We start from the raw sequence: 121,896 nt of genomic DNA on the forward strand, positions 1-121,896 counted from the left end.
GCTCCTTGGGGTTTACCCAGAGGAGGGGACACTGGTGTCCACACGGGAATCTGCACGCGAAACCCGAACGCTGCCCTGCGGTCCTGCCGCGGGTGACGGGGAGACGCACCGGGGTCTGTCAGGCAGTGTGTCCTCGGGGATAAAGGGAACGTGTGCTCCGGCTGGAACGAGCGCGGAGGGCCCTGACGTGCCTGTGACGAGGTGGAAGGAGCCAGGAGGAGGCCGAGCCGCCGTGCGGTTCCACTCGCACACCGCTCCGCGGGAGGCCGGCTCCACACTCGGGAGAGGGTCCGCGGTCGCCAGGGCTGGGGGAGCGGGGAGGACCCTCGGGGCCATGGAGCCGTGTGACAGCGCAGCCGTGTGACAGCGCAGCCGTGTGACAGCGCAGCGAAGGACACCGTCACCGGACACCCCACAGCTGGACAGTCTTTAGCACTGGAGCCGGGAAGAGCCGGGGGCCTCAGCAGAGCTCCAGGGAGGGGCTGGGGGAGCAGAGCGCCCACAGGTGCAGGCCACGAGGCAGGGGCCCATGGCCTGAGCGCTGTTGGCAGCATTTGCGGAGCGGCCAGTTCCGCCCGAGAGCCCCGGGCCCAGCTGTGGCCCTGCGTGGGCCCAGGTCATGTGGCGGGCACGAGCAAAGGTGAGAAAAGCATTTGTTCTTCTCGTGATGGGATTTGCCATTTTCCTCTGTAAGGTCCGGAGACACCCTTGCTCCCCGTTTGCGTGTGCGACGCGTGCTCTCCCTGTGCTGCTGATAAAAGCACCAAAGAGCCCTGATCCCTCGGCCCCGCCAGGAAGCCTTCCCCGCCCCGGCTTGGACACCGACTCGCCCTCCCGTTCGGCAACGCGGACATGACCCACGCGTTTCCAGAAGGTTGTCTGTTCCCAATCCTTTCCCAAATACGATAGAATCCCCTCCAGGATCATGACGGAGTCAGGTGATTTACCATCGTTTCGAGGGCCACGCATGCCCGAGTGAGCTAAGAGAAGGAAGACAGCCATGTGGGTCAGCAGCGGCCTCCGGTGCGCACCTGAAGGCCTCCCCGACCAGCCGTGCCTGGACCCCGTGCTCCTGCCGTAAAGCTCACGGCAGCTTCTTTCCTGTCACACTTAATCCGACAAGAGTCCGGGTCGCGGCCTGCCGTTCAGACGTCTGCAGGGGCACCACCTGCTCCTGGAGGATGCTTCCTCCTGCCCTTCCCGCCCTGGGGCCTCTGCGGGGACAGCTGCACTGCTGGTGACGGCCATGCAGGACACTGGAGAGAAGCCAGACCCCACATCTTTGCACAATGACAGCAGCGCCAACCACGAGGCCCTCCGCCTGTGGGGACCTATGGGGACAAGGCCTCAAGGCCACCCCATCATGGGGAACAGCGAGGCCCAGGGCCCCTGCCCGTGGCCACAGGGCAGCAGGCCGGGAAGGGTGGCTAGTTCTGGGTGACCGTGGGCTCCCCACGTGGGCCCCTTGCCCAGTCTGGACCAAGTGTTCCCCCAGGATTAGGGCCTTCCTGGCTCAGGGTCTCAGGACCATGTTGCCAAGCGCCGGTTCCCACCTTTGCTCCCTCAGCCCCTGGACAAATCCATGTCTGTCACTCAGGGCAATGCTTCCCCGTAGAAGTGGTGGCGTCTCGCCTCTCGCCTGCCCCTTCCTCTCCACGGTTAGAAGGAGGTTCCAGAACGCTGAACAGCCCGGCCACTCAGGGCTCCCACAGCCAGTCATCTGTGCTCAGGCGGCTGGCTGCGGCCTCTGTCTGCCCAACCACCCTCCAAGGTTTGGGACTGGCTCACCCTTTGTGCAATTAATCACAGTCCCAAATTGTAAATCAGAAAAGATGCTCCTTCACGCAGAACCCCAGTCCCTCCTAATCTGCCCCAAAGTGGGTCCCAGCTGACCCAGGAACAGGCTGGGATTCAGTGGTGGACCCCGTGGAGACCCGTGCCAGCCCTCCTGTCCCTGGGCTCAGTTCACCAGGGAACCGCCCTGAGGTTCCCAGTCCCCCCGAGAAGGTGTCCTCTGGGTGGGAGGCCTCCTGGGGGACCCGCCACAGGGCAGCACTGTCTCCACAGGAGACTCTCAGAGCCCTACGTCTTGCTCTCAGCCTCTCCCCTTCAATGAGAGTGAAGTCCAGATGCGTCACGGGCGCAGACAAGGAACTCCCCGAAGTCCGCGTCAGAAACAGACAGACAATCCGATCGGACGAGCAGGGGTGTGGCGAGGCATTCGGCAAAGGCGTCCAGAACACCCGGCAGCACGTGGACGGCGGCCTGCATTTGGAGCCACCAGGAAAACGCACATTAAAACCGCAGCCTGTCGGCCGGCCGAAGCGGGACGTGCCCGCGCCGGCGGGTGCCGAGAAACCGGCTCGTGGCGCAGCCGTGACGTGGCTGGGTGCTGGGACGCGGTGCGGAGCTTCCTAAACCACGGAACACGTGGTTAGTACGACCCACAGCGGCACCGGGACTTTATCCTGGAGAAATGGAAGTTTCCTTCACAGAAAAACCCATGCATGGGTATTATAACCTTCTATTACGAAGATTTTGTTCATTTATTTGACACAGAGATGGGGGAGAGTGTGCATGAGCAGGGGGAGGGGCAGACGGAGAAGCGGGGTCCCCGCCGAGCAGGGAGCCCGATGCGGGGCTCGATCCCAGGAGCCTGAGACCATGACCTGAGCCGCAGGCAGAGGCTTAACTGAAGGAGCCCCCCGGGTGCCCCCCGATGTAAACTTTTATCCAGAATCGCCCCAATGTGGGACGCTGGTGCTCTTCAGGCAGTTCAACACGCCGAGACCCCGCACCGCGGGCCGCAGCTGCGCAGCGGGTCCCCGGTGACTCTGCGGGGGGCCACGCTGGGGGATAAGGGCCAGTCCCCGGAGGTCACGCAGAGGACTCACTTATGGGACGGCCTTGAAACGGAAAAACGTAGAAACGGACAGACCCAGAAATGCCAGGGGCTGGGGACGCGCGTGCGGGCGTGAGTGTGAACAGGTCTCTGAGTGTGCGCGTGAGTGTGCACAGGGGTAGCTGGGGCATGCGAGTGTGTCTCAAGTGAGCCCGTAGTGGGCGTGAGTGTGCGCACCTGTGCGTGCCGGTGTGTATACACATGCGGCTGTTCCCCTCGGTGCACGCGTGTGTGTCCACATCAGTCCAGGTAGGTGCCTGGCCTGGGACCGACAACCTCATCGTGCTCCGGGGTCAGAGTGCCGTCCGGTCGAGAGCGTGACGGAGACAGCGCTGGCCCCGGGAAACGGGACCCTCGTCCCAAAGCGGCCGTTGCGCTCGGCGTCCCTGGCCCCGCCCTGCCGCGGACGGAGGGCGCCGCGCAAGCCTGGAGTGCCCGCAGCCCTGTGGGTCACCGCGGAAGCCGGGTCCCCTGCCACGCCCTCGTAACGTCCGGCCGTGAGGACTGCAAGCTCCTTCTAAACGGAACGCTCGTCCGAGAACACACGCAGCCCCTCGACTGACCAGAACCAAGCCACGACCTGTCGCAGCTGCCGCCATCGCCGAGCAAAGCCCACGCCAACCGGGCGCGCGCGGCTTTACCAGTTGCAACCGACCCACCGCCGCCGGACAGGTAGGCCCCCGTCTGGAAAGCGGCTTGGGAAGGAAAAGACTGTCCTGCCACGTCAGAGCCGGACTGTGTCGTGCTTGAAGACAAACCGCTCACGACGACAAAGCTGAGTCCCGTGAATCCTGGAACTTCGGGGCTTTCCTGAAGGGCATGGAGTCCCTTATGTCTCTCTGTGTGAGTCCCTGGTCTGCCCCACGTGGCGCCACGCTGCCACACGGAGACCGCACTGGGGACACGTGACCTGCCTGGCCCCACAGGTCGCGCACGTCCGCATGACCGGCCCACACCAGTGGGGAGTGAGTCGGCGGGGACAGAGCCAGACGGCCCGGGGCTGCGGGGCTTGTGGGGAGTGTCTCCTGGGCTGGGGGGCGTCCCGTGGACAAAGCAGCAGTGCAGGGCCCAGGCGAGACGCAGCTCGGCCAGCAGTGGCCCGGAGCGCTCAAGCACAACGTAGGACGACGATGCCGCCCTCCAGAGCCCGAGGGGACGGAATCGCAGGTCGGAGCCGTCTCTGCTAGACGAGCTCGCGGCCGGCAAGTGCTCCTCGGACGCCGGCGGCTGCAGGGAGAAGCTGCTACGGGGGGTGACCGCAAGCACCGCACAGCCGCCCAGCGGCAGCAGCCGTTCCTCCGGAGGACAGAAACGTGGCTCCAGCCGGCTCATCCCCTCTGCTGCCCGAGGACACCTCCCGCTTCTGCTGCACGGCCAGCCCCGGCCGCCGACGCCCACCGGGTCCCCACGGGCAGCCGCCGTGCCGAGGACGTGAGGACGAGGGCTGTGGGGAGGGCGGCCCCCACCCTGACCCAGAGCCTGCGGGTCTCCCGGCCGTGGTTCTGCTCTGACCGACTTTGAAGGCAGTTCAGTTCCGGAGCCTGAGCGGAACACGGCTGGTTTCTCACACGGCGTGGCAAAGAAGCCGGGGAAAGCCCCGTGGGCCGCGGACAGCCACGCGCCCCCGCTGAGGGGCTGGCATCGGGGTCGGGTGCCGGAGAGCTGGGGGGCTTGGAGCTGCCAGCACCTTCCCTCAGGCCTTGGCGGCTCATTTTATCCTCAGGAGTTTCGACGACACTTCCGAGCACACATTCCCACAAATAGCCCATCACACAGAAAATGAACACCCAGATCTTGGCCCCTTCAGGGTTCCTAGGACAGTGGCTCTGTCCCTGACCTGCGGACCCCTCGCAGGAGGCCCCGGCCCAGACGCCTGCTGCCCTCCCCCATCCCTGAGCCTGCACCGCCCGGCTCTTTCCCGTGAGCCGCATCTGGTGAGCCGCAGGTGAGTCCTTCCCAGAGGCCACCGCCCGAGGGAGGTCAGTAGAACCTACGTAATCTGCTCTGATGTAAGTGAAAAATGAACCAGCACCAAACACGCCACAGCCTGTCGCATGTGGCCGTGCCTCCCTCCCGGGCTGGCCGGCCCCGTGCCCTCTGGCCTCTTCAGCTCGGTGTCCTCCCCCCAACCATCGCCCAGGCCACAGAAAGGAGAAATTCAGGTCTCAGGGCGTAAGGCCTCCCCACCCCCGGGGACGTGGTCGTGGGGAAGGGGAGGCCCTGGTTTCCCATTTGTTCTCATGTAAGAAGTCCCACCAGGGCCGACACCAGCCGCCGGTGGAAAACCAGGTGCGAAATTCCTGAAAATGCGACAGTGCACCTTTGCTGCCTGGTACTGCCCGGTATGAGCCACTGTGAGCCTCTGTGAGTGGACCCCGGCTTATCGGCTGTGGCCAGGCCTCACACGTGCTCTCCACGGCCATGTGCTCTCCACGGCCCCGCTCTCTCGGCAACACCCGCAAACTGCCTCAACCTGGCCCTAGCCCTGGGGGGTCTGCCCCTGCCCCTGGGGTCTGGCCCTGCCCCTGGGGTCTGGCTCTATTTCTAGGGGTCTGACTCTATTACTGGGGTCTGACCCTGTCCTCGAGGGTCTGGCCTCACTTCCGAGATCTGGCTCTGTTCCTGGGATCTGACTACTCCCCTGGGCTACTCCTTCAGCTTGGTCAGTCCCGGGGCCCTGAGAAGTTGAAGGACTGGACAACCAGTCAGGCCACAACCCCCACGGTTTCCTTGATCAGAGGCTCACTGGGCACAACTTGGAACCAGGCCCACTCTGGGAGGGGGCATGGCCCCGGGCCTGGAGGCAGATGTCAAAGTCCAGCAGGGAGACCCCATCTGAGAAGGTGAGCATGGAGGGGTCTGGTGCCAGGACGGCCCGAATAAGCAACCAGGACAGCGTCCCCAGGGAGCAAAGCCCACACCCTTTGACCCTCTTGCCCGACGTTTATGTGCTTAGGGAGCATTAAAACAGCACCAGTGATTCTTACATAAATGGTGGGAATTGGATGTAATTGGATAAAGATGCTTTTGGAAATGTGTTTATTCGACCGACGACACAATCTGGGCGACGTGCCATCGGCTCCGTCTGCCTTGGGGACCCGTGTGTGGGAGTGGCCAGGTTGGCGAAGCGAATCACCCGAAGCCGGAGGCTTAGACAACACACACTTGTCATCCCAGAAGTGTGACATCGTGGTGCCTGCGCACTGTGCTCCCTCCAGAGACCCCGGAGCACAGCCCCCTGTTCCTTCCAGCTTCCCCTGTCCTGGGTGTGCCTCCCCTGGGCCCAGCCACCCGCCTCTCCCCCCACCTCCAATCCCCCTCCGCCTCTCTTGGGGACACTCGTCACTGGGCTTGGGACTCCCCTAATTCCTTAACTCAATCACAGGACTTTACAGGACTTTGCCAAGCAAGGTCATGTTCACAGGAGCCAAGGAAGGGTGGGACCTTGGACATATCTTTTTGGGGGATGTTATTTAAGTGACTACGATGTGCCTTAACTGTATTTTGCTATAATAAAACAAAGAAAACATCAAACTCGCAGGACACCGCATGGTGAGATTCTGGCCTCTGCAGGCCCCCTCTGGCCTCCTGCCCTGCCCTGTCCAGGAGTCACCCAACCAACACAGCAGGTGTCCTTATGGCACACAGGCCCTTCGGTGGGCCCCAAGGATGGAGCGAGGCCCTTGCAGACGTCCTGCTTGGTGCCCTTCCTTCAGAGTGGCCTGCAAAGTGGCAGCCTTGTTCTGAGTGATTTTGATGGATCTCAACGGGAACACGGTATGAAATCTCAGAAATGCCACTGGCTTCTCAACTCAGGGAAACAAGCTGCTGTGGAAACACCTATAGAACGCGGAGCTGATTTGCGGTGCCCGGTGGCGAGAGGAAATCCGTCGCTATGGCTCAGGGTGCAGCAACCAGGGAGGCCTGAGCCCTGCACCTGGGGCAGCGTGGGGGCCGGGGGGCTGTTCACACCACCCCATCCCAGACCAGTGAGCCCGGGGCTCCGCAGAGCTGGAACCCCGCGGTGGGCAGTCCAGGGGCCGGGAGGGCAAGGTGCCCGCGGGACCATGGCCGCTAGACCCACAGACGCCTCCCGCCCTCAGTCCCCAGACCTGCGACAGTCCCGGGGCAGGGCTGCCTCAAAGACGGCCAGTCCTTCACCAGCCACCCGTGAAGGCACGAAGCCGTACTCTTAGCTCACGCCGCACACGGAAATTAATTCAAAATGGGTCAGGACCTAAATGTGATAGCTAAGACTCTTGGAAGACAACACAGGGTGAGGTCTCCACGACACGGGCCATGACAGTGATTTCTTGGACGTGGTACCAAAGGCACAGGCAACAGAATAAAAAAAAATAGATAAATCTGACTTCATAAAAAAATTTCAATTTGCGCATCAAAAGACACTATCCACAGAGTAAACAGGCAACCCACGGAATGGGAGAAAGTATTTGCAAATCATATATCTGGTGAGAGACTAGTATCCAGTATATACAGTAAGTTCCTAGAATTCAACAACAAAAAACCCAGTGAAAATACAAGCCAAGGCCTTGAACAGACATCCCTCCAGAGAAGAGGTGCCGATGGCTGGTAAGGCCGTGAAAAGATGGTCAGCATCACTAGTTGCCGGGGAAACGCAGATCCAGACCACACTGAGATGTCACCTCACAGTCAGGAGGACAGCTAGTTTCAAAGAAGCTGGAAAATATCAAATTTTGGGAGGAGGTGGAGAAAATGGTGAGAACAAAACACGGCGCAGTCTCCGGTAAACAGAATCGCCACGTGGCCCAGGGATTCCATGTCTGGGTGTGCACGCGAGAGTGGAAAGCAGGATTCAGGGAGATACCTGCACGCTCACGTTCACTGCGCTTGGTTCACAAGAGCTAAGCCGTGGAAACAAAACGAGCATCCATCGATTGATTATGGACAAGCACATGTGGTATAGGCACGCCCTGGAACGTTATTCAGCCTTAAAAGGACATGAATTCTGCAACAACATGGCCGGACCTTGAGGACACTATGCTCCGTGAGACCATCAACCACAAAAAGACAAACACATGATTGCACTTCTAGGAGGTTCTTAGAGTGGTCAGAGTCACGCAGACAGCATGGAGAGAGGTGGTGCCAGGGGCTGGGAGAGGGGAGAAGTCCGGGTGTAGTAGGGACAGAATTTTGTTTTTACAACATGAAAGGCGTTTCAAAGAAGAACAGTCTGTGATGGCTGCAGAAGCTAATGTACTGAATATCATGGAGTCGTACACTTAAGAACAGTTAAGATGGCAAATTTTACTTTATTTGTTAAATTAACATATAACGTATTATTTGCCCCAGGGGTACAGATCTCTGAATCATCAATCTTATACAATTTACAGCACTCACCATAGCACATACCCTCCCCAGTGTCCATCACCCAGGCACCCCAATTCTCTCTCCCACCAACAACCCTCAGTTTGTTTCCTGGGATTAAGAGTTTCTTATGGTTTGTCTCCCTCCCAGTCCCATCTTGTTTCATTTTTCTCTCCTTTCCCCCAGGACCCCCAACCTGGCCTCTCAAATTCCTCATTATCAGGGAGATCATATGATAATTGTCTTTCTCTGATTGACTTATTTCACTCAGCATAATACCCTCTAGTTCGAACCCCATCGTTGCAAATGGCAAGATTTTGGTTTTTGATGGCTGCGTAGTATTCCATTGTGTGTATACACCACATCTTCTTTATCCACTCATCTGTCCACGGACAGGATGGAAACTTTGATGCTACGTGTATTATAGCATAGTATTAAAAAGTTGGGAAAAAATCCAAACACCTAGTAAGACACTTGAAATGGGTTTTCAGTAAGTGATATACACATTTTTGAAAAAGACATTCGCGAACAAATAACAAGACATATAAATCCTATCAGTAATTACATTAAATGCAAATGGGTTAAACACATACTCAAAAGGCAGAGACCAATCAAATGGATTTTTCAAGTGATGCAACTCTGCACCGTCTGCAGGAGACACACTTCAGCTTCAAAGACATGGACGGATTGATCGCAGAAGCATGGAAGGTGTGCGCCCTGCAGATGGTGACTTGGAGCAGCCACAGTAATGGGAGACGAGGTCGAGTTTAAGACAAAAATTGTTACTAGACACAAAGAAAGACATGTTTAGGTCACAAAAGCCTTAATCCTTCAAGGAGGTAGAAGAATCATAAACGCACACATACCCCACAACATGGCCCTGAAGACGGGGCAACAAATGGCTGAGTCAGGGGGTCAAAATTCGGTGCAGCAGTTGTGCGCCTGGTCTCCACCATCTATGCTGCATAGGATGGCAGGACAGAGGATCAGCTGGAAAAGTGCAGACGGACAGTTCAGGGAGCTGCCTACCGGACACCCAGAATCCCCACCCGACAGCGGGAGCCGTGCTCTTCCCACGGGTTCCTGGCACGTCCTTGAGAACTCTCCAGATTAGGTAGTAAGTTGGGCTCGTAATTGTTCCAGGATGTGGGAAAGGGCCGAACTTGTACAGGCTGTGTTTCTGACTTGGCGATGGAATGAAAATCGAAACGGATGACAGAAGGAATCCCAAATGTCTGGCCGTTGAGCAGCCCTTCCTGATAACTCGGGTCAGGGACGGCGGCACATGACAAAGGCCACGAGACGCCACGAAAGCCGCGCTCTGGGGAATACGGGTCTTAACAAGGGGAGAGCGTGCAAACTAGTCATTCAGTCTTCTGCCTTTAGAAGCTAGAAAAAGAAGAGGAAGGTGAGTGTGGAGCGAGGAGCGGGCGGGCAGGGCGTCTGCCTTCAGAGCTGAGAGCACGGAAGTCCAAGTGGGGAGCAGGAGAACAAGGAGAAAATCAGCAAAGCCGAAAACAGTTTGCCTGAGACGATCAATGATGCTGACAGCCCTTTAGCTGCAAAGAGAGGACGCCAGTGACTGGCGGAGCTTGTGGGAATGAAAAGGACGACAAGGAAACGAGAAGAAAAGCCGCACACGAAAACAACCCAGGTAAGGACGGACATGTCCCGGGGAAGGCAGCCCCTGACACGGCCTCGATGGGGACGGAGGATCCGGACTACGCTACAGCCCAAGGGGGTGGGAGGAGCAGCGTGCAAACCTCTAGACAGGAGCCAGCCCAGGTGGCTTCCGGGGAACTCTACCAAACAGTCAGAGGAGAGTTAGTTCCAGAATAAATAGGCAGGTCTGAGTCTCACCATTGTCCAGCCAACACCCGCAGAGCTCCCCCATCGTCGGAGGGCGCTCTCCTTTCCAGAACACGGGGGTGCTCGCGGACAGAGCAGCCTCTGGGCCAGAAGGAAGTCTCAGGAAATCCAAACTGGGCGGCGTGTTCTCCAACTGCTCTGCAGTAAGACCAGATGTTAGTAACAGAAAGGGCTCCGGAAAGTCTGCAAGTGTTCAGACGCCATATAGCCTGGAGTCAAAGAGGAAATCAGAAAGGAAATTAAGAAATATTTGGAACTGAATAAAGCATTTTAGAATTTGTGGGATGCCACTAACCTCGCCCCTAGGGGTGCATGGATCACAGTAAATGCTTCTTTTAGGAAGTAAAGAGTCTCAAATCAATGAACAGCTTTTACTACAAGAAAAAAAAAAAAAAAAAAAAAAGGAGAAAATCAAATGCAGAAGAAGGTAGATTGTAAAGATCAGAGCAGAAGTCAATGAAATAGAAAAACGGGAAAAAAATAGAGAAATCAGTTTAAGAATATCAATAAAATTGATAAACTCTTGCTAGATTGAGCAAAGGGGGCAGAAAACACCAATTCGGGAATGAGAAAATCATTTAAAATTAAAGAAAACAATGGAGAATCAGAGTTGATTCAACAAAACTTTCACTCTTTGAAAAATGCAGTAAGTGGGCGGAACGGCGAGTAAGAGTGTGCGTGGTGTGGTGCGACCCGGGCGGCCGCCTGTGTGCTCCGGAGCAAGCCCTCGGCAGTCCCCGGGCCGTGCACGCAGTCCTAGGATGCCCCGCCCCACCTCTCAGTGCCCACCCGGGTCAAACGACGGCCCGTCCCCCACAGACTTGAACAGGAGCGCTTGGAGCAGCTTCTCCGTCCTGGCCGGAGCTGGGAACAAGCCAGCCGTCGCCGGGCAGTGGAGCACCGGCTGCGCCGCGTCCGTGTCCAGAGCCGCGAGAGCAGGAGCTCCGGCTGCTGGCTCTCACGCAGGACGGTCCCCGAGACCCCCCCGTGTGCTCCACGCACAGCAAGTCCCACGCAGGCGAGACTCCGCTACGGGTCAGGAGGGATCTGCGGCTGCCCGGGGCTCAGGGTGGGGCTGATGGGGGTGAGCACACCCGGGGGTGACAGCCGACTGGACCCCGGTTGTGGTGCTGACAGCCGGCGGACTGTGTCCTGGCGCGCGTGCATTTTATTCTGTGAGATTGTGCCGCGACGAGGCTGCGCGGCAAGATGAGTATTGGCCGTGACCCAGCGCCTCGCCACGGGCCACCGCGGTGCCAAGGATGCCCCGATTTAGCCTCTTGGCCTCAGGCCCTCCTTCCCGAGCTGCTCCGCACCCCGACACTGACACGCTTCCATCTGGGAGCAGCCCTCCCTGAAGACCTCAGGTCACACCGTCCACGCGTGGCCACCCTCCTCTAGTGCCCTCACCCCCGTGGGTGAGTGATGGGTCCTGCGCCCCCGGAGGTCCCAATGAAGAGGAGCCGGCCTCCCGCCCACGGTGACCTGCGCCGGCCCGGAGACACCTGGCGGCAGGTGCAGAGTGACTCCCAGGACGGGACGCCGGGATCTCTGCCGTGGGGACGAAAGATCTGTGTTTCTCACGCTGCACGTGTCCACCCCGGCCCCCAGCCTGAGCTCCCCTGTGCCCAAGGGTGACCAGCTCGCCCCGCAGTGCCCAGCACCAGAGCAGAAGGCCTTTGGGAGCACGTGAGGGGCAGTGGACATGCAGGCGCTCCAAGGCCGGGCGATGCTCACTGAGCCAAGCCCGGCCCGGTAGCCTGGGTCAGCCCACAGGCTCCCTCTGACGTCCTGGGCCCAAGGTGGCCTCCGCTGGGACCGCCACACGGGCCTCGGCTAGCACCAGCCCTCCCGTCCACGTGAGCCTGGAGATGTCCCCATGACAGGGACCCCCCCACCCGTCTGAGCCCCGCCCCGAGCAGAGGTGCTGCTCACTAACAGCCAGGAAGGTCAGGGACACCGACGTGGGCCTTGAACCGAGAGCATCTGCTTGGAGATCGAGGCCACCAGAGAAGCCCAAACACCAGCCACAGGGGAAACATCTTCTGGGGCCGCACTTCTCTGTTCCCGGAGGAGGCAGAGGCGGAGGCGGCCCACCGGCTGCGCAGGAGCACCAAGGGCACAGTGCCTGACGCCACGTCCCTGCACGTGCTATCCCGTAAGACCCGCACGGGCTCGGCTGGAAGCCGCGCGGGCATCTCCGTGGACACGGGAACAACCCCCACAAGTGCCCTGTTGTATTTATGTGCCCGGAAGACATTTGATGCCTTGGAGGGTCTCACCTATTTGTGTTCATCTCTGTGATAATGTTTGTTAAGATTTTTAATTGAAAAAAATCATAGAAGTCACTTATTTTATAAACACAGAAGCACTTGAGCTCAAGACATACTGGGAGGAAGAGGCGGCTGAACCTTGTGGGGACGGTCCTCAGAGGCTGTGAGTCCCCGCGTCGCGGGACGGAACCAGCGTTTCCGCCGACTCTGCCAGTGCTCGCCCTGCGCACCCGACCACGCTGGTCCCGCTCCGAGAGCCCGCCGAGGGCCGGAACCACAGCAGGGCCCCTGAGAGCGGGGCGTGGAGCTTCCAGCTGCGCCCTCTGTCCCCTGATGGCCGTCCCACACCCTCTGACCCCCGCCGGTCGTCCCCCATTGTCCGCAGCTCATGCCGCAGGACCTGTAGACAAGTGACCAAGCACAATGTTTCGCACGGGTGCGCCCTGCAACGCCGTTCGTGATGGCCAGAAGGTGGGAACAAGCCAGTGTCCACCGGCGACTGTCCAGGCAGACACGGGGGTGCCGCGCCCCCATGAGCAGGAGCGAGGCGCAGACACCACAGCGCAGCGAGAGAAGCCACCTGGTGATGGAAACCACGGATGAGACGTGTCCAGTAAAGGCAGATTCGCACACAGAGGGCAGGTTGGCGGCTGCGGTGGGGGACATGGCTGATGCGCTCGGGGCCGATGTAGGGGCCGGGAGGGGGGTGGTGGGAGCTGGGCCGACAGAGCCAGAGCGGGACTCGAACGTCACCAGATGCCATTCCTTCTTGGTCCTAAAACCAGGACAGCGCTCAGGACGCGTGGTCAGCGGTCCGTCTTGCCGCCTCTCCTGACCCCGGGCCCGGGCTGGGGAGCTCATCCCACCCCCCGGTTTAGCCGCAACAAGGTCCAGATCTGCACGGGAAGACATGCTGCTGCCCCAGCCGGGTCCAGGGAGAACCCTTTCCGGCCGCTGTAAGACAGTCATGGAGGGGCGAGGCAGGGGAGCCACGCACGGACCTCCCTGGCTGAGGAGGGCGGTGTGAGACCAGGCTGCTCTCACACCACGTGCCCCCACCACAAGGAGAGCTGAGGTGCTGCCCAAAGGACCCCCAACCCAGGTGGAAGGTACCCCGGCCCCAAGGCACAGGGCCCGGCTTGTTTCACCCATATGCACAGCTGCCCCTCTGGGCCCAGCCCCTGCCTCTGCTCCATGGGCACCCACGGGAACCCGGCAAATGCCTGGCAGACAGATTGTCCATCACCGGGTCCTGTGGAGAGGATGCTCCCACTGCTGTCCGTCCCGGACCAGAGCGCCCACCCAGGGATGTGCCGGAGGGGAGGCCGGGCATCGCTAGGCGGAGGGGGGCTCTGGCATTGGAGGAGGTGAGGACTCTGGATGGACATCGGGCGGACAGAGACGCAGGAGAAGGGGCAGGACGCCCAGGGAGCCTCCTCCCCAGCGTCCACCGGCGCGCGCCTGGCTGTCCATCCCGTCCTGGCTGGGAGGAGGGCAGGGGCTGGGGTGTGAGCCGGGGCACAGCCTCCGATGGGCTGTGACCTCGCCGCTGAGTGAGAGACCGTGGGTCCTGGATGAAACACTGAGGCCACAAATAAGCACATTCGCTGACTCCAGCCTGAATCCCTGCTGCGTCCTCCCTGGGGACCACTGCCCTGTGGCCGGGCAGGGCTCGGCCGTCCCATCCCCATAGCGGGGAGCAGATGCCCCGCGGGCCATCGGTGGTGCAGGGGTCCTGTCGGCCTAAACCTCAGCCCCTTCGGGGGACCGCTCTGCCTGGTGCCCATCGGGGCTCTGCTCTTTCAGACGTGGTGCCCGGGGCAAGAGGGACCTGTGCCTGCAGCTTGACGTCCACTCCTGTGCCCACATGCACCCAGGACTCCGGAGGGTCCCCCGGCAGCACCCCGACCCTGCCCAGAGCCTGGAGGTCACGCCGGAGTCAGGAGGTCACGGCAGGCGTGGCTGCCTCACAGGGAAGCACCTCGCAGCCGTGACAGAAGCGCCGGAGGAAGGCAAGGCTGAGGTCGGCAGGAACTGGTGCTCCGCGGACGGCCCTCAGCCTGGTACCACCGCACGGGGCACCTCCTTGTGAAACGTGAGGGCGCAGCGTCCCGACTCGCACCACGGCCGGGGGCATAGAGCTCCCAGGGTCTCAGTCCTGGACCCCGTCCCAGACCTCAGCCCTGGATGCCCACCCTGGATCCCCGCCCCAGACCCTGTCCCCGACCCCCACTCTGGACCCTAGCCCCGGACTCCAGCCCCAGCCCCCCTCCTGGATCCTGCCCCACGGGCTGGAGGGTCCCGGTCTCTGTGCCCCCCCCACTGCATCCCGTGTCACCATGTCTGACGGGAAGAGCCACAGAGAGAAACCGTGGCGGCGGCCTGACGGGCTCCCCCACATCCCAAACTACAGCCTGACCCGAGGCTGCCGCTGCAGGAGGTGCTGTTTTCAAATACTAAAGAGATGCTGTTGGGACCCGTGCTGGGAACGCACGGACGGACGCCGGGGGCCGTCAGCACGCGGGACCCAGGCCCCGAGGGGACGGTTTCCACACTGACCTCAGCCCGTCCTCTCAAGCAGGAAAACGGGTCCCACTGCCGCCGAGAACGCCGCCCCACAGGCTGCCCCCAGGACCCCGGGCGGGGCCTCTCCCCGCGGATCAGCGCCCCCTCAGACCCAGGGCAGTGATGCAGACGAGGGGCGGCTGCGAGGTCCTGGGGGCGCTGGTGGGGCCAGGGTGCAGCCAGGACGTGACCTGGATGAGGCCAGGGCAGACCCAGGCCCCGGCTTCCACCTGCCACTCTCTGGGGCAGAGCACACTTCCCCACGCAGAGCGGGTGCGTAGCAAGGACCCGGCCAGCGGACAGAAAGACTGCTTTTCCGGGTTCCCGGCTCCGGATCTCCTTCCAACTAGAGGCCCCTGAGTCCAGGCCCGGTGCTGGTTGGAGGCCGGGCTCAGCAGGTGGGGGGAGTGTCCCTGCTCCGGGGCCGGCCTGGGCCCGAGGCCGCTTGTGAACCGTCTCACGGGTACCCGTTGGCGCGCACCGTGCTGCTGGCTGTGGCCCGACAGCGCTGGGAAGCCCGACGCACCGTCCAGCCTTGGCAGCGGCTTGCCTCCTGCTGGTTTGGGAGCGGGTGAGGACAGCGGGTCACGCGTGCTCTGAACTCAATGCGGCCCTGGGTCCTCACGGGTCTGGCCGTGCGTCCACGCGGGTCCTCACACAGGCAGCCTCGGGGCGCACATCTGCTCCGGCTGGCGGAGCGGGGCCCTGGGGGGTTGGGACAAAGACCTACGCCCGCACACCCCCAGGCTCACGAGTTCACAGCTCAGGCCCCTCCCCTGCCGCGGCCCCCACCTCCGGGCTTCGCTGTCGGAGGTACAGATAATGGGGTGAAGGCGCCCGCTTCTCCTCCGTCTCCTGGCAACAGATGCCACGACACGCCTCAGACCAGTGACGCGGTCTTGAGAGTGAAGGACGAGCCAACCTTACCAGTCCACATGGTTTCAGTTTTCACCATGAGGGCCTTAAAGCACGTGGAGTATCACCTGCGCGGCCTCTCGGGGCGACGCGGTTGCGCACGGGCAGCGTCCCCAGCACAGAGGGACAGACTCGGGCCGACAGACGGCCTGCAGCGCCTGCGGGCCCCGGGGCCTCCTCATCTACCTGCAACCCTGCGGTGTCGGGAGTCGGGATGGCGTGGGACCGTCCGACCGGCCCATGGCTCAGCGCTGTCGCCCCACACGTGAACCGTGGCCACCCTCACACACATCCCTGCACAGTCCGACCCCTGTGGAGAGACGTGCACGGGCTCAGGCTGCCAGTGAGCCGCTCTCTGCCGGGCGGCCTGGGACCGTGGACAAGAACCCACTCACACTCTCGAGGTCCCGTCTGTTCTTAGCACACACTTGTCCAGCTGACCCTTGGCTAGAACGCCACTGTCACCTCCCCACGCGGCTCCGCCCCCTTGCGTGGACGTTCGTCCTCCTCGTCCAAGGCTGCCCAAGCACTGTTGGTGACCGTCCCTGTGTGCTCTGGTGCCTCGGAAGCTCCCCGGAGAGTGCCGACGCGCAGCTCCCCGATCTGCTCCGAAGGCCCCTCAGACGATGTTCGGTTTTGTTTATTCCCAGCATCTGTGACCTTCAGAGGACATTTTGGGGTCAGGATTAGTGTCTGATGTCTTCATAATGAAGCAACAGGAAGGTGTCCTCCAGGAGCACTCCCTGCAGCGTGGAAGCAGTGCTATTACTCCAAGAAGACAATTCTAGGGTGTCCCTGAGCAGTGTGGGGAGGCCGGTTCAAGCCACCACAGATGGAGGCCACGCCGGGCTGGACGCCCTCGGGAAGCCACCTTGGGATACAGAAGGACACACCTTCCGGGGTGAAAAACCCGAGGTTGCCTGGGAGCCAGATGGTGCTGGACGTGGCCTGGGTGAGCGGCACGGCCCTTCCTGCGTGTCACCCAGCAGCGGGTTCTGAGTTAGGAAGAAATCACCTCCTTCAGTGCGAGCACCGGCCCCCTGCCTCCCAGTAACTGAGAAGCTCCTCCCCGGCCAGCCCCCCACAGCCTCTTGGCCACCCGTGGGACCGCCCAGCGCTGCCCGTGGGACCGCTCAGCGCCGCCAGGAGCCTTCACCACCTGCACGGAGCAAGGCGCGTGTTGAGATTCCCGGGTCGCTGAGGGGGCAGCTGGGCTATTTTTAACTACATGCCCTGGACTTTTTATAGAAGAGAAAGGCCTGGCTTTTTTCTTGCTTCACAGCTTCTGGTACTAACGACAAAATCTATCCTCAAAAGCAAATTTTCAATAAAATTCAGTAAAAAAATTCCGGTAAACTCTGTATTTGTACGTTTCTGAGCCGGAGTTCTTTTCCAAAACCGACGGGGTTTGAATCATTTGTGCAGTAGACTCTTCCAAGACGTTTTCATCCCAGGAAAAGGCCAGACCCGGCCTCGGTACACGGTTGTGGGTGCAGAACAGCCCGAGCTCTCCCGAGGGCTCCCCATCCCCGGAGAAGCTGCCTGAGGGCCAGAAAGTCCCCCCAGCCTCCCCCAACTCGGACCCCTTCCCCAGGCTTCTCTCGTCGGCCGGCTGAAGCTGGTCTCCTGGCACTTGGAGTCCCAGGTGCTGATCCTGGAAGGCACAGCAGGGACCCCACAGCGCCCAGCCCCTGCTGAGGTTGGTGGAGCCGGGACTGGCCAGAGGGCCACAGAGGTGCGCAGGTCGGGGGCAGGGGAGGGAGGGTCGTCCCTCGGCTTGGCCGCTGTGCGCGCCGGCCCCACCCCGAGCGCGGGGTAGACAGTCAGTAACTAGCTCCCACACACTTATGCCCTGGCCTGGCCAAGACCGGGGCGGGGCGGGGGCTCCCGTCTCACTGGACACGGGTTAGAGCAGAGCTGCGGGCCGGTGGACACACAGAGGTACAGCCCAGACGCATCGGAGGCGGGAGTGGCAGCCAGCCACAGGAGGAAGGTCACCCTCTCCAGGCTGGCCCAGCGCGCCCCACCCTGGCCTGAGTGTCCCAGCTGCGTGGAGCCGGACGCTGCACGGACAGGAGGAGGATCGGCCCTGGTGAGGGGTGAGCGACCCCCCGCTCTCCTGGGGGAGGGCAGCCGTCCGGACGGATGTGGCATAAGCTGGGCCCTCAGGGACTACCAGGGAGCTGGAGGGGTTGTCAGGAAGCTGTGTCCCTGGTGTGGCCTGAGCCCCACGAGGGGCAGGTTCCTTGGAGAATGACCACAGGTGGGTGATTAACTCACAGCCCCGGGGTCAGTGGACAGAGGCCGGGAGGGTCAGCCTGGCTTGCTGCCCCCTAGTGGTCACTACTCTTCACACTGGGGACAGAGACCCCCAAGGGGCTGAGCGAGGACAAGGAAAGGGGCTGACTGCGCTCCCTGCCGTGCGCCCCAGAAGGGACAGTCACCCCGGGGAGCGCAGGATGCGCCCACTCACGGCCCCGAAGCAAGTCCCGTAAATCCAACACACCCACTTAAACCCAGACGTTCCGGTCTCGTGACTCCAGCGCGACTGTGAAGACGTGTGTGAGAAGCCGCACAGCTCCCAGCCGGCGGCCGCCGAAGCCTTTGCCCGACGGACAGTTCACTCGCCGGTAAAGAAGGTAACGAGCTTTCGGATACTCGTGTCCAACTGTGGAAGTCGAAAGCCTCCCCCCCAACCCAACCTTCCAACCAGGCTGGCTGGCAGCCCCACGGGGGCCCCAGGGCAGGACCACTCGGCCGGAGGCTACCACGCGTGAAGGATCCACGGCGGGTTCCAGCCGTCCTGCTGCAGACGTGTGGCACGAAGCTATTTTGGTTCACAGTAAATAAGAGTTTCCAAACAGGTTGTGCATCTTTTTCAGCGAAGCTTCGGTTCCCGGCGGAGAATGTCGCGCATTTGGAAGGTAAACCTGCGAGGCAAAGGTCGGCAGGAGGGAGGCGGTCCTCTCGGAGAGCGAGTGCCGTGTGCAAAACCGCCGGGCTTTTACCGACCAGGTGCACAGGGAAGTTCGAGAAATCCCACATTTCAGACTTGCCGCCAGCTCCTCCAGACGTGCAAGTCCGAGCAAGCCTGACGGTCAGGAAGGAGCAGAGGAGCCAAGTGCTTCCTGGCCGCCCGGGCTCCCTGGATGCCCGGGGGCTGCGTCTCCAGCACGAAAGGCTTCTTCTGCGTCGGGTCCTGACTGGCTCACGCGGAAGCTCACGTCTCCACGTCTCCAATGGGTGCTCCTTCAGAAGCAGCCATGGCTCCTCGTCTGGGGGTCGGTGCCAAAGGGAAGTGGGCCCTGCGCCTTCCCCTTAGCGGCCGGTGCTGCTGGGGCTCCAGCTCTGAGGGGGGACAGAGACACTTGACGATCTCACGGTGACACGCGTCTGCTCAGGTGGCAAGAGGGGAGCTTCGTGTACCCGGGGCGATGTTGGGGAGGGACCTTTGAAAATGAAAGCTGTGCACTTCGTGATCACCCCCGTCAGTTCCTTCAGATGAGTCATTGGTTCTCCGTTTGCTTGGTTTGAAGCTGGTGGTTTCGTGAATCAGTTTCTTGGTCAGAGTTGTCGAAATTCTCCCCGGGATTGAGCGTGTGATCCTAACGTCCCCAGAGGCCGGTGTCTGCGGGACTTGTCAGGGTCCTTTCCCGGACGGCCTGCTGGTGACTGGGAAGCCCGTCCGGGAGGAATCGAGAGGGGAACTGCAGTGCCGGACAGTGCTGCGGCCGGGGCCGATCCGGTGCGGGTTCCCTCGTGACACACGATGCGCCGATGGGGGAACCCGGTCGTTTCTGCAACGCACCACCGCTTGGAATCGTAATCATTGGAAATACGACTGATTGTAGGGACAGTAGGAACATGGACAAATTTCTAGGTATTTTGTATAATTTTGTATAATTTCTGAAAGACCCGCATTCATAACAGGAGCCCAAAGAAATAACCACCAAGCGACGTCCGCCGCGACCGGCAGCCCTGCGGCCACGCCTCAGCCCTGCCCAGCCGGAGTCTCGTCTGGCGGTATGGGGTCCGGCGGGGCTCACGTGCACCATCCGGCTCGCCTCCGGCGGCAGCGAGAGCGCCCGGCCTGTCCCCGCATTCTGGCAGGTCCTTTCCCGTGTCCTCACGCTGGTCTCTCGCAGCCACCGGCCCGCAAACGCTGTGTCCCCAGGGTGGGGGTGCGGGGCTCTGTGGGAGTCCCGCGGACTCTGGGCACCACACCTGCAGGCCGGTGACCGGAGATGCTGGGGGACGCAGGGGCGGGGGCAGGCAGGGCCCCTGGACAGCGAGGCGGACAGCTGCCCTGACGGGGAGGGTGCGGCGCCGTCAGCTCGGGGGAGTCACCGGACAAAATCCACTCACAGAGCGAAGGGCACAAAGCTCTTACGCTTCTCATTTTCAGTCACGCTGCACCCGTGAGCCCATGTGGCATCTGCTTTGGGTGGGGAGGTCACTTAAATTTTTCATTTTAATGGCTCAAAAATACGGCTGCTACTGTTGCCTACTTGTGTGTTTTCTTGGAGGAGACTGGAAGCTCCTCGCCAAGAGACAAGTAAGTCGCTCAGTAATAATGGAACAAGGCCAGTGACGAATGCTTCATTTTTCACGAGTCCATGAATATTTCAGCAATAACCGGAGGCTCCTTGTGTTGCAATAACAAGGCCTCGGGGGGCCTGGGGACAGGGGGCATAGGCGGGCCGGGGGCAGGGGGCCGGGGAGGTAGGCCTGGGGGCAGGGGCCCGGGACAGACGGGCCAGGCCTCCTTCCCTTGATTCTCTTGGTGGCGCTCGTAGGAGTCAGTGTCGTTTTCCAGGTCAATGAGGAAAGATATTTACACTCAAGATGACCCGCGAGGCCTCCGTCCGCTCGTCTCCCCGCACGGCGAGGCCTGTTCGCTCCCAGAAGACGCTGCCGGCACGGCCGCTCCTGCTGAGACGCGGCAAGCACCCGCCTCACCGTGTCCCCGTCGCGGCGTGGTCGGTGTCGCCAGCGGCCCACGTGGCAGCGGCCGCCGTCAGACAGGGCGAGGGGGCCTGCGGGGACCGGACAGCCTGCTCGGGACGCACGCGTGGGGAAGTCGGTCACAGACACACAGTGCGCTCACGCTCGCCCACGTTCACAGACGCACACGTGTGCCCCCACGCTCACTCTCGTGTGACACACTCACAGACGCAGTGCGCTCACACTCGCCCACGTTCATAGACGCACACATGTGCCCCCCACGCTCCCCCTCGTGTGACACACTCACAGACGCACAGTGCACTCACACTCGCCCATGTTCACAGACACTCCCCCTCGTGTGACACACTCACAGAAGCACAGTGCGCTCACACTCGCCCATGTTCACAGACGCTCCCCCTCGTGTGACACACTCACAGACGCACAGTGCGCTCACACTCGCCCATGTTCACAGACGCTCCCCCTCGTGTGACACACTCACAGACGCACAGTGCGCTCACACTCGCCCATGTTCACAGACGCTCCCCCTCGTGTGACACACTCACAGACGCACAGTGCGCTCACACTCGCCCACACTCAGATGCACACGTGTGTTCACACTCACCCTCCAACACTCGCGAATGCACACGCGTGCTCACACACGCAGCCCACCGTCCTCGGAAGCTGGCTGGCCTGCGTCCGGGGTCCCCGGGCACAGGCTGGCGGCTGGAGGTCTCGCTGTGCGCGGAAGCGTCCACTCCCGGCTGGTCCTCGTGGAGCTTCAGCCCCTTGTCCTTGCGCCGAGCTTCAGGAATGTACGAAAAGCCGACGTCCATCCGCCCATTCCCAAACCTCCCAGGACCTCCGCTGACACCATTAATAGTGCCCCTCTCCCTCCCACTCGCACAGCTGGAGCATTACGAGCCCTTCCTGGGTCTCAGGAGCAGGCTTGTCCCCTGGGGGACAGTCCCCCAGCCGGTCGGGGACACAGAAATGTCTCCCAGGCCCCGTCATCCTCCCACGAACCTGGGGCCTGATCCGGACAGTGGGGACTCACAGGTGTTCCTCAGGGCATGGGCTGCGGTGTCCCTGTGAGGGGGCCAGGCCCTGGGACCTCCGCAGTGACGCAGCTGGGCTTCCGGCTCGCAGAGGCCTCGTTCCTAGCAAGGCGTGGTGAGAGCGGCGTCCGGACAAGGCTGCTGACGCGAGCCAGGCAATCTGGGGGTGGCCATCCTTGCCGTGATGGGGGCAGCTGGGTCCCTCACCCACTCCGAGCTCCGTCCACACTCCCGTTCGCCTACGGGCTCAGCTGCCTGGCCAGATGGGCGGGACCCATGACCCAGTGGGTCAGACGCGGACTTGGGGTTGAGGTCGCTGAGCTGGGTCGCCCCAAGGCCAGGGAGCATCCCCAGGAGGCACTTGGCTGTGTCGTGGGCCGGCCTGGCCACAGGCCTGATGGAAGGTTCCGAGGGCACGTGTGCTGGGGAAGGGCCTTGGAAGCACGACGGGGCAGGCAGGGGAGAGGTGGGGGAGGCAGTCGCCAGTGTAGACTGCGCTGCTGCTCTGGCCCCAGGGCCGAGTCCTGCTGGGACCCACGAGACGTGGAGAAGCCTCAGGTTCCACCAGCCTGGGCAAGGGGCTCCCAGCGGCCCGACCCCCTAGGTGGGCAGGCCCACAGTACTTCTGTGTGAACTACAAAAAGCCACCCTCCCAGGATGACTACAAAGCCTCCCCCGGGGCTGTCAGGCCCCAGAAGGTGCTGGCGCCTTTGTGCTGGGGACACAGTCCGCCCCGACCCCGGCGGCCAGGCTGGCGTGGCTGGGGAGGATGGGCGTCTTCTCTCAGGCGGCTGGGTCCTCTCCGCCCAAGGGTCTTGGCCACGCGGCCACTTGAGAAACGCCGACTCCCGCTGACCAGGGGATGTTCGTAAGGAAAACCGTGAGGAGACAGCCCAGCTCAGTCGGCCCCGTTAGTGAGGGGCCCCTGAGCTCGATAATGGGCTCCCGTAGGCGTGACCGACCCGAGCACCCCCGGGACAGGAGCGCGGGACGCCACCGCTTTCGGAACCCCAGGTCTGCACGGCTTGCTAGCACAGACCTCTGTGGGCGCCGCAGTCCGCGGACCGGCCGGAGGAGGCAGACTCACCCATCACGCCAGCGTCCCCCCCCCGGTCTGGGCCTCAGTGCAGCTGCCGGGACGAGAGGGACGAGCTGAACCTCTGGGGCTGCAGTGGCCGGGGCCGGGGCTGCGCCTCAGGATCCAATGAGGAGCCGTCTTCGGAGGGTCACAGCGGCTGGGCCACCTCAGAGCCCAGGGACAGGCCGTGGGGGCAGAGCCGCAGGCGGGGACAGCGCTGTCTTCGGGGCAGCGGAGAGCAGCTCCAGCAGCCCCACGAGGCTGTTGCGGAACCGACATGGCTGCGAACCCCCAGTGTTCTTGAGCACAACGGGGCAGCCTCGGGACGCCCAGCAGCAGATGAGAGCTGGGCCTGAGAGGGCTCCAAGCGCGTCCTCATGGCACACCCCAGAGGCTGACAGGCGGCAGAGATCCCCCCACTGGAGGCAGCAGCTCACCCACGGGATGGGGGCCCCTTCCCAGAGGCTGGAGGTGTCGGGCTTGGGACTACGGCAAGTAGTGGGGTCTTCGTGTGTGGGAGACCCTCCAGGGACCAGTGTCCTCGCTGTGAGCCCACCGTGGGCTGTCCAGGGACAGGGTGGGGCCTGGTTACAGGTCCAGCGGCATCTGGCGCTCTCACCACAGCTGGATCCTTTCCAGCGTGAATTCCCGGCTGGGCGCCTCGTGAACCTTCACTGATCTGCTCACTAGTGGCTGCCTCTCTGTGATGCTTGGGAAGCCTTGGGTGGTGCTGGCCCAGCCTTGGGACACTCATGGCCCCTCAGATGTCCCCAGCACGTGGGCAGACTGTCCTTCCCTCAGGTATGGGGATGGAGGCTGGGTGGGGGCCTGGTGACGGCGTTGACCAGCTCGTCGCTCTGTCCCCCTCAGCCTTGCGCGGGTCTGCCTGCAGCTCCCAGTCCCCCAGCAATGCCCTCCCTGGTGTGGCTGCCGCCTGGGGTGCCCCGGCCCCGTCCACCAGGCCGGGGGTAGCACCAGCCCAGCCCAGCAGCATTGCTCCAAGAACGGACAGCACCCCTGGGCACCCATGAGTCCTGGAGGGGCGTTCGGTCCTCACGCTGGGGTCACCTGCAGGACCAGGCGGCTCCATGGCACGTGCCTCGGGGCCGGTCGGGGCTGGACGGCCAGGAGCAGCGGTACAGCCCGTCCTCTGGGGAGGGCGCGTGGTATCCTTGGGCCGCGGTCCTGGAGGGTGGCCTGCGTGGTCCGTGCGCGAGGACGGTGGGCTCAAGGCTGACACTCCCGTGCGTTCCCAGTTTCGGTGAGTGGAACTGGAATTTCCTATTTTACCAAGTTGCTGAGTCTCTGTCACGACCAACTGACCTTCCCTTTGAGCAGCGGCCTGTGCTGTCTCGGCGCAGGAGAGCAGGACACGCTCGCGAGCCGCAGCACAGCTGGAAACACGCAGTCCGCGCTGTTTGGAGGTTCTTTCCTTCCCACCGGAGGGGCGGTCTGCGTGGACACGGGCCTGCATGGACAGGAAGAAGCTGAGCAGGAGCCCTTCGCAGCTGGACTTACCTGAGCCCAGGAGCCAGATCCGACGTCTGGGCGCCCAAATATCCTAAAGACAACACACCCAAAATGGAATCGCTCACCCCGAGCCCCAGGTCACAACCCGAACCCAGAACCGGATCCGTAGAGCAGCGAGGCGGGAGCGGCCAGGTCGGCCCTGGGCGGGTCACCTGTCCCACAGGCCCCTGTGTCCGTCCCCTAAAGAAAAGTCGCCGCGCAGTGACCCACCCGCGTTGTGCTGCTGGGACGTCCTCATCCCGCCCCTCTTGCCTGTAAGTCCACATGCAGCACCTCCGAGGGCCTCCTCTCTGCTGGCTGGAACGCCCGATTTTCTCTCTCTCTCTTTCTTTTAAGATTTTATGTACGTATCTGAGAGAGACCGAGCACAGCAGGGGCTGCAACGGAGGGAGAGGGAGAGAAGCAGACCCCCCGCTGAGCAGGGAGCCCGACACGGGGCTCGATCCCGGGACCCTGGGATCATGACCTGAGCCGAAGGCAGAGGCTTCACCCACGGAGCCACCCAGGCGCCCTCCGATTCCTGAATTACTGAACAAAGCCAGTAAGAGCCTTAAAATTTACTTGTTGAGTTTCATTTTTTAGCAGTTCCAGGAGAAGCTGCTGTTTTGGATCTTGCGTGGGTCCCTGCGCTCAGCCCCCGGGGCGCCTGGGGTGGGAGGGAGGTGTGCGGGCCGACCCGCACCAGAGAGACGCAGAGGTGTAGTCTCCCTCGGTCCTGCCGCCAGGAACAACGGGGGCACCCCACTGGGTGCGGGGGAGCCTGGGGGGCTGGGGGTCACCGAGGTGGGCGGCGTGGGTGCCTGCCGGAGGCTCAGCAGCTCTGGGCTCACAGGCGGACCACGCATGTAGCTGAAAACTGGACAAAGTGCTGGTTCCGGGAACAGCCGTGCAGACAAACTCAAGAGGAGCCATGGAGTGTCGGGAGCGCGGCCCAGGCTTCCCGGCGGCGGCCCCGGGGCTCCTTCAGCCACTCGGATTCCATGTGCCACATCACTACCCACAAGAGGGGACGGCAAACCCGGCCAGAGATCCGGGGCGGCTGGAAGGGGCCCGCGCTGCTGGCGGAAAGGGAAACCGCGAGCCTGTGGGAAGCAGCCGGCGGTGTTGCCGCAGCCTGCACCCGTCCTGCGCGCCAGCATCTGCCCCAGAGAAGCAAAGGCAAAGCTCCTGCCAACACACAGGACTGGCGGGAGCCGTGTTCGTCGCAGCCCCAGCAGGAGCGCGGGTGCACGAGGCCGGAGCACAGCTCCCGCCGGGGCAACACGGGCGTGGACTGCTCGTGGCTGGTGCTACACAGATGTCTCCACGGTGACATCACTGTGATCTCCTCACGGACATGTCCCCGCTCTAGCTCGCTTCGTGGTTTGGACACAGCAGATGAGACGCGTCACATGTGTACAAACAACACGTGTGTGCGCAGGTGTTTGTTAAGGGTGAGTCTGCCGGTGAGCGCGTGATCCCCACCAGTCCTGGGATGGAGCCCCGCACCCGGCTCCCGGCTCGCGGGGAGTCTGCTTCTCCCCCTTATGCTCTCTCCCAAATAAATAAATAAAATCTTAAAAAAACAAAACAAAACAGTGACTTGCGATTTTCTGCTGCACGGGGGTCTGAGCCCCTTACCCCGCACCGTTCGGGGCCAGCTATGCTACGCAGCGTATTTGGGAACAAGCTTCACGCACGGCCACGTGCACAGTCTGGACAGCCCCGTGCTGCGTGAGAAGAGCCGGACGCCAGAGAACACTGGGTCAGATCTCACGCGGAGCCGGACGCCAGGCCAGCGTGCTGAGGGAAGTGCGGGGGCAGATGCGGTCCACGGGCGGGGGCAGTGCCTGGGACAGTAGGGCCTCCACGGGGGGACCGAGTGACCCGCAAATGCATTTGTCAGAACTCTGAAAATGGGACGTTTAAGGCCAGTGCGTGTCACTGCAGGCGGATGGTGCCACAGTAAAGCGGGAACAGAGGGCTGGAGGCCTTAGTGTCAGACGAGCTTGGAGGCCAGGCAAGTGCCCTAGTGAGACAGGAACGCTTCACAGTGACCAAGGGGGCAGCCCATGTGAAGCCGGGACGGCCATAAACACCTCTGCGCCCAACTGTGCAGAACCGAGTTCACGGAGCCGGGGGCCTGGATGGGAACCTGCCCACCGACAAACAAAAGCCACGCCGTGGCCCCCTCAGCTGGTGGCCGGCACAGCCCTGCAAACGTCCGTGGAGGCTGGGAGCCGAGTACACGTCTGTGCCCGGAGGAGCCTCAGGGAGCCCCCGGAGCACACGTGGCCAGGCTCCACGTGCCACGGGAAGCAAGAACACCACCAGACCACAAACACCCCCATCTGAACACCCGACTTCTTTAGGAAACTGTTGCGCCAAAGAAGAAATGAGAGCTCTCGTTCCAGAACATCCGGCAAATGACATGCAAAACCCCACCATCCAGTAAAACAGCCAGAATTCGGAAGTCAGCAAGGGGACAGCACTGTGCCGGTTAACGTCCGCCACGCAGACGGCACAGCTCCGGCCCGGACCCTCCGGACGGCTGTCCGTCCTGGGGACACGGAGGTCCCCCTGGGGTCTGTGCCCTGACGCCGGGCCCCGGGAGCGCCCCGTCTCAGTCACCGCATCCCACCCCCGCCCGCGGGGGCTTTCCCCAGACCCAACCGAGTGCCGTGCTGCCCGTCTCCTTGCTAATGAGGGAAAGGGCACGGGGCCTCGTACTCCCTCCGTATTTGTGTAAGAAAACATGTTTCGACAATTTGAGAATTAAACCAGTGTTTGAAAAGTTGAAAAGTGTTTTTAGGTAATCGCTGCACTGAATATGGGGCTCGAGTTCACGATCCTGAGATCAAGGGCCGCTCACTGCACGCACGGAAGCAGTCAGGCGCCCGAGAATCAAGCTTTTGCACTACATACCCGAAATGACACGCCCGCGGTGCTCCGACAACACGCCACACCCCTGCTTAGTTCATTAACTAACGAGAAAAGGGGAAAGTGATGTGAGTAGGCGTCCGACTCAAGAAGAACTAGAACACTCGGCCGAGTTCAGGGACAGAGCGGAGGGTAAGAATGAAAGAAAAAATAGTAAAAAACAAATTCTAGGATCAATAAATATACCTGAAAGCTCATTCTTTTTTTTAAAGGAAAATAATAAAGTAGAACCCAGCTAGCCTGACCAAGAAGACAAGAAAGAGACACAAAATAAAGAAACAGTAGGAAAAGAGCCCAAGATACAGAGGGGTTGAGAGGCACATGTTCGCGTCTGACGTTCTCAGGTCTGGGTGACACGGACGCGGTTTCAGACACATACCCACGGGGCTGGGAGGAACCAGTGACTGTCCCACAGCCCCACGCACGCCCACGCACTCCTGCACACACCCACAGCCCCACACACGCCCACGCACTCCCGCACACACCCACAGCCCCACGCACGCCCACGCACGCCCAAACTCCTGCTCAAACAAAAGAAGAGAACGTGCCCAGTTTCCCAAGCGCCGGCGAGCTCGAAGGGACAGCTGCCGTGTCAGAGAAGCAGTCCGCGAGCGCAGAGGGACGGGCTTCTGAAGTCTGGACGGACACCCTGGACCCACTTCCTGTGGCAGTGCAGAGGCAGGGATTCTGAGGAACTGGTTAACCGCACCAGACCCGTCCCCCGGGCCCCAGGAGGCAGCAGCCCAGCATCCCCAGCTCGCGGACGGCTGGCTTTGGGCTGAGACCGGGCACCTCTGCCGTGGGAGCCGCTGTTAGAGCAGCCCGAGAGGGCGCGGGCCGCGGGCCCCCGTGTGGAGGAGGGTGACCAAAGTGCTGATTTGAGGGTCACCCGGCTGCATGTCAAGGACCTCCTGTTGCAGGCGGATGCAGACGCCATCAGGAGGCCAGTCCAGGAGGCCCGAGGCCCGTCAGGGGAAGGGCGGCCCAAGCTGAAACCCTCCCGTGAGCGCGGTGTGTCCCTACACGGGCAGTGCCGTGCCCTCAGAGGGGTGCGTCAGGGCCGCCGTGGCCTGTCCTCGAGGCGTCCGGGGTCAGAGCACCGGCGAGGAGGAGCAGCAGCCAGGGAAACGCACAGCGCCCCACGAGTTGCACACTCAGTGGGAAAGAGCAGGTTGGGCCTGACCGGAACTGTCCTCACTAATGAGACGCCATCTAGCAGAGAGAGTTCGGCGTCCCTGTCTTCAGGGTTAAGGCTACTGTGTGACTAGAGGCGTGAGTTTAACGTTTAATGCTCTAGAATTTGGAAAATCTCTTACTATGTGACGTTGGGAGATACTTCCTTGGGGGGAATAAATGTAACCGCCGTGCGCACGGTGCCAAGCGTCCCTCTGAATAAACCCACATCCGAGGGCGCTCTGGGAGCACACAGCGGCCGACCGACTGGCCTGAGCCTTCCACCCCCAAGACGGTGCGTGACTCCAGAGCCCGAGTGAGACGGAGTTGTGGGTTTCAGAATCACGTCTGGGCAGAAGCTATTTTATCAGATATGCAAACACACACACATGTGCCACACACCACCCTGTATGCACATGGGTACACGTGTGTATGTCCTTTGTCGTGCTTCAAATTTTAAATCTTATCTAAGAAAACGTACACCCAACACCGGCCAGAAATCCACCCCAGGGTCTGCCTGCGTCTTAATCTTGAAAATGCAAAATGAAACCCTGGTGAGGACATCAGCTGGGAGTGTCCCAGGGAAAAAGGAGCAGCTTAGGTTTAACAAGAGAAATGTCTGTTTCTTTTTCATGTAAGGCCATCCAGGACCGAGCAGCTGCCCCACAGCCGGGAGACCCAGCTTCTTCATCCACGTGTGAAGGTCATCACCTCACAGCACAAAATAGCTGCGCAAGCTCCAGCCTTCATGGCCGTATTTCCACCAGCAAGCAAAAGGAGGACCCACCAAGGGGTTGCTCTCCCTGTGAGAATCCTCCCCTAAAATTGCTTTAAAGGGACCAGAAGTTGGTCACTTGACCACACTGGCTACAAGGGAGGTGGGAAGTGAGGTAGCCTTCTGCTTGCCAAAAATCGGAGCCTGTTCCTGGGGCAGAAGAAGCGGAGAAGGCGTAAAGAGAGACAAACAGAACGTGGAGCAGCACGGACTTCTGCACCGTCTGGGAGGCGACGCAGCGGGGAAAGCTGACCCTGGAACAGCGCTCAACATTCTCTTCTCTGGCTGCCTTCCCGGGCTCATCCCGCAGCGCCTGGCTCCTCCGGGTGCCAGCGGCTCACAGCTACCCCGTCCTGCTGCCCCAGGCCGGTGCTCCTCCCCACCCAGCTGGGTCTCAGCTCAGTCCCACTGGCCCTGGGACCAGACGCCTGCACGACCGCCCGTGGTATTCTGCAGGCTCTCCGCTGCGAACGGCGACTGCAGGGGTCCAACCACGTGCCTGATGCTCCAGGAAAGAAAGGGCCCTGCCTGCCCCCTCTTCCCTCGGAGCCACACCCTGGTCTCCCCAGCCTTTGGTTCCCTCTGCCTGGCCCAGAACCGGGTGGACACAGACCCGCAGAGAGGGTTCCTGCACACCCGGTGCTGCTGCCCTCCCTCGTGCACGTGCCTGCACGTTGCTGGCCGGTGCCCCGGCTCGGTCCTCCTGCCCGCAGGGAGGCAGCCCATCGCGTGCCCACAGCACACGGGGCTCCCTGCTGGCTATGTGTGCTGTTTCCACTTCAGGGCTAACAGGAACCGAGCTGCAGTGGACATCCTGGAGCACGGCTCTCTGCGGACACGTCATCTAACTTGGGTAAACCCCTAAAAGTAGATTGTGGGGCTTTAGGGTAGCAACTTGTCTAACTTCATTAAAAACCTTCTGTTTCTCAGCACCATGTTTCATTCCCACTGGCCGTGGGAGAGGGTCCCGTGGGTGTATCTCACCGATACTCATCATGGTCAGTCTCTTCCGTTTCAGCAGTCCGCGTGGGTCCACAGCAGGACCTCGCTGCGAGTTAGATCTGTGTTTCCTGCTGACTCTTCCGCTGTCCAGTGCCTGTCCGCATCTTCTGCCCAGTTTTTGGTGTGTTGTCTTTCCTTAGATTTACTGGCTTTTAAAACTATGCCCTGGGTGCAGTTCGCACGTCAGGTTTATTTGTCACGAATATTTTCTCCCATTCTGTTCATTTTCTTACAGTCTTTCGAAGAGCAGGGGTTTTATTTTTGATGAGGACAGCTCTGTTCTTTTCCTTGATGGCTTCAGTCTTCGTGCCCTAGCTAGGACGCTTCCGTCTGCTCCAAGATGGTGCGCTATTGGCTTTCTGTCCCCCACACACGGCCTGTGACCCGGCTCTGACGAGGGCTGCCTGGCGGGGCAGGGGGCTGCGTGTCCGGTTGCCTACCCACCTCCAAGGTGTTCTGGCACCATGGTGAGAAAAGACTGTCCTGTTCCCTGCATCAGCATGTCGGCCAGATCAGCAGACCCTGCACACGGGATCTGGTTCTGAACTCGGTCTGCTCCGCTGGTCTCCACTGTCTTCTGTACTGGGACGGCCTTACTGTCACTCTGGAAATGATGGAGTGTGAGTCCTCCAACGCTGCTGTCCCCCTCACGGTCGTCTTGGCCACTCCAGGTCCTCTGTGTTTCCGTGGATGGGTTAGGGTCAGCTGTTGATTTCCAGAAAACGGTTGGCTGGGCTTGCGGCCGAGCGAGCCCCTCGGCGGGAAGGGCCGCTGGCAAACCCGCGTCCTCCACGTCTGGGCACTTCTCTCAACCGGGCTTTGCAGCTGTCGCGCCGGGAGAGTCACCTCTTTTGTTCAGTTCGCTCCACACTGGTTTGTTTTTGATGCTCTTCTCAGTGGGGCGGCCCCTGTCGTCCTCTGTTTGGTGCGGCCCTTAGAGACCCCGTCCACACCCGCCAGCTGGCGCTGCCGCATCCGCTGACTTCACTTTCTCAGCCGCTGCGGGTCAGGAGATGCCGCAGGACTCTCGACCGCGGGTCCCATTTTAACCAATGAAACCGTCAACCCGGAAAGGGCTGGACTGTCTTCTCCGTTAGAAACCAAGTCCCTGCCCAGGAGCCGGTGCCCCGCCTCACCGCTTTCCATCAGAGCCTCGGCCTCTACTGCGGGCCGCCCTCCCTCGCCCACCCACTGCCCCCCCGTCAGAAAATGGCTATTCTGGTCGCTCAAGGCCTCGCCCTTGTTCACCCCAACCGCTCCTCTCGCTGACCTCTCGGACACATCTGATGCAGCGGCCCCTCCCCCAACACCCCTCCCTCGGCTCCCCGCGGCCCTGCCCGCCTCGCCCTCCACCTCTCTGCACCCCCGCCCCCCCCCCCCCGACAGCTCTTCCCTCCGCTCCTGGCCGAGGGGTCTCCAAGGCTGGGGGGTCTCCAGCCCCGCTCCCCCCGGGCGCCCGTCCACAGCCGCACGCGTAGGCGGAGGCGCGCAGACCACCTCCAGCCCAGAGCCTCGCAGACGCCAAGACGAAGCGGCCGCCCCGGCCCGCGGGGCGCGACCCTCTCAGGATCCGAGCCCCAGACCCGCATCCACGGTCGCGGCCGCTGCGCCCCCGCCCAGGGCCGAGCAGGTGCGCGGGATCCGGGTCTGCAGGACGCACGAGGACGCACGGGAACCGCCCCGGGCAGGAGCACGGGCAGGAACAGTCGGGCCAGACCCAGGGGCGTCCCCGACCTGGGGGCTGCTCGGGCGCGGGCGCGGGGCGGCTGCAGCATCTCCCCGGGAGGGTGGGGGGAGCGGCGCGGGGCCCCGACGCGAGCGCGCCCTGCCCTGGCTCCGCTCCCCCGGCCGCGGGGCCGCGCGCCCGCCCCCACGTCGCTGGCGGGAACACGCGGGACTGAGCGCTCAGGGCGGGGCCCGGGCGGCGGTTCGCCTCCGCCTAGTGTGGCCCCGTCGCCGACCCGTAGCGCCGGCCGCGTCCCCTCGGTCGCTAGGCAACGCCCCGCGGCCGGCTGCCGGAGGAAGCCCGCGGCGCTCGGTGCGGCGCCATGGACCTGGTCATCACGCAGGAGCTGGCCCGCGCCCAGAGCCAGCAGGGTGGGCGGGGGCCCCGTCCCCGGCCGGAGGGACCCGGAAGCCCCCAGGACCCTGCCCCCGGGGAGGCCACCCACCCGTCCCAGCGGACCGCAGACCCGGGGCGGCCGGGTCCCGCCGGGGGTGTTCCCACTGGAGGCGGTCGGGCCCGCGCCCCCCCCCCCCCGCCGCCGACCCCCGCGGCCCGCGTCGTCGTCCTCCGCGGGGGCTCGGGATGCCTGCCCCCTGCTGCGGACGCTCGGGCCCGGTGCAGACGGGGGCGGGCTGGGGTGCGGCCGCGGGGGGCGGAGGCCGGACGGCGGGGGGGGGAGCCCGGACGGGGGGGGGGGGGGGACCGGACCGCGGGGGGCGGAGCCCGGACGGCGGGGGGGGGGACCGGACCGCGGGGGGTGGAGCTCGGACCGCGGGGGGCGGAGCCCGGACCGCGGAGGGGGGGCGGACCGGACCGCGGGGGGCGGACCTGGACCGCGGGGGGTGGAGCTCGGACCGCGGGGGGCGGAGCTCGGACCGCGGCGGGGGGGAACCGGACCGCGGGGGGCGGACCCGGACCGCGGGGGGGTGGAGCTCGGACCGCGGGGGGCGGGGTCCGGACCGCGGGGGGCGGAGCCCGGACTGCGGGGGGGGGACCGGACCGCGGGGGGTGGAGCTCGGACCGCGGGGGGCGGAGCCCGGACCGCGGGGGGCGGGGACCGGACCGCGGGGGGCGGACCCGGACCGCGGGGGGCAGAGCTCGGACCGCGGCGGGGGGGGGGGAACCGGACCGCGGGGGGCGGACCCGGACCGCGGGGGGTGGAGCTCGGACCGCGGGGGGCGGGGTCCGGACCGCGGGGGGCGGAGCCCGGACGGCGGGGGGGGGGACCGGACCGCGGGAGGTGGAGCTCGGACCGCGGGGGCGGAGCCCGGACCGCGGGGGGCGGAGCCGGACCGCGGGGGGGCGGAACCGGACCGCGGGGGGCGGGGTCCGGACCGCGGGGGGTGGAGCTCGGACCGCGGGGGGCGGACCCGGACCGCGGGGGGTGGGGCCCGGACCGCAGGGGGCGGACCCGGACGGCAGGCCCCTCCCACACTGGTCCCCGCGCACAGCGGAGCCACGTGCGCTCTCTTCCCTGCGCCCCGGCAGATGAGGCCTCCCTGAAGAGGGCCTACGAGCTGATTAAGTCGGCCAACCTCGGGAGGTCAGAGTTTGACCCCATGGAAAGCTTCAGCCCCGATCTGTTTGTTTTGTGCGCAGAGCAAGCCCTGAAGGTACTGAGTGCGGGGCGGGGGGCGGGGGCGGTGTCCTAGGAGGGTCGCTGTTTCTGGGAGCAGGAGGCGGAGCCGCGGAGAGCAGGCGCCCCAGGGGGGGGCGGGGGGTGCGGGTGGGCCGATGCGGTCCTCAGGTCTGTCTTCAGAGCCAGACACCCCTTCTGGGGTGTTGGTGGCAGGACTGCGGTGTCTTGCAGATGGGGCACCCCGCCCTGAGCGATGACTGCCTCCGGATGTACTTCAAGGTGAAGGGGCCCGTCACCCAGTTCCTGGGCCGAGCGCACCTGTGCAGGGCCCAGCTCTGTGCCCCCAAGTCCACGGAAAACCTGGTGAGAGACGCCCCAGAGGGCAGGCCTCCATTGGAGGGTGAAGCTTTTTGGGGCGCAGCCAGCCCCCCTCTGCACCCCCCGCACTAGGTCCCTGTTCCTAAGCAAATGCTAATGGCTTGTGCCGCTCCGGGTTTTCCCCGAGGCTGCCTTGATTCTCTCAAAATGTTACATCTTGTGTCAAAAGACTTACAGTCTCGACCGGCTCCCGAAATTGCTCCCGAAATTTCAGTCTGGTCAGGCAAACCCTCAAGAACTCCAGGGGAAGGTCCGCGAGCGATTCCTTGTCAGTGCTGGGAAACAGGCCTGTTCCCCGCCTGTGCTTTCCCCAAGTTCCTGTCTGACCTTGGGCGTCTGCATGCTCCCGCTCTGGCCGTGCCCAGGACAGCTGCCCTGGACCTGGGCCGGGTGTGCGTGCGGACTCGCGAGGTGCCCCGGCTCCGGCTGCTCTCACACAGGCTCCCAGGCCAGTCCGTAGACGTGGCCACGACGAATGACTGATGTTTCAGTGGCGAATTCAATATAATGTTGAATTTTTATGTTGTTTTAGGAGGAATTTGAAAATTGTGTGACTCAGTATATGAAGGCAATAAACTTTGCAAAAGCAGAACCCAGGTATGCGTAATAGAATCGGCCGTTTCTAACTGGGATTGGGTAAAAGGTCCAGGACCAGGATTTACCACGTGCTTCTGCCTGTTGAGACGGTGGGGGTTGCCCTTGCGTGCCCTCGCCGAATGCTCTGTCGCTAACGCGTAGGTCTGGGCCGAGCACAGAGTCCCTTGGCTTCACCCTTTTGTCTCCTGCGGTTCCTGTGACCACATGGCGTTTGACTGTGGGAACTTCTCCCTTGGCCGGTCTCCATGGCCCCCTTACTTTCTGGGCCTCTGTGGGTTCAGCATCAGGGTCCCTCCCTCCCCGGCCCCCGCTCGCCCACGTCGCCTCTGGCAGACGGGCCGAGGCCTCACGTGCACAGCGACTTAGCTGCAAGTCCTGCACACTTTCCTACTGAAGGTTTCTTTCATCAAAAAGAAATGTTAGAGAAACCGTTACGTTTGCACACAAATGGTAGTAACTCGACCTATTTGAGTAGGATGCGCCGCTTACGGGAGGTGCAGGTGTGAATCCCGACTCGCTCCCTGGGTGTCCGGATCAGTGCTCTGACAGTCTCCTCCCCAGGCCCCTGGGGCCTTACAAGGCAGAGCTGGCCTCTCAGAGGTCCCCTGTGGGACCTTCACTCAGGTTCCTCCAGGCTCTGTCCAGCCTCAGGAAGAAGCCCACCGTCTGAGGGGTCCCTGCTCCCCTGCCCACCCCTCCTCCTGCTCCACTTTGCACTTCACACTCAAGCATGGGGGCTTTGGTCCCCAAAGTTTCTGCTCTTCTTTTTTTTTTTTAACCTGCCAGACCCTTTCCCTGCGCTGCTGTCCGGTCTCAGCAGGATGTCCCTTCCTCCAGGAAGCCTTCCTTGATCCCCTCTGCACTTGTCTGTTCTTGTTTATCTCTTGGGAACCAAAGCAGACCTTGCTGGCTGGTGCGTTTTCACAGGGAGCCTATCACTTTTGGAATGACCGAACGGGTGAAGGGCTCTGTAGTCCGGCCTCAGGACTCACGTGGCCAGGTCATCGTGGCTGGACTTGACCTGTAGCCTCCACACCCTCCTGCATAGGCCGTGTGGGTGCAGTTGGCCCAGAGCGGCTCAGATCGCGCTGTTGCCATCTGCTGGAGACAGAGGACTCGGGGACTCAGGACTGGCTTGGGATGGGCTCCTGGTGGGCAGGGACCTGCTCTCAGATGACCTTGGCGCGCCCTGCAGGTACTACTTCCTGGTGTATAACGCATCGGTCCTCTACTGGCAAATGGTGAGGCCGTTCCTCAAGCCGGGCTATCACCACCATCTGCTCTCCAGCTTCTCCCAGGTTGTCAGCGTGTTAAACCAGACTGCGGAGGAAGACAAGGAGTGGCGAGCAGAGCTGATGCTGTGAGTTGGACGCCCGGCCGTGGGTCCCTAAGCAGCGCACCGGCAGCCTCTGACCTGCTGCCTCTCCTGCTCGCTCCTGGCAGGAGGGTCATGTCCCAGGGCAGGGCGGGTATCACTGCTTTCTAATCTGTAGCTACAATTACGTTTGTGTGTGTCTTGTCTGATGAGGTCTGCAGACGAAATCACAGCGTCCTGATCACGGGGGGTTATAACAAGACGAGTGCTTGGACTCAGAACCCAGGAAATGTGAGCTTGGGTCATGATCCTGGCTTGTGGTTTTAACTCGGTTCAGTAAATTGTTAATGGGGTAGACGTTTTAGCAACATGACACTCAGCCAGGATGGCCCTGTTTAGGGAGGTGTGTGCCTAGTGCCTCACCGGAGAGACAGCCCCGAGAAGCCACGGTGAGATCACACGGTCAGTGTGTGATCCTTGTGCTGAGGGGACCAGGGGGCGAGCAGCCAGACTTTCCCTATCTTTGGGGAGCACGACATGCAGGCCAGAGACTGGGGGAGAGTCTGCAGTCTGCAAGGGGACCGAGGGACGGGCCCTGAACTTGGAATCCAGAACCCGTAGGCTTTCCTTTCCCTGCTGTATGGCTGTTTAGGAAATAAGTGTAAGTACGATCTTTGCGAAAAATACTATTTTAGATGTTTGAGGTAGTTACAGTGCAGACATTTCCTTTCCCTGCGGCCAAGGGTAGCACAGCTCGTGGACGCTGCCGAGCCGCGTGCCGCGGGGAGCCCGCGGAGCCGTGTGTCTGTCTGAAGTTTGCGAGACGTAATGACGCACAATAACCTGGTTTTTAGACCTCTGCGGTGGGAAACGGTCTCATCCGGTTTTAATATCTAGTTGGTCTGTATTGCCCAGGGAGCTTCTGGACTGTTACCTCCAAGCCGGAAAAACGGACGAGGCCGCAAGACTCTGTGTCACCGCAGCGCCGTTTATAAAAGCCAACGTGCCGCACAAATACCGACACATCTATTCCGCCATGGTGAGTCGGCACATGAGAGATGCGGCAGAAGGACGTTCTTCTACGTCGTCTTTGGGGACCTGTGTGTCACCACGGCCGGGTCCCTGCACCGAGAGAAAGCGCACGTGCGTCGTGCATCCGGTGACAAAAAACCAAAATCTTTGCCCTCATTGTGATCTCTGACTATTTCACTCGTAGCAGAAGATGTGTTACGATTAAGGAATCGTAAACCCCAGAGCGTGCACGGGGAATGTCATCTTCTGCTCACTTGGGCGTACGGGAAACCAACTTGGGTTCTCCGTGAAAACCAAGTATTAAATGTAATTAAGGAAGAGGTACTTACTCGTTATAAGTATTATTTTAAGAAAGAAATAGTTGTAAAATAATAACTAATATCGGGATTTCTACCTAATCATTTGTTTACACCGACGGATAATTCTCGTCCGCCTCGTGACAGGTGCGACATGGACTGGCGGACGAGCTCCAGTTAGCTGAAGAGAAGACGGCCTCCACCAGCCTGGCCGTCACTTACCACATCAACGTGCTGAAGGCGTAAGTGGTTTCGGGGTTTTAGGTGCCGACTCAGGGTCTGTGGCACCTAGAGGGGATGTGGCTGTGCCGGGGGGTGGGTGACGGTGGGACAGGAGGGCGAGGCGGGGCCCAGAGGACGGGACTCTGCCTCCCTTTACTTAGAAGTGGCCAGAGAGGCTGCCAGTGGGTGAGTGTAGCTTCTAAGCCAGCGAGGAAAGTGGTTAAGGAGCAGAGGCACTGGCGGGCGAGCTCTGTCTGAGAGGCCCTTCCAGATGAGCCTTCACACTTGACCTTGACATTGAGCGAAACAGGAGGGGTTGACTTGGATAGCCCCCTGACGGTAGTGGTCCGAAGTGGAGGAAGAACGGACCCGGGTGCGGGCAGACACCTGCTCGAGCGGCCGGAGGGGATGAAACAGGAGGAGAGCCGCCGTGTGCGAGGGAAGAGCCGTGGGGAGGTCCGGAGTGTGTGAGGCGAGGTCCGCGGGGAGATCGCTGTGTGTCTGAGTCCAGGGAGGCGGTTTGCCGCCCAGGGTCCTGAGCGGGGGAGGCACGAAGGGCCCGGCCAGCCTGCAGGGTTGCCCTCCTGGGGCTCTGGTTCCGGCAGAGGCCTGTGAGGGGAGAGAGGGCCTGTTCTGGGAGCGAGGGGCCTAAGGAGGTAGGAGAAGTCATCTTGGACAGCGAAGCATCGAGGGACGAGGCTTTTTTTTTTTTTTTTTTTAAGATTTTATTTATTTATTTGACAGACAGAGATCACAAGTGGGCAGAGAGGCAGGCAGAGAGAGAGAGACGGAAGCAGGCTCCCTGCCGAGCAGAGAGCCCAATGCGGGACTCGATCCCAGGACCCTGAGATCATGACCTGAGCCAAAGGCAGTGGCTTAACCCACTGAGCCACCCAGGCGCCCCGGGAGGAGGCTTTTTAAGGCCTCTGTGCAAGAAAGTTTAGGGAAACACAGGTCCCTAGACTTTCTGTCTGTCCTGGGATAATTGGAACAAATCTGACGTAACGTTTGAATAAATTCTAGGCAATTGGACAAGAATGAGTTACCTGAAGATGTGGGTGCAGTTCTGAAGGAGGCCTACGGACATTTAAGTTCTTACAACCACCAGCGCTCCCCTGCGGTCCGAGAGGAGAAGTAAGTGTTCGCGTTTTCCGCCGTCACGTCGGCGTGGTCATCGGACCGCAGCAGGGTCAGCCCGGTGGAGAGTCTGCTCTTGGTTCGGGCCTCGAGGTCTGTGCTGTCCGGGGAGCGTATGGGATATGTAACTTCATGTCGTACTTTTAAAATCAAATTCAGCTTCCCAGCATGGGCACGTTTCAGGGTATTGAAACATCTCACAGCTTTCGGAGCAGCCGTGAAACGTGGCGGCGGCCAGACTCCTCTGCCCGCGCACTTCGCTTTCCAGTCTGTGCCTTCCTCTGTCCCCTGGCGCTGCTGGCGTTTGCAGACTTCCCGGACTGGGTTCCCGACCTGGGTTCCCGGCCTGGGTTCCCGGCCTGGGTTCCCGAGGGGGAGCTGCGCCAGCGGCTGTCGGCAGGAGCAGGAGGCGCGCCCTGGTGTGTGCCGCAGGGATGACGGGCAGGCTTCCCCGTGACTCGGAGGAAGAAGCGCCAGCCCTACCCTGCGGCGGTGGTGGCTGAAGTGACCTCCCTGCTCTGGTCCCGTCTGTGTGCCCCGATTACCGCGGGGCGTACCGCTCGCCGTGGGGCGGCCTCTGAACGACGGCCTTTGAGTTCTCAGTGATTGTCCCTCCACTTCTCCACACTCCCGACTCACGAAACACTGTGGCCAAGGTCTGTAATCATTACTTGTGTATTTTTTCACTCTGTCACTCATTTGTTAATTTTGGGGTGTTATGGGTGGAAATGTGTCCCTCAAAAAGACCTATTCAAGTCCCAACCCTTGCTTCTGGTGAACATGATTTTATTTGGAAACAGGGTTTTTACAGAGGTCATCAGGCTCGGGTGGGGTCATACCGGATTGGGGTGGGCCCTCATGGGTGGCTTGGGTCCTCATAAGAAGAGGGAGGTCTGGGATGCAGATTCTCACGGGGCAGAAGGCCAGGTGACGCCGGGGGCAGAGGTCAGAGCATCGTAGCTACAAGCCGATGAGCACAAGGCTGCCGGCGACCCAGCAGGACGGGTCTTGCCCTGGACCTCAGGCTCCTTGTCTCCAAAACTGTACGAGATGAAATTCTGTTGTTTAAGCCAATTAGTAGCTGGTAGCCCATCACTGCCGCCTCCGGAAACTCGTCTAGGGGGTGTGATAACCAGTCGCTGCGTCACAAGTTACCCCGGGGCCAGCGGCGTACGACACACGCCCGTGGTCTCGCGCTGCCTGCAGACGGGCATCCCAGCGCTGCTGCCATGCGGGGGTCGGCGGGATGCGGGGGTGCTCTGTCGGAGCCGGCTGGGGACCGCTGACCTGCGCACGGGGAGTCGGAATTGGGGACGTGGTCAGGCACCAGGCTGTGCGTTCCTAGAGGACGGGGTCATGCAGGCTGCGAGCCAGGTCTCTGGTGGCCGCCCGTGGTAGACTGGGTGAAGGGGCCCCAGATGTCTCCTGTCCGTGTTGTCACTTCTGGAGGAGCTCCTCCACGGCTCTTGCATTTATACAGATTTAATGGGCCAGGGGTGGTGTCTATACATATTTTTTAAATTATTTTTATCATTGCAGTGCCTGGGGACGCAGTTGGTTTCGGCTCAGGTCACAATGTCAGGGATATGAGATCGAGCCCCTTGTCGGGCTTCCCGCTCTGTGCAATGTCCATTCGTGATTTTCTCTCCCTGTGCCCCACCCCGAGCTCACGCCCTCTAAAACAAATAAATCTTTGAATGGGTGGAATCCATCATTTTTCTCCTATTTCAAATTGAACATGCAATAATTATAGGGAGTTTGGAAATGGATCAGTGTGAACCTCCAGCATTAACATCTCACAGGTTGTGAACTGCTTTTCCCATAGAAATTGTGAGGCTGTTCCTACATCACAGACTGTCTGCAGCGAAGTTCTTAACATGGGTGTTCAGGCCCTCTGGGGAGTCAGCCCGAGCTCGTCGGGTCAGAGAGGCCGTGCACACGCATGGCACGCATCTGCACGACTGCCGCGTCCCCTCCGGCCAGCCGTGTGACAGCTGGGCCCTGCCCTGGGGTCTCGCTACTGATATGGGCAGCTCCAGGAAGTTTCTAGAAATGGGACCCTGGGGTACTTGAGACATGCTGCAAAAGCCGTGTGGAGCCCACCTGTGAAGACCCTGGCCTCTGACCTCTCTGGTTGCGGCAGGGCAGGTCGGAGGAGGGGGCGTGCCACTGCTCCCTCCCTCGGACTGCTGCTGTTTTGTCCTGGGTTTCCTGGCATTTTCCCCTGTATTAGTTTCCCATACACTTGTTTTGCCCAATACTCTGGTTTCTCTTCAGAGCGCATAAATCTTTCGCCTTTTACGCTTGTTTTGCCCAGTTTTTTAATAAGGGCATAAACCATTTCATTACTGACTCACAGAAGCTTTTTCTGTTTTAAAATTTGGGCCCTCCAGCTCCTGTGTGTTTACCCCTTGTCCCAGTTTGGGTACCTTTTAGGTGTTTAACATTAATTTTTGATGTACAGAAATGTGGTATTTAATATAAGACTAATTCGAACTCACATTTATCCCGCCAGTCAGGGGCCTGGTGCTCAGTCCTTCCCCGGCAGCCCCGTGAGTCGAGGCTGACCTGGGTCCCCCAGAAGCCCAGGGCCGTGTGCTTCCGCCCAGCGGGAGTCAACCTTGGCCTCGGGTCCCCACCTCTGCCTCGGAGCCCAGCAAGGCCCTCCCACCCTCCAGGTCTGGAGATGGTCCTTGCCCTGCGGTATGGCTCGGGCTTTCCTTTCCCGGGAACGTCTGCTTTTCCTGTGTGTGGCCCCGGGGGCTGCGTCGCGGCTCCTGACGCCGACAGCTCAGTTTCCTCGGCTTCCCGCACGGTCGGCCTTCGCCAGAGGTGCTGCTCGGGCTGCAGGAGGGGCCCATCCCGTGCGGCCTGGGCTCCTGTCTCACTGGCCGCAGCTGCCTTCTGTGTTTGCTTGGGGTGGTTCCTTGTCTGACGGCCTGCGGCTCCGACTCCGAGGGAGGGGCTCTGCTGACCGCCTTCCACCCGGGCTTCTGTGCCCAGAATTCTGGGCGGGAAAAATGTTCTGTTTAAAACTTAAAAAAAAAAAATGACTGAAACTCTGTGATTTGTACCTTTTCGAGTTCTCCCTCTTAACCTGTGCAGTGGGTCCAGGCGGCCAGAGGTCCGGGAGCACGGAGGGGCCGGATGTCAAGAGGCGAGGCCTGCCGGGGCCCTTGGGGCTCCAGGGGCTGAGCAGGTGGAGGAGGCGGCGGGCCGGGACAGCGGGAACGCAGGGGCAGGAGGGTGGCGACACTGGGCTCCACCTGGGGTCCTGAGTAAGACGGCGATGGTTCACTTGCAAAGGGCAGAAGGGGCACCGGCTTGTCCCAGGAGACGTTTGGCATGTCTGGAGGCCGCTGGGAGCCGTGGCGGGGAGCTGCTGCTGGCATCTGGAGGCCGGCAGCCAGGGGTGCTGCTGAGGTCCTGGGTGTGCAGGATGGGTCTCCCAAGCCCAGCGAAGAACCGCCTGGCCGGGATGTCAGGTCGAGGCGGGGGGCCCGGGCCCGTCCTGCTCCACTAGTCTCAGATCACACCGTCTGGTCTCCAGCTCGTTCCCCAAGTTGCCCTGGCCGTCACGGGTCCTTTGTACTCCCAGACGACGTTAGCATCTGCTTGCGGCTTTCTGCAGAGACCGGGACCAGCGGTGCCTCTGGATGTGTGTCCCGTAGCCAGAGGAAGAGGCTTTGAGTCAGGAAGTCCGTGTCTGTTCCCTGTGTTGCTCCCACAGCTCTGCTGAGTCGACAGTGACGTTGGGTGCTGACGGCTGTGCGGGGCTGCTCGTCCCTGTCCCCTTCTGTGCTTGTACCGTCTGAGGGCACAGGAGGAGGAGCAGCTTCCTAAGCGGATCGAGCATTTCGTTTCCGCCAAGTGTGACATCAGGGCCTGGTGGGGGCCGGGCTTGGGGACCGTGGCCATAGTTTTGTTTGGTGTTATCTCCCGTGTGGGGTTAACCAGCGACCGCTGCCTCCCCTGTCGGGTAGAGGAGCACGCGGCCGTGCCCCCCTGACGCCCGCGCCGACACGGGGCCCTTCTGTTTCCTCACTCGCAGACTTCTTCTGCTCTTCGAACTGGCCCGGCTTTCCCTGGCCTTGAAGTGTGAGGAGATAGCCTCCGCCTGCCTCTCCGACCTGCAGAGTGTCCACAGCAGAGTAAGTGGCCGGCGGCTGTGCGCCTGCGGCGCGTGCTCGGGGAGGGCAGGGAGGGAGAGCGGGGCTGAGGCCCGCAGCAGGCGGTGTGGCGGCGAAGAGGCACCGGTTGTGCAGGGGTGCAGCCCCTTGGCAAGGGGGTGCGGCTCGTGCCCCCAGTCTCGCCGCCCTTGAGGCCGCGGCCCAGGTTGCTGCTGTCTGCCCCACGGCTCACCGGAGGGGCTGCCCAGTGTCTCGCAGAGTTCCCGACCTACAGCCTGTTGCCAGCCCCATGACTGGACACTTCCGCCCGTCCCTCTGCTTTCACAGAAGGGGCTGGAATCAGCATTTTGTACCTAAAGCTTTTACCCGTACTTACCTTTATTCCTATAGTAAGTCCACGGACACGAAAGTACTCGCGAATTGCACTTTCAAGGTTTAAAAATACGTGTTAAAATATTGGCTCCAACGAAAGACTTACCTCCCTGCCCGGGCTTCCCACGGGTGCGCACCTCGGCGTGTGCCTTGACTGCGGGGGCTGCTAGGGCTCTGGGCAGAACAGAGGCTCCTGGGCTGCCCGCGGTGGACGCGGCTCCCCAACACCAGCGGGTGCCACGGTGGGCGCCGCGGCCCGTGAGAGCCCGAGGGGAGGGAGGGGGGTCGCCTGGACGCTGGGGCCGTTCCGCCTCCGCCACGTCCTGCACTTGCCCCTGAGCACCTGCCGTGTTTGGTCCCAGAGTCCCCGTGAGTCGCAGACCTCGGCTGCTTCTCTGACGTTTGCCTCCAAATCCAGTCCCAGCGCAGTGTCCCCTCCGTGGCGCGGGTCGTGAGACAGTTCGCGGGGAGAGCCGTCACGTCTGTGGTTCTCTTGGTCTGGAAATTGTTCTGAAGAGGAAGGAAAACTTCACCCGGACCGGGACGGCCGGTGGTCCTTGGACGGCGCTGCTGGCTGGGAGGGAGGCTGGGGTGCGCAGCGGGGCTGCGGGCGGCTGAGGCTGGACGGCGGCGCGGCCAGAGAGCGCAGGGGCCGGAACCGGCGGAGGCACATTTTTGAAGGACTTCAGAGTTCTTTACGGAGTCATTCCCATCCTCTGTTTCCACACACAGTGGCCCGACCTTAGCACTGGGGTGTCCCCCCGCTCAGGCCACCCGCAGACAGCGACCTCCCACGAGAGGGCCGTTCCCCCAGGGCAGTGCTGCTGCGTGGCCTGTGGTATCCGTGGAAACGCCGAGGCCGAGGCCCGCTTCTTTCTTAAACGCGGAGCTCCAGTGCCGACAGCCCCGTGAGTCGCGCCCCTGGGACCGCAGCCCCCTCCCTCTCCTCACTGGCCCTTTGCAGCATACTCCGTATTTCTTGTTCTTGGGGTTTGTAGGTATTCTGGCGGACTCGGAGAGGATGTCTTCACTTTTTAAGTGAAGGATTCTGTGTGTCCATTAAACAGCCTCGGTGTTATTTGGTTCGTTTTCATCTGTGTGCTGAGAAATGTGCTAAGTCTCTCCCTACAAACATGAGCATCTCAGTTTACGTACGCCTTTGTTCTTTCTCACGGGTACTGGTCCCTCTCGGTTCGGAATCGTGCTGTTTTCCCGGTAAGTTGTTCGCCACATGATTACACCTCGACCTTCTTGCGTGATGGTGAGGTTTCTGTCGTCCATTTTCCCTGTGAGGGCAGGGACCCGTCTGACCTGTTTGCTGCTGTGACCCCCCCTCCCAGCGTATGATGTCTGGCACTCAGGAGGTGCTCGGCAAATTTTGTTGACCCGGTGAGCGGATGTGAAGGTCATTACGGTCTCTGTGAAGTGGGCGTGTTCAGGTTTTCAGGGTTTGTCGGCTTTTTCTTCGTAGGGTCTCTGTGCAGGGACGGGCCACGTGGTTGGATAGTCCGCATGCCGGGTCCCTCTCAGGGGTCCGGGTGGGCCAACGCCGAGCGAGAGGGCAGAGGCGCGGGGAGACGGAGACGACTGAGCGGCAGGGCCTGGTAGTCGCCACCCTCCGGAGGGGCCGGTAAACAAAGACAACCGTGTCGTTTTATGATACTTCAGAAGAACGGGAAACTTTCCTTAAAAGCGGGAAAGATATGAAAGTGACATCGTGAAAGAAATGAACTTTTTTCTGGCCAAGTCGGAGTAAAAGTTTCTCAAGTCTGAAACAACTAAAAAAAACAAACAAAATGTGAGACAAAAATCTTCAAGGGACCAAACGGTGGAGAGGGAAGGAAGGCGGAGCTCGGGAGGTGGGACTCTGCAGCTTGGCGCAGGAGCGAGCGCAGGTGAAGCCCGAGATGGTAGCCGAGCCGCGGAGCCGTGGGTCGCCCGGAGGACAGAGCAGTCCCGGTTCACAGGACAGAGCGCCAGGGAGCAGCAAGCCGCACGAGAGGGGGGGTCCGGACAGGCCCGAGGCCCCCCTTCGAGTCTTCAGCTGGGATCCGACTCGTGCCTGTGCGTACGGGACCTGTGCACACCGGCGAGGGAGCCAGCGACCAGGAACAGTCTGACCGGGAACACAGGGCTGAGAATCGCTCCTGGAGTGAAATTTAAAGCAGTTCGATCGAGGTCCTGATGCCTGGCCAGCACACACACCCACGTAACCACAGTGTTGCTTATGTCAGCAGCCAGTGCCCGGGACCCAGAGCCAGTGCCGTTGCTCTGCAAGCCTCCCGACATAGTCTCCAGCTCTGCGGCTGCTCCGCGGGCACCTATGGGCCAGGGGTCAGGGCCAGTGCTGCTAGAGTGTTTGTAGCCCAGCCCTAGTGCCCAAAGAGATCCCCATGGCTGCGACCTCCCCTGAGGGAGAGAAAGGAATCAGGAGGTCCCCAGCAGCCTTCGCCACCACGGACCCCAACAGACCTTGAAACTAGAGACCAGCAGCCTTGACTGTTGAGGAACCCACCCTACCGTGTCTGCTGAGGCTGACCTCGGCTGGCGGAGCTGCGTGGGGACGAGGACACCGGGCCTTCCCTGTGCTAGAGCTGCCGGCCACGTCTCCCTGGCTGGCATTCTCACCCTGCCCCACGGGGGAGGGTCTCTCCCCGCTGGAACTGGACTGCACCGCTTAGAAGAGAGACTTCTTCATCAGATGCACAGACATCATCACAGACACACACAACAAGGAAACACGACGCCACCAAAGGGACACAGCAATTTTCCAGTAAGGTGCTCCGAAGAAACAGAGGTTTGTGAATTGCCAGGGAATTCGAAGTGATTGTTTCCAGGAAGCTCAGCTACGAGAGAGCGTAGAGACTCAAGGAAGTCAGGAATAACAGGGGAACAAAATGAGAAGTTCAGTGGTGATGGAGATTTCTTAAAAAACCCGATCGAGTAGAAATCCTGGGGCTGAAGAACAAATACAGTGAATGAAGCGAGAAGTGTAGTGGGGAGCTTTGGTCGGGGGCTTGATCCAAGCAGAAAAGAGAATTTGTAAACTGAAAGGTGACTTGAAATTTCCCCGAAGAAACAAAACAGTACAGAAGGCCGATGTGAATTATGGGTGCGCGTCCCGGGGGTCCCAGAAAGCAAGGGACGAGGAAGAGGCAAGAAAACAGGTTTAAAAAAATAACGGTTGAACTTTCCCCGAGTCTGGAGAAGAGGTGGTCGTCCAAGGACACGAGGCTCACAGGTCCCAGAGAGATTCAACCCAGCGAAGACTGCACTGAAGGATCTTAGAATCCAAGTGCCGGACGGTTTGTTGTACGACGTATTATTATTATAAAGGAGTTTTGAAAGCAGCAGGAGAAACACGCTGATTCATCCAAGGGAGTCGCCGTGAGGCCGTCGGAGGGTTTGTCGGCAGAGACCTCGCAGGCCAGGAAGGGACCGGGCGACTCATTCCGAGCGCGGAAGGCAGAAGCTGCCGGGCAGGAGTGTGTTGTCCCGCGACGCTGTCCGTGAGCAGCGGAGGACGGAGGGAGACGGGAGCGGAGCGAGTTCTTCACGGGAAGGGACGGGGCGGGATCAGAAGCGCACCGGGGCGGGCAGCGGGGACACGTCGGACGGCGCTTCGGAGGCCGGTGCGGCCGGAGCCTGGCCCCTGCGGTCTGGAAGACAGAGTCACTCGGGACGACGCGTCGCAGTGACTAGGTAACGGGCACGAAACATGAAAATCGCGAATTGTGACGTGGGAAACGTGCCGTGGAGTGGGGGGTAGTGACAAGGGAGTTCCGTGTGGCTGCAGGAGGTTGAGCAGAGCTCGCCGCGGGGTGTTTCCTGGAAGCTTCGGCTGCCGCGGGGCACGGGAGAGAAGAGGGGGGGGAGGGGGGCCGGTGGAGGGGGGAGGGGGGCCGGGGGTCGCCGCAGCGGGGACTCGCGCCTCACCCGGAGACGCCGGCCGGCGGAGAGGAAGCCGGCAGTGGTGAGTCATTTCCTGCTCACGGCGACGTGGCGGAGAAGGACCGGCTTCTCCCCCGCAGAGACGGGGTGCCGAGTGCACTGCGGGTCGAAGACGGGCCCGGCCGCCCGCTGCCCACAGGAGGCCGCTTGGGGCCGCGTGCAGGACGGTGAGCGCGGGAGCCGGACCCCCGCGCTTACCTGAAGTCGGAACAGACGCCGCGGGACAGAGAATCGTTCTCTGGTGAGAAACGTCGCCCAGTCACGAGGCCGGGACCGCCGTGCGTGCGTGTGTGCCCCGTGTGGGAGCACCCAGGGCGTGGGCGAGTCTTACCACACCTGGAAGCAGAAGTGAACGGCGACCCGGTAACCGCAGGGTCTGCGGCCCTTCGCCGTCTCCAGGGACCTGTCCCTCACACAGAAAATCACGGGACCTGCTGGCTCGCGCTGCCCTCCGGGCCTGATGGGCTTCGTAGACGCACACAGAACAGAGGCGACTCCCACGAAACCAGAAGTGGAAGCACAGACGGTACCGCCGACACCCCAGGGACGTGAAGGGGCGTAGGACGGCTGCGCCCCGAGGAGACCATAACCCATGGGGTCCGTTCCCAGAGACACAAACCTACCGAGACAGAACCACGAGTCAGACTCTGAATGGGCTGACAACTAGCAAGCAGCTTGAGCTGGTAAAAAAAATCCCCAACGAAGAAATGCCCAGGACCAGAGGAATTACACCAGACATTAAAGAACTGATGCCGGTCCTTTATGAAGTGTTCAAAAAAAAACCCCAAAAAACTGAAGAGAAAGGAACACTCCCCTGCTCACTTTTTTTTTTTTTTTTAAAGATTTTATTTATTTATTTGACAGAAATCACAAGTAGGCAGAGAGAGAGAGAGGAGGAAGCAGGCTCTCTGCTGAGCAGAGAGCCCGATGCGGGACTCGATCCCAGGACCCTGAGATCATGACCTGAGCCGAAGGCAGCGGCTTAACCCACTGAGCCACCCAGGCACCCTCCCCTGCTCACTTTTAAGGCCACCACTGCTCTGATAGCACAGCCAGAGAAAGACACTACAAGAGAAGGAAAGTGCGGGCCGGTGTCCCTGATGGACATGGAGGCCAGCTCCGACTCAGCGCGTCATGGAGATCAGGTGCCCAGAGCGGGCATGACTTATCCCGAGGACGCAAGGCGGGGTTAGCGCAGGCGGGTCCAGCAACTGTGGCGCCGCACCTTAACGTGAGGAAGGGTAGGAACCACGTGATAATCCCAATACATGCAAGAAAAGCGTTTGTCGAAATTCAACATCCTTTCGTGATACGACGCTCAACAAACAGGACACGGAGTGATGTCGTCTCCACAGAGGTCTCCTGCGACCAGCCCGCAGCTCACGTCGTACTCTGTGGTGAAAAGTTCCCCCTCAAAGCAGTCAGAACTAATGAGCAAATTCAGTACAGTTAGAAAACTCTCAATCAACAGGAATCTGTTGTTCCTGCGCACTAAAACCGACCATCCGAAAGAGAACTGGAGAAAGCAACCCTGTCCACGACAGCATCACACTCAACGAACTGCTCAGGAGTGAGTTTAACCGAGGACGTGAGGGACCTGGGCGCCGAGCACTGCGCAGTGTTGATGGAAGACGTTGAGGAAGACACAAGTAAATGGAAAGATATTCAATGTTTATGGATTGGAAGAATTAAAATTGTTAAAATGCCCATACTCCCCAAAACCACCTACAGATTCAGTGCAATCTCTATCAGAATTCCAATGGTCTTTCTCACAAAAGATTAAAAAAAAAAATCTTAGGGGCACCTGGGTGGCTCAATGGGTTAAAGCCGCTGCCTTCGGCTCAGGTCATGATCTCAGGGTCCTGGGATCAAGTCCCGCATCGGGCTCTCTGCTCAGCAGGGAGCCTGCTTCCCGCTCTCTGCCTGTGTCTCTGCCTACTTGGGATCTCTGTCAAATAAATAAATAAAATCTTTAAAAAAAAATCTTAAAGCTTGTGGAAAGTCTGTGGGGCCCCCAGAGAGTCGCAGCACTCTTGAGAAGGAAGAGCGGAGCTGCGGGTCTCCTGCTTCTTCATCTCCCCGTTAAAAACTACAGGAATCGGAATCATGGCGTACTGGCTTAGAAATAGAGGCGTAGAGCCGCGGAATAGAATCGGGAGCCCAGAAGTCAGTGCACACGCATAATGTCAACTGGTGTTTGGCAAAGCCCCGGTAGCACACCTTGGGGAAGCCGGGCGACCTCGTACAGAGGCGTGCAACTGGACCCCACCTTTCAGCACTCACAAACACTGACTTGAGATGGATTAAAGACCTTGAAGACCTGAAACCATTAAGCCTCTCCCAGGCGCATACATAGGGAAAAAACTTCTTGACGTGGGTCTTGGCGACGTTTTGGCTTTGACAGTGAAAGCAAAAGTAAACAAGACGGACTACATCAAACAGCGAAAAAACGGTCGACCATGGAGCAGCAGCCTAGGGCGTAGGAGGGAAGCCCTTGCCGACTGGTGTCTGAGACGGGGCTGGCGCCGAAACCAGACAAGGAGCTCCTGTAATTCAGTAGCAAAACCCCGAGTACTCTAGTGAATGAAATGAGCTGAAGACCCGCGTAAACACTTTCTCAGAGAAGAGCCCCGGGCGGCCAAGCAGTACGTGGAAAGGAAGTTACCACCCCCACCGTCGGGGCTAAAATGGAAGCCGTGGTGCCCCTCACAGCCGTTACAGTGGTGTCAGCAAAGACACAGGCGGTAACAGGTGTTGGCTCCCACCCCTTCAGATGTCCAGGGACGTGGAGAAAAGGAAGCCCTTGTACAGTCGAGGTGGGAAGTGAAGTGGTACAGCCATGACGGGAAACTAAAACCAGACTGCGGGAGACCCACGATGCTGCTCCTGGGAACACGCCCGAGGGACGTGAACTCAGTCCCTGGACCAGCTGTCTGTGCTCCGTGCTCGTCGGAGCGCTAGTCACGATAGCCACGACAGGGAGACAACCTGACGCCCGCGGCGAGCGGATAAAGAGAACGTGTGTGCGCGTATACGTGTGCGCACGCAACACCACACACACCACAGGGCACACAGAGGCAATCCTGCCGTGTGTGACAGTGTGCACGCGTCTAGAGTGTCGTGCGCAGTGAAAGAAGCCAGACGGAGAAGCCGAATAAAACGGGCCTTGCGAGGGTGACGCGCGGGGAGGAGACGTTGGTCGGGGCACTGGCTGCGTTGGCGGTGCTGGTGCGCAGCTTGGTGACTGGGCTGTACATTGGAAAGTTGCCCAAAGGGTAGATCTTGGGCATTCTTGCCAAAAGGAAAAAATAAAACAAAATATGTGAAGCGATTGATTTCTTAATTTACCTCATTACAGTAATAAAATCCTAATGTATACATATATCATCACATCTACGCTCCACACATACAAATTCGTCAATTATACCTCAATAAAAATGTTTTAAAAGTAAAGCAGAAGTGACATTTCAGAGGAAAAGATCAGCACTACCAGAATGAAGCAGAGGAGAAACACGGAAATAACCGAGCTCCCGCGACTCGTGGGGCAGCTTTGGGCAGACCAACGTGCGCATCGTCGGAGTCAGAACTCCTAACGCGGTCATCTTCAAAGGGGAGCATGGGGTACTAAGGGGCCCTGGTGAGTCCGACAGCTACTCTGTTGGAAACGATGCAAGCCAAGACATGTAAGCGCGACATCTTTACAGTATGAAAAACAGGAAAGCTATCTGCCTAAAAATCTACGCTCCGAAAGTGTCTTTAAAAACCAGATGTAAGGGGCGCCTGCGGGGCTCAGTCAGGGAACTGTCTGCCGTAGCCCAGGTCGTGATCCTGGGGTGCTGGGATCGAGCCCTCGTCGGGCCCCCTGCTCGGTGGGGCGTCTGCTTCTCCCACTCCTTCTGAAGGCTCATGCTCTCTCACTCTCAAATTTTAAAGAAATATTTAAAAATTTAAAAAAGAGCTAAATATTTATTAAAATGTACCAAATCTGAAAGAGTGACTCAGACTACAGGAAACGTAGGGGAAGCTCTTCGTGTGGAGGCCAGTGGCGCGGGAGGGAAGTCCGGGTCTGCAGAAAGTAGAGAGGAGCCCGGAAAGGGCCACCACGGGAGCAGGAGGGAAAGACTCGACAAATACTTAAATCTCCTCAAAAGGCCATTGGCTGTTTAGAGGGAAGATACCAATGTGAATCCCCAGACTCTGTCTGGGTCGACGGCGGCGCTGGCGCCGTCCCAAGCAGAGGCCCGGCAGGAGAGCTCCGGAGACGGGCCGCGGGTCACAAAACGTGTGCGGAGACGCGACGGCACCAAGATCGGCCGTCGAGGACGGCCGCTGCCTGGCCCGCTGGGGGACCGCGGCGGCGCCCACGTCAGCCGCCGTGGCGCTGGCCTGAAGGACGCGATGTCCAGGGGCGAGTCCAGCGTTACACCCGCGAACGTACGGCCAGTTGCCTTTTGACAGAGGCGTGACGGCGTTGGGTGGGTGAGGAAGTTGCCCCTTACACGATGGCGCTGGAGCAGCCCGCGTCCGAGCCGGAGCCGAACCGAACCAGCGAGCACACCGGCCCCCACTTCCCGCCGCACGCGGACGCGAGACTTCGCGTGCGACGAGCGTCGGGAGACGACTTGCAGAGCAACAACAGCGAGTCTCTGTGTGATTCATACAAGAAGTCGACACATTTTGTTACAATGAAGAACCTTCGTTCAGAAAATGAAGCACCGAGTAGGTCCTGAGGGAAGGTGTCCGCGAGTCGGCGAGTCCTGTCTGACCCAGGGCTGCGCCCGGCTGTGCAGGGAGCGCTCAGTGCTCGAGAAAACAACCAAAAAAAAGAAAGAAAAGAAAAAAGGAACCGGAGAGCTCTGGGTAGGCACTTTCCCCGGCGAAGACCGTGGACGGACCGAAGAACGGGCCCCGAGAAGCGCTGGTTTCCCCGGCCCTCCGCGCTCCTCTCGCGCTCCCACCGCACGGCGCACTCCTGCACCCCGGGTCTCCGGGACACCTGCTGCATGTCCTCCGGTTTTGACAATTCTCATGCTCTCCCTGGGGACAGCGCCAGATCCCACGCTGAGGGACTCAGTCCCGCAGAACTGCTCCCCCGCTTTGGTACCCCCAACTTCTGTCCTTCTGCTCTACAAATGAGGGGCTCCCACAACCCCCTCCTTGGGTTTGATCCGTTTTCCAGAGCAACTCACAGAACTCAGGGGAACCCGTTTACCCATTTATTACATAATAAAGGTGCAGAGGAGCGGCCAGAGGGAGACGTAGGGGAGAGTTGGGGGGAGGGGTCCTGAGCAAGGGCAGAAGCTTCTGTCCTCGTGGAGCCGGGTGGGCCGCCCTCCCAGTATGTGGACGTGTTTGCCAACCTGGAGGCGCCCTGGACCCTGTACTATTGGGATTTTACGGGGGTTTCCTCACATAGGCACGATCCAATTAGCGATGCATTTCTGGAGGGCGGGGGTGGGGCTGAGAGCCCCCAGCTTGTCGTCAGGGCTTGGCCCTTGTGGGACCAGCCCCCAGTCTATGGAAGGAAAGATGCCCCCAGTGCTCTAACACTTAGAGCATCACAAGCGTTTCAGGAGCGCTGTGCTGGGAACCGAGGCGGAGACCCGTGTGCGCTCTGGACTGACTCACGGCGACACACGTCCTAGATGGCTGCACGCACAGACCGACCCCACTCGGCGTGGAGAGGATGTGGGGACGCCGCAGCTCCCGGGCCAGCGGGAATGCAGAATGGCACAGCGCCTTTGGAAGAGCTTAGCAGTTTCGTAGAAGCAAAGTGAGGCCCGCGAGACAAACCCTGGGTTCCTACTGCCCACGCCTCGGCCCTGCCAAGCAGGATGCTCTCATCCCAACCCCGCAGGGAGGAAGTGAAAGAAAACGTGTTTGCCAAGGGTTATAAGCATTTATCTGAAGTTGGTGTAATTATGTAAAAATTCAAGGTCCAGTGAAATTATCTTTTTTTCCCCACAATTAAAAAAGTATCAAGAATTTTTGCTTTCTCACTTAAAGCTTTGCATTTGGGGGCACCTGGGTGGCTCAGTCATCAAGTCTCTGCCTTCAGTTCAGATCGTGGTCTCAGGGTCCTGGGATCGACCCCCGCAGCGAAGCCTACTCCCCTCTCTTGTGTTCCGTCTCTTGCTGTGTCTCTGTCTGTCAGATAAATAAATAAAACCTTAAAAAAAAAAAAAAGCTTTGCATTTTGGGGGAATATTTAAAGTTTTTGTTATATGTCTTTGTATTCTCTTGTTTTTGTTGTTGAATTTCTACCTAGTACATTAGTAGTATTTTAAAATGGTCTTTGAGGTTGATGAACGTGTGTGATTGCTTCCTTTAAAAATCTCCCGTATATGCAGAGACTGTGTGTGTCCTGCAGGATCCTGGGAAGCTGATTGAAATCGAGTGCCTGGAGTGTGAACTGGAAGCTTCGAGTCTCGAAAGTAAACTTAAAGTCTACGTCCGCACAGCCGTCGAGGTAAATCCCTGAACAGGAGACGGCATCACTCAGCAGTTTGTGCATTTCCTGGAAGCTGCCGGCCCCTCGGATCGCGGGGACACAAGGGCATCTGCTGTTTAACACAGTAGGTTTGGACCAGCAGCCCCGGCCAGGAAAGGAATCCAGAGATTGTTTTAGACTACTCGTTAATGAGAATTTGGCAGCTTAAAAGGAAAAGCAAACGGTTGGCACCGAGTAGTGATGGCTGAGGCGGGAGCTCCTAGGGTTTGCTCGGGGTGCCCCAGAGAACCTTCCAGCCAGAGAGCAGCAGCCGGCCGCGGGGCTCTGTCCCCCGCACCTGCAGCAGGCTCCGCGCCTTCACTGCTGCCTGGTGGATGTCCGTGTTCCTCTTGGACTTGCTCATGGGCTTCTCTAGCCCTGAGCCCACCTGGCACCTGGCAGGAGCCTAACCAGGGCAGCGTCGGGCATGGTTTCCTGAGCATCCCGGCCCCACGTCTGGCCACGGGCTGCAGCAGCATGGGTGGCCCGAGGGGCTGCAGCGGGCGCTGTGTCAAGCTCAGTCCCTCTGCTGCTGCCCACTGGCACCGGTCAGGGCGCATCGGCTGCCAGCTCGGGAGGCAGAGTGAGGGGAGGCCCTGAGGCTGCCAGTAGCCAGAGGCCATGGGACCAAGCTTCGGGTCAGCGGGCAGCCCCAGGGGGCTCTGAGGAAGCGTGGGCCGTAAGCCGGCTCCCCACATCCTCAGATGTGAGACCAGAGCCTGTCTGGTGGGAAGGGCGCACGTAGCACAGGACAGAGGAGGGGGTCTCTGGATCGTAGATGGAGCCGGCCACAGGCCCCTGTGGTCACGGTACCAGCTCGAGAAGTACACACCCTTGGATGGAAGCAGCTCGTGCGAGAGAAGCACTGTGTGGGTGTGCGGGGCCCATTCCCGGCCTTTCAGGGAAGTGTCTTACAGACAAGCAGCCCCTTGTAGGGCTGGTGACACAGGCCCTGGCCCCCGCAGCCACCTGAGCCTCCAGCTCCCTGGGTGGGGCGCGGGGTTTGCCTCCGGTCCGCACAGGCGACCCATGTGTCTCATGCAGATGCAGCTGAGCATAGTACAGAGGCTCGACGTGGCCCTGCAGCGAGCCGTGCGCCTGGGCGAGCCTGGGCCCATCCACGTGGTGTGTGCTACGCAGTGGAACACGTGTCTCCCTCTGCTGCAGCACAACCTGCGGCGCCAGCTGCGGAAGCCACTGAGCAACGTCGCCGATGCCCTGGAGAAGGCGGACAGGTAGTCTGTGCCCCCAAGAGGTGGGTGCTCGTGTGGGGAGGCCTGGGGCGGATCCCTCAACACGGGGAGGAAGCTGAGGTCTGGCTCATGTCCCCCAAAAGTGGTGCCAGCAGGAAACTCTACCTACATCAGAAAGGGCTTGGCCGGTGGTGACGGGGTCACGAGTGTGCCCTGGGCAGGACAGGGTGGCCCTCCCCACTGGCTGACACAAAGTTAGGGCCAGCCCGCGTCCCGGCACCGAGGCTCTGACTGCCCGCGGCCACACGCCGACGGCAGGATTCAGGGCAGGTCCGACCTCCTCCGTAGACCAGTGCCGGTGCCCTGTTGACTCTGCTCCACGGGCTCTGATGGAAGAGCCTGCCACAGCCATGGTGTGGTGCCCGCTGGCCATGACACCAGGGGCATGATGCGGTGTGTGGGCACCAACGGGTCAGTGCCAAGGTGAGGGACTCCAAGTCTGCGGTCCACACTGGGTTGGACACATTTGTCACGCACTTGCTGAGCCGCTGCCCTGGGCCGGGCACGGCACTGGGCCTGGAGACGTGCTGCGGGGTGTACAGCCGAGCACCGGCACCCGCACCGGCACCCCCTGTTTCAGCAGGCGGCTGTGTTAAGTGCTGGGAAGGTAGTAAAGCAGGGAGAAGAGGCGCGGGGACGCTGTTCTGGGCTGCGAGGCGTCCGGCGGGCAGCGAGGCGTCCGGCGGGCTGCGAGGCGTCCGGCGGGCAGCGAGGCGTCCGGCGGGCTGCGAGGCGTCCGGCGGGCTGCGAGGCGTCCGGCGGGCTGCGTCCACCCGTCTTTCTTTCATCTGCTGGGACCATCTGTGGTGCCTGGAGCTCCAGCCGCTCTGCGTTTGGTGCCGCATTGAGCGTATCTTGACCTCATTTCTTTCTGCGCGTCCCTTCGGCTTCTGGCTGCTCCTTCCCCGCCTTCCTTGAGGTTAATTTTTAGAATCGGCTCCACTTGCCCCGCTGGCTCGTTTCTCCACCCTCCCTCCCAGGGCGCAGGGCTGCTCAAGGGCCGGCAATGCGGGTCCTCGGGCAGCCGGGTCCATGCGGGCCGCTCGTGCACCCCTGCCCGCGTCCCGACCGTAGAGCTCTGCGGCGCCCTCCCCGCGTCCGCACCCGCTGCCTGTGCGCGTCCTGCTCGTGGGTTTCACGTCTGGACGCAGCGCGATGTGGCTCCGGCATGAACAGATCTCCCTCCCTCGCGGAGCTGCCATCTGTCTCGCAGCCCGTGGATTTGTTTGTTTGTTTGCTTGGTTGGTTGGTGTTAAGAAAATTACAGAGGAAGCGGCAGTTTCTCACGTTTACCTACTGCGCTGATCCCACCGGCTCTTTCCTTCCCGCACATCCTGGGTCCCACGTGCTTTGTTTCAACCCGAAGACCTCCCTGCTGGCGACAGACCCTCCCTCACTCTCCGCTTGGAAGACTGTCGTCGCTGGCTGTTGGGTTCTGGGTTTCCAGGTATTTTCTTCTTTAAACACCTTGGCAAGGCTGTTGTAGTTCTTCTGACCATCCGGATTCCTGATAAAAATGCGCACTGTTTTCAGAGGGGTCGGGCCCTTCGCCGTACGTGCCTCTGCTCCTTTCTGTTTTCGGAGTTCTGACTGCGGTACCCTTGGAGCCTTCAACGCTCCTCGTTGGGTCTGCTGAGATGTGCAGACGCGGGCCCGGGCCTCTCACCAGGAACATCAGCTGTTACCATCTGTTCTCTCTGCCTCCTGGGACTCGAGCTTCGCACGTGCCCTGGACACGGCCCCCAAGTCCCAAGCCTCTGCTCATTTTAAAAGCCGACTTTAGTCTGTCCCTCCGAGGCATGATGTCTAGGCTGTGGCTGGCTCAGTTGCAGCCTGCTGTGGCGCCAGCAGGAGCTTTCCAATGTCGCGTGTCCCTGTTTTGAGCTCTGGTGTCTCGGTTCCTGCGGGTTCTCCTCTCCGGAGAGTCCGTATCTGTTCCGTCCCTAATGTCATCTGCCTTCAGGTTTTTACAATACATTTATATTTGCATTTTAATATCTGCATTGAAGGATTTATCTGGCAAACCCAATGCCTGGCCCTGGCCGTATCCACACACAGGCTGCTGCACGTCCGGTCTCCGGCCCCACGGAGCCCCTCACCCCATCCCGCCTGTGGCTGCAGCTGCCCAGGCTGCGCTGCGATGGCACCTCCTTGGCCCCGTGCTCTGCCAGACTGTTCCTGACCGTCCCTCTGTGCAGCGCCCCGTGCTGTGTGTGTGCTGTCGGCCTCAGTCGGCGCCCCAGCTTGGTCAGCCCTGGCCGGGTCTCCCACTGCCCAAAGGAGCAGGATTCAGGGCAGGGCCTGCCCCAAACTGTGGCACATTCTGGGCAGGGTCTGCACAGCCTGGTTCCCTGAGGAAGAGCAGGGACCTCAGTGTGGCACCAACCAGGGACCCCTCATGGGCGTGGGTGAAGCCACAGGCATTCCTCGCCTCCGTGTCCCCAAGGTCACAGCCGTATCACGTGGCATTCACACCTCTGTCTGCACTGTCAGCTCACGGGTCCTGCAGTGCCTGTGTTCAGCCGAATCTGTTGGATTTGTTGATGCTGGTGTCCCTGGGCAGTGGCTGTGGTGTTGGTCTCTGCCTCTTATTGATGGAAAAGCTCTGAGGACACTTCCGTGACACGTGCAGACACCGGCAGAGGAAGCAGCCGGAGCAGCAGCCAGGCAGGGGGCAGGCCCCTTGGGGGGTGTCCCTGAGCTGCTGAGACCAGAGCAGGCCCCATCCCGGGGGGCAAATGGCAGTCTTCTGTTGCGGGCAGCGGGCAGCAGCGGGCAGCAGCGGGCACGCATGTGGGACGGTTCTGACGGCCAGAGGCGGTAGCCGTAGCAGCAGCGTCGCGAGCCTCCCGTGTCTGCTAAGCCCCTACCCAGCAGGTCCCACCGCACAGTTCCCCGTCCACTGACCTGCTCCTCAGCCCCGGAGCCCAGGTGCTACAGCTGCCCTGCAGGGGCCTCCCTGCCTGTCCCCGATCGAGGCCTCCAGGCAAAGCCGGCGGGAGCCGAAGCACGCTGGGAAGCCCAGGCTCCGGGGGGGTTCTTAGGCAGGTCCGCGTGCCCAGGCCTGCGTCACACCGTGCTGTCCTCCCCAGCCTCATGGTCCTGCTCCGCTGCCAAGTGCACATGGAGATGGCGCACATTGAGGAGGACGAGGACCGGCTGGAGCCGGCCATCCAGCACCTGCAGAAGGCCGTGCTCCTGGACAGCCTCGGCCTCTACCAGGACAAGCTCACCAGGGCCTTGAACCGGCTGCGCCTGTGCACCATGCTCTACCAGTCCCCCGAGCGTGCCGAGGACAAGGCCATCATGGCCATTGAGCAGGTGCCGACCCGGGCTCCGTGAGGCTGCCCAGGGATAGGGCTGGCCGAGCAGCCCGGGACAGGGTCCGTTTAGGTGATGTAGTAGCCCGCGCGTCACACCGTGTCTTCCTGCTGCAGGCGAAGAAGGCTGTCCCCAAAGACAGCGTCAGGAAGAAGCGAGCTCTCCTGGTGAACGCGGGCCTGGCGCTGGCCCCTGACACCTTCCAAATTGTGCTCGACAGCGAGAATGAGGCCAAAGGTATGCGCTGCCTCGCCCCTGGAGCCCAGCGTGTTTCTGCTCAGGAGCCGCCCTGAGCCTCCTGCGTCCGCAGGCTGACCCCCAGCCCGGCACCTGGGGACCAGACTGCGCCCGCCCAAGGTCTGAACCCGCCCGTCCCGGCCTTGACATGCGTGCAGTCTGGGTCTCAGCTCGGCCACTGTCCCCCAGGACCTTGTTCACGGCAGGACTGACCATCGTGCGCTGGAGGCCGGGGCTCCTGATGAGGGGTCGGCAGGGCTAGGAGCTCCCCCCGGGGCTGGGCGGAGGGTGGCTTCAGCCCCTTCGGCTGACAGAGTCTTCCCCGTGTCTTCACACCATCTTTCCTCTGTGCCTGCTTCTCTGGCTCCAGAGTTCCTCCCTTTTAAGGACATCTGTCGTAACAGATTAGGGCCTGCCTCACGATCTCGTTTGAACTGGATTGCCCCCATAAAGACACAAGTAAGGTCACTAGGATCCTGGGGTTAGGGCTTCATTGTACCTTTCTGGGGCACAGTTCTGCCCACATCACGGACGTGCCCAGCGCATCGCAGCCTGTGGACGGCAGGTTCGTGCCTGACTGGGGAGCCCACCCATGGCTCTGCCCTCGCCAGCTGGCATGCCCCAGCGCTGGGGAGCGGACTGCTCTGGGACGTGGCCTCTGTCGGCCTCAGGCTTCTCCGGGGCCTGGTGGTGCCACCTTGGGTTTCCACCTTGCCCCGGCCAGTGTGGGACTGTGTTGGCGGTCCCGACCGCTCCGATGAACCAGCGTGCCGCCGGCCTCCCAGCCGAAGAGGGCCTCACGGCCCAGCCCGGTGAGGCCTTCAAGGGGCTCCTAGGGCCGGCTGCCGGCGGCTGGTGTGTCGGCTGCGAGGGGGCAGCACGTGCCACTGGGCACGGTCCACCACCCAGCGGACCGCGGGGTGAGGGGGTTGTTGGGCAGGGGCCGCCGTGTGGGAGAGGCCCCCAGACCGCGGAGCCCAAGCTGCCGGGCACGGTGGCTGTGCTCACGGCGCAGGGTCCCCGGGACAGAGACACGGCGCCTCCCAGTCCTGTGGCCCCGAACATTGCCATGTGAGCCTGGCATCTCCACGTCTACCCTCAGTGTCCATGGGGAAAGTCAGGGGCCGCTTCACCTACCTGTTTGCGAAGGCGCGGCACCACATGGTCAGCGTGGACAAAGCCGCCGGGCACCTGCGGCGTCTGGGGGCCGAGAACGACAAGGAGAGGTGGGTGACGTGGCGCGGGCCCCGGGCGCCGGCTGGGCCGGGCTGTCGGGACGCATCCGTGGGCCGGGACGCGTCCGTGGGCCGGGTGGTCCTGAGGGAAGCACGTGGGCTCCCGCCGCCCCACCGTGATCCACCGGGCGCCCCCACGCTGGGGGTTCCTAATGTCGCCCCCTGCTCACCTGTCCACCACCTCCCGTCTGGTGAGCAGAATCCAGATCTGGGCCGAGCTCGCCAAAGTGTCCCGGAAGCAAGGCGTGTGGGACGTGTGCCGGGCGGCGAGCCGCTTCTGCCTCCTGTACGACAACGTGAAGGTGAAGAGGCTGGCGCGGCTGAAGAAAGGTACCCGGGCCCGGTGCCTCGGAGCCACGGGCAGTGGCTGCGGGGCTGTCCGCACGTAGACAGGGGCTGTCTGGCTCCCGCCAGAGGCTGGGTCCAGGTCGTGCGCCCATGCTGGACCCCAGCTCACGGGGACCCGTCGGCCGAGCGTGGGCCGGGGGGCTTCTTGGGACTGTGGGGGCGGCTCCCTGCAGCAGCTCTGGTCGAGGGGACACTTGGGACCCAGGGACGTACCAGGGGTCCCACATGGTCAGGGACATGGGTGCCGCAGGCTTGGGGGGCGAGGCTTCTCGAGAGGCTAGACTGTGTGAGCCAGACCAGGAACGCGTTGTCGGGGGGGGGTGTGTGTGTGTGGGGGCTTTCCCACCCCCTCCCCGGGGCCCGCCCACAGGGGGTTTCCTCCGGCCCCTTCCCGGCTGGGAATCCCTGTGTGTTGTTTGCTAGTGAAGACGCGCATGTGCGACCAGAGCTCCAGCGTCGCGCTCTCCCTCAGGGAAGAAGAAGAGGGGAGGAGACAGCCCGGCCCAGGACGCCTGGGGCCCGTCCGAGGTCACCCTGCAGAGGCAGACGAGCCCCAGCCTGCTGCGCACGTTTGCGGAAGTGGGCTTCATCAGCGCGGAGGTGCGCCCCTGCCCCGTGGCTCGGGGTGCGCACTCAACCCCCCCACCCCGACCGGCTCCTGAAGCGCCATGCAGAGGAGGGATGCCTCCCCGGGTTCACAGATGGGTCACGATCTTGTGTCAATCCACGTCCTTCCGTGGAAGCCCTTTTTGCGTCTGCAGCCGTTTCGCAGGCACGGGGGCGACGGCTGGGCTCTCGGGGCATCCCCTCAACGGGCACTCTGAGTGAGCTGTGTGTTCCCTTTGCTCGCACTGGAGCGGGGCTGGCCCCTCTGGGGTTCACCGGCGCGTTCCGCAGTGAGCACACGCAGACCCCTGGGTCGGCGCCAGGCCGGGGCCGCGGTCTCCATCGCACCTGCCCCTCCTCCCAGGGCGGCGTCCCCAGTGACGTCTCGTCACATCATTGTTCTCGGGACCACCTTGGCCTGTGTGTCTTGGGGTCAGTGGGGGACGTGGCTAGAGCCCTCACTGGAGATCGTGTCTGGGCCGTGAGCCGGGGACACGGTGACACCTGGGGCAGAGCCCGGTGCAGGGAACTGGCAGCCGGTCCAGGACCGTCCCGCCCCAGCCCCGTGTGCGGCCCCTCCGCCTGTGCCGGTGCCCTCGGCAGCCGCCGGTGTCTGTGCTCACTCATGCGGTGACGGGGTCCGAGGGATGGCGGGGCCGGGACGATGGCCCGAGAACGGGGTCTCCTCTTCCTGAGCCGCCGTATGCATGGGGGACGTGGGGCAGATGGCGGGTGGGGAGGACCCTCTGGAAGACCACAGGTTCGTCACAGGGCCTGCCCCCCTCAGGCCTGACTGTGCACCCCACCCCGCGCCCGGTGCCCGCGCCTGTGACCGCTCGTGCTGCACGCTTCCTTCGCAGGCCACGGTGCACTTGCTGCGCTCCGAGGGTGTGGAGCTGAACAACCGTCCCCGCCCCCCGGAGGACCTGAGCCAGCACTCCGCCGGCTACACGGTCGAGTCCCCGGAGGACAATGCGCAGTGGATCACGTACCAGTAGGTGGCCCGACGGGGCCCAGGCGACCCCCGCAGATTTGGGCACGGCTTGGCCACGGAGCACGGGCTGGGTGGCCGGGGACGACAGGGCCCAGACTTGGGGTGTCTGTCCCCAGACCAGGGCCGTGGCTTGTTTCGCGTGTGACACACGTGGCTCCTCCCAGTTAGTGTGTTACCAGAGACGGGGAGGAACTCACGGGAGGAGCCGTGGTCAGCTCTGCCCACGGCGTCTGGGCTCAGTCACGGTGCGCGTGGACAGGAAGGAGCACTTTGTGTACAACAGCCCGGAAGACGTGCCACGTGAGCCACCGCCACGGAAGCACTCATAGCTCGCAGTGCTGGTCTCGCGGTGGTGGGTTTTAATCATGTTTAGTCTAAAGCTGAGTATTCCTGCAAGAGAACGTGGTACCGAGTGGGCATCCACGCATCTCGGAGCCGCGGCCATTCTCCCTCACTGAGGGGGCCGGTGAGCCTCTCCCCTGCGGGTTCCACGCAGTGAACGGCTCCTGTGGGGGGCGGCCCCCGCGTTCAGCGCTCGGAACGTTTGTCTTGGTGTTTGTTACGTGGACGGCGTCTTTGCCTCAGTCCTCGGGGGGTCCCACGGAGCAGAGCCCAGGGCCCCATCCCCGGGTGCCAGCTGCCACGCGGCAAGGGCCTGCCTGTGCTGGAGGAGGCTCCGTAAGCCACGGCCCAGCCACGCCCGACCCACGAATGCTTCTGTACAGCCTACGTGCTGAGTGCTTTTGACATATTAGAAGTCTGTGAAGTTAACTAGAGAAAAATGGGCAACAGAGACTCCCACGGCTCACAAAGCCTGGGATACTTGCCATTGGGCCCCTTACCCTAAGGCGCTGGGACCACAGGTCCTAGAGAACGGGCCGTCCCGCAGAGGGCGAGGGGCAGCTGGTGGCCCGGACGGAGGTTTGAGGCAGAGTAGGGGTGTGATTTGGGAACTCGGCGCCGAGGGAGGACGTCCAGCTGGGGGACGGGATATGCTGGGCAGGGCTGCGCCCCGGGAGGGAACACGGCGGGCTCCAGCAGGCAGCCCCGGCAGGGGCACCTTTGTGACCCCAGATGCTGCGGAGAGCTGGGCCGTCAGCAGGTGTCGTGTTTGCGTCTGTGACGCCCGTCTGAGCAAAGGCTCGGCGGGGTGTGCTGTCCACAGGACCTGGATTGAGGGTCTGTCGCAGAGCGCCATGAACAGCTGGCTGCGGTCTGCCGAGATCGGACGAGAGCTCCAGGAGGGCTGGATCGTGCAGAACGCGGTGGTCTACGTCCTGAACCACAACTACCACCTCATTGTGGCCGGGCGGCAGAGGGAGCTCGTGGACACCTTGGACCACCTCCTGAGCATTGTCAAGGCCACGGGCCACAGCAGGTAGGTGTGGCCCGTGGATGCTTCGTGTACTCCTGACCTCCAGGGCTGTCTCCCTCCTGATGCCCCGAGACTTCGATTCAGGCCTGGCAACTGTGGGGTCACACATGAGTCTGTTGTGGGGCGGGTGCCCCGAGACCCGTCCTTCCAGTGAGCGGCGGGGCTGCGGTTGGCTGGTGTGTGGCGGTGATGGGGACGCGGGGAAACCCGAGGGCTGCTCCAGCCTCCACAGGCTCTGACTCCAAGCTGCACATCCCGAGTAGAGGCTCAGCCCTGCCCCCACAGAACCCCGTGCAGAATCCCACCCGCCTCACTGTTTTCCAAACTGAAGGGTTTTAAGGAACATTTGCTGAGACCCGAGTCCCCTTGGAGAACAGACGGAAAGAGCAACCCCATCTGGGAGTCTCGTGCTGGTTTTGGAGCGGGTCGGAGAGGGGTAGGATGTGTGCCCGTGAGTTCTTGTCCCGCTGGACGTGAACGAGGAGCTAAAACGAGGCATCGGAAAGCGTCAGGTCTGGTCAGAGTTTTCCGACAGGGATGATGCTTCCGAACGCTCTTTTCTTGTTGCTGGTTTGGCTTTTGGTCGAAGCAATAAGACGTCAGAGTTTCGCATCGGAGGCTGAGGTAGAGACGGTGCCATGGGTCGGGACGCGGCAGCGTGTGTGGATTTTTGTACGTGACAAAAAAAATATTTGTTACTTGTCTCAGGGTCTCAGTGGACCCTGAAACCCAGGGCTGCTCAGCGGGCCCTGGGACGCCCCTCCGACTCGAGCGCCCACTGGGACCCCGTGGACACCCGCCTCTCCCCTCTGGGCCGCGCTCCCGCAGATCGCTGTTGTGGACGGGGAGCAGACTTTGAGTCCCTGATTCCTGGCACGGGGAGGCCATTTCAACAATTCTAACTTCAGCCACTACTGGGCTGGATGGACAGATGTCCCGGCCCTGAGGAGCCCACCCACCTGACATGGGGGGCCCCTCTCAGTGTGAAGACCTGCGGTGGGGGACTGAAGTGTCCTCGTGTGGCCCTCGTCATAGCCAGTGTCCCCTGGAAGGTCTGAGAACTGCCCCATGGCCTAGGGCTGGAACCATGAGCGCCTGTCGTCGGGTCCCGTGAGAGGGAGACCGGGACTCCGGAGGCCCCGCGTCTGCCTCTGTGTGAGCGGCCGCACCCTCACCACCGGCACGTTGCTTTCCAGATACCCCACCGTGCTGGCCATGCTCTGTAACACGCTGGCCCGAGGCTTGATCATTAAGTGGATTCCAGCCCACGTGCCAGAAAAATCGAAGAGACCCGTACGCTCCAACCTGTTTCACGCCCCACTGGACTCGGTGGCCAGCTCTGAAGTCAGGACCGCCGTGGAGGTAGAAGCACCCCGCGCGAGGCCGGGGGACCCGCACCCCGTTAGCGGAGGGGACGGGTGGCGGAGCAGCTAGGAGCTGGACACGGGGCGCGGGCAAGGGGGAACACGCAGAGCCCTGGAAGTTCTGGGGACGCTCCGGGCCCCCGGGGGGAGGGGCTGGGGCCGCCGGCGTCGGGACTGGCATCTGCTTTAGCCACCGGTGTGGCCTGACTGGGAGCCGCGTCCACTTGTCTTTAGATCATTTGGGTCTTGGCTCGGGCTTCCCTGTCACGTTCAGGCCACGTGAGTAAGGACCCGTCCACTTTAGGTCTGCGAGTTTGCTCTGAACCCGACGGACGGGCCTGTGCCCAAGGAGGTGCTGCCCATCAGTGCCCAGCAGCAGCTCATCGCCACCTGGGTGAAGGGCAAGCAGCTGCTGCAGCAGCAGGTCGGGCCGCGGCTGGGCGTGGACGAGCAGGTGCCGCGGCCGCGGGGTGCGGGCCGGGGTCGGGGGCGCCCGGGGCTTGAAGAGGCTGGTCCACATGTGCCCGGCCCTGCAGGGTAGGAGCCTCCTGCTGAAATCTCCCCCACAGGACAGTGGCGCGCGTGGGGGAGGGCTCCCTCGTCCTGTAGAGGAGCCCCGCCCTCTGGGAAGGTCTGTCCCCAGAGAGGTCACTGCCGTGGGCCGCAGCATCTTCTCCTTAGTTCTGTGGCCTTACCTGGAGGTGCACCCAGGCCAGAGGGAGCCCCCTGAGCTGTGAACCTGAGACTGTGGGAGTGGGGCGGGGGCCGGCAGGCTTTGCTCCCACAGACGCGGACCCTGGGCTGTGGTGGGCAGTTGGAGCCACACCCGGGCCACGGCCGAGCCCTTCTGCCTGCTGGCGGCTGAACACGGATCTTGGAGAGACCCTTCGGGGGCTCTGGTCATTGCCGCTGTGCTGCCGTGGCCCGGCGTGGCCCGGCACCCCTGCGCTGAAGATGCTTCCTTCCCCCAGAGTCCCAACGAGGACATCGACTCGGTGACGCAGGTCCTCGTCGCTCTGGAGATGTACTCCTGCAACGGGCTGGGCCTCATGGACTTCGCCGTGCCCCCCTTGGCCCAGGTAGGAAGACCCTGACCCGAGGCCGTTCACTGGAACCTGCGGCTCCAACATGGAGCCAGGGTCAGGGGGCCTCGCCTGAGGGGGCAGACTGGCGTCCTGGGGCGTGACCACGTCTTGCCACAGCACTCAACACCCGGGTGTGGGGTCCCCGGTTCGGGCCCATGTGGGAGCTCCCCCAAGTGCCTCCTCCGGGCTCGGCGCCGGGCACGTCGCCGCGCTCACGGATGCGCCTTCCCCTGCCCTGCAGCTGGTAAGGACAGCGTCCGAGTGCGGCTGGTCGGACCCGCTGGTGGAGCTGCAGACCCTGATGCGGCTCACGTGCTTCGCCCACGCGGCGCGCGACCACGAGCTCACCATGCTCTGCTCGCAGAAGGCCACCCAGATGGGCATCAGACACCTGCGAGCCTGCGACCCGTGAGTGCCCTCCTGACCCCACTCACTGTCCCAGTGACGCTCATTTCCCGGCGGCTGGGGGGGCAGGGGACGTCCCGCGGAGCCTCCGTGTCACACGTCTGTGCGGGGCCAACGAGCAAGGCCGGCGGGGTCCCCGAGTGAGACACCACCCCTCGCCAGCCTCATCTGCTGCTCCCGTGGACCCGGAGCTCTGACTTGGCCCCTGAGCAGGCCACGGGCTGACCGCGGTCCCTGCCTGGCGCCGGCCGCAGCTCCCCCGGCCGCAGGCACGCGGAGGCCTTCCTCCCCCTGAGTGCGAGGCTGCCTCACGCCGGCTGCCGCGGTGGACGTTTCTGAGGCAAGGACAGGTTTCCTTGAGGTTCTTTTCAGGCTCTTTCCTGGAAATGATGAAATCACTGACCCAAGCGTATGAAGACATTCGTGGCGGCCAAGCAGCCGGTCTGGCATCCCGAGGCCAGGCCCCAGCCGCGCCAGATAGCTCTGTGTCCCCAGGCTTGGACTGCGTCGCCGTCACAGGCTGCCCGCTGCCACAGGCCGTTTTTTTTTTGGGGGGGGGGGTCTGTCCCACACGCCAAATCCCGGGGACGGGGACGCGTCTACCCAAGGTCAGCCACTCCACGGCCCTCCTCAGACACGCCTGATGCACGTTTGGGGCCACAGGTGAAAGCCACCCGAGAGGTCTCCACGCCATCGGTCAGCCCGTGGCCAGGGCCTCAGCGCAGGCGGCCGGCACGGTTCGCCCGAGGACCCTGTGGCACTGCCTCACTCCCTCCCTGGGGCAGCTCTCTGCTAGGCACCACGGCTCCCACGTTGATGGGAGAAACGGAGGCAGGTCGAGGGCGATTCACGGGCCCTGCCGGCAGGTGCAGAGCTGGGATGGGGCCCCAGCGTCTGGCTCTACAAGCCCACGCTCCTAGAGACCACTGGACGCCACCTCTTGGACGTGAGCACGGCACCCTCTCTGTCAGCAGGGGCGCGCTGGAAAGTTCCAGAAGTCAGCCGCGTCCCCAAGACGGGTGCCGCACTGGGTGACTGACGGGACTTCCAGGAATGCAGGTTGGCTGGGGGTAGGAGAGGCCCCCCTCCCATGAGGCGACTCCAAGGGCCTGGGCCCAAGGAACAAAGTCTGATTCTGGAAAGTCCTGGGAAAACCATCTGAATTGGACTAGGAGCCTCGTACCTGGTTAGTTCACAGTTTCCACCAGAATCAGACGTCGTGGGGGCAGCTCTCGTTCTGAGAACCCGCTGCCCCCGCAAGCAGAAGACAGGCGCACGCACTCCGTTCTACCCGCTCCCTGGGGGTGGCCCAGCGTGGTGACAAGGTTGGGACAGCCTGGGCCCCCAGGACCCGCCCTCCTCAGATGGGGCGGCAGAGGCCTGGCATGGGGAAGGGGCGGGTCGAGGCAGGAGACCCAACGTGAAGAGGAGCTCTGACCACACGGGGACACAGGAAGCTCCTGGGGCGGCCAGGGCGGGGACGGGTTAGAGACATGGGGACCGACGGGCGTTCTCAGGCCCTGCGGCTTGAGGGCTGCAAGGAGACTCCGCCCACCCTGGCTCCTGGGCGGCCTCCACGGGGAACGCGGCTGCCTGCGGGACGCGGGGCCCTGGAGCGCCCACCCGGCAGCAGGTGGGCCGAAGCCCTGTCCCGAGAGCCCCCAGCAGCGTCCTGGCCACAGGCGTGAACAGGGAGTTACTGGGACGCAGGACCGCACGATGGTCCGAGGAGAACAGGAGACAAACCTCGCGGTGCACCGGGAAGATGCAGCGCTCGGAGGTAAGGCACAGCACTGCCGTGGGACAGGAGCCGCACCGGACCGAGCTCTGCGGGCACAAACTCGGGGCGGAAGAAGTGGGAGGAAATGTCATGGGAAATACACGAGACGGGACAGACGCACAGAAAGTGTGACAGACGCCGGACGACATGTGGGGAGTTTGACTTTGGGAGCCGGAGCAGGGGCAGAGTGCCCTTGAGAAAGGAGCCTGGGTGGGGCAGAGGAGAGCCCCTCGCGTGTGGCCCCGTGGACGCCGAGTCACCACCGCCAGTGCCCAGCAAGGCCGCAGGCTTCTGAGAACCCATCACTGGAAGGTGGAGGAAAAATGGAGCTTTCTAGATGGAAATAATTTTAAACCTAGAATTCTAACTCATCCAAACTTTCAGTCACGTCTGGGTATGGAAGCCATTTTTAGACGGGCAGAGACCTAGATTATACATGTGCCACACCTGTTTTTAGAAAGTTCCTTGAAGGAGATGCTCCAGAAAAACAAGGGAATAAACCAAAAAAAGAGAAAAATGTGGGATGTTGGCAATAGTAGATTCAACCCAGAAAAGTTGTCAAGCTGTGCTGGCCCTGAGAGAGCCACCTGTGTGAAGGGCAGCGGGACGGAGGCGGCCCGCGAGTCAGGGCCGTGAGGAGGGGCCCCGACGTGTTGTGTCACGGGAAAATAATACAACGGGGAAAAGCCAGTTGGAAACTCCAGAAGAGACAAGAGTCAAACACAGCCCGACCCTCGGGGGAAAACAGTTGCGTTATCATGGTGTTCACTGATATTTTAGTTTTAGGACTAACATTTTGACACAGGAAATCTCTTTGTGGTTATCGGGTCTGACAATACAAAACTAGAAGTCCTGACGACACGCTTCAGCAGGCAGGGGAGTGTCTAGAAGGGAGGAGAAGGGCTGTGGTAATGTCCTTGCTGGAGAAGGTCAGGGGTCGCCGGCTCAGGGTCACAAGCCCTGAAGGTACAAAGATGATGAGTAGGGAATTAAAGTCATGCTATAATCAACAATACTCCTAAGTTGGGAACAGGGCAAGGGGGGAGGTCTGAGTGACTTGAGCTTCCACGGATGGCTCTCAGAGCTCCACAGGTAACGTGTGGCGTCCGTCCGCTGGGCGGCCCGTGCGAGGCGAGGGTCCGGAGACCTGCACCTGCCTGCGGGCAGCCAGGGCTAAGTATGTCGCAGTCATTCCCTCCGGGGAGCAGCCCTGGGAGCCAGATAGGAGGCCCTTCTTCCCAGCCATGTGCAGGTGCCACCTGGATAGAAATCCAGAAGTTGTTTTGAAAAGAGACTGCAGAGACGTTGTAGGAGTTGGTATGGGCGAGCTCCTGCCGTGGGGCTAAAACGTCCTTTGCTGCCGGCTGAAGGCTGGTCAGGAGGAGCCGCCAGGTAATGAAGGACGTGGGCCCTGGCTTTGTCATTCTGCATCGGTGATTCTTAAATTGAGTTTCCTCTTAAAAGGGCAAGTCTTTTACTAAGATAAAAATTCGTTTCCAGAAATTCATTTGTAGAACGTCGCTGCCCTCTAGCGGTGGCTGGTGTCACGGCACCCCGTGGACTTGCCTACGCAGCCGCTGGGTTGGACCGCGGTTCTGACCGCTTGTCCAAGCACACGGGGTGCTCGCCGTGTCCGGGCGTGGTACTGGGCGCTAGGCGGCTGGAGAGAGCCGGGGGCGCCGTGGTTCTGCAACAGGTGCCACACTTGTAGTGATCTTGCTGGTCACTCAGAGCACTGGACCCTGAGGCTGGGCAGGATCCGTGGTCACACTCGGCCACACGGCGTGCACTGCAGATGGCTCATCTGTTTTACTTACACATATTTCAAATTTTTGTGCTAATTTTTGCATTTTGCTAGTTACTTGAAGAAACTCTTATGTAGGATTGGTCACAGAGTAATTTTATAACAGAACTTACATTAAAGAGTAAATGTAATTTTTAGCTCTTAATGAAAAATTTCAGTTGCTAATCAACTCATATTTTCACCTCCAAGTGTTCAATTACTAGAATAACTTTCACATTCACACTATCAATGTAAACGAATATACACTAATGAGAAATTTCATGTGGATCCCTAAAATAGACAGAAAATAGATTAAAATGAAGTAGCCTAAGAATATTTGGGGCATTTCTACTTTGTTCAGCATTTTTACTCAACATAATCATCAATGTTGGGTCTTTATATAAATTTGAAAGTCCCTTTTCTACCAGTTCTGGCCATGGTATAGTAGCGGATGTTATAGTCTTACTCTGTGAAAAAAAACCAAGACAAAACTGTAAGGCTTAACAAAATACACGAAGCAATGATTTTGGGCATTGGACAACAGATGGTCCAAAGCAGAAATTTTTGCAGGAGGGAACATCAAAAGTGGGCTGGCTCCACATTCAGACTCACTCTCTGCCAGGTGGGGCTGCAGCGCTGGCCTAACCAGCACCGAGGGGTGGAGCCCAGACAGAAGCCGTACTGGAGTGGAACAGGGATCCGCGCAGGGGGCTGCCTAGGCAGCAGGCATTTGCAGGGTGTGGTGTGAGAGAGGAGGTTCCTGGACAGAGCATGCGTGCTCACAGGCACTGACATGTGGGCTCTAAGATCAAGAGAAATGGTGGAATTGGCCAACAGGGGTCAGGGGGGCTTCACTGATCTTGCCAGGCATTCATCGAGATCACACCTTAAGAATAGGGCTATAAGGGCTACTGTAGACTTGCCCTAAAGAGCCTCCCTCAGATCTTGAGAAGAGAAGCGGAACTGGAACCACCACTACATTACCTCCTGTCAGAAGAAAACCCGCCTTCCTTTCAAGGAAGGCAACACCACCCACACGCTCATCAGTGCTCTCAACAGTACAGCCCTTCAGTGTCCAACATAAGATAAAAAATTACTAGACCCATGGGAAAATGAGAAAATGTCCTTCCGTACCAGGAGAAAACACAGTCAATAGAATAGAAACAGATGCCTGTGTGGCTCAGTGGGGTTAAGCATCGGTTTTCAGAGCCGGGGACTGAGCCCCACATTGGGCTACCTGCTCAGTGGGAAGTCTGCGCCTCTGCGTCTCTCTCGGCCCCTCTCCCCTGTTCTTGCCCACACTTTCTCTGAAATAAAAATAGATCTTTACAAAATGGACTAGAAGCAGTCAGCAGACCCAGATATGACACAAATTTTGGAATTAGCAGACAACACATTTAAAATCTAAATTAAAACAACTATTATAAATATAAGAATATATTTTTAGTGGAAAAACTAGTGTACAAGGGGGGAATTTCAACAAAGAAATGAAAAATGTTATGAACTAAGTGGAAACTCTAGGACTGACAAATATAGTCTCTGCAAACATTACTGGGAAAGCTTAGTGTCCGAGGAGGAAGTGGTAGTAACTCTGATGGCAGGTCTACACAGCGGTGAAGCCGAGGCACAGGGAGAAAAACCAGAAAAGCAAAATGAACATCACGTCAGCAGCATGCAGGGCAGAATCAAGTGGTCCAACACACACCTAGTGGGAGTCTTGGGACAGAGGCAAGAAAGGGAGGCAGAAATATACGTACTTACATTTTCTCAAATTCAGTTAAAAATATCAACCCAGAGATCCAAGACTTGCAATGACCCCAGGCAGGATCAACACACAGAAAACCACACCGTGTTCACTGTAGTCAGACTGCTGCAGACCAAAGTGACGAGAAGTCATTAGAAAGGAGTCAGAAGGCAAACAGATGCACTACGTACAGGAAAGCAAGGTCAAAACTGCAGACTTCTCTGCAGAAACAATGCAGACTGCCCAACGCTTTAAGTGCTTTAAAAAAAAAAAAGTCAATCTAGAATTCCATGTCCAAGAATAGCCTTCAGGAAATGAACTCAAAATCAAGATGTTTTAAGATAAACTAAAGGTAAAATAATCCATTCCTAGAAGAGATGCCAGAAGAAATTCTTCAGGCTAAAGGAAGACGAGAGAGGCGGAAAGTTGGCCCAAGAAGCCCCGGAGGGCACCCGCAGTGGTGAATGTGTGGGCGCAGGCCTCACCTTCAGTTCGCCGGTTCTTTAAAGGACACTTGCCTGTTTAAAACAAAGTACATTGAATCGTGGGATCATTAATAAATGTGGAAGTGAAACACATGACCACGATGGCACAAACAACAGGAATGAGGCACACAGACGTTCACTGTTCAGAGCTCGGATCCCACCCGGGACATGATATGACGTTAATTCAAGGTAGACACTTTGGCCTGGTTAAGGATGTATGTTGTGATCTCTAGAGCAATTCCCTAAAAATAATTTAAAAGTATAACTAAAATCCAATAGAGGAGATAAAATGGAATGCTAGAAAATATTCAGTTAACCCAAAAAAGTGGAGGAAAGGAACAGCATATGGGACGGAAGGACAGCAAAGCAAAGCGGAAGATTCCACCCCGACCACATCCATGTATGCACTAAACGTAAGCGGGCCAGCACTCTAGTGAAATGCACAGGGATTATCCCGGCGGATCCAATAAGTAAGACCCAACTAGAAGTTGTTTTCAGAGACACATCCAAAACAGACTCAGCTGGCCCACGGAGGGAGTCTCCCCGGGAGCCAGTGTATTTCTCTTAGAATAGATCCAGTGCCCCCTAAGTGGAGTTTCAGGGATTTGCTCCCCTCCAGCACTGGACAGGGGGTGACCTCTTAGTGTACGTGGTGTTGTGTGTGCCCAACCCACAGTGTGGCTAAGATAGGAAACCTGGAGGAAGAAGGAATCCCACAGCATTCTTGACGTTGCTTTGAGTTGAAACCGTATAGGACTGGGCTCTCAGCACACAGACGACGGCCCCTGGGACCAGACACACTGGGGCACACGGGACAGGGCCCATGACTCTGGGTGGCGCTTGGCCATCCTACAAGGGCAGGTTCCAGCAGACAGGCTCACTCACTGCTGGCCTTCATGTTCCCGGTTTCAAGAGCTAGAAACCAGAGACATGAGTGAGTCGTTTCAACACCAACTCATGATTCTGTGCCATGGTTCCGTGGGTTGACCGGATTCAGCTAGTTAGCTGTGGCTCAGGGGCTTTCATGAGGTTCCTGTGGATGCCCCCAGGGCTCGTTCGCCTTCCTGCGGGCACCTGTCTCCCTGAAGGCCGTCCTGCATTTGAGGCCCTTCTCTGTCTCCAGGGTCGAGACTGAACTGGTGGCGGAGATGCTGAGCACCACAGCCTGCATCCGGGGCAGGAGCATCATGGAGAACCTGAAGGGGAGAAAGCAGCTGCGCCTGGCGGCCGCCAAGGCCTTCATAGAGAGTGCCAAGTACGCCGTGCCGCGCTCTGGGCCGGTGGTGTCGGGTGCGCGCTGCGCGAGGGCCGTGAGCGGCGACTGTAGTGCCACGAACTGATGGGCACAATGCTCGGGGACGGCCGCGGAGGCCGGCTCTCCCTTGGTGGCCCCATGGCCAGGGTTATCTCACACTTCGTGGTGGTGACACCTACCCCCCCACCCACCCACTTGGGCATGAGCAGGTCACCCCAGGCCACGTGGCCATCGGAGGGAGGGAGCGCCCGTACGGAGGGCTATTTCACGGCACCCAACCACGCCCCCTCCCCTGTAAATCCAGGAGCCTCACGTGTTGCTGCTGCACTGTCCATCCCTGTTTACACCTGGCCAGGTCAGGAATTCCCTTTCAGGTTTGGGGGCATTGCAAGGAGCAGCGCCCTGGTGATGGTGGCCGCGAGGCACTACTGGAACACCTGGCTTCCGTTCCTGTCCTCCGCAGCCAGCAGGAGGACAACTGAGAACGTCCTACAGCGGATCATCAGCGTCATCAACAAGACAGAAGCGAAAAAGCAGGTGTGCTGTGTGGGGCCACGGCGGGGCAGGCCTCTCCCAGAAAGGCTGGGCAAGATCCCCAGGAAAGGCAGACCCCACGGAGCTCTTGAAACCGGGAACATGAAGGCCAGCAGAGTGGGAGGCCCGGAGGACAAGGGCATTTCCGAAATCCCAGCCCCTCCCTCCTCCCCTAGAGAACACGGACCGTACCCAGAAAGCTCCAGCAGGAGGGAGGGAGGCGCGGAGGAGGTGGGAACAGAGCAGGAGCCTCAGACAGCTGAGGAAAAGCACAGAAGAGCCGGCGGCCTGGCCTGGCTCGACCCAATGCCCACCCCATCACCAGCGTGGGCGGCCTTGGTAACGGCCTTGTCCCTGTGTGGCCCCTCTGTCCACCAGCCCCTCGGGCTGGCAGAGCTGGGCCCAGTCCCAGCTTGAGAGGGTGTGTGCAGGTCAGTGAGGACTGTCCCACTCGCCTGCTGACCACGTGTGTCCTCTGCCCCTCCTGGAGACTCCCAGCCCTAGGACTCGGCTCCCCACAGGGCTTCCAGCACCTTTCCCGTCTGCCAGGAAAGCCACACTCCTACGGTTTTCAGTGGGATCCTTCCGAAACGAAGGCCTGCAGGTCCAAGTCGTTGGCAGACAGAGGTCCGTGCCCAGACGAGGCAGGAGCCCATGGACAGAGCTTCTTGAGCCCGCAGTCCCCGGCCCAGTGATGCCTCCGAGGCCGGCGGACAGGCTGGCTCTGGGAGGTTTGGCGGGGACCAAAGTCAGAACCGAAGTCAGATGTTTAAGTGACTGAGGGGTATAGGGGCCCCTATACCTCATTGTGGTTTTGATTTGCGTTTCTCTTGCACTAAGGATAGAGCATCTTTCATGTGCTTATCTTCGCTATCTGCATGTTTTCTTTGGGAAACATCTTTTCAAGTTCCTTACCCTTTTTTGAATTGGTTTGGTTTTTGTTGAATTGTAAAGAGTTCTCTGCACATTCTGGATATTAATCCCTCGTCACACAGAAGATTCGCAGATTTTTTTCTCCATTTGTTTGACTGCCTTTTCACTCCCTTGGTGGTATCTTTGGATGCACAGAGGTTCTTAGTTTTGATGAAATTCAATTTTTTTTTCTTTTTGCCTATGTTTTGGTGTCACATCCACGGAGCCATTGTCAAATCTAATGTCATGGAGAATTTCTCCAGTATTTTCTTCTAAGAGTTTTATAGCTTCTCCTCTTGTGTTCAGGGTTTTTTCCCCCACTTGAGTTGTTTCGGTATATGCTGTAAAGCAGGGGGACAGCTTTGTTCCATCGTGTGTGAAAGTCCCGTGTCCCAGCACCAGCTGTTGAAAAGGTGGTTTTTTTTCCGTTGAATGATTGAATGATCTTGGCATCCTTGTCAAAACTCATTTCACCAGGGGCGCCTGGGTGGCTCAGTAGGTTAAGCCTCTGCCTTCCGCTCAGGTCATGATCTCAGGGTCCTGGGATCGAGCCCCCGCATCGGGCTCTCTGCTCAGCAGGGAGCCTGCTTCCTCCTCTCTCTCTGCCTGCCTCTCTGCCTGCTTGTGATCTCTGTCTTTAAAAAAAAAAAAAAAACCTCATTTCAGCATTTACGGAAGAGTTTACTTCTGGGGTCTTTCTTCTGTTCCACTGGTGTGTGTGTCTGTCGTAATGCCAGGGCCACACTGATTTGACGACTGTAGCTTTGTGACAAATTTCGGAGTCAGGAGCTAGGAGCCTTGCAAGTTTATTACTCCTTTTTGAGATTGTTGTGGCTACTTGGGGCCTCGCTGCAATTCCACATGAATTTGAGGATTGGCTTTTCCATTTCTTCTAAAAACGGTGTTGGAGCTTTGAGGCGGGTGTGTTGACTCTTTGGATCACTTTGGGTAATACGTACGGTTGAACATGTGAAAGCCTTTCTATCCATGAACATGGATGTTTTTCCATTCATATAGGTCTTCCTTAATTTCTTTCAGGGATGTTTTCATCGTTTTTGGCAAATACGTCTTTTACCTCTTTGGAAGTATTTAATTCCTTTAGGTGCTAGCATAAATGATTTTGCTTTCTGTCTTAGCTCTGGCTGCTCTAACAACATGGTGCATGACTGGGTGGCCTACCCAACAGAAGTCTGTGTCATGTTCTTCTGGAGTCTGGAGTTCTGAGACCAGGGAACCAGCGTGGCCCGGTTCTGGTGAAGGCCCTCTTCTGTCTTGCATCCGTCTGCCTTCTTGCTGTGTCCTCCTCTGGGGGCAATGTAGGGACAGAGCAAGATGTCTTCTGTCTCATCTTATGGTCTTATGAAGGACCCTGCCCCTCCTGACCTCATCTAACCCTAATTACCCCCCAAATAGCAGCGCACTGGAGACGGAGACTTCTACACGTGAATGCGGTAGTGGTGGGGGACACAAGTAAGTGCACAGCACGTTCCTAGTTTCCTTTGTGGATTGTTAGTTGCTGATATATAGAGAAACCACGGACTGTTATATTGTGTCCTACAGGCTTTCTAAATTGATTTATTAGCTCTAATGATTTTCTTGGGAACTTTTGGGGATTCTTCTATATGTAGGATCATATCATCTGTGAAAGGAGAGAGTTTCACCTTTTATTCTTTTTCTTGTCTTGTTACTCTGGCTGGAATTTCCAGTAGAATTTTGAACAGCAGCAGGGAAAGCATCTTCATCTTGTTCCTGGTCTCAGGGGGGAGCTTCAGTTGCTCACCACTGAGCACAGTGTCAGCTGTGGGGTTTTGATAAATATCCTTCATGTGTTGAGAAATGCTCCCATTTTTCCCAGTTTTCTGAGATTTTATGAAAAGCTGTTGGATTTTGTCCAATGCCTTGTTCCATCAGCTGAGGTGATCGTGGCGTGGGGAACGTGGTGATCCTTTTCCTCCTGCGTTCTACTAACGCGATGAGTTGCATGGATGATGTTACATGGAAGACTCTCGTCCTCCCGGGGTGAACCCCACGTGGTCATGATTTGATTTGCTAAATTTTGTTGAGGATGTTTCCGTCATCTAAATTCCTAATGGGTATTGGTCTATGATCTTTCTTGCTGTGTATTTGTCTCGAATGCTCTCAGTATCAGAATCAGTTTGGAAGTATTTCTTCCACTTTGGTGTTTGAAAAGTTGAGGAGGGTTATTGTCAATTGTGTAGACATTTGGTAGAACCCAACCACAAGCCATCGGGTCCAGGACTTTTCTTTATTGGGTTGTTTCTGATTATTGGTTCAGTTGTTACTTGTGTACGTTTGTTGAGATTTTCCATTTCTTATTGAGTCAGTGTAGGCAACGTGCATGTTTCAAGGTATGTGCCCATTTCTTCCCGTCTTAATAGTTGCTTGGTGCGTGCTAGCCCACAGGGATCTCCTAGAACGCTTCGTATCTCTCCAGGTTCGGTGTTCAAATTCCCGCGCTCGCTCCTGATTTTGGTCATTTGTGTCTTCTTTTTCTCCTTGCTAGTCTTGCTAAAGGTTTGTCAATTTACTCGATCTTTTCGTTGACTTTCTCTGTTATTTTTCCAACCTCTATTTTGTCGATTACTTTATTCTACCTGCCTTTATTACTACCTGCCTTCTGCTGGCTTTGGGTCTAGTTTGTTCTTTTTCTAGTTCCTTCAGGTGGAAAGTCAGGTTGTTCACTTGACATCTTTCTTCTGTTTCCATGTCGGCGTTTGCAGCTGTAAACTTGCCTCCGAGCGCTGTGTTTGCATCTCCTCCAAGTCATTTGTGTTCGTTTAGAGTGCGCACAAGCAGCGGAGGGACAGAGAGAATCCTAAGACTCCCTGCTGAGCATGGAGCCTGCTGGGGCTCGATCCCAGGACCCAGAGATCAGGACAGTCAGACTCTTAACTGACTGAGCCACCCAGGCATCTTTCGTAACAAGCTTTTTCTAATGTGTTTTTGATCCCTTCGATTTCAGCCTCTAAAATGGGTTTGGACACTTAATGCCATTGAGGAAGCTGCTGTCTGAGTTGGGGGTGGTCTCTGCGGAGGGCTCTCCCGGGCACTGGGAGCTTCTTCTCCTGGGTGAATGGGACTTTGCTTTTTATGTCTTAGTGTTTCAGAAACTTAGTTGCAATTTCTGTAATTAGATACTGAGCCAAATAAACCTCAAAACGGTGAAGGAGTCACAACTTCCTGGATATACATGTCCTTGTTTCGACTGCAGGGAAAGGGGAAAGTGCTGCTGCTCCACCAGTGGCCCACGGCGGACTCCCACAGTGGAGGGATGACAGAAGGTCACTTTCTCCCAGGTTTGTAGACACAAGACAGACACAGCCACAGGCACAGGAGAGGCAAGTGCTCTGCGCCATAATTCCGGCAGCCTTGCATGAAGCCTACTCAATCCGGACGGAGACCACAGGGAGTGTCGGCTCGTCACTTGGGGTGTGATGGGCAACAACCTCATGGAGCCCCCCATGGTGTGCACAAGGACACCAACTAGGGGCCCTGTCCCGGACGCCTTGGGGTCAGGGGGTACCCGGCAGGCCCGTCACAGTCTTGCACTTCCGCACAACAAGGCGGAGATGTCGTCTTGCAAAACCAAACCAAAACACAAACTGAACTAGGAGGTAAAACCATATTTAAGAATTCGTGTCTAATTCTGCGGAGAAAAATCATCATCCTTGTATCCGGCAGTATTTGCTGGGGAGTGTAAATGCTGGGGACCGTCTCCGGTCCCAAGGACTTCAGGTCTGTCGGAGAGAGAAACTTGATTTAAAATAATGAACGAAAAGTAGGACCACGTGTCACTGACTTTGGGGCACTGAGCCACGACAGTTCCCACAGGCTCCCCGCAGAGCGCACCCGGGCTCCTGGCGCCGATGGAACAGAGGCGGGCACAGGGCAGGACCCCCAGCCCGTCAGGCCTGAAACTACAGGCAGGAGCAGCCCTTGCGGCCCAGTCCCAGAGGCTGACCGGCGTCTGGGTCCCGCTGCTGGGTGTGGGCGGCAGGGACCCTGCATACTGAGAGCCCCGCGCTGGCCGTGCAGAGGCCTCGGGGGCACACAGGTCCCACGCAGTGGGTGCCGGTGCCAGCAGTGTCCCCGGCCATGGCCTTCGTCTGCTCTGGGGTCCACCCTGCAAACAGAGACCCCGAGGGTTCTGCACCCACGGCGGGGCCTCTGCTCAGGTGGGACCCCGGGGGCGCGTAAGCTCGGGCACGCCCTGGGGTGTGCGGTGGCAAGTCCACAGGACAGTTTTGTCTCTGTCCCTCCGCAGGCCGTTTCCACACCCAAGGGTGCGGCTCCGGCCGCCCGATCTGTAGAGCCGCAGAGGAGGGACCCCCACAGGACCTGGGGGCGGGTGGGGGGCGCAGAGTCCGAGCTCAGCAGGGGCTGGCGGCGCGCGGGAGGCACCTGCCGGAGGAGGAAGCTCCGTGGGGCTCCGTGAGTCCGACTGGGCTTGGTGGTGGGCCCCGGGCAGTCCACCCGCCCCCGCACAGCCGCCTCTCCCGCAGGTGCCGAGGACGACCTGACGCTGCGCGCCGCGCTCTACGGGCTGCTGTTCCACTGCCACGCGGACCGCGGGGACTGGGAGGGCGGCCTCAAGGTGCTGGACGAGGCCGTGCAGGTGCTGCCGCGGACGGCCCACCGCCTGTGAGCGCTCTGCAGGGCCCTCCCCGCCCCTGCCCTGCCCTGCCCTCCTTCCCCCTCCCCGCCCCTCCCCCCAGGACACCCCTCCCCCCAGAACCCCCCTGCCCTGCTCTGGCTCTAGCGCCTTCCCCTGTCCGCTCTCTTTCCCCACCTGGAGGGAAATCAAGGCAAGGCTCAGCCGCACTCAGATGCGAGGAACTCGGCGCCGTTGCTTATCTTTTGTTTTTGTCACTAGGAGAAGGGACACGAACTCCTTAGTTTTAGATGCATCATCTGTATTTGTTTCTCCTTCAAGCACTGACTTTTCTTTTTTGCTTTTTTTAAGCTTGATTTTTAAACATATGGTCATGGTGAAAGCCAAACTTGGCCAGAACTTCACCATGGAAATCCAGAAGTTCAAGGACGAGAGGGAAGATTATCTGGCACACATGTGGCGCCGACTGGCCTTGAACTCGAGAAGCGTGTCCGGGCAGCTGGTCTGCCACCACAACGCGATCCGGGCCCTGCAGGTCTGACCGGGGCTTCGGGGGCTGGCGACTCAGCTTCTGGGGTAGAGACGTGACCCGTGGGGGGAGGCTGAGCCCCTCCTCGCCCAGCAAAGGAATTGAGGGAGGGCATGTGCCCTTCTGAGGAGTCAGGGGCGCTCTTCTGTCGCACCTCCCCAGCGTGGAGGGATGCACCTTGCGGGGCGCGGCCTCCTGTTCTGCAGGGGAGTCCACCCGAGGAGGGGATGCCCGAGGCTGGACCGGGCTGCGGAGGGAGCAGGGCTCCGCAGCCTTCTGAGACTCCCCACGCCAACAAGAACCGAGCAGACGGGGAGTGACACGGGGTGAGGGGCAGAATCGGGGGAGGGGAGGTGCCTGGTGGGACTCAGGGAAGGACAAGGAAGCCTAGGCAGGGGGACTGAGGTCGTTCTGAAGACGCTCCCCGGCCCCACACACCTGTTCCAGAGAGCATCTCTCGTTGCTCTCATGGAGCGCGTCCTGCTGGGAGGCTTCTCGACTGAGCCAGGGTCCCGGGGACGGGTCAGGACACTGCTCTGTGTGGTCAATGCTGAGTGGTCGGTGAAGACCAAGGTCCCCATCAGGTTCCCCGGGGCCAGGCAGCGTGGCCCCCACTGCTTCACAGAAAGGCACCAGCCTTCTTGCAAAGGCTCTCCGTCCCCACTGACCCCAAGCCTCTCCTCACTTGCTCCCTGTTTCTCAGGCGTACGAGGTGTTTTTAGCAATTCACAAGGTCACAGAGCCATCACCACAGTCAGCGGCACAATATTTCATCACCACCCAGAACCCTGTAGGTCTGTTCTCTGTCCATCCCACTGCCAACCCCAGTGAGCTGCCAGTCCACTCTCTGCCTACAAGGGTTTTCTGTCTGGACATGTGCAGTCGCACAAGGTGTGTCCGCTGTGACCGGCTTCTTCCACATCGTGTAAGGTGGCCAGACCTCGTGTGTGCAGCCGGGTGCGTGCTCTCGCCGGCTCAGGGCTGCTGGTCTCCCGTCAGAGGGGTGTATGTGTTCTTCCCGGGGGGGCTCTTTCCGTGTGGACACACGGTCACGTTTCTCTTGGGCTCTGCCCGAGCAGCATAACTGCGGGGCCCCGCGGGGTCTCCCCACCTAACCTTCCAGGAGTGCTTTCCCACCAGCTGTGCGAGGCTCCGGTCTCTCCATGCCCTGGTGACGCCGTCTCCTGGCCGCCTGGTTCTAGCATCCTGGCGGCCACAGCGCTGATTGCAGTTCCCGGGGGACTGATGCATGTATTTGCATACGTGTATTGGCCGTTTGTCTATCTTTTTGGGCAAAATGTCTATTCTGATGCTTTGCCCAATTTTTGATTTGGTTATCTTTTTATTGTTGAGCTGTAGGACTTCCTCGAGCATCCTGGGCACGACCCCTTATCAGATAAAAGATCTGTAAATTTTTTCTCTCCTTCTGTGTATTGTTGTTTCCAGCCTCCCCCACACCGCTTACTGAGGGGGAGGCGGGGGCTCAGGGCTCGGCTTCCCTCCGTCCACAAGCCTTCCTCCCTGATGATCTCAGCCAGGCTCCGGGCTGAGTCGCCTCACAGCTTAGTGTCTAGCCTGGACCCCTCTCCCCTCGCCCCCCACACCCCGCTGCCCGCGCCCCTCCATCTCACGATGCGTCAGCCCAACACCCGATGTCGAAGTCCTGCTCCGCGGCGCCCCCTCCTCCTTCCTGCTTTTTCTGCCCCACAGAGGGCAGCCCCCCACTCCCAGGGGGTCGGGCGTGGGGCGCAGCAGGCGGGAGGCAGAGGGGCCACCGCTGCGCTGGCTCTGCTCTGGGAGGGCAGGGAGCAGCTCCACTGCCACCTGCCGTGCTTTGTGACCTAGTCTGTGCGTGGCCGGGCCTGGGGCTGGGCTCTGGGGCTGCCGCAGGGATGGAGCTCTGCTGAACCGCAGAACCATCCAGAGCCTGCCTCCCATACACGTTTGAAGGCCCGTCTGAGGAAACAAAGCTGCTCACGGACCAAAGACAGCCCGACTGAGGAGTCCGGATGCCGGGAGGGGCAGACGGGCACAGGCCGGGGACTGGAGGACCCGGAGAGACTGTGCCAGGCTTTGGTCTTGGGACAAAACCACGAGCGACAGAAAGGTTCTAACGAGTGTGGGCAGCAGATGTCCCGCTAGCGGGTCCCGCCACGTGGAGGCGGGGTGAGGGCCCACCACGGGCTCCCAGAAAAGGAAGCAGCGGACGCCGTCCATCGCAGCGTTTGGGATGTGGAGTGGTAAGTGCGTGTCTCTTCTGTCTTTTTTTGCTTCATCCCAAAGAAACCAGAGAATGAGTGGCAGAAAGTTGAGTACATCCTGGAGCTCAGCGAATGGCTGTACTACAAGCAGTTTCCTATGGAAGATGTGATTTTCCACCTGAAGTGGGCGGTCGACATCCTGATGCTGATCACCCCAGCCAGGGACACGCCTGAGGGGGCAGGTGAGGGTGCGGTCTGCTCTGATTTGGGGCCGGCCCGGCGTGGATGTGTCCTCACGGCCTCCGCTGGGACCTGTGCCCGGGGCAGGAGCCCTGGGACCGTATCCCTGAGGCCAGCCCGGCCCCTGGTGGCAGGGATGCCTTCTAGAAGGGCCCGGTCAGGACAGCTCATGGCTGGGGCACCCCTGTGTTGCAGAGGAGCCACTGTCCACTCCGGAAGCCCCAGAAAGCATGGTGTCCAAGGACATGGGGACAGTCCCCGTGGAGAAGCTCTGGAGCGTGAGACAGCTGGAGGCGCTGGCTCGGGCCTACACCCTGCTGGCGCTGATGGTGTCCCCGAGTGCCGCCGGCTATGAGGAATATTGCCTCCTGGCCTACATGTGCCTCAGGCGCATCTGGCAGGTGAGGCGCCAGGCTGCTCCCTGCCCCGTCCCCAGCTCTTGGCAGGGGCCGACACCTCCCCCTGCAGCCCACGGGCCTCGCCGGCGGGTGCCGCCCTCAGACAACAGCCCTGCCCCCACTGCAGTGGCCGGGGACACTCTTCTCTGAAACACACCACCACCCCGGCCCATCCACCACGACGTGCCTCAGGGCAACGGTGTGTTGGGGCGACAGCCAGCGCATGCTTGCCTCTGCCTGCCCCTTGGCGCCCTGGCACTCAGGAACCTTCTGTGCATCCCCCGTCCCCACCATCTCTTTGCAGGGCCCTCCCAGAGCGGCTCTTGGAGCTTCTGGTTCTCGAGGACATTTGAGGGCAATGCCCCTGACCCTCCCAGCAGTGTGCCGGGGGACAGTGGGACTGCCACCCCTTGGCGGTGGGAAGAATGAGACAGACCTGGAAGGCATCCTTGGTCTTCAAGATGCCCCAGCCCACTCTCCCACCATCCACAAAACAAGGATTCTTCAACACTTCTTTTAGGAGAACAGCCAAAATCTTTACGTGTTCTCAGTTAGAGACGTGAACTCACTTCATGGAGGTGACCGGCACTCCTTGGAGGTTGGCTCTGTGTCCCCGCTGGTCCAGCATCTTGGAGACTGCAGTGTCCCACCCACTGAGGGACACCACAGTCCCCTGTGCTTGGGGCAGGCTCACTGGTGTGGCCCTGGTGCCCGAGTAGACACCAGATTGCCCCTCAGAGCCGTAGGGCCACTAGCCACCCATCAGATCTGAGCCGGTGCAGGAACGTGTGCACAGCTGCTCTTAACGCTGTGAATCTGGATTTCACTTTCCGCAGGTGTCTTTATTAACAGCAGGAAAAGCGATTTCAGAAAGCAAAATTGTAGAAGCAACAGGCAGCTCCCACTTGTTGTCGCCTCACAAAGAGAAGGACAGGAGGAAGGGGAAGAGCAGAGACCCCAAGCAGGTGCCGTGGGCGCATGCGCGCGGGGCTGTGTCGGGCCAGCCGCGGAAGGCCAGGGCCACCGACTGGGTCACGGGGCTGGGCCTGGACACACCCAGGCTGTGGGGCCTGACGGACCCCCGTCCCTCAGTGTCCTCCTCCGTAAAGTGGAGGACACCCCCCGGCTGTGAGGAGGGTGACCCAGGGCGCATGTCTCCTCTCTGGTCGGAGGCCGGCTCTCTGGAGCAGAGGGGAAGCGTGGGCATCCGGGGGCGGCCGTGCAGAGCGGGCCTCCCGCTGGGCTCCGGCGCCACGTGCTCCGGCGCCACGTCCTCCGAGCGCGGGGTGGCAGGCGCCGGGCTCCCCGGGAGGACTCTGGCCGTGCACACAGCCCACAGCATCCGCTTTGCAAGTGATACCAGAGCGCGTTCGGCTGTGACAGTGAACGCGGCTGGGGTGTGGGTTACAGGGAGGGCGGCCACGAGCAGGGGCGCCATCGGGGCGGGGGGGCCCTGATCCAGGCAGCGCTGGGCCCCCGAAGGCAGTGCCCTCTCCGGGTTCACCCCCCCTGCCCCCCCCCCGCCCCGGCTCAGGCTGGGCGGATTCCGAAGTGAGTCCCGCCTTCCTGCTTCGCAGCAGCAAAGCGCCGCCACGGGCAAGCAGCTCCACGACGCGCCGGCCAGCGTGGAAGAGTGGGCTTCCTACTGCTGCCCCGAAGGAGTGATGTCACTGTTCCGACACGATAACAGTGACTTTACCATTAACCCCTCAAGCATCCGGAAGCCGGTAAGGCGACTTCGAGGGGCGGGTGCCGGCCGCCGTCCTGAACCCCGACTCCCCGCCCCGTAGCCGTTGTGCTGTGATGTACACCCAGAAAGAGGCACGGAAGCAGGGCCTGGCTTGGTGCCTCGTTGACGACGCACCTGTGCGCGGCCTCCCAGGCCTCCGCCGTCCCCAGGCGACAGCCAGTGTCGGTGGGAAGCACGTGCTCCCTCTCGTCGTGCGGTGCCCTCCCCGCCGGGAACGCGCCCCGATGCGGAAACGCCGCCGGTGGCCCTGTCTGTGGCTGCTGTGGCGGCGAGTCACGGCCGTCCCCGGCTCCGGCTCCGGCTCCAGGGCCCACCTGGGTAACCCGCGGAAACGCTCCGTCTCTGGATTTCCGCCGGCCACGCTGGCAAGGAAGCCGTTTGCTGGGAGGTCCCGGGGTTAGACCCCATGACCCGGGACCGTCACTGCCCGGCGTCTTCCTCCTGTCTTCTGTGCTGAGCGACGTGGGGATCGTCCCCGTGTCCCTCCCGTGTTCGGGTTCATTCGCCCTGTCTCGTCCGTGTCTCTGTCGCCTGTTGGCTTTCTCGGCCGTGGAGCCGTCCCACGCCCGGACTAGACCACAGTACGCGTGTCCCTGCGACACTGGGGGACCCTCGTGTTGTCCCCAGTCGGTGGCTTCACACGCAAAGCTGCTGTGAGTGTTCCTGACGGCACCCGTGGCCGTGGAGCGTGGGTTTGGCCGACCAGGTCACCTCTGGCCAAACGGCCTTCCAAGGTGGCTGAGCCAGCGCCGTGCCCCCTGCGGGGGGGGGGCATCGTCCACGCCGTGCCGGCCTCGCATGGTTCCCCTTCCTACCTGGGCCCAGGTAGGAAGCATGGCCGCACCTCACTGCCCTCTGGCCCTCGGATGTCGTCTCTGTGGCCTTTCCAGGCTGTTGCCCACATTTTACTGAGGTTTCTGTCTCTTTCTTACTGATTTGAAGGAATCCTTAACCTTCTCTGGAAACCACACCCTGACGGCGTACGGAGGGCGCGTCACCTTCCCCTCTTCGTGGGCTCCCCTGAGGTCTTCGCGTGACTCGAGATTCCGCGTCCATGTGATAAAATTAGAGATCTGCTCCTTTGTCACTAGGACTTCGTGGGTCCTGTTTGACGGGACCGTTTCTGTCTCCAGAGGTCGTGAAGATACCCGCTCGCGGCGTCTTCCCGAAGCTTTCTGGGGTTCTGTGCCAGAGTCCCACAGGCCGTCGCCTGAGGCCGGGGGGTGTGGTGCCAGGCGAGGTCAGCGCGGGCTTTCCAGTCTGGGTGTCAGAATGTTCCAGCCCGCCTGTGGGAGGAGCGTGCGCCCGTCTTCTCTGCGGAGCCGTGTTTGCCCTGCGACCGTGTCCACGTGCGCCCGCCCCTCACGGCCGCGACGCCTAAGCCTCTGTGGTCTTCGAGAAGGTTCTGGATGTTCTTCCCGTACCCCTCACGGCTCCGCTGCACCGTGGAGTCCGTGGCTGGGGCCGGCTCCTGACTGCTCAGAGGCTCCGGTTGGCCGCCGGCTTGGGGAGAGCGGACGCCCACGGCCCTCCGGAGCGTGACCAGCCCGACCCCTCCCCCGGCTCAGGCGGGGGTGCGTTTCCCGTGCGGCGTGCGCGTGTCGGTGGGGTTCGCTGTATTTGACTCAACGCCTTTGATCCTGTTGCAAATAGGCTTTTCTGGGTCACGCCTGAACGCCACGTTAAATACAGAAAGACAGTTTTGTTGAACTTCCAAAAACTGTGGTGACTTGTCTGTCCCGTCTTCTGGGCGTCGTGTGGGACCGTCGCTCTGTCGTCACTCCCGCACCGGGCTCTGCGGGTCCAGGCCCGGACAGGTGCAGGAGAGACGCCGGGCACGGCAAGGGCCTTATCGCGCTGCCGGCTCTGACGGGAGGGTTGGCGACACTCGCTAGAGCTGTGACGGCTGTTTGTCGTGGTTTCAGGGAGATTCTTTACCCCCAGAGAGTTTCCCGTTTCTCGCTGCCCAGAGCTTAGTCGCGAGCGGCTGGAGCCCGAGCGGCCGCGCGTTTCCTTCCACCTGCTCAGGCGGCGGCGCTGCTTCTCCTTCCTGCTTCCAGCTGATCGAGCGGCTCTTTTGCCGATGGTCACGCGGAGAAGGTCCGTGGGGCTGAAACGTGTCATTCGTGTCCCGCATACTCGTGTTTGCCACCTTGCGGCGTGGGTGTCCACAGCCCTCTCCCGTGCGTCCAGCCCCCGTGTCAGGATTTGGTAAAAAGTTATCCAGATTCTGGTTCTGTTCCCAGCCGGCCCCAGACATGCGGCTTTTAAAACAGCACTGACATCCAGCTCTCCTGCTGCCTGTGGACACCCGCTGGGTGTCCCGTGAATTCACCCAGTCCCGGCACGGACCACCCAGGGTCGGTGGGTGTGCGCTCCTCGGCCTCAGAGCTCAGGCTCTCAAGGCGGCCCCCGCGTCGACAGTGCCGGGTCCCTAGGCCACCTGCACGGCCATCTGATGTGGCTGCGCGTTGGAGGTTCCCGTGACGCCCCTGTGCAGGGTTACGATTTGCTAGGGCGGCTCACGGAACTCAGGGAAATACCGTGTTTTCTAGATCACCGCGTTGTTAGCAAGGACGCGAGCGAGCGGCCGGGTGAAGAGGTCCGCGGGTCGGGGTCTGGTGCCGAGTGCGGGAGCTCCTGCACACCTGGCACCGGGGGGCACCGCCGCGTGTGGATGTGTTCCCCCCCCGGACATGCGCCTCGCCGCTCCGGGTAGGGCTTTAGGGAGGTTCCGCGACGCAGGCGCGAGTGAGGGAATCTTTGGCCGTTGGTGACTTGCTCCTCCTCCGGCCGCTCCCTGTCCCCGGCACCAGGGGGCGGGACCAGACCTCCAGCCTCTGGTCACAGGGTTGGGTCCCCGGCACGCAGTCCCCCTCCCCAGCTGTCCGGGGGCCGCCTGGAGTCACCTCACGGAGACAAACTTAGCTGCTCGGAATGCCTCCTGGGTCTTGAGGTCGCAAGGGTTGTTGGAGCTCGGTGCCAGCAGAGGGTCCGTGTCCTTGTGGGTCACTCATACACCACCACAGGAAAAGCGGTCAAGGACTTGGGCCTCAGTGGCCCAGCGGTGTTCCAGGTGGGGACACCTCCCGCTGCTGGGGCGGCCACTTCTCAGTGCCGCGGCTCTTAGCATAGTTGTCTGCGGTTGTGGGAATGGGGTGCGGTGGAGAGGCACTCGCCGCCTCCGTGCTAAGTAAGAGCACATCCCCGATTCCCGTAGGTACGGGGAGGCCGACAGGAGCGCGGCTGCCCCGTGTGTTGGAGGCCATCGGTCAAGCCTAAGGAGTTCGGTCAAGGCACGGGTGTAACGGTTCGCACAAGAAACGGCGCGACGCCAGCCTGGGGGCCTGAGAACAGGACAAAACCATAAGTCACTCTTCCTGGCGGTGGTGACAGTGCCCTTTCTTCCATCTTCCCTGTGACTTGAGACAATCTTTGCTGGCCTGGGGCATGCGGAGTGCGTGGGGCCAGGCCACGTGGGTCGCCGCCGCGGACGGTCGTCCATCTTTATTTTTCTTGATTCTTGGGGAGGTTTGTAGAAGATTATTTGTTCGTTCTGCCTTAAATCTGGGAGAGTCCCCTGGTGGGAACTTCTGGACCTTTTCTTCTTTGTGGGAAAGTCATAAGTTACGATTCAGTTTTCTTTGTAGTTCAAGAGCTTTTCTGATTTTCTGTTTCTCTTATAATTTGGTGGATTGTGTTTTTCTAGGGTATTTCCACGTAACGTAAAATTACACGTTTGTAAAATAATGTTCCTAATGTCCTTTCATGATCTTGGAGTGTCCGTAGGCTCTGTAGGATGCGAGCCTTCCCACCCTGCTTCCCGACCAGCCTCACCAGGGTTATCGGTATTAATCTCTCAAAGAAAACGCATGTTCTCCTGGTCGCCCAAAGCCACTGGTTTTTGGGAAGTCCCTGAGACGGCTGCTTTGTGTGTAGATCACCCTGACCGTAAGGTGCAGGCCTTTGGGGACCCAGCCGGGTGCGAGGCTTGCGGTGGACCCTCCACGCGGCTGCTTGTCCCCCCGCACAGGAAAAACTCCAAACAAGCAAACAAAACCCAGAAGCGCTACCAGCCTCCAGCCGGCTCGTGAGTCCTCAGAAACCCCCCCGGACGAGTGCACCCCGATGTGGCTCACTTCCTGAGACCCCGTTGTCTTCTGGCCCAGTAACTGCCCAGCACCACCCAGTGACCTGCGCTTGGTCCAGCTTCTTGAATTTTCCACCCCAGAGTAATAGTTATGTCAAGCCCAGTCTGTCTTCACGATCCGAGATGTTCTCTACCTGTACTCGGTTTTAAGGCAGTTATATGTGTCCATAGAGAGACTCGGTTTTCAATGGATCAGCAGTTTCTAGTGGCGGAAATCTAACAGAAACATTCATTTGAGTGAACATGTGAATGGGCTGTTTGTTGTGAGGACTTTTAACTGTATTGGGTGTGGACGGTTACGGGTGACCGCGCACGACGAGATGAAAGCTAAGCGTGAGGAAGGTAGGGCGGAGGGCACCGCGCCCCTTCACTCAGCAGACACGGCTCCGTCCCCGTGTGCGTCGGGACCTGTGCGTGGCGTGGGGAAGGGCGGGGCCGCCGACGCGAGACCTGGTGAGCTGGCGGCCTGCCGTCCCTCCGGTGCTTGACCTTACACGCCTGCTGTGTGTTTGCGTAGACGTACACTCTGTACTATCTGGACCACTTGGTCAGAGCCCTGCAGAAGCTGTCCCTTCGCGAGCTCACCGTCCCGCTCCTGCAGCTGGGGGCAGCCGTCGCGGCCGCTGTGGTGGACAGCAAGAGCCTCGGAGACCTCTACCACCTGCGGTCAGTACGGCTGATGCACGTTCAGGGAAACTGGGGGACACTTGGGAGGCTGAAGGGGAATACTCCAAAGCAATGTAAGAGAAGCAGCATTTCCGAATACTAATTCTGTGGTTGGCTAATTCCATAAGTAATAGCCCGGGGATTTGTAAAACCAAATAAATCAGCATACTCGATCATGAAAATACTCTTTTTGTTTTAAAATTTCTACTGGGTTCTTAAGGGAAGATCGTTGTTCTAAGGAAACGTACGCTGGCGTATTAGAATGCAGGGCCGCTGTGGGGCCTGCTCCCCAGTCAGCAGAAGCAATATTTACCGGGTGGCGGGGGGCAGGGAGAGCAGCCGTGAGGCAGGGGCGGTGAGCGCTTGCGCCCAGGGCTCTGCGAGGGACGTACAGTCGGGCTCTGCAGTGCTCGGGCAGCTCTTCTGTGAGCTGGAAACCCGCGACACCGTCTCGCACCAGAACCGAAGCAGACCTTGCCCGTGTCGCGGAGCTCAGGGCCCCGCCCGTGAGCCTTATTTTTCCCTGTGAGGGTGACCTAGACGGGGCGTCCGGACGGAGTCCGGTGTGTGAGTGCGTGTGAACATTCTTGCCGCCTGAAGTTCGCAAGAGGCACGTGTGTCATTTTGCTTACCTCTGAATATTACTGAAAACATCACTAAATGATCCATTCTGTTCTCGTTTACCAGTTTTTAGGAGGCGCACTGAGCCCAGGGCAGCCTGGCCCTTACCCACACGTCCCGGGTGACCCTGTGCTTGCTCTGTCGCCCCTTCCCCTAGACTTGCCCTTGCTTGTTCCGACTTGAAATTGAGAGAAGCAGCTACTCACCACGAGGAGCAGGCCGGGCGGACGTACATCTACGATCTGGAGCAGGCGAGGTGCGCCCCCGAACCCCGCGGTCCCGACCTGCCCAGGGGACGCGAGCTCGCCTGCAAACAAGGAAGGGTTTGGCCAACACGGAGCTGCTCCCGGCCGTGTCCTCTCCAACCCCAGGCCCATCCTGCATCACACGCAGCCGGGGGGACGACGCTTGACCTGGGGGGGTGTCAGGGGCAGCTCTGGGGGCAGTCGTGGGAGTTTTGTGTCATCTCTGTGAACACGCGAGTGACCGGTGGCTGTTTTAATTTGCATTTCTGGATCACTAATGACATTGGACATTTCCAGACACTTGCTTCTTGGCCGTGGCATTTCTTGGGCATGTCACCTGGGTTACTTACATTAGCTGCAGGAAGGAAATTGCCTTGAGAAAGGAGAAGAATAAGGAAGCAGTCTTAGACGACAGTGTGCTGACGCCGGCTGAGCCCGTAACTGCAGTGCCGCCCCCGGAGACGAAGCCCCTCGTGGCCCAAGACAAGGTACCCTCGCTCCGCCAGCAGCACCGTGTCCCCGAGCCACAGCTCGGCCCCTAGTGGGACAAGCCTTCACCGCGAGCTGTGTACAGACCCTCATGTCGGGTTCCCGGGAAAGCCGGGGTGTGTCCCCTCCCCGTGCGCCCTGGGTGTCTCTGGGGAGATCGAGGCTACAGATCACCTCCGAGTGCACCCACCAGGGGCTTGGGCAGGATTCAGAGAAGACAGGCAGGGGCAGCACAGAGGGATTCCCAGGAAGGGTGGCCGAGGCCGGGGCACTTGGAGAGTTGCCCCAGAGGTCTGACCACTGCCCACACGGCGAGATCACTGGTGTCGGCTCACACCTCAAGAAAAGCAGCCGTCAGGCCACCACGCTCCGAACACCTGTCACCCCGGGGCCGCCAGCCTTGGGCCTCCGTCCTCGAGCCGCGGGCGTCAACCATCTGGGAGGCGCGGTAGGAACGTGCCAGGCCCCCATGTGTCTTGAGGAATTCAGGGGCTCACTGACACCTCACATGCCGGTCCGGGTGCCGCCTGGTACCGGAGACCCGGGCCCCAGGGCGCAGGGCAGCGGCCGGAGCAGGGGCAGCGCAGGACCTGCTCTGACACCCCCGGGGGTGGGCTGGCGGGTGAGAAGAGACGCTGTCCCAGGAGACGGCTCGCTGCAGAGGTCGGGGGCCAGGCCTGGGGGAAGCATGGACGGCGGGAGCTTCCTCAGCCTCCGGCGCAGACCTGCCGCCCCATCTTCCAGCTCCTGACGGTGAACGGAGACACCGGGAGGGGCCTGGAAGGGACGTCCTTCCCCCAGCTGTGGATGCTCAAAGCCGACGTGCTGCTGGAGATGGACCTGTACCAGCCCGCGAGGCTGCTGCTGGCGGAGGCCTGCCTGGCCTTCCAGGTGAGGGGCCACCATGCCCCGGGTCAGTGCGGGGGGCGCCTGCGCACAACGGCTCTCTGGGACGCAGGTGTCTGCTCGGAAGGTGGCTGGCCTCTCGCCGTTCTGCAATGTCCATCCTGGACTCGGATCTAAGTCTCTGCCCTTGGCCTGTGGTTTCTTTGGTTTTCGTTCTGTCCATGGAGAGTTTGCTGAAGTCCTCACTTCCTGCGGCGGCTGCAGGTCTGACCCCCGGGTGTTTCCTGATGTCGTGTGCAGCGGCTGAGAGATAGGAGGGCTCCTCGCTGTGGGCCCAGCCCAGGTGTCCGTGGTCTCTCGGGGGGCCTCGCTGGAAGCCTGAGGTCTTCTGAGCCCCCGAGAGGCTTGCACTCCAGCCTGGCTGTTCAGACCTTGGCTCCCAGTCCCCCGTCACCCCCGTCTGCTGTGCTCCTTGGACCTGCCCTGCCCCGGCGGGCACATGGGTTCAGGTGCCCCCATGATTGGTGTCTAGTGCCCGCAGCTGGAGGCCCCAAAGCCCCAGCTGTGTCCTCCTGAGCTCCGTCCCCCGTGAGAAAGGTTGCCCGTGTGTGCGCCCTTACCTGGGGAGAAGGGGGTGCCTGGGACAGGCGGTTCGATCAGTGTCCGGCTCGGAGAACCGCATTCACTGGGGGGCAAGGCAAAGCTACAGGACCAGACGGGCTGTCACGGGTTTTAAAGGACTCCAGAGAGAGAAGGACCTTAACAGCACAGAATTCAGGGCCGTTGGAGATTCAGGCCGTGGGCAGGGTGCTTGTCCAGCTCAGATGGCTGCGTGCGGGCCAGACAGCAGAGGGGCGAGGCGGGGGCAGAACGGGGAGCGTCCGGGTGGGACCGAGAGGCTGCACTCTGCTGGCAGCGGCCTCTTCTGAGACCCGCGGGCTGAGGAGCCGGCCGTCGGAGAGCTCCTGGGGATGTCGTGCCCAGGTGGTGGCTGGGGCACCTTTGCTCCTCCAGACGCCACTCTGCCCCCTCCTGAGCCTTCTGTCCCGTGTCCCACACACATGGCCGGCGCCTTGCCCGCGGGCTTTTCCTTCCTGCCCTGAATCGCATCTCCGTGGGGCCATAGCGGTCGGCGCCTGGCGATGTCTCCCTGGGGCGTCTGCCCGCCCCAGCCCCTGCGACCCTCCACAGCAGTCCGCCATCCGCCTCTCTGCTGCGGCTGCCCCCACCACCCCCACCATCCCCACCAGCATGTCTGCCTCCTGTGAGCGCCTGGCTCGCCTCGCCTCCAGCCTGCCCTGGCTTCTGGGGCCTTGGCTGTTGGGAGCACGGGCCCCAGGCCCAGCAGGCCCCACTTCAGTGTCTTCGAGCTGTACGCTCGCTGCTCTGTCCGGAACTGGCCACCACGGACTCCTGCCCTTCCCGCCTGAGCGCCCAGCATCCTCCTGCCCGGGTAGGGTTCAGAGGCCGACAGCACCCGCACCGCATGCCCAGGCTCCCTGCACCGTGTGTGACGGACAGGGGATGAGGCAGCCACGGCTGGCGTGGGTGCAAATGTCCGCCGTCTGTGGCCAGCGTCTGGACGGCGGCTCCTAGGAGCGCACTGGGGACTGCTGCCAAGGGAGGGCTCGGGGACCCTGGAAGTGGACATTAGCACATGCACAGGTCTCAAGCCCCCCCAGCCCCGGGCCCTTCAGAGGGAGCCGCCCAGTGGCCACTGTGTGGGGCGAGGCCTGGTGCCCGGAGCTGCGGTCACGCCGTCCGGCTCCCGCCGACTCTGCTCACACGTGTCTGTTTCAGGAGCTTGGTGACCCTTGCGCGGAAGCCAAGTGCCTGCACCTTCTAGCGCAGCTGGCGAACAAGGAGAGAAACCACGCGCGCGCCCTGAAGCTGGTGGAGAAGGCCCGGCGCCTGGGCGGGGACGAGGAGTTCTGGCACAGTTCCGCGCTGACCCTGGCAGACGCGCTCCTGGCCAAGGGAGGCGAAGGCGGCAAAGTGACGGTAGGGCCGCCGGGCGCTCGTGGGGGGTGGTGGGTCCCCCTGGCCCGGAGCCACCCGCGGACGTCGCCATCCTCCTCAGGCCTGCCAGGAGTTCCAGAGACTCATCGACGTCTTCAGGGACCTGCAGAGGGAGAGACCGAACCGAGCGCCTGTCCTGGAGTTTATGAGCACAGACCTGGAAGCCAGGTAGTTCTCTGCGAGGAAAACTGAATTCACACGAGGTCGGGGCTGCCTGTCCTCACGCGACTTCCCAGACCTCTGAGGTGCAGAGAGTCACACAACACCCCCGACCCAGCTGGCCTTCTCCGAAGCGGAGCCTTCCACCTGGGGACCCTTGTCCACAGCCCATGGCCCCGGGGGGCAGGGGTCCGGGGAGGTCGCTAGAGCCTGACCATCAGCCTTCTGGCTCCCAGAGACAGTGTCTCTTCCTTTCCAACGTGCCTTTTTCTCGAGACAAGGACGCAGGTGGCTCATTTGGTTCCTACATTCTCTGGGGACACGTCTGAGCTCCCCCAGGTGCGCGTGGACCCCCGTGGGGTGAGGGGCAGGCACAGTCCCAGCAGGGGCCTGGCCGCGGGGTTTTCTCCTCCCCCGCCCCCCGTGATGGTGTGACCTTCGTCCCGCGAGCATGTGCCTCCGTGGGGTCTGTCCTGTCTGGGTCAGTGGCAGGCGCTTTGGGTAAAGAGCTTCAGAGACCGACACTTGCCTCCCGGGCTTAGGGGTCCTTCGGATGTTTGGCCTCTTTGTGGCACTTTGTATTCTTCCAGAAAATTGCGAACTCTGGGTTTTGGGTCGTGTTGGTGTGTCTGTTTCTGGACTCTTTTCCTGTGACGTCACAGTCTTTGTCACAGGTCTGTCCCCGCCCATGCCCAGGCCCACCTTCCCCGCGGTCAGACTTGTGCATCGCCTCCCGCTGACCTTAACGAAGTAGCGGCCGAGGCTGTCCTCACGGTTTCCCCTTGTTTCCACCTTGTGTTTGCTCAGTTCTGGGTTCTCCGTCGGAGGGGCTCGGGCTCCCGGGGCTCCGGCCGGCGGCACCCGCACGTCACCCCGGGTTCCCGCGTGGGATCTGCGCCTGCGCCACAGGAGAACGGTGCCGGGGCAGGACAGTCTCGTGGTGGAAGCACGTGGCCCGCGTGCTTTCTGGTCCATGGGCAGCGCGCTCCGTGTCGGGGTGACGCAGGCCGGACCGCGGTGGCCACGTGGGACGGTCCTGCCGCCCACAGATGTGTGAGCCTCCGGGTCAGGGCCGTCGAGGACCTCGCTGGCTCTGAGCCTCCCGAATGCTTGCTCCTGCTGACCGAGCTGCACGATCGTTTGACGGAGATTGAGAAAAAGCTGACCGCCTGCGGCTACAAAGAGAAGTGTGTGGACATAAAACTAGAGCGCGCAAAGATAAAGAGGTGCGGGGGCCCCTGGGGTGGGGGGCTGGGGTCTGTCCCTGAGCCCCTGCCCCCCTGTCCCATGGCCTGACCCCGTTCCTGGCTCAGGACTCCCCAGCCCCCTTGTGTCCTAGCAGAGCGTCCTCCTGGCCCTGGGGCCAGCTGCACATCCCTCCAGGACAGCGGCATGGGGGGTGGGGGCGTCCACACTCTTGTCCCGCCCCCTCGGTGTCCCCTCCACCGCCCCCCGCGGCGTCTCAGCAGACACAGCGAGCTCCACACACCCACCCCCACCTCGTTCACACTCTGCTCACGCTCGCGCAGACACACATCACACCCATGTGTGCCCATTACCTGTGGTCACTCACAGGCACACACACGTCGGCCCTGTGTGCCCCTGGACATGCTCGCCCTCGCTGGCCCGGCAGCAGCCCGCGTCAGCCTCCCCCGTGCGACCTCTCGAAGTCCCCACTGGCTTCGAGGGCAGGGGCTGACCCAGAGACAGAGGAAGGAGGCCGAGCCTCAGCGCACGGCCCGTCTCCCAACTCCCCTCCGGCCCCCCGGCCCCGGGCTGCCCACCTGCTTGGGGTGCGCACAGGCATTTCGAAGCGCAACAAGCAAATCTTGTGTCAAAGGTGTTAAAAACAGCCTTTATGAGGAAAAAGCCACCTGGACATATGGGGTGTAACGTTGATCCTGTGATTACAGAATCGATATGGGGTCCTTGTCGAACTTTAAAAAATGCAGGAAGGCACGGAGAGGAAAACAGGGCAGTTAAATCAGCACAATTTACGTCCTGGCGTTGGTTCGTTGGATAGATTTAATTTTACAAAAATAGAATAAAGTGCATACGCATTTTGGGGCCAAGATACAGTGACGATATCTTTACATATAGAACATCCAGTCATAAAATTTGAAGTACTCATAAAGATACGATGTAATTATTTAAAATCAGACACTGCAGTTTGTTAGTGTTGATGGAATAATGCTGAAGGTTCTGGCTCCAAACCCACTCTTCCATCTTCTAAAGATTATGCGCCCGGCACGAGAGAGAGGAAGCCCGGCGGACGGCGTATCACCTGGAGGCCTACGACTTGGTCCAGAGCGCCGTGGCCGAGGCAGAGGCGCTGTTTCTCAGCGTGCGGGGCTTACTGTCCTCCCAGGAGGTGAGTCTGGGTCCCGGTCCCTCCCCGGAGCCCTGAGCACCCCTCGGCGCACACAGATACCCCCGCACTTGCCCTAAAAGGCAGCCTGCTTCCTTGCAGTCTGGCCGGGACGCAGCATCGCAGCAAGATTCGCCCTCCCTTCCGAAATAACAAAAATGTCTACTCCCTTCCGAGTAGACAAAAATGTGAAACAGATTTTCAACACGCTAGATGCCCACATGGGCAGCGCCGTCCCTGAGCACAGGTGGCCCCACCCCGGCCCACCCTCACCACGGACGCAGGGGGCCCTCAGGAAGGTGGTGGGCCCCCACGCAGGCTTGGAGCAGCACCTGCTCCCGCCAGCCAGACGGGACAACCTCGTGACCCCAGGCACTGCGCCAAGCAGACGGAAGGTCTTGTCTCAGCTGGGGGTGATCGGTCCAGGACGAGCTCCGCCCTGGGTCAGCTGCACGGAGACCCGGGAGGGCCACAGTGTCTGCCGACGGCTGTCCCGGAGCGAAGGCAAACCAGCTTCTCAAGTGTGCCTAACAGAAGACGAGGACACGCAATGTCTGGCAACCAGTGAGAAGCACCACGCCAGAAAGCAGGGAAAATACGCTTCCCAACATGCGGAACAGGCGTCCGGACGGACCGGGAACCGGCGCGGATGTCAGAATTCAAGGACGAGAACAGGGACAGGACAAGGGTACAAGTGAGTCAGAAGTCACTCTTGAGAACAGTGTGTGGGTCAAGACCAGGATGCGATTAAAGTAGAAATCGAAAAGCAACATAAGAAAAGATTTAAGTCCATAGATACAGAAAGCTGATTAGTGGTTGTCGGGGAGGGGCCGGGGAGGGGCTGAAGACAAGGCTGTTGAGTGGGGTGGGGGTTCCCTTTTGGGAGGACGAACCATGAGGGTGAGGCTGCACAAGGCGGTGAGAGCACTAAGGGCCACTGCGTTGTACACTTCCAAACGGTGGTTTTATGTCATATGAATTTTACCTCAATTAAAAACACCAGAAAGCTATGGCTGAAATACCCAAATATTTGGAAAGTAAATAGCGTCCATCAGAATAACTATGAGCCAGAGAACAAATCAAAAGCGAAAGTATTTCTGAACTGAAGGCGGAAAAAAACTCAGAAATTTCATGACGTCTCTAATTGCAGTGCTTAGGGGAAAATTTGTAGTGCTGTATAACCACACGACGAAAGAAGATCCCAGACTAACAACCTTAGCCTTCATTGTAAGGAAAGAGAAGAGCCAAATGCAAGTGAGCAGAAAAAAGGGGACTGAAGATCTAAGCAGCGATCAGTGAAATCAGAGACATAAAAATAAAAGGTAAAATCAATAAAACCACAGGTTGTTATTTGAGATAAAAAAGTTCCTACACTTCTGTCCAGACTGATCAGGGGAAGAAAAGGACATAAATGCTCAGTATCTGAAATAAGAGTTGTAGCATCACCAGGGAGCCTACGCGTATTAAAAGGATAAAAGGGAATATTCTGAGCAACTTTGTGACGATATAGAACAATTCCTCGACGGACACAAACAACCAAAACTCATTCAAAAAGAAATAGATTACCTGAACAGCCCTTCATCTGTTAAAGAAATGGAATTTTTAGTAAGTCTTTCTACAAAGAAAACATCAGAGCCAGACTGTTTTACTGGTGATTCCTAGCAAACATTTAAGGAGAACATAACACCAATTCAACACAGAGTCTTCTAGAAAATTGAGAAGGAGAGAACCCATCCCCATCTGTAAGGCTAGCATGACTGTGATACCAAAACAAAACCTGCAGATTCATGAGCACAGATGCAGAAGTTCTAAATAAAACTTCAGCGAATTAAATCCAATAATATGTAAAAAAGAATAATATGGAAAGTATGTAAAAATATGTAAAAAATATGTAGAAAACATAACACATCAATGCCAAGTTGGGGTTATCCTGGGATTGTTGTAACTTTCAAAAATCAATCAATTTGGCTCACCATATTTTCTTAAAAATCACCTTAAAAATATGATCACCTCAGTAGACAAAACCCAACACTCATTCCTGACTGGGTGGGGAAGACTCTCAGCAAACTATTACCAGAAGGAAAGCTCTCCCAGCTGATAGACTGCATCTGTGGAAACTCTAGGACTCACATCACACTTAGTGGGGAAAGCAAAGCACTAAGATGGCCCCTTCCCCCACCTTCATTCTGAATTGTACTTGGGTTGTAGTCAACTCAGTAAGTAAGAGGAAGAAACCAAAAATGCCCAGTCTAGAAAGGAAGAAGTAAAACTGTCTTTGTGTACAGAGGGCATGATCATCTGTGTAGAAAATCTCATGCAGGGGCACCTGGGTGGCTTAGTTGGTTGAGCGTCCGACTCTTGATTTTCAGCTCTGATCCTGATCGCAGGGTCATGAGATGGAGCCCTGAGTTGGGCTCCATGCTGGGTGAGAAGCCTATTTAAGATTCTCTTTTCTGGGGTGCCTGGGTGGCTCAGTGGGTTAAAGCCTCTGCCTTCGGCTCAGGTCATGATCCCAGGATCCTGGGATCAAGCCCTGCATTGGGCTCTCTGCTCAGCAGTGAGCTGCTTCCTCTGCTCTCTCTGCCTGCCTCTCTGCCTACTTGTGATGTCTGTCTGTCAAATAAACAAAAAAAGTCTTTAAAAAAAAATAGATTCTCTTTTCTTCTCCCACTGCCCCTGTCCTACCTGCTCGCACACTTGAGCGCTCTTAGAAAAGAAAAAGAAGAAAGACTCTCATGCAATCTACAAAAATGGTAACGTAAAGTTTAGGACACGAGAACAATATAAAAAATTAATTTTATATTTCTATATACTCACAACAATTGATCAGGTATTAAAAATTCAAAAACAAAACCACTGGATAGCATAAAAATGAAATTTGACAAAAAGAGGGAAAATTTAGCCCTGAGAACTAGAAAACATCACTGAGAGAAGAAGACTTAAGTAGATAGCGAGGTATACCATGTTCATGGACCAGAAGACTTGCTGTAATCCTGACCAAGAAGCTGCAGGCTTTTCATAAAAATTTGAAAAAAAAATTTAATTCATTTGAAACTGCAAAAGATGTAGCACAGCAAACAGAACTTAAGAAAGACTGACTTGGAGATCTAACACTACCTGATTGTAAGATTTATTATAAAGTGACAGGAACCAAAGCCGTGTGGTTTTAGTGTATAAGTAAGACGAGCAGAGCAGTGGCACATAACAGTGAATCCGGAAATAGAAGATCGCTTTCAACAAAAGAGCAAAGGCAGTTCAGTGAAGACAGGCCACTGTGTATGGCAGTGGTGCTGGAGCCTCTGGAAACCCAGACGGCTTCAGTGCATTCCTCACACCAGACGCCAGATTCAGCCCAAGAGGACGGGAGATCTGAAGGTGAGAGCTGAGACTGCTTCTGGAGGAAAACACACCTCGGGGACCTTGTGTTCAGCAAAGATTCCTTACACGCAGCTCTCGGGAGACAAACTGAGACCCGCTCTTCAAAAGACACTATTCAGGGGGTGCCAAGACCAGGCACGAGCCTGTAGAAAATATTTGCAAACCATGTGATGGACAAGGTCTTGTATCCAGAATATAAAACCCTCTTAAAACTTAGTACTAAGAGAAACACCCCCATAAAAAGTGGGCAAAGAGTTGAGCAGACATTTCTCCAAAGAGGACATGTGGCTGATGAAGAATGAGGGGATGGTGAACTCACTGGTGAGTCAGGGAAGCCACCGCACACCGCCTAAAACGCCTGCAGCTTAGAAGGCCGGCGTGGCAGGGGTTAGCAAGGACACAGAAGGACTGAACTCTCGGGGTCTGAAGCACGGACAGCAGCTTGGTCATTAAACAGGGCCCCGGAGGAGCCGGCACCCCACACCCAGGAGTTTGCCTGCGGAAGGTGAAAGCGCACGTCCTCGCAGAAGCCCGTGCACACGTGTTCACAGCCGTTGGGTTTGCAGCGGCCCCGCGTGTGAGTGGGTGCTCACGCTGGGCCCTCCTGGACTACAGGTGCCCCGTGTCCATGGACACGTATCCGTGGACAGGTGTGAGCGCGGCAGCAGCGTGGGAGGGTCCGAGTCGTCTCGTGAGCGGCATCAACCAGAGGAAGCACGCGCTGCGGGACGGTCCCCGTGTGGACCCTAGAACCTGTGAACGGGCTCGTGTGGTGGAGTGTGGCCCTGGGCTGTGTGGGCGGGAGGGACCAGCTAGAAAGGGGGCGTGAGGGTGTGGGGCACAGGGACACGGGCATGGCCTTCCCCGTGGCGCTCTGACCGCGTGTGTCCGGCCCGCCCGGCTGCAGAGCCTCAGCACACCCCTGACGAGGAAGCTGGCGCGGCTGCGGCTCCACCTGGCCGAGGCGTCCCTGGACCTGCTGCAGCTCATGTGGGCGGAGGCGCAGGCCCGGCGGCGGGGGCAGGGCTCGGCGGACAGGCTGCTGGCCGACTACCTGCACAGCCTGAGCGACATCACCTCCGTGGACCTGGTAACCGACCTGAGAGCCCGTGGCCCAGGGCTCTGGGTCCTGCCTGCGGGGCACCGGGGGCGTGGGGGGCACGGCAGGACTGACCAGGGGGTGGCGGGGGTGGAGCCCTCTGACCGCGGCTGTGTCCTCAGCCCCCGGGGCTCCCGGCCCCCCACCCCCTGGTCTGATGGCCTTGGGGGGCTCCTGGGGGATGTCCCGGGCGCACTGCCCTCTCCTCCCCGGGCATGCGCTTGGGCCGATTATTTCCGCACAAGGAAGGGCTCAGCAGGGGTGAGTTCGTTCCTTAAAGAAGTTGAGGTTAAACATCTCTGAAGGGAGCATCCTGCCATTTCGGACACTTTCTCCGACTTCACACACTGTGCACCAGAGCAACTTGATGTAACCGTAAATACATCAAAGTTGGCCCTAAAATTGAACTCGACATGGGCTTATCTATTTGTCAGTGAGTCCCAAGCCAAGGTTCTCTAAGCGGATTTTAGTGACTCCCCAACGCCTCAGCCCTGGAGGCCGCCTTCCCCCACTCCTGCAGAGGCCAGAGGGTGCATTTCTCACCCGGGACGTCGCCCCTCCTGGGGGTGTCAGACCGGGGGCTCAGGGACGGGACGCGGTGGTGGGGAAGGTCGGGGTGTCGGGGAGCCTCTGCTGTTGTTCAGGGCAACGCCAAGGCGCTCCTGTCCCCACAGAAGTGGTTCACGCTACGGCGGACCCTAGCCCACGCGGCGCTGGCGCAGCTGGGGAGCCTGCACTCGCTGTCCGCCGGCTGCGTGCAGATCCGGGCGCAGGTCCTGGGCCTGGCGGGGAAGGCCCTCCGCCTGCTGGCTGTGCACACGGACCCCGAGCACCCCACCTGCCACTGGGAGGACAGCCCGTCGGTACGTGCTCACCCGCAGCCCCTCGGGAGGGAGGGCGATCGGAGACAGGCCTCGACCTGCCCCTGACTGAGAAGGGTCGTGCGGCCTGGAAAAGCAAGGACCAGGCGAATAGTCTGTCCGGCGTGACCAGCGGATGGGAAAGAAACACGGACTTCTGGGGAAGGACTCTGGAGAGAAGGGGGAGCAAGCACATACCCAGTCCAAGGGCAGGACGCCCCAGCCCCCAGTGCGGGTGTCCCGTCTGCATCTCGGCAGCTTTCCTCCAGGGGTCTGGGGTCTGCCTCAGTGCTGGGAGCGGAGAAGCCCCCTCCTCATGTGCCGCAGGGGACCCCAAGCCCCCTTCCACCACCCACAGCGTCTGGTGTCCCCTGCTTCTCCGGAGCCCCCCGCAAGGCTGCCCAGGCAGGCTTGGTGGTCGCGGGGCAGCACCGCAGCCAGGAAGGAGGCCTGGGGACAGCTGCTGCCGCGGGCTGTAGACCCTGCTGGCCACCGTCCTAAATGTATCCTTCTGTCTGGAGGGCACCTGCTCAGAGGCAAAGTCAGGCTCGTCCCCCTGGACTCTGCTCTTTTAGGAAGACTCCGGCCCCGAGCAGCAGGGCCCCACACTCCTGTGTGAGCGCCGGTCCTGATGCCTCACCGGTCTGGATCCCAGGACCTGGGACTGGGCCCACACCCGGGTGACATGATGGAGCTCCGGCCCCTCCCTCCGTCTCTGTCCCTTGAGCACCTGCACAGGCAGCTCTGAGCAGGTGGGCGTCGGCCAGCGATGCCGGCAGCCCCCTCCCCTCGGGGCTGGGGTCCTTGCCTACGGAATGGCACTGGCAACGCTCCGTCTCAGAGGCCATCAGGGAAACACCCACAAGCAGCTTCCAAGAAGCGTGGCCCTGCAGCCCCGGCCCCGTCCCCCAGCCAGGCTTTTAAACCCTGCTGCTCCCGGCCGTGACTGCACAGACCCAGGGGCTCCCCTGTGCCTGCTGCCGCCCCCTGGCAGAGTCCCCTGGCACTCCGGAAAACCTCATCTGCGTGGCTGGTCCTGCGGTCCCTGGGGCGGGCGGGCACCTGACGTGCTCAGTCCGGGCTGCACGGTACTGGCCGCTGCCTGTACTTGGGGAGGTGATTTTGAAGGACCGAGGAAAGTAAGCACAGAATTCGATTGTTCTGAGACCAGGGACACTCGGACTTGCTTCTCTAGAGCTGCTTCCCCACACATGCTGCACCTGCCAGCCGCCGGGGATCCTGGGCCAGGGCCTCGGGGGTCAACCTGGTTGGCAAGAGGCCCGACCGCTCCCAGCAGCACACCTCACCGAGAGGTCCCACGGAGATGCCCCACGTGCGGCAGGCGCACCCAGGCTGGGCGGTGGGACGGGCGCGGGCTGACAGGAGGTACTTCTCCATAGGCCACTGCTGAGCTGAGCGGCCTTAAGCATCTGGAGACCATCCCCGAGGATGGGGCCGGCAGGGGTCACTACGAGGAGCACAGTAGGAAGGGCTCAGACCAGCAGGTACGGCCACTCACCCCCACCCCAGGATTCCGGGTCCGCAGAGCCCCCCTGAGCCCGAGCCCTGCACCCCCACAGAAGAAGATGGTGCTGGCCCAGAGGTTCCTGGCCCAGGCCTCCGAGCTGCTGCTGCAGTGCCTGCAGGTCGCCCTGGCCAGCCGCCTCCTGGATGTTGCCGCTGCCGCCAGCCTGGAGATGGTGGAGTGTACCGGCACCCTGGACCCCGCGGCCACCTGCCAGTTCCTGGCGCTGTCTCAGGTATGGTCTGCTCGGCACCCCGCCTAAGGCCTTTCTCGGCCGCCTGGGAAGGGGGCGTTCCCGGAGCACCCGGCACTCGCTCCTACGGGTGGGCTGGCCCCTGGGCCGCGGCCAGTCTCTCTGCCTTGGGAGCGTGGCGCTCAGCTGGAAGAGGACCCTCTGGAGGAAGTAGGGAGGGCCCCCTATGCTTCAGAGGGTCCCCTCGCACTGACATCCTGTGGGTCCACCAAGCCTCATGCTCTTGAGGCTCAGAGCAGAGAAGTGGGCAGGTGCCGGGGGCACAATGGGGCAGGGCCTGGTGACAGCCAGTGGCCAGGAGAAGCACAGCATCCAAGAAGCTGGTGCCGGGAGACGCTGAGCAGCCCCTGGCCACCCCTTCCTCCCCTCGCCCTCAACAGGGGCGCCCATAGGCCCTGGCAGGGCTCAGCCTCTTAGCTCCGTCCTGTGTTTTCTTCAGAGCTGCTTGGCTTCAGAGATGATGTGGGACGTCCTGTCCACGGCCACGGCCAACACCAGCAGCTCGCAGCTGGCAGCCCTCCTGCATCTCGAGCACCAGCTGAAGCAGAAGGGGAGGACGTCCACCAGCTTGTATGCGAGTGTGGAGCAGAGGCTGGAAGTCATCTCCAAGGTGAGCGGCGAGCTGTCCACGTCTGCCCTGGCCACGCAGCCCTCCGGCATCGCTGCGTCACCAGCCTGAAGATAGCATGCACCAGCACGGCCTCTCACCAGATGTGTGGTTCTGGGGGTGTCCCTCGCCCTCTCTGACCTCCACCTCCTCGAGGGCCCCCTGGTGACCGTAAGTGCCCAGGCCTGCAGCAGGCCAGGGGGGCACAGGGCCCCTGAGGGTCTTCTGGAGGGGATGCACTTCCTTCAGCCACAGCAGAACACCGTGGACACTAGCACATCCTCCTTTGCTTGGAGGAGCAGGTGTGAGCAGGAGAGTTTAGAGAAACATCAACGAAATGCAATGGATCAGGACAGCAGCCCAGGCGCTCTGAGGGATCCCCCACTCCCCCCTGCTTTTCTGGGCGCACCTGTGTGGGTCTGACCTCAGCCCTTCCTCCAGGGCTGCTCTTCTCCCTCTGATGCTTGGGGTCGGGCTGTCCTTTGTGTGGACCACCACGCGGCCTGCAGCGCAAGAAGCTGGGGGAGGGGCCAGGCAGAAACAGTGAGTGCAGGAGACAGTTAGGAATAGCATAGAGCAAACACGTACAAGGAAATAAATTCAAAGAGTGTAAAACCGTCATCTTAACACCTTGTGGAATTGAGCTTATCTTGTGGAAGACGATGCGAAAAGCAGGACGATTAGAGCTTACAAAGTATGAGTTCTGCCACTCCTAGGGTAGGTTAAAGTTACATTTTTATTAGATCACAGTAAGCCAAAGATGAATGTCATGGTCCCTAGGATAACCACTAGAATAATGTGTAAGTAAGGTAGTAAAAAGAGAAAAATCAAATGGTAGCATTTTATTATCCCAAAGACAGGCAAAAAGAGTGGGGGGAGAGAATATAAAAACATAACAGTCCCAGTAGGAAAAAAGCAGGAAGAAAGCAGTTAGGAACCCAAATATAAATATAGAATTACAATAAATGTAAATCGACCAAACCCTATAGATCAAAAACCAAGATTGTCAGGTTGGCTGAGAAGAAAAACAAAATTGAATTATATGTCGCTTAAGAGAGACCTGCTTCACATGTAAGGACACAGAAATGTCGAAGGAAAAGCTGAGAAATAGTATCTAAGTCATGAAGATACTCATCCGGTGAAAGCCAGGTGACCCGAGGATCAGTCAGCAGGGAATCCACGTCCTTGGTCCGTACGTACCATCATCAAGCTTCACAGGCACGAAACAGAAGTGATGGGAATTCGAGTGCTGGACAGGACATCCACGCCGCCTCAGCTTCCCGTGGAAGCCACGGACCCTATATAGATCAGTAAGCATGCAGGGACGCGTAGGAGAGCCGTTTGCATGTGGGTCTGCCCGGACATTCACAGAGACATCCCCTGAGCACAGCGCTGACTATGACTGGGTTCTCTTCTTACCAAGCTTGCAGGGAGCGTGTGCTCTATGGACCAGTGCTGGCCATAGCAAAGCCTGAAGACTCTCCAACTGAGGGAAAATCGTTCCCTTTGTCGTCCTGCCACAATGCAATTAAATTAGAAGTCAACGACTGAAAGATACAATCAATTTGAAATTAAACAATATCCATCAGTCAAAGGAGAAGTCACAATGAAATTTAGAAAATATTTTAAGCTGACTTAGAGAATGAAAATATCATATGTCAAAACCTATGAGACTTATCTAAAGCAGGGCTTAGAGGAAAAATACAGCCTTGAATACAGGGAGAAAATCTCACAAACAGTAATCTGGGTTTTGAATTCTAGAAGCTAGAATAAGAACACCTCTAAGAGGGACGCCTGGGTGGCTCAGTGGGTTAAGCGGCTGCCTTCGGCTCAGGTTATGATCCCAGTGTTCTGGGATCGAGTCCCACATTGGGCTCCTTGCTCGGCGGGGAGCCTGCTTCTCCCTCTGCCTCTGCCTGCCTTTCTGTCTGCCTGTGCTCGCTCTCGCTCTCTCTCTGACAAATAAATAAAAAAATCTTTAAAAAAAAAAAAACACCTCTAAGAAAAATAAACGGTAGTAAGAACCCCAATAGAAACGATGGAATTCAAGTGGGAGAGGACACCAGCAGTGGTAGAAGCGCTCCAAAGAGAAGACTAATGAAATTGATGAACATTTAGAAGATCTGAAAAGGAGAAAGAGAAAGAAAAAGAAAGAAAGGAAGGAAGAAAACCCAAAATTCCACTATCAGTGATAAAAAGACATCACGGAGCACCTTCAGACTTCCCAAAGCCATTAGGACATGTTCTATGTAACCATACTCCAGCAAAGTTGGACAATCTGGATGGAATCGAGAAATTTCTCAAAAAATACAAATTACCAAAACTGATAGAACAGAAAATCTGAGTAATTTATTATCTGTTAAAGAAATTGAATCTTTCATTAAAAACCTTGCAAAGAAAAATCCCAGCCCACTCGGTGAGGATGTGGAGAAAGAGAACCCACCTACACTGTTGATGAGAATGCGAGCTGGTGGCCACTCTGGAACACTGTGTGGAGGTCCCGCAGACGAACTACAGATACCACTTCCATATGACCCAGGGCTTGCACGACGGGCTATTTACCCAAGAAATACAGAAACACCAATTCAAAGGGACACACGAACCCCGATGTTTTTAGCAGCATTATTTACAGTAGACAAGAGATGGAAGCCGCCCAAGGGTCCCCTGACTGATGAACGGAGAAAGGAGAGGGGTCTGTGAGTGCAGTGAAGAATTATTAAGCCATAAGAATGAAATCTCGCCCTTTACAATGACAAGGATGGGGCTAGACAGTGTTGTGCTAAGCAAAGGAAGTCAGAGAAAAACAGATGCCATAGGATTTCACCCATATGTGGAATTTAGAAACAAAATGACCCGACAGAGAAAGACAAGCCAAGGGACAGACTGTTAACTCTAAAGAATGGGCTGATGGTCACCAGCGGGGAGTTGGGGGGACGGTTAGGTGACGGGATGGAGGCGTGCCCTTGTGCTGAGCTCGGGAGACGTGTGCAAATGTTGGGCCATGATGCTGTGCACCTGAGACTCGTACAACACTGTGTCAGCCGTACTGCAGTTAAAATAAAAACCTAAACAATGAGCGAACCCCCGAAGGGACTCTCGGAGCACGTGTTCTGTTCTCCCTTCGATAAGAGTAAGACACGCTCCCACAGACGGGAACGTCCCAAAAGATAGCAAAAGGTCCGTAAACATTCCGAACGGCGCCCAGCTTCATTAGTACCCAGGGAAGTGCCCAGAGGAAGGTGGCTTCAGTCACCGCCGGGCCACCCGGACAGCTGCCACGGGCCCGTGCGGCGGCACCAGCGGGCGCAGGATGGAAGAGCGGCGGGCGGCCTGCCCCCTGCACAGGTGCTCCCCAGTCCCCAGGGCCCGTCCAGTGGCTTCGGCCAAAGCAGACATGGCCAGGAGTGGACACAGGCCATGGATGCGCATGGATAGCCCAGGACTCTGCGCCTGCGACCCCCGACCCCCGGCTTCTCCTCCGCGCTGACGGGCGCTGCCGCTGAGGGTTTTGGGCGAGGACACGGTGCGGCCCCCAGCACACTTGCAAACGCAAAGCTGGTTTCATCAGCAAGTGGGGAGCTGTGCTTGGGGGTGCGGTGGCTGCTCCGGGAGGGCTGCGGGGCCACGGCGCAGAAGGCAGGGGCCCTGCGCGTGTCACCTGGGGCGCTCGGGGCACGGGCAGAGGACGGAGGGAGGGCTCGAGCAGGCCGGACAGGTTTCCCGCTGCTGCTTGCTGGGGCTCTCAGGCTCACCGGCGCCCGCAGGTCAGCTTTGTGCAGGAGACCCGGGAGGGATTCCTGGCGCGCCCTCTGCCCCCTGTGGCGGCCAGGGGGCACCCGGTCTGAGCGCCCCGCCCCCTGCACAGAGCCTCTGCGGACTTCTCGGCGAGGGGCCTGCACCGGCGCGGTCAGTGACTGCTGCCGGTCACCCACAGGCTTGGCAGAATCTCAGGGTCACGGAGCAGCACTTGACCCTCCTGAACGAAATCCCGCCCAGCTTTCGGGTCCTCACTCTGCAGCACTCGCCGGACAGGTGCGCCTTCCCGCCCCGCTCTGGGGCCGCTCCCCACCCTGCTAGCACATCTGGCAGTGGGTGCGAACCCGGCACCGGGGCTGCCAGGCGGGAGGGCATGTTGGGGTGGACCGAAGGCCCCCCGCAGGCTGGCCGAGGCGCCCAGCCGAGATGGGTGGGGCAGCACGGCCCCGGGGGAGGCCAGGCTGGCACCTGTGGTCCGCAGCATGGCGCCTGTGCGGCGACTGAAGGCCACAGTCACCGTGGGGCGGAAGGCTTGCCGGGCACAGTCCGGATGGGCCTGTGTCCGTTCTGGCTCCCGACGTGGCCGCGGCGATCCTGGGGCGGGGCTCCGGCCGGGATGGAGGTAGGCGGTTCACTGAGTCTGCATCTCTGGGGCTCGTCTGGGACCCCACGGTCTGGTGACCCCGCCCTGCGTCCTGCCCACAGGACGCATCTGTACTGCGCTGCCTATGAGAGACCCAGGCCGGTTCCTGCGGCCAAAGGGAAGTTGCTGCAAGTGGGCGGTGAGTTCTGCCGCCTCTGCCGCCCGGGGGCGCGCGGCCCGGGGACACGTGCTGCAGGCGGGTCCACGACCCACACTTGGGGCCCAGCCCTTCCTATGCTTGCGTGGGGTTGTTGAGCTCATGAGAGACAGGGAGGGAGGCGGGGTGGTGCTTCCTGGACCCCCGCCGCCCCTGGGGCCGGTGACGCACAGATGTGGACCAGCTGCCCCCTCCCCCTCCAGGATTTCTTCTCCCCAAACCACACACTCCCACTTTCCTCCTTACGTCTCAGGCATATAATTCCACCTAACGTTTCATGTCAAGCGGGGGAGGCTGTGGAACGGAGACATGCGTCCGTGTCCCCGCTTCTGCCAGCCCTCACGAGCGCCCCCGAGCCAGCCCTGTCCGCAGCCGGGACCTTCTTCTCCCGTGGAGTAGCCACGCGCCCGCCCTCCGCTCACGCTTCCCGCTCCCCGGGCTCATGCACACCCCCGTGCTGTCCTCTGCCCGAGGGTGGTCCGTGAGGCCGTGGGGTGGGGACAGGAGGGTGTCGCTCTCCACAGGCTCTTGCCAGGTGGCACGGGTGGCCGTGAATCCAGACACCCTCTCCTGCCTATTGGCCGGGGCCCAGCGGTGCAGGGAGATGGCCGAGGTCAGCGACGAAGACCCGGCTCCCAGCTCGGGCATGGTGAGGCCCCTGAGCCCAACCCCCGGGGTGCCGCGGCCACAGTGCAGGGGCCGGTCCCGGTCCGGCTGCTGCAGGGTGTGGCAGGGAGGGCTAGGTGAGTGGCACCGGCCATCCAGACCCCGCACTGCTGGACGCCCAGGTGCGGGTTCCCTCACGTAGCCGGCTCTCGCAATGCTTGAGCTCGGCTTCCTCCCGGTGTCCGCAGACACGCCAGGCGGGGCGCGGGGGGCGGGGGCCTCGCGGAGGAGCCGCAGGCAGAGCCGGCGAGGAGCTCGGTCTGTGGGGGCTCGGGTGGGCCCTGATCACGGAGCAGGCAGGGGGCGCAGGGAGCCCAGGTTTTGGGGGGAAGGGCAGGTTCGAGGGTCCGCAGGGCCCTTCCCACGCTCTGCTCTACCCGGGTGAGGGGTTATGAGCCCCCTCCCCCGCCCTCAGACGCTCCTGATCCCGGGGTGACGTCGGGGTTGGCACAGGAATTGGAAAGTGCGCGCCCAGAAAGGGAAGGACAGTCTCTGCAGCGATTCGGTGACGTCCTCGCGTCCGTGGAGGATTACCTGAGGCCGCTGTTCCCCGTGCTCAGCTGCCCTGAGGCCAGGTGCTGTGGGCTGCCAGCTCCGAGGGCAGGGGCCGGCCACATCTCCTGATTCGGGGTGGGCTTCGGGCCCCAAGTTGGCAACCTTCTTGGGACAGACAGGAGGGCCACCATCTGTCCCCAGCAGGGCCTTGAAATGGTGGGCGCAGTCAGGGATAGGGTGCCTGGGAGCCGGGGCGGCCGGGGTGGGGGGCTCAGCCTGCAGGCCTCCTCTGCTGCCTCCCTGAATCCTGGGAGGAGCCGGCTGTGGGATAGGGACGCTGTTCCCACGTGGACATCTGAGCCTTGGACGTCGTGAAGCTGAGTCAGGCCATGCAGAACGCGCATCCACGATGCCCAACTTGGGACCCTCTGTCGTAGGGATCAAGCCCTTGTGCTGCTCCAAGTCTTCTCTGGGGGCGCGTCCTGGCCACTCTGGTCCCCTCAGCTGCTGCTGCCGGGAGCTATGGGGGGTGCGGCCCAGGTCCCGAGCCCCTGTGATTCAGGTTCGGTAGAGAAGGAGTTGGGGGGCTTGGGCACGTGGTAGTTTTGAGACTTGCCAGGAGGTCGGAGACTACGCTGAGCCCCGTTTGTGCCCGCGTGTGCCATTACCACTGGCCCCCAGCGCAGGGAGACCTGTCCCCAAGAGTGAGCCACGGAAAGGGCCTCGTGGCACTCACTGCCCTGATGTTCCCCCTGTTCTTAGTACGTGTGATGTTTACATGTTTGTAAGAACCCGAGGACGTGCCTTTGACTTCCAGGACACAGATTCCCACAGCCGCTGCAGATTCCCACGGGAAATCAAAGGGCAAAGACAAGGAAAGGAAAGTGTCCCACGGTGAGTGGGGGCCCGCGGGGAGCTTCTGCTGGAGAACTGGGGCTGGGATTTGCCCGTCCCTCTGGGAGAACCCAGACAGAATGGGAACAGGCCTCCCCAGAGGGGCTCCCGGAGAGGTGGGAGGTCCCCCGTGTGGGGGCTGGGGCCGCTGCCCACAGCCCCGCCGACCCCGGCGTGTTCGCCCTTCCTGGGGAAGTGGCAGTGGCCGTGTTGCTGTTTTTCTGTCGGCCCCATCATCCAGAGTGGGACAGGCGAGGGGGAGAGCTGCTGTGCGCGATCTGACCAAGGGTGTTTTGATTGCCGCCGCGGCTGGGCTGTGGCCTGTCCGTGCGGGTTCAGGCACTCAGCCCGGCACCTGCCATTTTATAAATCACTTTCTCAAGGGCATTTTCATTGGTTGATTTTCTGTCGCCCCCATGACAGAAGGGACAGGCGGGCTGCTCTATCCAAGGGTGTTTTGATTCCCAAAAGCGCCTGGCGGTGGCTTCGGGCCAACAGCACGCCCCAGACACGGCCGCTCCAGGTCCCACACCGGGGCCCCGCCTCCTGGGGCCGGCCCTGAGGGTGAGGGGCCAGAGTTTGCCCACCTGAGACCACTTTCGTGAATGAGATTCTGCCCTAAAGACTCCCCAGATTAAGGCCTCTGATCACTTTGAAGTGATTTGCTTTTACTTAGTACGTACAGTGAATCCAGTCCCCTTGTCCCCTTACACCTGCCACAAAGAGCCGGTTTTCTCCCAGGCCGGGAGGACCCGAGAGCTCCTCCACGGGCTGCATGGCCCCTGGAGAACCTGCCACATCGCGGGGTGCAAGTCCTTTAGCTTATGTCTTCATTCTTTGAAAGGGGGGCTCCGAGGTTGGGAGGAGTCATGACATTCCTGGACCTGCCCTGGGAACTGGCTGTCCCATGGGGGGCAGGTCCTCGAAACACGGAGGACGCAATGGCCCTGTGACCTGGGCCCTGCCTGGGTCTGAGCTGTGACTCAGCCTGAACCAGTGTCCATCCCCCCCAGAGAGTCCGGGCGCGCTCCAGGCCCTACTCCTCACAGGCCGAGCCCAGCCCAGAATTTTCCTGTGTGTACGACCCAGCTGCTGCCCTGCGGACAGACGGACCCAGACAGACCCACCCAGGGGCTTGCCCGTCCGAGGGAGCATGTCTCCTGCTGCCTTTGTAGCTGGTGTCTCCCCCGTGCACAGTTCAGCTCGACGCTGCAGACAACGTCGTCCTCGTTGTGGACAAGCATCTCCTGGAGCTGCCGCTGGAAGGTCTTCCCGTGTTCGAGGAGGGGACGGTCTCCGCTCTGTCCCGAGACTTCTCCCTGCAGATGCTGTGCAACCGCCTCCGTAAGGAGGAGACAGGTAAGGGGCGCCCCGGGCCACACTCACACTGACCGCCTGTCCGGCCCCGTCTGCAGTGCCTCGCGTGCGCTCCTGTCAGACGCCGCTTGTCCCGCTCCTTTCCAGGCCCTCGTCTGCTCGGAGGTGGTCAGAGAGCCCCTGCCGTGCGCCCAGTGTCTGCGAGGGGCTAAAGCTGAAGGGGACACAGCACATTGTTGTTGCCTCACACACCTCTGCTCGGATGGCGGGGATGGGTGCGACCCACCATAGGGCTCCTCCTCTCCCAGGCGGTGAGGGAGAGCACCAGGAGACGGAGGACACTCAGGCCGGGGGCAGCCGCGCACTCGGGCTGACCGTGCGTGTCCCGGGGGCTGTTCGCGCCCACGTGCCCAGTGCCGGTCGCCTGTGCTCTGTGCGGGCTGCTGCTCGGCTAAAGACAACTAGCTTGGACTTTGGCTTCCATCAGGAGGAGGTAACAGGGACCGAATTTGCCGTCCGGCGGGACAAGTGAAGACCAGAATAGGTAGAGCGTGGGTTTCGGACAGCGGAGGACAGGCCGCGTGGAGCCCGGTCCCTGAGAACACGGCCGACTCACGGAGGACGGGCCGTGCGCCCAGAGGAGCTGACCACCTGGCGTCAGAGCCCTCGGAGGGGGACACAGGAATTAGTAATGGCCAGTGTCCCCCCACCCCGATCTGATGAAAACCATAAGCCCATGTGTCCAGAAGTTTCCATAAACCCCAGACAGAGGCAGCGGAGAGGAGAGTCCGGGGCAGGTGCTCAGAGGGACGAGAGCTCAGCAGCAGCCACGGGCCATGCAGAAGCGAGGGCAGGAGAGACCCCGACTTCCGACGGAGACAGCCCGGCGGCGAGCGACAGCCTCCTGCCCCACACCGTGAAGGCGAGGGGAGCACAAAGCTCAGGAGAATGTGGAAACGGCAGGAAGAGGGAGAGGGGCTCGAAGAGCGGAGGGGCCGGGGGGACGGACGGCGGCGCGCGTGCCCTCCTCGGACGGGGCCGGCCGCGACCAGCAGGGAGGGCCCTCCGCGGGGCAGCTCGCGGGGTCCGAGACCCCCTCAAACAACAGGACGGCAACACGCCGCCTCACGTTCCGGGCTACGTTGTAGACTTGCTCGTGTCCGCGTCTAGGGCCACGTTTTGCCAGTTGTCTGGTTTTTGTTGTTTTCGGTTTGTGGGGTTCCGTGGTTTCCCTATGGAGCTTCTTCTTATTTAAGTGAGGGACAGAGGCCGTCTCGCGCTCTAGCTCGTCCGCTCACGGTCCATGTGGTCCAGCACGAGCTTCTAATAGAGCCAAAGTATCAACTTCCTCTCACTTGCTGGCGCTTTGGGCCTTTTTAAAAACTTGTTTTCTTACTTCGCGGCCATGAAGCTCCTCCCCATGACACGCATGAGTGCGTCTGTTTTCCCTCCGTGCCCACAGCGGGAGGAGCGGCTCCCTTTCTCCGCGCGCGAGCGCCCTGGACCGGAGTATCCTTTCTCCTCAGCTCCGCGTGGCCAGGGCTGGCGGCCGCGGCAGAGAAGGGCCACCCCGGGACAGGGGGAGGCCTGGTGGCCTGGACGTGCACCCCTGTTTGCTGCAATCTGGGAGTGGGACCCGGGGGCCGGGCTGGCACGGGAGCGTGTCCTGGATGAGCCAGGAGCCCCGAGGACAGCACCGGCTCCTCCCAAGACGGAGGCAGGAGGGTCACGGAGACCCGGGAGGAGGCTGGGCTGCTGCCTCTAAGGTCGGGGAGGCCCCGCCGTGGCCATCAGAGGCTGCAGGAGACCGAACCCGATTCTCCCCAGCGCTGCACCCACACCCTGATTGTCGCCCAGGGGGACCCCGTTCGATCCTGACCTCCAGGTCTGTGAGACACCACACGTGTGGGGGAATTTGTTGCAGCAGCCACGGGAAATGCCGGCCAAGTGTGAGCTCAGGGTCTGCACGCGTCGCCGAGCGCGGAGGGCCCTGCGCACCCCGAGGCCGGAGCTGCTCTGGCCGCAGGCATGTTTGAGGGTGAAACGTTCCCAGTAGGTCTTTCAGGAGAACCACCAGAGACAGAACCGGTGTTTGAACGCCAGACCAACAGAGGAAACCGGCAGGAGAACAAGTGATGCGGACACCTCGCCCAGTGGCCAGCGAGAGGACCCGGGGGAAGACTAAAAGTCAAAGGGCAGCGTAGTGGGGATGAGTCCACGCGGGTCAGAAGTCAGCACGCGGCCACACCAGGCTCCGTGACCGCGCGTGACGAGGCCGTCGTGTGAAACAGACCGACCACGGGCGCACGGTCAGGGCTGGGCTCATTCCCGGGTGACGAGGTCGGGTCACCAGCAGGATAAACACACTGCGCCTCACAGCGTCTGACGCAAGGAGCGGCCCACGCCCAGGGCAGGACAGGCGGCCCGGCCCGCTGAGGTAGACCGCAGTCACCCGCACGTCCGGCCGGCCGCACAAACGGCGGGAAGCGGAGAGAGTCTGAGCCGGGCCTGGACAGACAGACACGGGAGCCGCACAGCAACTGGGACGTTCTCCGTCTGCCCGGCCCAGGGCGCTCAGCAGCCCCGCCACAGCCCCCTCAGGACAGAAGCCACTACCAGGAGGCCGAGGTGCCTGCAAACTTAGAAACCGGCTTCTGCTGGTCTCCCGGGACTCAGGAGACGTGACCACAGGAAGCCCGAGACCGGCGTTAGAGCAGCAGGTGCGAAGGGCCGCACAGCTCCGGACGTTTGTGTCAGAGCAGGGGGGCTGGAGGCGCGCGAGCCAAGCCCCGGCCCCCGCAGCTGGAGCCAGGACGGCAGACGAAACGGGAGAAAGACCCCAAGAAAGCAGGGGACGCGTACGATGAGCACGCGAGCAGACAACAGCAAACAAAGCAGTATGCATTTTTAAAAATACATCATTTGTTTGACAGAGAGGGAGAGAGCACTAGTGGGGGGAGGGAGCGGGAGCAGCAGACGCCCCTCCGAGCGGGGAGCCCGATGCGGGACGCGATCCCAGGATCCCAGTAGCATCTGAAGCAAGGAGCGGCCCACCGCAGGGCAGGGCCCCGGGATCACGACGTGAGCCGAGGGCAGATGCTAACCGACGGAGCCCCCGCCAGGCATCTGGAAATAAACAGTTTTAAAAACTCATAAAATAGACACATTCTGGTAAGAATGACCAAGAAAAAAAGCGGATGGGGCACAAATACACAAAGTTAGGAATGAAAAGACACCAGCTCCACGATGCGTCAGAGACTTAAGAGATCCTGAGAGCCCTGAGGACAGCGTATTCGCACCCTGAGGCAAAGCGGACCAAGTCCTGCTCCCAGACTCAAGACGGAAAAGCCCGAGTTCCCGGAACCAGCCGGAAGGGAGAAGGCAGAGCTGCTCCTTTGAGATCGTCAGACTTTCCAGAAACCGTTCCCATCAGTCTCCACAGACAGCCCTGAGAGGAGGGAAGAGGCCAACCCGTCCTCGGCGTCTGTCGGCCCCGACACCCAAACGGCCAAGGGCAGCACAAGAAAGAAGAACAGAACTCGCGCCGCCCAGCCTGCCCTCAAGAGCTCACCAGGGTCGTCACATCGGGTTACGGGGACGCGGACGTCTACGGGGCCGTCGCTGTAGGGGGAGAGCAGCGGGTCGATGTGTGCGTTCGTGACAGGCGTGTCCCGCGAGCGGGACACACGGAACACCCCGCGCCCCGGGGAAGCCCGTGCAGACCCGGGGCCGATGGCACAGCCAGGGAGCTGCCCCGGCAGAAAGGAGCGGCGGGGGCGGAAGGAGGGAACTGTCCTGGGTTTGGGGCCCGCCGCGATCTTGCCGCAGAATCCGGCAGCCGTGGAACAGAGACGTTCACGTCCGCAGCAGCAGGCACAGGAGCCGCTGCGCCCGGGGCCTCTGACCGGGCCGCCGCGGGCGCGCTGGGCGAACGGACAGCCGGGCCGGCCGCGGGGCCTCCGGTGACTGTTCTGCCCCGGGCGCAGCGCGCCTTCATGTTTCAGAAACTCCGGCTCTCTTGGCTTTACAAACCTGAAAGCCAGTTGTTCTCACCACTTTATGCATTTTTCTCTTAAGGTGAAAAAATTAACCATTTTAAAGTGAACCGTTCAGGGGCGTCTGGGTGGCTCAGTGGGCTAAGCTCTGCCTTCGGCTCAGGTCATGATCTCAGGGTCCTGGGATCGAGCCCCGCATCGGGCTCTCTGCTCAGCAGGGAGCCTGCTTCCTCTCTCTCTGCCTGCCTCTCTGCCTGCTTGTGATCTGTCTCTGTCAGATAAATAAATAGAATCTTAAGAAAAAAAGTAAAGTGAACCGTTCAGGGGCATTTCGTGTGTTCAGAATGCTGGTGCTACCTCCTGTGCCAGCCCAGACACCCCCTTCTTCTGCTGTCCACAGCCGAGGGGGCCGTGAGGAAGGAAGGTCGAGGCCGGAAGAGGAGCCCCGCGAAGAAGGGACAGAAGGTGGCAGGCGGGCGCGGGGGGCGGGGCCCCCACCAGGACGCAGGCCTCCAACGACCCTTGTCTCTGGTGCAGGATGCCCCGCCCCGGCTCCTCCCCCATGACTGCGTCCTCGTGGACACCGACAACTTCAAGTGTATCCTTTATGGTCCCGCTGCCCGGGACACCCCGGGGCGAGCGCTGTTTCTCCTTAACCCAGACCTAGTCGTCGTGGACCCCTACGAGGAGGCGCGGGGCATCGGTGAGCGCCTCCCGCGGGCCCTCGACGCGCACACACATGGGCACACACAGGCGCACACACACGCCACATGCCACCCTCCGGGCTCTGCCCTCGGCTGCCTCCCGTTCCACGGACCACGGGAGGTGGGGGCAGTGGGGTCCTGTGGCCTGTGGCCATCACAGTCAAGTCAGGACGAGACGGTAGGAAAAGTGAACCCTGAAGTGAGGTACGCCGCCCCCTTCCCAGAGCCGGAAACCCCCCACCCTCCGCAGCCTGAGTGTCTAATTCCTGTGGTTCTTCTTTTCTAAACGGGTTTTTAAAATTTCTTTCCATCACTTCTCGGCCTTTTGGCCAAGATCAAGTGTAAAGTCTCTTTACAAAGGAGGGAAGGCGCACGGGCATTTGCACAAGCGCCAGACCGACTCCAGCACGTCTGGGATCTCCACGCCAGGGGCCACGCCAGGGGCTGCCTGCTGCCCACCCCTCGAGTCCCCCTGAGAGACGAGCTCCCGTGTTTTGTGTCCGTTCAATTCCTGCTGCAGAAAAGCTGACTCCTGTCTTCGTCACCCGGGACATCTTGGAAAGACACCGAGACTCGCTCACTGCGCTCTGGGAGGGGCATCTGGGAAGCAAGCACGTCCCCAGGTTGGTGTCGGGGCGTCTGGGGACACGGTCCTGCAGGTGCACGCGAGCTAGCTGGGGGCGCTGCGCGCACGGTGGGGACTGCTGTCCTCCGCCCCCCCATCCCTCCCTCAGGCTCCCCCCACCCTGACCCCCCATTGTGTCCTGTCAACTCCCCCCACCCCATCCGCAGAGGAGCCCAGTGTCTGGCCTTCCTCGGTCACACAGCAGGCTCCTCGGTCCTCACGGCGCCTGCATGGAGGCCTCACTGCCCCCGCCCCGCTGCTGCGGCCCCGGGGTCCCCCAGCCAGTCCAGTGCAGGGCGTGCCCCCGGCTTCCGGACTCGAGACTTGCAGAGGGGCGTGGGGAGGTGGGAGGGGTGGAGGGGTGTGTGTGAGGGAGAACCTGCTAGAGAGGGACGGACTGCCGGACCCTGGACTGCGAGACAGAAGGTGGGGCCCCCCATGGGGCGGGGCCCGTGGGGGCGGGGCTGCGGGAGAAGGGGCGGGGATGTGGGCGGGGCCCGAGTGGGCGGGGCCTGTGAGTGGAGAAGGGGCCGCATTGCAGAGGGGCCTGCTGGAGAAGGGCAGGGGGGCGCGCGGGCGGGGCCTGCGGGAGGGGCGGGGCCTGCTGGGGGCGGGGCCTGCTGGGGGCGGGGACGCCCCCCACCCCCTCGCCGGGCGTTTTCTCAGAAACCTGGGGGTGGGTGGCCCTCAGGGAAGAGTCCCTCCAGCCCTTTCCAGAGCCAGAGCTCAGCGAGAGGAGAGAGCGTTGCGGGTACCCGAGGTCCGTTCTCGGGAGAACCGGGGCTAGAACCCGAGACGGAGGTGGACGCTGCTCCAGGACGCTGGACGTTAGCCTTGTCCTGGCAGGGGTGGGGCGGGGAGTGAGGAGCGCAGGGCAGGCTGTGCTTTCAGAGCACGTCCTGACGTCTGTCGCGCCTGCTGCCCTGGGCCAGATGTGGTCCGGGCCCCAGCACCCCCGGGCACCCTGACTCCCGCTGCCTGCCTCCGGCCCCACCCGCCGGGCACCCTGCTTCCCTCCGCAGCCAGGCCGAGTGGGAGCAGCTCCTGGGCAGCTGCAGCGGCTTCTTCTTCTACGGGATGGAGAGCTTTCTGTCCCACGTCCTGGTGGAGCGCTTGGCTGCCATGAACCTACGAGGTGAGACGGTCCCTCGGGGCCCCCAGCAGCCCCCCCGAGTGCGTGAGATGCGTCCACTCAGGGACAGAGCAAGGCTCCTGTGTCCCCATCGGTCATTGTCTAAAGCAGGGTTCAGGGGGCCTGGGCAAGCACAGCACGGCTCTGGGGGACGTGCCCTCCTGCTCGCGTCCCGCCTCTGCTTCTCAGAGACCCAGTTCAGAATTCCAGACCCGGCCGGTGCAGCCAGAGGCGGGGACTGGGAGGGTCACCCGCAGAGCTGGGCCTGCAGAGACCGGGAGGTCTACGGTGGGCATTTCCAGAACACACTGACCAGAGCCCCCGCCCCCCGTAAACATGGGCACTGTAGGCCTTGCGGTCCCTCTGGCTGCCCCCTGAGGACTTCTGAGTGGGCGGTCTGGCTCGCTCTTGAGAGACCTTGTCCCCAGGCAGGGGCAGACCGGCCGCACCACACTGTCACTAGGAGAGCCTTTTCAGGGACCCTCAAGAGGCACGTAGCCCAGTGACGACAGCATAACAAGCACATGGACATGTGTCCCATGGTCAGGGCACCTGAACACCCTCACATCATTATCTGCTGTCTGGCTCCCTCCCAGCCCCCTGGAGAAGGGCCATGCAACAGCCCGCCTAGCCCTGGAAGCCTGCCCGTGGTGGCACGTTCCTTGCCCCAAGTGGAGGTAGAAACAAGGCTCAGATGTGTGAGGTCACAGGAATTCTTAGGCCCAGCAGGCTCGTGCGGGAGCAGCAGCGCTCCTGGAGCCCCTGTTCCCGACCGAGGCTGGTCCTGGTGCCCGCCCTCAGCCAGGCCACGGCAGGAAGCGGGCAGCCGACTCTGTGCACGTGGGGCTGCCAGCATGCCCACGGCCGAGTGTTGCTGTGTCATTGGGCACACAGGGCCGTGAGCCTGAGACCATCCCTGGCAGGTTGGGGAGCCGGAGCTGAGCCAGTTGCACAAGATGACTGAAAGGGTGTGGGGTTCCCGAGGCAGATAACGTCCCCGTGGGCTGGTGCAGCCGGTGGGTCTTGGGAAAGGGTATATGGACGTCAGGTCTGAGCCTCGGGCACGTCGGGCTGCGTTTCCCTGAGGCTCCCACACCCCGGGCAACATCCCAGGCTGCACCGGCTTCCTGCTCCTGGGCGTGCGACTGCAGGACTGTCCCTCCTGTGCCCCGCAGAGTGCCAGATGATGGTCCTGCTGGACCTGACGCGGTCCTACGAGAGCATGCAGCGGCATGTGGAGAACTCCGAGAAGAAGAGGTGCCTGCCGTCCCCTACACCAGCTTGAGCCAGCAGCCTGGCCTCCACACACTCAATGGGGGTGTCCAGGGCCTGCGACTGATGGGTGTGCTTCCCAGGGAGGAGGGGACAGCGTGCCCCTGTGTCCCTGGGCGGAGCCATTTGCTCCCAGTGTCTTTCCTGGAAGAGTCTTGTTGGGGGGTGTGCAGCGGAGGAGGGAGCAGCGGCCGCCTAAGGCCTGTGGGGCCTGGGCCAGGGGGCGGAGGGCTGGCGGCTGGAGGGCGCCCTGGCTTCCAAGCTCCCCACATCCCACGCACCCCAGGGCCTATGTGGGCTGCCAAGGTGGCTGAGCCGCGGCCCGTCTCACCGTGATGCTTTGTCTTCTGATTCCACCGCAAGGCTGGGAGTGGTCCCGAACCTCCGGAAGCCTTGTTTTGTTAAATGGCATTTCAGGCGGGCAGGGGGTGGGGGAGGTGGTTCCTGAGTCTTTTAAGATCCTGAAGAGTTGTCAGGATGGGCTGTGGCCTGGGGTTGGCTCAGGCCGTCCCACTGGACCTCGATCCCCCTCAGTGTGCCCCAGCTGTCCTTGGAGGACCCCATCAAGACCGCCGTCCTTCTGAGTCTGGTAGGGGTCAGGAGCATCCTGGCAAACCAGTGGCCGACATTCCTGCAGGACAACGCGCTGCGGGCCAGCATCCTGTGGGAAAGTGAGTGGGCGCGGGTGTCCCAGGTCCATCCCCAGCCCTGTGGGCCTCTCTTGAAGCCGGCCAGCAGCGCCCCGGCCAGTCTGAGGGATGTTTCCTTCCTAGGCATGCTGACTGTTGGCCGGCCGATCGGGAGAGCCGTCCGTCTCCTTCAGAGAATGGGAGCTGGTGACCCGGGGAGCCACGGTAATGGATGCTGTCCCCCATCCCCGTGGCCACCTCCCAGCCAGCGTCCCCGCGGCGCCGCAGGGCTGGGGTGTCCGCCGTTTCCAGGCCACTTCTGGGGCTCAGCACGTGCTGCCCGAGAGCACAGCCTCCCCAGTGAGTGCTGGCAGCACAGGTCCTCAGGGCCAAACACACCAGGCGTTGGAAAGGTTCAAGGTGCCCATGTTCTGGAAGGCCAGGCGTGCTCACTGGGGCGGGAGCATGAAACCTTCAAAACGCACGGTGCAAAAGGAGCTGAAAACTTAGAAGTGACGTAGTCCACAGTGCCCAGAACGCGGCCACCAAACAGTAGAGGCTGTTGAACGCGTGTGGGAGGAAGGGAGTAGGCCCTGGCGCTGGCCGGCGCCTGAAGAGGGGGCGCGGCTAGAGGAGTCCGTGGGGTGAGCAGCTGCTGGGGAGTCGCTTTGGGGACAGAAGAAGGGGAAGCCACGGCACCGCGTGGCCTGTTGTCCCCCGTGGATGTGCACTGAAAGGAAGGGACCAAACCGTGACTGTCACACAGGTCCCCCCAACAGGGTGGCCGTCAGCTGGGGGCCAGAGAGGCCCAGAGCGGGTGGGATCTTCCGACCCCTGGCCCGCAGGGCTGGGACTGGTGAGGGAGGGGCAGGCGGGCCCAGGCCTGGCCAGGTCCCTCCCTGGCTGGGTGCCACCGCCTGTGGGCCTCCGTGTCCGTGGATGTGGACGCGTGGTAGGTCCACGTGAGGCTGCGTCTGGAGGCAGGGGCAGGAGCACCCTTGTCCACGGCGAGCCCCACCCCAGTGAGCCGCACTGCCCCACTCTCCCTCAGGTGAGCCTCCGTGGGACAAGCAGCTGTCCCCCCCGCCACAGCTCAGCGACTCTGAGCGGCTGCCCGTCGCCCTCAACTTGGTCCTGTACGGGCTTCCGCACCTGGCCATCGGGTGACTCCCCCAGGGAAGGACATGGACTGCCTCTCCCAGGACCCACCACCAGCCCTGCCCACCTAGGGTGCCCCTCCTGCGGTGACCCTGCCCCCGGACCCCAGTTCTGTTCAGTCACGCCAGGGCCCTCCCAAGTCTGATCTGCTCTGGCGCCGCCTCCTCAGTTTCCTCCTGCCCGGCCCGCACGGGGCCCCTTGCGGGGTGAGGAGCGTCTCTGTGGGGCTCTGCATGGGGGCTGACCACACAGCAGCCAGGACCCCCAGAACCCTCCCCTGCCCTGTGCGTTCCCTCGGGTCCCAGTGGTGGGGGAGCCGCCTGTATTTGAGGGAGAGGCTGGCCCTGGGGCTGAGGCTCTCGGTCCCTCGAGGCCCACGGTGGTCCCCGGACAAGGAAAGCCATCGTGTTTGGTGTAAGCGCTTTAGTAAATGATGTCGAGTGTCTGCATCACGTGTCTGTGCTGTGGTCTGTGACCCTGGGTGCGCGGCAAGGCCCGAGTCTCCGGAAGGGGATGCTCTCTGTCCAGCGCTGTGCCAGGTGGCGCTCAGCCAGTGTTTGCCGAATGAGTGAATGTGTGAAATCCAGCCCCAGGGCCCGTGGATGCCCCCCAGGAGAGGAACAGAAGCTCCATGGAGAGCCACAGTGTGTCTGGAAGTGGCCGGAAGTGGGTCTCAGAGGCCCCAGGGCAGAGCGTGCTGCAGCCGCCTGTGGGCACCACAGCGGACTGGGGGAGCCTGGGGAGAAGCCACTGTCTGCAGAGCTGGACGCTCAGCCAGACTGGAGGGTGGCCGTAGGAAGAAGACATGCCCTGGTCCCCAGGAGGTGTTCTCCCACCAGGCCCCAAGCCTTCCTGGCCCACATGGAGACCAGGGCGAGGTGCTAGGAGGTACTAGGAGCCGGTGTCCCAAGAGTCTTGCGGGCTGGGGGCAGGGACAGGGAGAGCCAGCTCGAGGTTTCTCTCCGGTGGAGCCGGTGCCGTTAGAGAGCCCATGGTCTGGGGCAAGCGGGTCGAAGTGTCTTCGGGCACTGGGTCCTGGCAAGCAGCCCCTCAGATATCGGCCAGGGCCAGGCCACAGAACGCCCTGGGCCCCAGGAAGCCTGTGGGAAGGCCTGGGGACACTGGCCCTG

General features: G+C 60.6%; 1 protein-coding gene across 7 annotated transcripts; it reads left to right on the plus strand.

Moving 5' to 3' along the window:
* Positions 1 to 32,336: 32,336 nt before the first annotated feature.
* On the plus strand, positions 32,337 to 121,215 carry CFAP46 (cilia and flagella associated protein 46). 7 transcript variants are annotated; one of them, XM_045068471.1, is made up of 59 exons: positions 32,337 to 32,443; positions 33,561 to 33,685; positions 33,883 to 34,014; positions 34,562 to 34,626; positions 35,822 to 35,986; positions 36,857 to 36,980; positions 37,417 to 37,511; positions 38,515 to 38,625; positions 42,680 to 42,779; positions 53,452 to 53,550; positions 54,616 to 54,806; positions 57,917 to 58,145; positions 58,262 to 58,382; positions 59,485 to 59,608; positions 59,817 to 59,947; positions 60,438 to 60,565; positions 61,432 to 61,565; positions 62,731 to 62,943; positions 64,137 to 64,302; positions 64,609 to 64,758; positions 65,276 to 65,383; positions 65,631 to 65,797; positions 72,710 to 72,841; positions 73,216 to 73,378; positions 77,520 to 77,604; positions 78,811 to 78,949; positions 79,272 to 79,455; positions 81,733 to 81,892; positions 82,086 to 82,291; positions 83,125 to 83,253; positions 83,866 to 84,015; positions 88,706 to 88,854; positions 89,633 to 89,731; positions 90,076 to 90,208; positions 90,954 to 91,100; positions 92,856 to 93,056; positions 93,136 to 93,242; positions 94,283 to 94,459; positions 95,469 to 95,604; positions 99,887 to 100,069; positions 100,753 to 100,941; positions 102,339 to 102,443; positions 102,519 to 102,698; positions 103,156 to 103,326; positions 107,258 to 107,355; positions 107,785 to 107,861; positions 108,404 to 108,528; positions 108,999 to 109,120; positions 109,858 to 109,934; positions 111,132 to 111,293; positions 115,647 to 115,711; positions 115,784 to 115,844; positions 115,914 to 115,949; positions 116,471 to 116,573; positions 117,598 to 117,710; positions 118,883 to 118,964; positions 119,514 to 119,650; positions 119,753 to 119,833; positions 120,660 to 121,215. In XM_045068471.1, the coding sequence occupies exons 1-59, from the start codon at positions 32,395 to 32,397 to the stop codon at positions 120,773 to 120,775; spliced, it is 7,707 nt and encodes a 2,568-aa protein (XP_044924406.1). In that variant the 5' UTR covers positions 32,337 to 32,394; the 3' UTR covers positions 120,776 to 121,215. The 7 variants fall into 7 exon arrangements, with proteins under 7 accessions (XP_044924406.1, XP_044924408.1, XP_044924410.1 ...); XM_045068473.1 differs by having other exon boundaries at positions 115,647 to 115,702; XM_045068475.1 differs by having other exon boundaries at positions 92,907 to 93,056.
* Positions 121,216 to 121,896: the final 681 nt, after the last annotated feature.

The sequence above is a fragment of the Mustela putorius genome, unplaced genomic scaffold, assembly GCF_011764305.1.
Source record: "Mustela putorius furo isolate JIRA1106 unplaced genomic scaffold, ASM1176430v1.1 tig00003909_pilon_pilon_pilon, whole genome shotgun sequence".
In the NCBI taxonomy this organism is placed as follows: domain Eukaryota; kingdom Metazoa; phylum Chordata; class Mammalia; order Carnivora; family Mustelidae; genus Mustela; species Mustela putorius.

Excerpts from the sequence above, each read along its gene's own strand:
- CFAP46 (XM_045068471.1), top strand. The coding sequence starts at position 32,395 with ATGGACCTGGTCATCACGCAGGAGCTGGCCCGCGCCCAGAGCCAGCAG. Across the intron at positions 83,254-83,865 it reads AGAGCAGAGACCCCAAGCAG|CAGCAAAGCGCCGCCACGGG; the intron begins GTGCCGTGGGCG and ends CCTGCTTCGCAG. Across the intron at positions 94,460-95,468 it reads GAGCGCGCAAAGATAAAGAG|ATTATGCGCCCGGCACGAGA; the intron begins GTGCGGGGGCCC and ends CATCTTCTAAAG.